Genomic DNA, 144,179 nt, shown 5'->3' with positions numbered 1-144,179 from the left:
ATCATTCCTTATGTGAAAATTGTGATATCAAGACACAAACTAATAGAAAGAATTCGCTCACATTGAAGACAAAAAGTCACATAATGCCAAAACTTCATATTAGGTACATTCTATCAACTTGGTTCAAAGTGTACTTGCTATTTTTCCTTAACGTAGTACTTGCCATAATAGAAGTTCTTATAGTGCCTACAGCTGGTTGGTTGATGATTGCATCAATGCATGTGAAGCTTGTCAGATGGTGACTTACACTACTTAGCTACCATTGACATAGCGATGGGGTAGCCAGTGCCATGGATGAAGGATGTCTACATAAAGACAAATTAGTTAAATCCTTAGCCTTATTGCTATTCTTAGGGTCGCCATTGTATTCTAATCATTCCTTAGTGTTTTTATCCAAATCGGAATTATATATTATTAAAATTACTTTGAGCTTATGAACACACTAATAAGCATTATATTCATCGAATTGCAATATATGGTAAATTTCAAAGCTTGCAACATATGATAGTTTCAAAAGCTGAATAGATATATATATTGATTGTCATGAAGATAGAATTCAAATTGAGAGACGATGCCATTTAACCATAGGTTGATGTAACTCAACATGAAGAGCCAATTGTATTCTAAATGAATTACATGTTCAAGTAATTTGTAATCTACATTTATAAGAGGGTCTCTTACTATATAGAACCACTCCATCCCCAACAAAATGTCTACCTCAGCCAAACGCTCACATGGAATGACAACTTGATATAGTGATGAATCTCTACACAAAGATTAGGAACCATCTCTCTTCCTAGTGTCCCTCCGCAAGGCTTTTTTACTATAGGTACCATTGCTATTTTTAGTCTCTACATAAGAGAGCTAACAATAACATTATGAGTACTACCATCATGAAATAAATCTAAGCTAGGCCCCATGACTTGACCCACCATGTATAACAACTCGCAAAGTTCAAGCACATTAGCATTGAAATGGCATTCTTCACAACTCAAAAACAAAAAGAAAGATATCAAGGCTAGCAATATGAGGACTACTTGAAGTCAAACTAGACTCTACAAGGTGCATACTATAATATGACTCCATGTTTGGGCATAACGTGGTGAGTGTTACGAAGGCCTAGTAGTCTAGAGTTTAGTCTAGAGTTAAAATTAAGACATTTAGTGGCCTTATACATATAGGGTAGTCTTTGTATATGGACATTCAAGATACTTTGTGCCTATAAAAGAGTGTGCTTAGGCTCATTTGATATATTCTTGGGAGTGAGGTCTTTTGAGCATATCTAGCTAGGTTGGAGCTTGTTCAAGCCTATGTTTCCCTAAAGACATATGTGCACAAATGGGGCTGATATGAGACACATAGTCTTACCTCAGAGAATGGTGTCTCAAAGTTTCCTAACTTCTAGCTTGGGGGTGATCATGATGGATCTATGATTGGGCGGTGACACATTGGATTAGATATTTGAGTACTAATGTATGGATCATTTGTAGGCTCTCTTAGAGACTAGATCCTCAAAGTTAGAGGCGTCTAATCTTGAGGGGGTGTTCCATTTGGTATCAGAGCCAAGTTCGTTTTCTATATTGATTCTTAATTGGTCGGCATAAACAAAACATGCACAAATCAAAAGATCATATCATAATATCAAGAACAAATGAATAGGACAACTATCTAAGAGAGAAGATATTTATTAAAGTAGGAAAACTAATTGAAATTCACGTCATTTCTTGCATGTGTGCTAGATTTGAGCAACTACATACATGCCATGCATGCTTAGCCATGTCGCATAGTAAATGTGATATTCTAGATGGCCAAAAATTGAGTGTGGGCTGCATGCACCCACACATGCAACCTCATGTATGGACAAGACAAGCTACATGCAAACACCAAGAATGGCCAAAACAAGCTACATGACATGCACGTAACATCATGTTTTGCCAAAATATTCATCTGCCATGCCACCATCTAGATGCTTCTAGGCCACACACGCATCTAGCTGTTTTGAGTTGCTATTATCTATTGGTCCCATACTTGACCTATTGTAAATTGATGCTAAGCAAATTGGTCCTATCGCATCGCACCAATCCAATAAAGTCCCTTTTGCATTATACAAATTCACATACCATTTGCCCATACAACTAATTGACTAACATTGCTCTAAGTGTTAGATCTTTGAATTCATCCACACTCAAACAAATACCCATCAAGTCATGTAATTTCTCTCAAAGATATTAACTCCTCTTGCTACCATAACTTTCATGCTCCTAAATAGATTGATGTCGGCAAATGCTTATTGAATGTCTAGATTTTTATTTTTGAAAAATGGCCATCTTGTTCTAAAAGATGGGAAGGGGTGTCCCAAAAAAACCTGCAAATACAAAACAAAAAATGGCTCTGAGTATGGGCATGCTGCCCAAAGCCTACACTACTACTACAACTATATATCTACATAGGAAGTTTTTTGCCAACACCTTTTATACCCAAGCTACTCATAGGGAACCTTTTCCTCATGAACATAGGCAAACCCATTAAATTCATTCTCAAGAGCCCCACTAGTAATCTCACAATACCCAATCCTACCTTGGTTACCAAACATTGACTTATGTCTCCCCAACCATACAACAAGCAAGATAGATACTCGTAAATGGGATGGCTTTCCACATGGATCTCTTGTAATAAGAGTGATCTTCTAGTTAGCCCTGCGAGTAAACCTGTCCATGAGACTGATTTTTGAATTACGCCCCCCAACTTCCTCCAAACACTCCGGTGATTTGACATCCCCCAGACTAGATGATGCACATCCTTGAACAAACCTCCAAAAGCAGGTAGCTAAGGTTAATAGACATCCACTTAGCCAAATGGCCCCTCATTGGAAGCTAGAAGTCAAAAACCTTCCCCATTAGAAAACTTGCCTTCCTAGCAATACATCCTTCCCAAATTTCTTTTAGCCTAAATTTCCACCAGCCATTGCATTATCTCAGCTTCCATTTATTGTTAAGAATTCTTACTAGAGAGAGCTTCTCTATCAATTTTTTATACACAACTTTGGCAAACAGTTTTTGCAAGTTAGTCCTCCCTACCACCCATTGAATAACACCCCATCAACAATCCTCAACACAGCTTGAAGGCAAGTATAATATCCAAGCTTGCATCCCCTCTTCAACTTGTCTACCTTTCCAAGTCATCAATTGTCTACATGCTGATAAAAGAGTGGGATCATGCTAAGCCTAATCTATTAGTCAATGAGCATAAAGATCACGGAGGATCAAACCATAGAAGAAACTCCATGAGAGAAACACACGGTAGGCAATACTCCATCTATTGCAATGTGTATGTGTTATTCTCAACCGTACATGATCGGCCTCTTATATAGAGAGTGCCCTTTGAATAGTCAACACATGTGTGATCCTCTCGTCCACATCTCTCCTTGTGGATATCCTCAATCCACATCTCCACATCATGTAGTCCACATCCTAGGGTGGCTACTTTAATTATTTCCTTATCACATACCTTTGCCTTTTAATCTATGTGCTCATGGCACCATATCTCTCAACACCTCCCCTTGGTGCCATAATCCTTTGGCTACTGCAAGGTGATCAGATGTGAGTTCCATTCCATCACCTCCGCTTAGTGCATGCATTGCTACTTAAGGTGGTCAAGTGTGGCTTTTACATGTCAATACCTCCCCTGGGTGCTTTCATAGCTACTCTCAGGTGGTCAGGCTTGATTTACAAACATGTGGGCTAAAGTTGGCAAGGATTTTGCTTTTCAATGCTTCATGTCGATGGCGTTCGCATCTTTACTCGATGTAGCTTCATGCATGATGCTTTGTTCTTCCATGTGCCTTGATGCTTTATGTGTGGATGCCATGCTCTATGCTATGGTCATCTCATGCACCTGTGCTTTTGGCATGCTTATGACAATGATGTGTGCATTCATGCTTTGCTTTATCATTTGTCGCAAAGGTCTTACCATGAGCATTTTTTGCTTCAATGGCAGTGTCTAATTGCTAACAATGATTTTGACTTGACAGCACGTAGAGCTCAAAAAGACGATCACTTTTTCCTTTTGGAGCGTGTCCAAATTCCTCTTGAATTGCAAGTTATGGCTTGTCGAAGTTTTGATCAAGAAGAGGGGCAATCAATGATGTGGTAGAGGCTGTTCCATGCTGCTTATAAGCTACTATGCTTGGCACGGGGTTCTTGTGCTGAGATGGCCCTATGCCATGTGACACAACTTTGACCAAAAAATTGAAACTCAACCAAGCTCTAACTAGCCAAACCCTATGTAACCTAACCAAATCCTTTCAAATCAAGGTTAACTAAATTTAACCACTGTGCTTACATGGATTAGAACCTATTTGCCATGTGGAAAGAAACTGACCAAGCCTCTTAACTTCACTTAACCCAACGAAGAACTCAACCAACCTTATCTGGTTCCAAAAATGCCACGTGTCCTTCCCTAACCTTTGTGAAGGATGAGAAATGGAGAACTAGTCGCTTTGCTTTTAAAGTAGCTTTCTGCTAGAGTAGCAAGGCGCTGCTCTTTGTGTTTCATTGAAGTCGTGGGGAGGGGGCGCTTGGAGATATAAAGTTATTGCTCTATGCTAGAGGCGAGTCTCATTGACAAGCAGCTAAGTAGAGACAGCGGTGCAGATTGGCTTTGGCGCTGGCTATTGCGGATTAGTTTGTTGAAGGAGGCTCGGTGCATGAGCATCGTTGAGAGATGATTTGGCTGTGGAGCTTTGCTGCCTTGAAGCGTATGTACGCTCCCCAGTCATGAGGAGCTGTGGGAGGCCTGTGGTGAGGTTTTTCATCTGTCCGTTTGGAGAAGGAGGTCACTGCACGTCGTAGAAGCTTGGTCGCCGTTTGAGAGGCTGGCCGTAGGAGCTTAGCTTAGGAGCTTACTTAAGGCGTATGGAGGCTGGCCGTTAGAGGAGTCACTAAGGCATGGTGGTCATTGGCTGGACAACGCTTCGGAGTAGTTGGCCTATGGGCTACTGAGTGCCTTGGTGCACATTGGATGGAGGGTCGTAGCCGGCATGTTCTGCATGCTCCCAACTTTTCTTCTCCTTACCATCGGCTCTTCTTTGTTTGAGTTCTTCTCTTTGGATCTTCAGTAGTTCATTTCGTGTTGAACCACTACATGGTCTCTTCCTTCCACAAACTACTTGCATGGTGTGTTGCTCTTCCTACGCAAATGAATGGCCATCGGTTGGGATGCCATTAAGCAGCCCTTCTTTCTCTACTCTCAATCTTTTCTCCAGCTCTCGAATGGAAAGATTGATGATGTGCTACGAAATTGATGCTATGGAAGGAAGGAGACTATGCTACGGATGAAGTTGTCATTGCTGGTATATACCAGTATGGTTGCTGTGGTTGTCTGTTAGAGTTTTGGTTGCAGTTTACGTGAAGGTTCTCATGGGTTGGGCAAGTTTTAGATAATGCTTCAAAGTAAGTTCTGCTACAAGTTTCAGGAGAAGCAAACAGAAGACATCGAGCACTGTAGGAAAAACCCACAAAGAATCCCGAGGAGAGCTAGCCAAAAGAAAATCTGAAAGGATATGAAAAAGATAAGCAGCTATGAAACGTTCAGTGCAGCTCATGCGGCAACCATTGACATCGAGGAAGGCATGACCGACTCAGACACTAGCACTGATGACGGTAGATCTAGTGTGCAAGATAAGCGCTCAAAAAAGGGCAAATCAAAGTCCACTACCGAAACATCAAATGAAGATCACCTAGAGGCCATGACTATGTTGCTAAAAGAAGACATGATGCAGGCCATGGAACAAAAACTTCACTTGTCTCAGCCGCCAACTCAAACATATCCACGATGAGAAAATGTCTGGTGTCCACATTACATGGCCAATCATACAGCGAATGAGTACCTAGTCCTAAGAACCAGGATCATTGCACAAGCAAATCTACCACCAAGGTTGTGGTGCCATATCTGCGTCGTCGGTGACCATAATGAAAACTAGTTGCATCTTCAACATGCGCAACAACCCGCCTCGACCTCAACAATACCAAGTGGCACACATGCTAGTGTATAGGCAACCGGCACTGGCACAAGCGCCCCTAGCTCCGAGGTTAAATCATGTTCCCATTCAGACACAAGTCCCACAACTACTCGAGAATCCATGACCATATCCAAGAGCACCAAATCCAGCTCCTCAGGCAGTTCCAATACATCGATTCCAAGCCGAGGAAGTAGACTCGTCATTTGAGTATGAAACAGAGTACCCAATGTACTATGTAGAAGGTGCAGAGGGTCTAATACCAGTTTATGCAAATCAAGTATGTCCCAACACATATCTAGCACTAATCAAGTGCTACGATTGTGGCGAATATCACTGGATCGCAAAGTGCCCTCATCGTGGTAGCCTAGCTACTTTCCAACCACTCTACAGACATTGTGGCATAGGACATGCCTGTATGGATTGTCCCATGAAAAATAAAGTCCCACAACAAACAAAGGTTAAGCTTGATGTCCCAATCAGCATCATTAGGGTGGACCATCAAAGTCTGGGTCCGGCAAGTGTAATATCACAACCTATCAATGTAATTACACGCCAACAGAAAGAGGCCACCAAGGACCCTAACATTCCAATCCAACCAAAGCGACTTCTTAAAAACAAAGCACAAGTGCCTCCACCTCTGCCAAGCAATGAGTAGCCGAGCTCATCCACATTAACTCTCGAGCCTCAAATAGAAGAAGCTCCATACCCAAATGTAGAGGTGGAGAAGGCTCGTTTTCAGGCACTTCAACAACGGGTACAAAAGGAACAAGCTCAATTTGAGGCTGAGAAACAAGCTCAAGACCCAATCCATGAGTTGGCCCCACAAAAAGTATTGATACTATACTCGAGCCTCTATTCCAACAATAGACTCCACAACATAATGTACCACCACGTCAACTTGAAGGAGCCACACTCTCTAGCATCATGAGTTGCCTTGTGTCAATTCCCATCGGAATCCTCCTACGAAATTGTCCCAATCTCTAGGAGAGATTCAAATGATGGATTGAACTCGCAAATCCCTTCCACCTATGAGAACGACATCGAAGATATCCCTATGTGGATGGGTGAGAGAGATGACATACACAACATTACTATGCCTTTGATCCACAAGGCATATAATGAAGTCCAAGCCATAGTAGATGGTGGAGCAGGTGTAAATGTCCTATCAAAAGAGCTCTACGAAGAATGGGGTCTGCCACCAATGCAAAAGGCTAATTTCAACATATGCCTTACCGATGCTAAACCCTTGGGAATCGTGAATGGTGTGTCCACAAAGGTCGCAGGAGTCTGCTTTCCCCTTCAATTCACAATCTTGGATCTTCCCAAAAAATCCTATCAAATCTTATTAGGATGTCCTTGGTTACGGGAAGCATCAGTCCTCCATGACTGGGGAACTGATAGACTGACAATCCAGAATCATGACACCACAGTCAGGGTGAATGTGGGAACAGGAGCTATAAAACCAATTGTGCCTAGAGCATTGGATGACACATCTTCCACGACAATCTCAAGCAAATCAGCTCCCTTGCAACAACATGCCATAGCGGGTGACTCACAAAGCAATGTCAATAACTGGATACAAACATTGGCAACCATCGACAACTACCATTCATTAGACCCCATCTTCTCACAGATAGATGCTAAGGCACTACAGGTAGATCCTCCACACACATGGAGAACCAATCAATCTAGAGATGCCATTCTTTATGGCTGACCTCGAGTGGCATAATGAACCTGAAGAAGGTACCCATACCAATGATGACTCAGATTTTCCTTGGGACCTTCAAACTGAGGCTGAGAATGCTAAAATTTTAGATCAAATCTTTGATAATGACTTAGACATTCTGCATGCCCTAATGGCAGTCGAGCTCCCAAAAGTTGAACCTCCAAAGTTGAGTAACAATAGAAGATCCTGCAAGAAAGGTGGAGGAAATTGCAAAAAAATTCAAGGCCGAACACTTCAATGAATTCGAATGAGTCCAAACAAGGATCATCGAATTGTACCTTGCAAAGCCAACTCCCTCAAAATCAGAACCACTACCTCTTGAATGGTCCCCAAAATGAGCTTTATGCCAACCAAATGGGCTTTATGCCTACCAAATGGGTTCCTACCTAATGGGATTTATGCCTACCAAATGGGCTTTATGCCTACCAAATGGGCTTATGCCTGCTGCCTAACGAGCTTCATGCCTGTTGGTGAAAAGATTATAATCTATTGGATAGAAAAAAAAAGGAAAGTTGCCATTGGTTCCATCAAGAAAGTATTATATATTGCCAAAAAAAGTAGTTCTACAAAAAAAAGGCCGTTCTACTAAAAATGTTGTTTTGCCAAAAAGTCTATTCTACCAAAAAGCTGTTCTATACAACTTTATATTGCCAAAAAATGCTATTGTGCCAAAAGGGTTTGTTGGGAAAGTTATCTTGCAAACTTACATATAAAAAATGTGCGGCATCCATCTCATCCAACCCACAGTTCCTGCCATTCCAGGTATTAGCTATTGCTTATTCTCATTCTTTACACATTTTTTGTCATTTTTATTATCGAGAAGGCTTCTTCTTCTACCTTCATCCAAATAGAGGATTTTTTACCTTTTATTTTGAATGTATTTTTTGTGCAGATAGGAAGCCAAAAAACATATGTGATTGATGCATGCAAGATATAGATTTCTCAAATTGCAATACAAATATGACTATTGATATTTAGGTAATATGCTAGTGTCCTATCTATGTGTAAGCCTTCTTTGCAATACTATTAGACTCTAATATTCTCAATATTGCTTCAATTTGAATTCTTTTAATATTCCTCTCTTTTGATCCATGTTCTCAATGCGATGTAAGATTCAAAAATAATAGTAGAGATGCAAAGTTGGATGCAAGATTGAAGGATGACATTTCATATGATTGTAGTCCATGACAATATTATTTAGGTCGCAGCCAAGGATGAGTTATGAGATCTTGTGAGTGTAGTCTTATTCATATATTCATTGGGCTTCAATTCCCAAAAGATGCAAATCTTTGCACATCACCAAGGCAATAATAAAACGCTACCCTTGACATTTGCAAGAAGGATCGGGTCCTAATGGACCCTGTGTCGTGTCTAAGGTTCATATTTTTTTGTTCTTTATTTTTCTTTAGGAAAATTTTATAAAGCGGTCAGATCCCAGCTCCATTTTAAGATGGCATGAGTGTGGTCATTGGTGACATCTTTCTGCCTCAACACTTTCTGGATAAAATAAGCTCAACGAGCATGCCCTTGTTGAGAATATGAATTTTGTAACCATTGTGAGATGATGAATTTGTAGTTGAGCATCTATAGTGATATCTTTGTGAATTCGGCTTGAGAATGCTACAACTTATATGTGAGAATCTACTAATTAAAAAAATTTCCATCTACTTTTCAACATCGCATGCATTCTTGTATGCAAAAAAGTTTGTCCAAGGTCTCGTTCCATGAAGGGGGAGGTGAAAGGGGGACTTGAGCATATATGGTTGAAGCATGCTCGAACTTAAGTTTGAGCATGCAACATCTTTTGAATTTGATAACATCTTTTTAAACTAGCTATGTGGCATGCTCAAACCTACAAAGAACTTCATGTGCAAAAGCTTCTGTCATCAGTAGATTGCTAGTTGGATTACAGGAATAGTGACCTGATAAATTCTTTAGCCACTGTGTGATGATGATGATCGCTATCACTTTTCCATGAATATTTTTGTTTTGTAGTTGCCATGGAAAAAACAAAACAAATGCAAGCCACTGGTATGGAAGATTCATTGATCGAGAAACAAAAATACAAGCCACCTTAATTTGTTGTGACAAAAGAAGTAGACTTGGTGGATTCCTATGATACAAACCTAAAGCCGATTTCTTGGTGTTCATTGAAAAATATGATTGCTCCATGTTGTACAAAGGGCATGTGCATCTCCATGTCTCCACCAAGGGTAAAGCATACAAGGATATGGGGATCATTTGGAATGTGTTAGAAGTGCAAGATAGCCATGCTACTCCTTGCCTTGGAGTGGTTGTTGGAGTTACAAAAAATTTGGATTACATGCAATACAACCTTCCACTCTAAGGATACCAATTTGGGGACATGCAAGCCATAAATAAATCTATGAAGAACCTTGGCAAAACAGAAATCAAAAGCCAACTTTACAACACATGAAAAAAAAGGATTCTAATGAACTATCCCAGCAAAGATAGCATGCTAATATTAAAGGATGACAATTTCATGTGGTTGCGAAGGTGATGCAAAAAGAGCCCTTCATCGAGCAACTAAGACAAGCATGAGGTCAATGGGTCTCCTTCAACAAGCTAGAGAAGCCAAAGGAAGGTGTGAATAGGGTTGATCAAACTACCATAGCTTGGGACGACATGTGGAGACTGTAGAGTACATGGTGCAAAGGGGATTCCAGAAGCATGACATTCGCATGGTCACATGTCAAGATGACATTTTTGACACATAGGTTGACATAATGAAAAAGTATGTCTTTGGTAATATTTTAAATACAAGGGGCCTTGAGGAGGACCTAGAGGAGAACAAGGTTGCGAAAGGAAAGCAACAAATTGGGAGGTTGAAGCAAGCACCTAACACACAAGCCTCAATGCCACATTGTTTTGCTATGTGCAAGGGTTGGAGGCTAAGCAAGGAAATCTCCACAAGAGTTTTTGAATGAAAACGTGGTGATGAAGCGAGCAAAAAGTATGATGACGATTATGGACATGGAGGAAATTTGTAGGAAGATGAATGGTGGCAAAGCTCTAACAGGGGCTATTGTGGCATGTCTAATTGAATATATAGGCGATGAGAATAATCAATGGGAACAATTGCATGACATATATGGTGTAGGGGTGACTCGGTATGAGAGGATATATACATGGTCATGAGATTGGTTGAAAGAAGCTTTGAATTCATCTAAGGTGACTCCAAAACTACCTACCATGGTGAGGACCTATGTGCACTCATTGTACACGAAGGCTAAAGGATTCTCAGACACTAGTAGCTACCCTTGGACAATTGTTATTGTTGGACCATATCTTGAGAGGGTAGCACTTGTTGCTACAAGATTTATTGGGCAAATTCCAATCGGTTTGGTAATTTTAGATGTGTAAATTGCAGAAAAATATATTCAGAGCATGGTTGAAGGAGTACTTTAAAAATGTAGTCTCACATTTTCAAAACCTCAATGAAATGCATGAGCTAGTTTTGGTGGTGTTCATGGGATTTGAGCTCATTGGAAACCTATTTTTAGCTTTGGAGGACATCAGTGGATTCTTTCAATGTGAGGTAGGATATTACAAGTCTCTAGGAGAGAAAAGCCTCACGACTTGTTCTTACAAAATGACAACCACAATGGCTTTTATCAACAAGGATCCAAAGTTCACAGCATTTCATGACCTTGTGCTTGATTCATTGATCGTGCCTTGGAAGGATGATGAAGGAGATGACGACCTTGAAAATCCATCACCTGCAAAGATTGGGATTCATGATCTGTAGAACATTAGGGATGAAGCCTACATTGCGTAACTTGTGCATACATTCTATTCAGAGAACCAGTATTTGGTGGATTTGTTTGGTGGGGAGGAGTCAATTTTTGAAGGAAGCATTGCTCGAAAGAAGAAAAGCAATTGCAATGGTGTTGAATGAGATGGATAAGGATGCCTTGGAGGCAATTGTGACTCAACTAATTGATATAAATCCATCACTAGCTTAGTTTGCAAGTGTGAAATGTGCAATGCCTGTGCATGCAATTATTTTTTGGACAAAACAATTTTTTATTATTTTTAGTGCCGTTAATTACCAATCACCATGGTGGTATGAGATTAGATAGCAAGTCATGATTCTATAATTGGATGAAACTGCATGCTGACAATTATTTTTGGGACAAAACAATCAATCTAGTCCCAACCACTATGGTGACCTCACCTTTAATAAGAAGGTTTGCAAAATACAACACATCACTAACAAGGTGGCTAGGCTTCCAGTCACCTTGCTAGCTCAAATTTTAATTAATTGAACAACTCATGATTATTTGGATGGCATCACTAGTCCTCCAACTCTGGCTCGGATTTTAATTAATTAAAGTTGTCTTATTAAAATGGCTTGTGATTATTTGGATGGCAGCATCGGGCCTCAAGTCACCATGGTGGCTCATTTTAATTAATTTAAGTTGTCTTATTAAGATGGCTCATGATTATTTGGATGGCACCACCAGGACTCAAGTCACCATGGTGGCTCATTAATATTAGAGTGTATTTAACAGTGGCACTGTGATTTGGCTACTTTTCTCTCATCCGATCCTACTCTGCTACTTTGCTCCACACTCCCTCTCACCCACCCCTACTCTGCTACTTTGCTCCATGCTCCCTCCTCCAGTTGTTACCCACTCATCTACTCCCTTTCCCATTTGCTCCACTGCTCACCCACTCTTTTTACCATGCATGGAATGCAAGACATTCAACCAAGATTACTACGCCCCCTTGATACATTGTGATCCCAATATTGCCTTCTTTCTTGTACAAGGTCATTGTGTTCCACTCGCTAGGACTTGAAATGCCTACTCTTGTGGAATGCCCTTGTAATCTCAATTGATTCCCCCCACATTTCCATGTCACTACCTTGGATGGCATGCACATAGATGTTCTTTTTATGGGTGTACCCTATGGATTCCCTGACGAAGGGCTAAGGATTTTCATAGCAGAGTTCTCTCATGTTGTTAGTGGGGGAGGATTTTGAGCCCTACATTTGTGCACGTTCTTAGGCCTCTCCATTGTCTCCTCCATCGGCTATCTAAAAAGTTGGGCACAACAATCTAGGATGGATTTTGTAATACAATAGCGTACATTGGTTTATCAGCAATCGGCAATATTTAGTTGTACTAATATTCTCTTTGTAACTTTTTCTCAATGAGGCTCATAATAACTCAGCAATGGGGCTGAGTGGTTATCCTTGCTGGATGAAATTTTTTGGGCTCTAAGGATCTCAGTAATTGCTGAGATTTTATTGATGTAATCTCTTTCATTTGATTTTTGCTCCATGAGGCTCTCAACAATTGATGAGTTGTTAAATTTTATAAACTATATTCAGATATAGATGTAGTCTCTTTTATTCAATGTTTGCTCGATGTGGCTTTCATCAATTACTGAGTTGTTATAAATTGTCTTTGGATGTAATCTCTTTGTTCAACTTTTGCTCTTAACAATGGATGAGTTGTGATACTCTCCAGGAGTAATTTCTTATAAGTTTCAACTTTAATATAAATAATCCTATTTGTTGGTATATGTGTGATTCCCACCTCTCATATGTAACCACCAATGTTCTATAGTGTCCTTTTGTAAGGCCCCCATTATGAGGAGAGGCCATGGAGTGAGCATTGGACATTGGTAAGATCCTAGTTTTGACACTAGATGAGGTCTCATGGTGACTGTTTGATGGTTAGGAGATGGTAGAAGGAACAACTTACTCCTTGGGGGTTTGGGGGCAATGCCCTCAATCTTGGGGGTTTGGGGGCAATGCCCCCAGTGGCTACAGGGTTTGGGTTTGTTTTAGGTTTAAATGCTAGAAGCACTAAAATAGTTCCAAGAATCAGTGCGGTGGTTGCAAGGAAATTCATTTTCCTCAGTTTAGAATTAACTGCAACCTACATTAAAATAGAACCAGCACAATGTTTGCATAGGACAATATATTTTCCTTGGTTTTAGGATTAACTACAAGAGCACTAAAATTGTTTCAAGAATCAGCGTGGTGGTTGCAAGGAAATACATTTTCCTTGGTTTAGTATTAACTGCAACCCCCACTGAATTAGACCAGATTGCTTTTACACAAGGAAACACATTTTCTTTCATTTAGGATTAACATTAAAATGAAAGAAAATGTATTTCCTTCATTTAGTATTAGCTTGTAGATTCTTACAAGTACTATGTTCTAGGTGGAACCCACACATTGCTAGCACAAAATGAAATTTCTCTAGAATACGACCACATTAAGAGTTACAAGACATCTTTCTTAGATTTATGCGAGTTTAATTGATGAGGAATGTACAATACTATCCATGGATCACAACTCATTGACTCAAATTATTGCTTACAAATGACAATATCAGGTTCTTTCATAATAAGTGGGTCAAGCAACAAAAAAGAGGGTTAGATTATTGATGATAATTTTCAACTCACACTTTGTGAGAAATTTATGGTCTACAACTACAAAAAAATACGTCACATGTTCCTAACCAAAAGCCAAACATCAAGCACTATGATAAGTATTTTCAATCTCTTTTCAGTTGGAATTTTGTGATGAACATTCTTGAAGATGCAACAATAGATTCTTGATTTATGGGAGGATGGAAATTTCAAAGGTCAAAAGATTTTAAAGTCTCCTTCAAGTTCTCATGGAAAACCAAGACAAATGAAGCCATAAAGCCTCTTTCAGAAGACATGAACATAACTCATTTGAGATCACTACAAGAAATCCTTGATACATCTCTAGTACTAAAGAGGTTTAACACGTGTGAAGGCCTTCTTAGAAGATATGGGAACGGAGTTTAAAAGGTATATTTTTGTAGTTAAACCTTTTTCACTCAACATAGACTTTTTATGAAAATATTTTTATCATTTTCACTCAAGAACTTGCTTTTAGCTTTTAATAAATATGGTTTTGTCTTTGTCAAAAAATTATGATAAAAAAGTTGTACTATAGTGTTTGGGATGAAGTTAGGAAATAGCATCCTTGATTCAAGTAACCCAAAGGAGCTTGAGAGATTCTTATTTCTTTTTGAAAAATGTGTAAGTGTTTTTTAGCCCTTTCTCATTTTGAGTAAAATTAGGATTCTAGAATCCTTCTATAAGCCCTTAAGTTTCTTTTTCTAGTTTTCATCTTCATGTCACATGAACTCTCTTTTGATTCTAGAATCCACCTTCTAGTCTTATCAAGATTGACTTTGGATTCTAGGTTCTAGCTTAAGGTCATATGTGACATTCTAAAGTCAATATTTGTAATTTAAGACTTAACATTATCAATCCTTGCCATATATTATGGTTAGAATTTGAAATGTGAACTCTTTGATTTTGTTTTGAGTTTTAAGTACCTTGGGTCTTACTTAGTATCTATGCAATGCAAAATCAAGTCTCTCAAGTTAAGTTGAGGGAAATTCCTCAACCCTTTAAACAGTTTTTGTCTTGTTGTTGAGTAGAGAGGAAAAGAAGAGAGCAAGAACAAATAATTCAAAATGTTCTTGGTCTACATAAATATATTCCAGATGACGTGGATGATCCTCATTTGCTTTGGATAGTTATATATATATAAATAAATACAATTCATCAACTTATAACACCCCCTATTCTCTTTCTAGAACCCCTTACTTCTACTTAAACACCTCTCTTAAACACTTCATCTATAATCGCTCGTAGATGTATCTATTTACACACACACACACACACACACACACACACATGCACACACACACACACACACACAGGGATCCTCGTAAAATCCCCTTGGTCATTGTGCTCTTTGGGTGATGGTTGGATGCTTACTTTAGTAAGATCTTCTATTTCCCTTGGCATGCTTTGGGCAAGAAGGATTAATGGGAACATCACATATGGATACCAAAAGAAATGCTTTGAGAAATATGTAGATTATTGTTGCATAATTTTTTTGAAGTAAGGCATATAGCAAGGAGAAGATGCGGTCATTGTGCCCCCGTAACTTGGATTGGCCTTGGCATTTTTGACCTAACTGGGATTGATACTTATAAGTCTAGTATCCAATTTTTGATTATCTACGGAGATAATGCTGGGACCACTTTTGCAAAACATTATGGAGCATAAAAGACAATGTAGAGCCAGGCACTCGGACTTTCTATCCTTTCCTCCCTTTTACTCTAGTCCCCCCCCCCCTTTTCTTCCTCTTTCCCCCTATTTCACTTTACTTTTGCGAAAAAAGTTTTTTCCCCCTAATCTTCCCTTTCTTTCCCCTTTCCCCCCCCTTTTTTTGCCTAAGCTCCCCCTATTCTTCATCGTACTTTTTTACCTAAGCTCCCACACCTTTTTTCTCTAATCTCCCCCCTGTCTCTTTTTCTTCTTTACTATTATGAATAAAAGTGATATTTTCTCCTATTATCTTTTACACACACACTTCTAATTCATTAACAACCCCCCTTTCTTCTCAATTTCCCTTAAATATCCCAATCATGCTAATTCCACATGACTCGATTTCCTAAATAGTTCACAATCTTTGCACTCATAAGTAATATAATGAGCTGTATATGTTTGTGGTTAAGCCTCTATTTTTGTTATGACTCTGATAGCAAGGGAGGGGCGTTTATGAGACCTATCTTCAACTAAGGCTTAAGTGGGTTCTCACCATGTTTTTCTTGTTGGATGGTGGCAAGTATGCAGCCTCTCCTCTTCAATAAAAGTGACGGTTGAAGCTCAACTTTTTGTAAGTTTTTCAAAATCATTTTTGACAATATTACCTACATCTTGTTAAATTTATATAAATGTTAGTAGGGATTCACCTACTTGTTCAAACCTTTCCTTTAATTCAATAAGTTTCTCTTTCTATTCCATTGTCTTCACTCTTTTGTCATTTCACTATGCAAAGGGGTTTTGTCTTGTCTTTGACACACATATAATGCATTTATTGGCTTCTTGACTCTTTTAATTAATTTTTTTCTTTAATTTTTTTTTTAAATTTCCATCAATTCTTTTCTAATCCTTTTCTTATCCTTTTAAGAATATTCTTGGGACATCACACTCTAGCCCAAATCTCTCAATAGTCGAGTCCCGACTCCCTCTCCCACCTCCGAAGCGGTACTTGCTTGTTTTCAACAACTTGAGTTCTTTGTCTTTATTAGAACTCATGACCTTAAAGCTAATGGAAGTTGCTTATAATGGTACAAAGCTTTCAACTACTAGAATTAATTCTCCATGCTAATTTATGGATACTAGCCATTAGCCCCATAAATGGTGGCTCACAAAATGTCAAGGTAGGCATCATGGTTAATTCTTTGCAAACCAATAAAGGATGTCATAGTTTGCAAGGGAAATCATGATAAGGGCTCGAGATATTTCCATGAGACATAACTCTCTTCCATGTGGATATCCCTTTTCCATTAGGAATGGAAAGGTAAGTATCCCTTTATTAACCCCCCATCTCGAGGTTTCATTGGTTTCACCATAAAAGCCTTTTAATCCTGTGCCTGGGAGAGTCTAGATTCTCCAGCCTTTCTCTTCTTTGCTTGGGAGAGACTATTCTTTTCTTAGGAGAGTCTAGATTCTCCAATTCCCAAATTTAAAGTCCCAAACCTTCTCTAAATAGGAGAGGAGAATGTTATGTCCACATTTGGACATAACATGCTTGGTGTTATATAGATTAACCTAGGGTTACATATTTTAATTTTGCTATAGTTAGGACATGTATACCATTTGTACATTTAGGATAGTTTTAGTATAGAGATAGTTAGGACAACTTGCACCAATAGAGACAATTAGGCCAACTTATGCCAATAGACAATGAGCTCATGCTGATTTGGGATATTCTTAGGACTAGGGCCTCTCACGAATCCTCTCAAGTTAGAGCATGTCCAAGCTTATGTTTCCCTAACAACATCTATGAAGAAATGGGGCTATTTGGCATAGGATGCATAGTTTTATTTGGGAAGATGGTGGCCAAGGATTTCTTATCCTCTAGCTCAAGGATGATCCTAATAAATCTACGCTTGGGTGGTGATGCACCAACCTAATCTAATGATATTCCTAGGTTTCAATATTGACCTATGTGATTTTTATTAAGAACGTAGCTTATTAGATTATTAATCATTAAACCAAAGGCCATATGATATGTAAACATGAAAGTATGAAACAACAAGTAGTATAGAAAGTTGAAGGAAATACACAAGGCAAGAATAATGATGTCGACTCGAAAATTGTAAATGCCAATTGCATTAATAGACACAATGGTTAAGGTGGAATTAAAAGGATTCCATCATATTGCAATGAGCATTTTCATGTATGTATTAGATTTTGCAATCAATAGGATCATTACCTTTAATCTAATGTAATGTAAATTATTGCATGTAATGGAAGTTTTGTTAGAGTATGCATTACTAGTTACATTGTCAAAGACTATTTAAGGTTTCATTATATTTTGCATAGCAAACAAAATATGTACTCTTAATTCAATAAATTTGCATTGCCTTAGTGGGATGATGAAAACAGGTGCAATAAGGACATGTAGTGTGTTTCAATGTCGCTACACGTATAGATGGTTACTAAATAAGTTACTTGAAACAACTAATATCATATTAGCTAATTTGATGCCTATTTAATATTTGGCTATGCTTTAAGGGTGCAATTCACACTTTAAGTTGTGAATGAATTTATTATGAAATTTTTAGTCGTCAAGCCCTCCATTTTCTTTGGGAATTTTTCAACTGATTGCACACGATGGACTATGCATGGACTAGCTCTAAGCAATTGCAATATTATTAAAATGATGTTAACCCACTCCACAGACTAGTATATTTGTAGGTTTTATGCTGCAAGCATGCCATTGAATACTCCTCAATGGAGCTGAACTTGTCTCCATGGTCCCCTTTCTTGGAATGTCACTACCCTACTCTCTTTACCATGCTTGATTTCCAAGAGAGACTTCTCAAGTTTGTTTCTCTTAAAAATGCACTACACACCCTCTTGTTCCTAGCTAACACTCAACTCTATATATTCTCATAAATTCTTATAGCATGTGGCTTCTGAAGGAGCCAGGAGAACCTCATTTACCAACTCAAGCATTCCAAGCTCTAGTTCTCTCACTCAGCGTGTTTTTCAAGAGATTTAAAAAATTTGTATTTCTTTAGGAAACATGGTTTTTACACTTTTGTTTTCACTAGAACTAGATCCCTTTATCATAAAAACATACAGAATTGTCACTCATTTAATTTTACATAACATAAATTTTCTTCTTCACAGACATCCTTTGTACCCCTGTTATTACCTTAAAAAAGTGTTGAAAAATAATTCCTTTAAGAAACATCCCTCATAATCACTCTCAATGTAATAATATTATACATATATAATTACTTATTAAACACATTTATATCAATATGACAAGAGCTTTCTAGTATTTTAATAGCATAGATTACAAGATATTTATGGATACATTCTAAAAAATTTTAAATTACTATAAATAAGTATTAACTTGGGATTCTATATCACTCTCATAAAATATAACCCTATAGATGTGCTCAAATGGGGTTTTCCGTTCAATTTGAGTGGCTAAATGACTATATTTGGACATTGGACGTGAAAGACGTGCCACTTTTTAAAAAGTGTTGTCCATGATAGTTTCGCCAGCGAAACTAACTTGGAAGACCTACTTCAAAGGGGTTTCGCTGGTGAAACTACCTTGATGGCTTACTTCAATGAGGTTTCTTTGGATAAACTCTTTCATACGCTAGGTTGAGAGAGGGTTTTCAATGTCACCCCCTATTAAGTAAAAAATGTAAGAAGGATCATAAGGGAATTTTCATAGACAAGTTTACTCTACATGTGGGTTTCTTCAAAAGCCATCCCAATATGTTACTCACCATTCCCAACGATTCATGTATAAAATAGGCATTGCTATAATACTTTGCATATTTCTAAGTGAAACTATGCTTTGTTCCGATCTATTTTTGCCATATTTTTACATAATTGGAAGCTTTTTTTTCCTTCACTCGGATGCTCGAAAGATTTCGCTCAGAAATTCTCGTCCCTCGTAGATTGGAGGCATTGCAAGTTTTGTTCATATTTGAGAAATGCATTTGCCATAAATATTTCTCTTGCTAGGGATAATTAGGGAAACTAGATACAATGTGAGGGTACCATTTGAGGTGTTGCATGGAGAGACCTTGGAAGGATACCGATGGAGATGTCTCACAAAGAAATCAAAGTATTGATATATTTTCTAAGCTATGTGGTTGGTATTGTGGGTGATTCCATGTTAATACTAATGTCACTAGGTGATTGTGTTATTGCAATTGGACATACTTGGTGTTTTGGTGTCTATATATCAAGCAATGTTGGGATTATTAATTAGCGTGATAATTAATTGATTGATTATTATGAACACAATTGGTGACTTGAATATAGATGATAAGTTGAACAACAAGGAATGGAGATGGTTAAGATGTTTCCGATGGATGTCTCAATCAAATGGTTGATAATGGCATGGATCAATATTGTCAATAATACATATTAAGCAATGGCCTAATTTGTGTAATTTGTTGATGAGGTCATATTTTTTATATTTAAACCTCATGAAGGAAACCCAATTGTGGTCAAGGTATACTTCTAGATGTACTATTATTGCCTCTTTTTATTTTTCACTAAACATCATAAATACTCTAGCTGGGAAGCCAAAGCCACCTTCTTGAGGTGGGGAAATTTAGCCCCAATGCTGAATCGCATCATCTTCTCTTTTTAAACAATTTAAAATATTATTAATATGCTGATTGTATTATGTGGGCTGGTCAAGTCCCAAAGGAGATAAAAAACAAAAACAAAAACTGGTTGACAAAATGGGCTACTCGCCCTTAGCCAATGCTACATGTGGCGGGGAAGATCTACAAGTCCATTCCACTCCTGATGACAAGCAAGGTTGTACTCACGAGTGGGTCTGATGAACTCAGAACCTAGACCAAATCCCTCAAGCCGTCTATGGTTAATGCGATGGTTAAGGATTCTTTGCAGGCGACTCCGGATTGAACCCGAAACATCGCAATTGGTTGCGGACTTCCAATATAGCCAGCATGACAGTAGCCTTGATGTACTATCAACAAGCTATCAGCGTGGATGGGAGATTGACAATATCACCTATAAGAATCATGTGCCAGTTGGCACCCATGCAAAACTTTGACATTAGTCCCGACCACTCGATGGCTTTCACCACCCACGCCTAGGTTACCTACCGTGAAGCATTGCAATGAAGCACCAAGTGTTGTAGGGTTTCTACTACAGCTCTGCACAAGGGGCACAAGGGGGAAACCCATATTCACTTGGTAAGCTTTACCCAAACTAGGAGCCATTGCATGATTACCTTCCAGAAGAGGAAGCTCACCTTCCCAATTTGGAGTGCTTCCATACATCCTTCGGTCTGCACAGCCACCATGTGGCTCCTCTCCTCAAAGACCACTTTCGATTCAAGTCTGTGATTAAAGAGCGGTCCTTCATGAGCTAACTATACACTGACTTGGCGGAGATCTTATTGAGCCGGGATCTACTACCTAGCATCCATTCTTTAGGCTAGAATTGATTCGTAGGACACCATTGGGGGATTCTATCCAAAACTACCTGCAGTAGGTCCATCTCTCTCGGGGTTCCCTCGAGACGAACAAGTAGCTCATCTATGGTGTGCCAATTGGCCAATCTGTGGTTCCATAAGCCCACCCAAACCTATACTCCTTTCTTGTACAGAGCTCCTGGCTCTAGCTAAGTCATGGAGGCCAAACGGTTTGTTTCTTAAGATAGAACTCCACTAGATGCTCACATATAAGCTTGCATCACCCGTCAATCCATCGCTTCCTTTCCATTCGACAAGGAGTAGCTCTCTTCCCACCCTGCCACAATGCCAGCAACCATATCCAATCCTTTAATCCACAGGGGGAACCTTAAACATAGTTTGTGGTACTAGGACAACCCTAGCCAACTACCAGGCCTCTGTTGCAACCATTGGCAATGAAATCCTTCATGATGTCCTAGGGTGTCTGGGAGTCAAAAAGTCTTGGCATCCACTTATTGATTAGGGCAATGTTGCATGCTCTAATATCCAGAAGCCCAAGGTCTCCTTGTAGCTTAAGGACTTTAAGGGGGTCCCAAGGAATATGGTGCATCTTCTTTCTTCCCCCCTCTTCAGCCCACAAAAAAGCTCTCAGTAGCCTTTCCACTTTGAGCTAGTGGGATTTGGTAAAATTCCAGATTGAGGAAACGTACATTGTTAGCCGCTAAAAGGACATGCTAGATTATAAGGGTGTGGGCATTCCACCCCAAGACATGGCCCTATCAAACCCAGACATGGCCCTACCAAACCCAAAACTTTGCCTTAATCTTGTCAAGGAACGAGTTGAATCTTTATCATGTGGTGACTTCCAAACCAGACGACTCTCCGAGGTATCAAACCACCTCTCCCCTCTTAATCACTTTGGAGCTAGGGGGGCGGGGCATCCCGTCCTCATGGCAAACATTTTGTTCCAACTACACCGAGAGCCAGGGACCTTGCAAAATTTCTCGATGACTTCCATGAGGCATGCCATGCTCCCAAGATCCTCAATTGAGAATGTAACCATGTCGTTCGCAAAGAGCTATGATCTGAGCAAATTGCCTTATATGAGCTTGACACTAATTATTCTTCTTGTTGACATTTCCATCTTCACAAGATTGATTAGAGAGGAACTGAGCTAAGCGCAAACAACAGAGGTGCCAGGGGGCAACCTTGGCAGATATACCTTTTTAGGAAGAAATTTCAACCACACCGCCATTGATGCAAAGGGTGGCAGAGGCATTACCAAACAGTGTCAAAACCATGTGAAAAAAGCCTAGGCTAAACCCCAGTTTCTGCAGCACTTTGATGATATAATCCCACCTAACTTGATCGTAAGCCTTATCTAAATCAAACCTGAAGAGGATTACCTCCTAATCTGAGTTGGCAGCATGGTCCAAGGCTAGGGTGACGTTGAGGATGTTTTGGAAGATCTCTTCCTTTGACGAAACCACTTTGTTCACAATCCACACCTTGTTGAATTGAAACGGGGGATCTTTGGGGGGATTACGTTTGATGGGGATGCAGAAGCTCCATCTCACAAATATGTGGTTGGAGAGGCTGGTCTGATGTACACATTTGCTCTTCCATGGTTCTCTGAGCCACCATCCTTCATCCGACACATAAAATCGGTCAAGCCTCCTTGACCAAAATTCTTCTCTACGTCTTCGGTTGTCCCAAGTGAATCTCGGATAGCCCCTCTGGTGCTAACTCCTTGCAGTCAATAAGACCCCTGTGCATGACGAGGTCGTCCCAAGCTTCTCTCTCTGATCCTGTAATGTGGGGGAGGGATGCCATCAATCCTCTACAGATTATGTTGCATTCTAGTTGCCCCCCAAGAGCCAAAGGTCGTTGGACATACTGCCACTGAGAAGTCTCCAGCACTCTAATCTCTCCCAATGAGAATTTGGGGTGAAGATAGACCCCACATGAAACTTGAAGCCTTGAACCATTGCAAAGGCCACTACCATCCAACCCATTGGGTCTCGAAACACTTCCTGCACTTTCAGCGCCGATGAATGGACCAACACGACAATGCCTCCATCCCCTTGCATCGGGCAATTCACAAACGTCGTATCAAAGTTCATCTTCTGGTAGTTGGCCCAAAACATATCTCCATCCCACACTTTACCTCTTGAAGACCACCTTCGATTTCATCCTCCTTATGACTGACAAACATGCCTTTTGTTTGAGGCTACTACAACATCCTATGACATTCCAAGAGATTACCAAAATGAACAAACTCCTTACCCCTTCTGACTCATTGCGATAGGGCCTTATATGCATCTTTGAGGAAATTGAGCCCTCGCCGCTTCTTTAATCCTTTTTAAGAAGCCCTTGGGTGGAACTACCTCTGCCGGAATTTCATCACAAAAAATTTAGCAAAGCCGCTGCACAAGGAAAGAGGTCATGCCATGCTAGATAAGCTTGCACAGCTAAGATTCACCATTTGCGGATAGGGAAGCAAGATGTGGACTCACCATTTGAGACTAGGGAAGCAAGCTATGGATTCTAGAGGGACCACATTTTTCCTATTCGAATTTTCGGGCAAGCTTGATGCTGCAATACTACCACAACATGATCAAAATTTGTCTCCCCGAAAGGATGTAATTGTAGGGACTTCAACATTAAGAGTAGTTGTTGAACACTATTATAACCATGTACAAAGTTGCAATACGATTATGGAGTGGTTTTTATTGTACGACCTTGGGAATCTCTTGCACGGCTTGCTAGAATTTAAGTATTAACACTCTTACTTTAGACTTTGCTCAAAGTTGAGCTATCATGACTCCACGGGTGGTCATTAGATATAAATAGCCCATTTCTCATCCATTCAAGGAGTAATTTAAAGACCCCATTTCTTGAAGGGTAATTCAAAGACCACTACTTACATCTTCTCTTTCAAATAATTTTATACTATAACATTTTGAATGTTTCCATGATGTGAATAAGTAAACTCCTTGGGTATATAAACTTTGGTTGAAAAGCAATATTTTAATTGACCACGCTTGTTGAATGTGCATGAAAGGTTACATATTTTGTAGTGAGCAAACATATAGACACATACTAATCCCACTTTAAGTTTAGACCTTTAGGTTGCTTTAGCAATCAATTGGGCCTTCCTTCTTTTTGTCTTACTCTTTCTCAGCTAGAGAGCCAAGCAAGAGATAGGTACGAGGATATGTAGAGTAGTTATTATTATATTTTTTGGTGGGAAAAAGTAATGCATTAGTAAAGTCAAAACTGGGAGATGACAATACAAAAAAGGATATCAGCCTCCTCTATTGAGGTATGCATAATACAAAGATTCCCTTAAACATTAGAAATTTTATGGAGTATTTTAGAAATAGTACATAGGTTTTGATGTTTCCTTGCAAAATAGAAAATAGCTTACGTAGCTTAGCAATTATTTCCTTAAAAAGCGAACCAGTTCCATAGTATTTTCTAAAAACCATGGCATTCCTACACTTTCAAGCTTGCCCAAAAATCACCACTCTTACCAATTCCCATAAGTCATATAAGGCATCATTTAACCTAGCCTTATCACCAAGAATGGCCATCTTCCAAGTTGGCCGATGTGAATAAAATTTATTTATAGGAATAGTTATTTGTACTACTCATTCATACGAATAGTTATTCGTACCTCCTAGCCACGCATATCTCCCCACTTCCCAAAAAGAGCTGGCTAGGTTCTGAATCCTTCTTTATATCCAAGGACCCACAAGAGTCACCATTGTATATGGGATTTCTATCCCCCATTTTCCACGTGTCACCAACGCATCTAGGGGCCTCAATACCCCTTTAAGCTTTCATATATCCAAGGTGCCACCATGAGGGGGGTTAGAACCACACAACAAGGCCCATAATTCCAACACCCCCCATGGGGCTAGCCCCACAAATGTAGAACTACCAGTTAGATGCTGCACACCCACTCAGGGCCCAAACAACCAATCATATGCGGCCACCCACTAAGGGCCCAAGTCGCCAATCAATGCTGCATAGTTCACTGACGCAAGCCATCAATTCTCGTGCCTACTTTTTACATCACAAATGTACACACATCACACGAGGGTCATCACTTCCCGCATCTACAGTTGCCATAGAATCGTGCACGTGTGCGGCTTTCCGTGAATAGTAACCTTCACCATTGCCACATGTCATCACCATAGTCCACAAAGCGCCTGCTCTGATACCATTGTAGGCAGCTTTTGCCTAGGCAAAAGGTTTGAAGGCTATTCGGCAAAGCTCGAAGGTTACATTCTACCCCTTTTGTGGCTATTGGCCAAAGCCTTGGAGGTTACATTCTACCCCTTTAACATGGCTTAAACTATTTTCAAAACATCCTTACTATCTCCCATCTTGCACAGGCAAGTTTCACACATAAGTAGACGAGTGCACACTACAAGGGCAAGAAACTATTATGGCGGAATCCCATTTGAGGTTCAAAAAGTGCTTTGCCGTCCGTTGCTTGAGATCTCGTTTGACATCACGATGTCACCCAAGGTGTAGACAAAGAAAAAACAATTGTGAAACTTTGAGGGTCCAATCTCATGTTGATCCAATCAATGGGTAGAAGATGCTGCAATGTCCAGTCATTGTGAAATATATCAATGCCTGAACACCCTTTAGTGTTGGAATATATCAACATTTGTAAACACCATTTCCTGCTGTAATGTTGGGTCATATGTGAGTCATGCCATAGTGAAACCATGGAGGGTTTTGCTTTATTCAAAAGAAAGATCTTGGTGATACAGGAGTTAGGAGATCTTGGTGATACAGGAGTTAGGAATGCTTTTAAAGGTGAGCAAGCAATACTAAAGGAAATGCAAGAAGCAAGTTTAAATTCCCCCATGCATCTCACTTCCTTTGTATTTTTACAATCAAGTGCAACTAAGCATTGTGGATCTCCCTCACTATTTATGCTCGAGGGACCCCGCATTTGATTTAGCAAGCAAATTGCTGAACTTTGCTCCATGAGAGCTATATATTCATTTTTGTTGTATTTGTTCTTTTATCATAATTTACTCTTTTCTTTTGTCTGGAAGAAGAAGCAAGTTTTCTAAAAAAAAACACACCCATCCCACACTCACCCACCTGTGGTCCTATCGAGGGGCACCTGCATTGGACCGATAGGCACACGGTCCATAGTTGTGGTAAACTACACACCCACACACCCAACCACATGCTAGAACACGAGGCCCGAGCCTCGAAGATTGGACCCGTGATCTTGGGATTGAAAGCCCAATGCGAAAACCACTAGGCCAAAGCCTTGGAGGTAAAAAAGAAGCAAGGTAGCAAGCAAGGATTTGGATTTGATGGGGAGGTAGCAAGTTCTAGTTTATGTTTCCCCCAAAATTTGCAGCTTTGAATTCATCCCTGGTGTTGTAAGATTGAGCAATTGGAGAGAGAAAGATTGGAGGTGGAAGATTGGAAATGGAAGCTCAGATGAATGGATTCAGACGAAAGGACTGGCTAACTGCCTTACTGTTGGTGACTTTCATCTCTTTGCTGCTGGTAAATCATTTGGACATAAATTTGATGATGTTCACCTTTCTGATGTTTTGAAATGATCCCTGGAGCTGTGTGAATTGGCATCTTCACCTGTCTAATGATCCTTGCAGCTGTGAGAATTGGCATCTTCACCTTTCTGATGTTTTGAAATGATCCCTGCAGGTGTGAAAATTGGCATCTTCACTTGTCTGATGTTTGAAATGATACCTGCAGGTGTGAAAATTGGCATCTTGCTGTCAAGATATGTGAGATGATTGGACGAGGAGTGGTGAGGTTGATGAATGCGAGCGTGATGTTTAATTTGTTACCGAGCTGTAGATTTTCCTCCATTCTCATCAGAGAAAAGTCAGAGACACACAGAGTAAGGGAGCTTGAAAACGGCAGAGGATTAGTGAAGGTGCTGTACTCAGAGATTTTGCTTCATCCTCCTCATCAGTGAAAAGTCGAAGAGACAATGAGGGAGCTTGAAAACGGCGTCCCTGAGCTTGAAAACGGCGGAGGATTTGTGAAGGTTCTGTAGATTTTGCTTCATCCGCATCAGAGAAACGTCACAGAGACTGAGAGGGAGCTTGAAAACGGCAGAGGATTTGTAAAAGTTCCGTAGATTTTGTTCATCCTCATCAGGGAAGAGTCGAAGAGACAGAGAGCTTGAAAACGGCAGAGGATTTGTGAAAGCTCTGTGGATTTTGCTTCACCCTCATCAGAGAAAAGTCGAAGAGACAGAGAGGGAGCTTGAAAACGGCAGAGGATTTGTAAAAGTTATGTGGATTTTGCTTCATCCTCATCAGAGAATAGTCGAAGAGACAGACAGGGAGCTTGAAAAATTTGTGAAGGTGCTGTAGGTTTTGCTTCATCTTCGTCTCCATCGATTTCTGCCATTTCTCTGAGCTCAGATCCCACAGCTTCCTCTGCTTGCTCTCGATTTTTTCCCACTCCACTCTCTTTGTCGCCTCGGGAACCCCTCTCCTCTCTTCACGTCACCGATTTCGGCGCCATTCCATGGCTTTTGCTTGACACCACTATGATCTTCTCCTCGCCTCCATCGCCGCACTTCTCTTGGCAGGCATCGCTTGTCTTGCCGCGAGCTTCTCGCAGACCTGTGAAGTTTTATGGGAGGAGAAGGCGTTGCCATTTCGCCGCCCGGGGTCCGGATGATGCCGAGATTTGATGGTCTGCCGGAGGAGCTCTACGATGATTTGCAGAGTCCCTCCCAAAGATCAGTCGATGACTCTCGCCGGCTGCTCAAGAAATCACGCTCCATTTCCGCCTCAAACGCCAGAAATGACTCAGCCATGTACCGTTTTCCGGGGCCGCTGCTCCCCACAGTCAGAAGGCTGAACAGCTCACCCGCTTCGTCAACGAGAGATATCGGAGACGGAGGACTCAAATCCACAGCTCGCATCAGTATACCGGCTGTGAGGCTCGAAAACATCAATGCGGCGGACGGTAGTTCGTCTCCTGTAAATGGAGATCAAACATATAGCGATCAAGAGCTTGACGAGTCTTTCGGAGAGCCAACCGCTTCAAGCCCCATTTTCAGCCACAGAAGCGGGAACGGACACAGGATCAAGGAAGGGGTGCCGAAGGATATTGCGGCCTCTACGGTCAGTGGAGAGAGTGTCTCGCTTCCGGCAGACTCTCCGAAAGCTCACGCGGAGTCTTCACTAACTGCAAGAGAAGCATGGAAGCACAAGTCCAGAGCAGAAACGGATTTGCACGATTCCTTGCTCATGCGACCGGCGAAATCCCTGAGAACAGCCGCAGGTCAGATAACCGGGAATGGACAGCTCAGAGGAAATCACACAACAGGTGGAGAGGAATCACTGTTGGAGGGGGGAACGTTTGCCAGTCGCCGTGCGTTGAGTCGCTCCAGGGTTTTTTCGCAACTTCCTAATCAGCCTCAGGCCTCATCTCCTCAGCGTCCGGAGAAAGCAGACTCCAAATTCCAGGACGGTGGATTGCCAAACAACAATAGAAGGAGAAGGATTCCAGATAATTCTGATTCCAGGCAGTCATCGGATGGATGGTTGAATGAGATCAGACGACTGCCGCAAACTGCTGCAAATTCCAGTACTCCTAACTTCCCATCGTCCAAGCACAGCCTTTCAAAAATAGGGTCTTTCGGTTGGTGGATCGCCGGACACAACAAGACATTTTGCTACTACGTGGCCCTTAATCTGGTATGCTCCCACGATCTCACCTGTGATGTTAATTCAAAGCTTAGCGGCTGCATGGACGGTGTTGCGTCTGTGTGGATTAGAGTAGTGGGAAATTTCTGGTTCTTGGTTATTTTCTTCTTTTATGGGTACATGCGAAGTTCAACTGTAGCTGGCGCAACAGAAAACCAGCTACCTCATCGTATCACAACTATGAGATATATTCCTTTTCAACAGCATAGGAAGAACAAGAGTCTTCCCTCTGAAAAAAATGAAAAATTACAAATGAAAAATTACAAAAGGAGCGGTGGCTGATACGTGAACATTGCTCTTGACAGTTTGTGATGGCTTGCGCATCGTCCTTGCTATACGCTGTGGCTCAACATCAACAGGTCATGCTTCTAAAGGTAGTGAACGGTCTCTTCCTTTTCTTGCACTTGCAGAGCTGCATCTGATCATGTTTCTTTGGCGTCATTGTGTGAGAAGTTTGTGTATATGGCTTGCAGACCGAAATTGCTAAACTTAAAGAATACAGAGTAGTCAGTCGTCAAAGCTTTGAAGCTGTGGAGAGCTATATGGACTTTCAGCAAATACCAAGAGTATTTGACACTGAAGCAGAAATTCCAAATGGAAGAAAAATCTGGAAGTTGTACTTTTGTGTTTTGGTTTTGCTCGTCTGTGGATCTTTATACTCTAATGCCATCCCATGGTTGATCAGAAAGCCGACAGACAATAAGAGCACAGAAGAAGAAGTGCCTCTTAGCAAGCGTGTAGCATATCTTGTGGATGTACTTTTCTCTACACATCCATATGCGAAGGCAGTGGCCCTCCTCCTGGCTACTTTGTTGCTGATTGCTTTTGGAGGATTTTCACTATTTGCAGTCAGTGATGAGAACCTGAGTGACGCTCTATGGCGGTCCTGGACATATGTGGCAGATTCGGGAAATCATGCAGACAGTGTCGGCCTAGGGCCACGCATAGTATCTGTGAGCATCAGCATTGGAGGAATGCTGATATTTGCCCTTATGCTCGGTCTTGTCTCAGACGCAATATCTGAGAAAGTCGATTCTCTACGAAAGGGTAAGAGTGAAGTGATTGAAAACAACCATACTCTTATTCTTGGATGGAGCGACAAACTGGTGAGCTTTGATACACATTAATTTTTTCAGGCGTGCTTTTTTTTGGTTCTCGTTGTCTCCTTTTTTTGTTCCCGATGATCTGGTTATATCCTTTTAGCTTTCTCCCTTGCACGAATGGTTGGTTTTACTATGGTCAGGTCACGACTGATTTCACTTTCATTTCCTAGTTTGGCAGATTGTCTTCCCATTTGTCTTTCTAGTGTGCTTCTGGTCCACTCTGTACTTTCTGAACATTCACCGGCCTTTTACATGAAAAATTTCTTTCAAAGGACCTCTTTTCAGTCTGAGATTCATATGAATAGCATGAGTTATTATTGTGTGTGTAAGCTAATAGAGGAAGCAAGGATACAAGCATTTTGTGAGTGTTGAGACTGCTGAAGCCAGGTCACTCCACTATTTTGATTTTGTTGGAGGCTGGAGCTGAATTTCAAGGCAGTATCAAAGAGGTCATGTCAGTCACACTACTGTATTGAAGTTCCACATAACAGTACTGTGTAGAAAGCTTTACTTTCTTGTAGCACACAGTGGGCTTTCTGTTACAAATACACCCACTGTTGGGCGTTGATGACGTCAGTGGGGATGTCGTAGTAGCTAGTCCCTACTATGCGTGATGGACTTTATGGTTTCAACCTTGTGAATGACTATCATGAGATTGAAACTGCACTGTGTTTTTAGAGGATGAGTTTGGGGATGTCATAGTAGCTAGTCCCTGCTATGCGTGATGGAGTTTATGGTTTTCAATCTTATGAGTGACTATCGTGAGATTGAAACTGCACTATGTTGTGTTTTTAGAGGATGAGCTTGGGAATGTTCCTGGATTCATCTAGGTATATAGATGAGTTTGGGCATGTTGCAATAATTCTTTCTATCTTAACTGGTGCGTTGCCCTATCAGCTAGATGGTCTAAGCATTTTTTTGCTTAGTTGCTCATTTGGGAGAGACTAAAATGAAATCGTATCTTCACCTCCAGAGTGCCGACAGAAACTCAGTACGAAAACCTTGGTATAAATGACGCTCAAGTATGTGTGGGTGTGGATTTGTATGCCTGAGAGCATATGTTTATTTTATGGTCTACAGCCATTGTTGGGCGTTGATGACGTCAGTGGGGATGTCATAGTAGCTAGTCCCTGCTATGCGTTAGGGAGTTTATGGTTTCAACCTTGTGAATGAGTATCATGAGATTGAAACTGCACGATGTGTTTTTAGAGGATGAGTTTGGGCATGTTCTTGGATTCATCTAGATATATCTATTGTGAGTGTACTCGGTATTGACTACTTCCATTGCTAGATGCACCAAGTCCTAGCTTTACTTCTTCTATCATGCATAAACAGCTAAGTCCAAAGGGGGGTGATCTCTGAGCAAATGACGTTTTTTTTCTTGTTCATGTATTGGAATCATGAATGCCAAAGACAAGTGTCTGTCTTTGCACTTGCCATGTGGGCTTTAGTCAGGAGAGTGACCCTTGGTATCATGCATAGAAACATTGATCCTTGAATTGAACTTGGATGATCATTGTACCGACTGAGGGACATATGTAATATCCCCTTGTTTTGTTCAAGGGCATGCAGTTGCTTATAAATATAAATAACAATAGTGACCATAGGAATTTATCCTCTAAGAGTTTTGTGAACTTAACTTTACAGCTAGTGTAAGCTCTTGTAGTTTCTTGGATCTTAGCATTACTTAATCTTCTTTAGGTTTAGAAGTCAATATCTATGATACATGAGAACAACCTGAGTATACTGTGTTGAATGTCATACGAATGCCTCACATTGACTCAAATAACTCTGATATGGCGAAATATGGAGAGATGATTCCCTATTCTATAGGTTCTCTCGTCTTTGCACAAGTAAGATTGCATTTATCTCTCAATTTAGTATTTTAATCCTATTGCTACTAAGGCTATAATACAAGAAAAGTAATGAAGAAACTCCACTCGTCCTTTGTTGTAGTTGTTAGATCTTAAGAATTTTGGCTTCAGGTATGTTTAGGATCCTTGATCATAGAATCAAAATTCAAAGTGGGGAGCTTCATAGCCCATTTGCTTTTAGTTTTTAGGTTTGTCCTATTTTTGGAGTTAGTTCTGCTACAAACACACACACTTTTTTTTTTTTTTTTTTGGGTGAAAATTTTTTTGATGCTTTATATTTCAGACTAACTATCCCAAAATGGGATGTGGCCAAATACATCAAGAGAAGATCTTAGTATATGACAAGTATACATCAGAGTCTATGTAATGAGTTTGCAGACAATCATAGAGAAATTGCGGCAAGGAGTGCCTGAAAAAAGAGATTGTCGAGAAAGTAGGATCACCAAAGACTCTATGATTTCTGTCCTTCCATAGAGTCCAGAGTGCCCAGTAGCAAACCCAAGTGAAAAATAAATCAAACTCTTGTCTAGGTGGGTGAATCCCAAAAAGCCACAAAAACTTCCCAAAAGCAGTATTTGGAAATCTGGTTCTCAAACGCTCCTCGAGGAAGCTCAAGAAATCACGAGTGTGGGAGCAATGCCAAAAAAGATGAGGCACTGATTCCCGTGGAGCCAAACATTTGCGGCAAACAGTTGGAGCAATGTGTTTGCGTGCCTAAAGCTGCCCATACGGAAGAACCCCTAGCAAAACTCTCCACACACACACACACACACACACACACACACATAGGGTTAGAAAGCCATTAGAAGGGAAGAAATAATAAAAAATTGTGTTGCTTGTCCAAGTCCATACAAGGCTATGTGAGTGCAGCATAAAAGATGTGCATCATGGACTGAGCAGGGGTGCTGCACATACACTTGTCTAGACCTGGTTTAGTTTTGACATGCATGGTTTTGTTGGTTGGCCCAAGCCACAAAAAGCCTGATGGGTGTTATGCACCCGATGCATGAACTGGCATAAGAATGCTGAGTTCTTGATGTTCACCTTTGCTTGCACAGAAGGATGTAAACTCGCAGGAGGTAGATTTGCCACCATTGATCTCAGCTGTCCAAGCTTTTGTCCTATCTTGCTCTTATCTCGTGCCTTAAGCTCTTGACTATTAAAAGAACTCCACTTTCCTTCTTTGATGCGGATGTAATCTGGGGGACCTCCCAATGAAAGTGAATTGAGGGGTTTTGCAAATGCTTGTGTGCACAAGTTGCAAGTTGTGAAAGCTTTGTGGCTGACCTTATGGGAGTGGGTTGTGCTGCTGCCTACCTGAGGGACACAGATTTCTGACACACATACACTAAGTTCAATGGGTGAGCTGTGAGCAGATAAATTTTTTCCTCATCATGTGTGCCTGGATCGCTGATGCCAAAGACAACTGTTGGTTTCTTTGCAACTGCCATGTGGGCTTTAATCAAGGAATTGACACTTGGTATCAAGTCTTAAGTCTATATTGATATTTTGAGATACGAACAAGGCTACTGGAAAACTTTCCTAGCCTTATCGATGTTGGAAAGGTCACCTCCCCATCTGTAAGCCTCCATATGAGAAGAGTGTGGGGGAGGGAGACCTAGGGCATGTGCCCAAAAGAAAGGTGAGAGGGGGCTGCCACATGGGCAGCAAACAGGCTGCCATGTGGGCAGCACACAGCAGCCTGGCAGAGGCGCAGCATGCCGTGGATATGTGGGCTGGAACAGGCCCTTGATAGATGCGCACGGGAGGCAGAAAAGAGCTGGCACATGGCGCAGGATGGCGGGGCAAAAGGCACCTGCACAGAGCACCACAAAGGCCCTTATATAGGGCAGGAGAGCCAGCCAACCAGGCCGACCAGAAGGTTGCTGGTTAGGGCTGGTCAGACTGGCCAAGTCGGCCTGCATAAGGGGCTGGGCCCCTGCATAGAACTAAGGGCAAAAGCCCCGGTTTTAAGGGCCCCAAGGGGGCGGTTTTTGACAAACCAAGTCGGCTAGGGAGGGGCTGACTGAGTCGGCTATTTGCCCCTCTCCTGGTCGGTTATTTTGGGCAGGTCTGGGGACTATAAAAGGAGGGCCTCCAGGCCCTCATTCATTATCTTCTGGAGCAGCAGATCTACAGTGGACAGGAGCAGCAGTTAGGGCTTCCTTGGGCCTATTCCCAAGAGGTAAAGGAGACCTAAAGAGAACTGCAGACTGAGCTAGTAAGTGCTGCCCAGCTAGGCTGGTTTTCAGACAGCAAGGTGGAGAAGAACATTCTGGACAGAAAGTCTATAGACGCTTGAGGTGGAGCACGCGGGCTTGAGTCTAGAGATATCCGGCAGATAGTAGAAGTACCTGTGGTGAGATCAGAGGACCACACCATTGGTGGGACTCTGGATCTCTCTCTTTTGTTGTGTCCATAGTTTTGGACGGAAATATATTGTTTTGGTAGCTTCTATATCTTGCTGTTTCATTGTCTACTGATGAGTCTGCACATTTATGTGATGCACATTAAGTAAAGAAGTTTGTGATTCCACTCCCCACACACACTATGTGAGCTCCTGGGCTATTCTATCAGTCTTCCGCTGTGTGTACCCTCTGTTGGTTGATTTCTAACAATCAAAGCTGACTCATGCTCTGCCATAAGCACAACAATTTATGAATATTGCCATCTCAGCAGGATAATTTTCTTCAACTATCATCATCAACAATGTATAATTAAGCATGAGAGATCTTTTTATTCATAAGAAATAAGTCATTTTTCCAAGAAACGGTTCAAAATCATAGTGAAGATTTTGACGATCTTGTTTTATCCACAAAATAAACTTTCATGACGTAGATCAGGACCTCAGGTGGGAGGACTTCTAAAACTTGTAGGAAATATCTATGCTGCTTCCCTTTTTTTCTAAATTTCAAGAACAATACTGTCATAAGTCTTCATAATGAAATTACCAGCGAATGTATAAGACAGACAAAATGTTGAGAGCTCCTAGCTGGATGCAGTCGCAATCTTGCTGTAATCCAATTTGGTCCATCTTCGTGTTGTGCAGGCTGCCTATGCTGATCCTTGGCAAGGCTGCAACACAAAATCCAATTGTAAACGACAGCAGGCTGAGAGTGTGTCCACAGAGATGATGTTAGGTGATTTTTATTCAAGATTTGGGGACATATTCAGGATCTGGCGACCTATTCATCCAATTCCAAGGAGATTTGGGAGATTTGGTCAGTTCCAATTCTGGGTAGATCCAAGAGATCTGGCTAGTCCCAGATCCAAGAGATGCCAGATCCAAGAGATCTGACCAGTTCTAGATCCAGGAGATCTGGCTAGATCCAGCTACAAGAGATATGAGGACCGAGCATAACAGGATGATGTGCAGGCCAGCTGGAAAGATGGTCGGGCCAACCATTAGTCTGTAAGAAATCCTAGATTTACTATATTTAGAACTGTGCTAAGGAACAGAAAAGACTGAGATAGCAGAGAGCAAAGGAATAATGATATTGCTTGAATGTCTGTAGGGTGGATGTAATTGTCATCCATACAATTTGGCCTCTCTTATATAGAGAGTGAAGAGTCACACATGAAAAGGTGTGAACTCCAAAGGGTATGTGCATGAAGAGGTGTGTACCCCTTGTGAAGGGTGTGACCCTTGATGAGAGGGTACATTACAATAGGAATGTCTCTTCATTAGAATGTCTCTTGTGAAGGGTTGTGCCTCATTAGGAAGTGTCCCGTCGAAAGGTTATACCCTTCCACAAGTGTCCATTCATTAAACCATCCATAAGTCTAGAAAGAGAAAGGAATACGTCACAGATCGTGACATCCCCTCCCACTCAAAAGAAGACCCTGGTGGAGATAATGAACCGATGTAGAAAATATCATGGTAGATTCTGAAAATACTGCTGTAAAAGATCAGGGTACTGCTGTAAGTCTTCATCAGACTGCCAAGTAGCGTTGGAGTCGTCCAGATCTCACCAAAGAACAAGGAATTCCGTGATAAGTCGATGTCGAGTCTCTCGCTGTCGATGGTCCAGAATACGCTCAGGAATAAGGAGAACATAATCGTCTTCAATTTCTGGGACATAATCACCTGCAGGAGGAACTGCTTCATCGCCTGGAATGTACGTCTTTAGCCAAGAAATATGAAATGTTGGATGGATTTTACCCCATGAGGGTGGTAATTCCAATTTATAACTTAAAGGTGAATTTTTCTTGACGATCCGGAAAGGTACATAGTATCTTGGTCGCAACTTAGGAAACACAGACTTAACCGTCTTATAGCGATGTGGGGCTACAAATAATAGCACCATGTCACCAGTATTAAATTCCAGGTGACGTCTATGTTTGTTGGCAGACCGTTGATACCGCTCTTGCGCTTTTCGCATATGATCCCTGACTTGCAGTAGAATGTCTTGCATTTCTTGAACCAATTGATCAGCTAGGGCCACTCGATGTTGAAGTACAAAATTTGTTGGTACAATCGGAGTGTGTCCATAAGCTGCTTGGAATGGAGTCATGCTGATGGCACTATGGAAAGAGTTATTATAAGCAAACTCAAGGAGTGGTAGATACTCTTCCCAGGCTGCGAGGCGTGACTGAACATAATGTCGAAGCATTTCTTCCAAAACTTGGTTGACTCTTTCAGTCTGGCCATCTGATTCTGGGTGGTAAGCTGAACTGAACAGTAGAGTTGTACCCAAAGATTCGAACAGTGAAATCCAGTGAAGAGTTTGGCTATGTCCGGAGCCTGTGCACTGCTTTTGCAAGCAACAAAGTGTGCCATTTTGGACAAGCGATCAACAATTACCATAATCTGAGTGTTACCTCGGGAAGATTGTGGTAGTGTTGTAATGAAATCCATGGAAATACTTTCCCACCTTTCAGTTGGAACTGGAAGAGGCTGAAGAAGTCCTGTTGGAAGTCGTCGACTTGCTTTCATTTGTTGACAGGATAAGCAAGATGTAACCATGTTGATGACATCTCTTTTCGTCTGAGGCCAGTAGTATGTTGCACTGAGTAAGCGATAAGTCTTATTGATGCCTGGATGGTGCCTGGATGGGCAGCATAAGGAACTACATGATGCTCTTTTAACAAAAGACGTCGAACATCCTTGTCATGTGGTACACAGACGCGATCTTGATAATACAGAAGGTCGTCCGTATAAGAATAGGATGAGAAAATCTTCTGTTCGGAAGTCGAAGGTTGATCTTTTGAAAGAACCTGTACTGCGGTGCCGAAGTCTTTATCATTGAAATACTTTCCTTTGAATGAATTCGGAACATCCACAGATAATGTAGAGATTACCATGGCTGATGCTAGAGGTAACCTACTGAGAGCATCTGCAACTACATTGCGTAGTCCTGGTATGTACTCAATGGTCATGTGAAAGTTGGCCAGAAACTCAACCCAGCGTGCTTGTCGAGCGTTCATGACTGGCTGAGTAAAAATATACTTGAGAGAGTGGTGGTCTGTTTTGACCACAGAGTCGGCACCCATGAGATAATGTTTCCAAGAGCGATAAGCATGTACAACAGCAAGAAACTCCTTATCATAGAGCGGATATCGGGTTTGGATATCAGAATGTTTATGGCTGTCAAAAGCAATAACTCTGCCTTCTTGCATCAAGACTGCTCCTGTAGCGATGTCAGAAGCGTCGGTCATGACCTCAAATGGAAGATTTGGGTCAGCAATAGCCATAACTGGTGTAGTAGTGAGTGCTTGCTTGAGTTGTTGGAAACTATACTCTGTTTCGGGAAGCCATTGAAAAATTGCTGTGCTTTTCAATAATTCGGACATAGGAGCTGCGATTTCGGAAAACTGATAGACCTTTGTATGGTAGAAGTTTGCCAATCCGAGAAAAGAGCGGACATCATGAACATTCTTAGGAGTAGGCCAGTTGCGGATTACCTCGACCTTCTTGGGATCCACAGAGATACCTTGAGCTGAAATAACATGTCCCAAATATTCAAGTTGGGTCTTGAAGAACTCACTCTTCTCAATGTTGATGTAGAGGGAATTTGCGCGGAGAACTTCAAAAACTTGGTGAAGATGTTGTTTGTGCTCATGTAGGGATCTGCTGAAAACGAGGATGTCATTGAGGTAAACGATGACGAACTGATCGAGGAAAGGCCTGAAGATGTCGTTCATTAATGTCATGAATGTGGTCGGGGCATTGTTTAACCCAAAAGGCATGACCAAACATTCATAGTGTCCATACTTTGTTCGAAAAGCTGTCTTGTACTCATCGCCTTCTCGTATATGAATTTGATGATAACCTGAATGAAGAAACCTGAACGAAGATCAATCTTGGAGAAGTGTGTTGCATGTAGAAGTTGATCGAAGAGGTCATCAATGCGAGGCAATGGATACTTGTTTTTGATAGTGAGCTTGTTGAGGGCTCGGTAGTCGATGCAGAGGCGCATTGACTTGTTCTTTTTTTCCACAAGTAATACAGGAGATCCGAAAGGGCTTCGACTGGGCCGAATGTGACCTTTGTCGAGTAGCTCGGTGACCTGTCTTTGGATTTCTTGATTTTGAGTGTGAGAAACCCGATAAGGAGGCTTCGACGGTGGATTACTGCCGGGAATAAGTTCGATTGGGTGATCCACTGGTCGTCGAGGTGGTAACTGCTTTGGCAATTCCTGTGGAAAAAGATCCAGGTAAGGCTGGAAAAAAGGTTGGTTGAGGTATTCAGAAGGATCCATAGCTGGTGTCTCCTCGACTGCCGTAACCAATAGAAGTGAAGTCTTTGCTTGGCGTTTACGAACCCACTTCTTTACTTGTAGGGCAGAGGCAACTGGGGTTGAAGGAGAGTCCCTAGAACCAGTTAGCTCAATAAGTTTTCCCTGGTGGACAAACTGGATAGTATGGCTGCGAAAACTGATTGATGGATCATAGTCGTAGAGCCATTGTTGTCCGAGTATGACATCGTACCGAGAAAGAGGCATGATGTCGAAGTTCAACTTGTCCGTATAATGTTGGATGCGAAAAGACAAGTTTTTGATCCTGGTGTTGCACAAGAAAGTTGTTCCATTTGCGAGTTCAATCTGATAGTCCATGAGACTAGGACTAGTGGTCAACCGAAGTTTATCGACCACAGAACTGGCTAGGAAATTATGAGAACAGCCACTGTCGATGAGGATGGTGATCGTTGTTCCACGAATCGATCCTTGAACACAAAGTACTTGAGTGGCCAGGGAAGGTTCGGGGTTGCTGGCAAGGCTAAGGTGGATGGTATTCGCCATTCGAACAGCTTTGCCTTTCTTGTCTTGTGCTGAGGTAGCATCTTCTTTTGGGGAAGTGCTTGGTTCCATATTAGAATTTTGCTTTGGTCGCTTGGGACAATCGAACCATCTATGGTCGCCTGTACAGATGGTACAAAGTCCTTTGGAGCTGGAGTTGTTCTTCTTGTCAGTGGCCGCACCTTTATGTTGGGGCTGTCGGTAATGACTTTGTGAAGAAGAAGAAACACGATCCTTGGGGGAGTGCTTCTGTTGGAATCCAGCAAATGATTTCTGAGGCTTCTGGGGATCTTGAGACTGTCGCTGACCTTGATTACCGAAGTTTTTGCGAAACCTGGTGTTATCTTGAGGGCGAGCACCTTTGGCCATAGGAGAGTTCTGTGTGCGATTAGCACTCTGCTTCCCTGTGTTTAGGAAATCTGTAATGCGCTCCGCGTAAGCAATAGCGCCATCTGTGGTGGTGATATTGGCTTTAAGAACATCAATGCGTAACGAGGGTTGTAGGCCTGAGATGAAAGCATGAAGGCGATCATCCTCAGTTAAACCATCAATCTCTAGTACCAATGTGGTGAATTGAGAGATATAAGAAGACAGGGAACCCGTTTGCTCCAACTGTCGAAGTTTTGATCGTGCTTGGAAGTCCGCATTGGCAGGTACAAACTGCTTACGGAGCACGTGTTCAAAACGTTCCCACGTTAACGCACTTTTTCCGTTCTTTAAGCGTCTTTGCCACCATAGAAATGCTGTATCCTTCAGGAGGGAGGCTGCCAAGGCGATCTTTTTGCCTTCCGTAAGGTCAACAGTGTCAAAATACATGCGCATTTTGGCGAGCCATTGGTCAACAGTTCGGCGATTACGTTGACCAGTGTAGGCTTCTGGAAGTTTGACGTCAAGTCGTTTTGTTTTGGAAGCTTGAAGTAATCGGTAGAGAGTACGCAGTTTAGTATTTTCTACCTCGGGGGGGAAAGATTCCGCATCGTCGTCGGGTTGCGTCACGTCGTCCTCTGTATGTGCTGGACTTCGAGAATCTTGGAGTTGTTGAACTTTTTGAACCAGGTCGGAGATGCTGTCCTGAAGCTGAGATATTTGAAGTTGCAATAGAGATTCACTTTGGGTGTTGCCTTCAGGGGTCTTTTTGGGACTTGATTCTTTAATCTTGGGAGAGGCTTCACGCGAGCGGTGCGACATGTCGGAAATCCCTGTGAGAGAGGCGCGAACTTGCGCTCTAGTTTGTACCATCCCTGAAAGAGGATTCGGGCTGCTCCCTGAGGTTGCTCATATTGGAGGGGGCAGGCGAGGCAGGATGGAACCACCCGTGGAAATCTGGTAAGGGAGGTCCTGTCGGAGGTAACACTGGAGATTCTGAAAAAGGTGTTACTGCTCGTGATAAGACAGGGGTAGGTAGCAGAGTCCACGGATCTGAAAAAGGGTAAGGAGCTGCTGTCGGAAGAGGAGGATATCCAGGGGAGGGAGTGCCTTCAGGATGTAAAGACTGACTTGGAGAAGGTACACCCTGTAGAGGAGGATATCGGGGAGCTGAAGGAGGTGGAGAGTACCCTGGGGATGCCGAAGGTGAAGGGTAAAACTCTCTCCAAAAATGAACAGCAAACTCCTGAGGAATATCGTGTTCCGGATATCTTCGTGTCTCGTGGAACACAACCTGTACTGTGCTGAGGAAATAATGTAACTGAGGTGCCTCACGTAGAAGGTAGAGGATGTGATCCAAGTCACTCGGAGGGCACGTGACACAGAAGACCCAAGATGCAAAGGCTCCAAAATGGGCTGGCTGTGCAATCTGAACACGATATTGTGTAGTAGCAGGTGCCTGAGGTGTCCTTGAATGGCCGGGTGAATTACCAGGGGTTTCCATGCTTTAATGTGGATTCTTTCATTTGCTGTAATTTGTTAAAAAGAATCCTGAAAAAGCAGATTGGAAAGGCTCCACCTGGCAATACTTTAATCTGCCAAGTGATTGCGTAGAAGAAGGCTGCAAATCGTTGTCCGGAGGTCCATGTTGCAGTGTTTTGTGAGGAGTGCTCGAGGCTGGTCTGGTCCGGGCTGTCAATGGGCTGTCTTCATTGCGAGAAATGTGGCAATTGGTGCTGAATTGGCAGGGTGTAAATGGCGAAACAAGGAGAGGCAGCAGACTGTCAGGAAATCTGGTATGCAGGGTCAGCGAAAATGGCGAAAGAGGGCCGGGCAGCGTAGGCTGATAGGATTGTGCTGTCCGTACAGAGTGTACGGGACAGGCTGTACGGCCTGTACGGCAGGCTGTACGGCCTGTACGGCAGCACCAAAAAAAGATCGTACGGACTTCCTGCGCAAAAATCGTACGGCTGGCTTGCGCAAGCGTACGGCTGGCTGCGAAGAGGCGCGAAATGGCGCAGGAGGGTACGGCCGTACGGCTGACGTAGGCTGCGCAGGCTGGCTGTCCAGGAATTCGTACGTTGCGGTTTTTTTTTGGGCTGAATGTTGCGACGATTCGTTGGGCTGCCTAAAGGGTTATGTGCCCCAAATTAATTTGGGGGTTTAGTTAACCCTAGGGTAGTTAGGGTAAACCTAGGGGTAGGGGATGGGTTTAATTTTTGTCCCTTTTTACCCCTCTAGGTACCCTTTTTGTAGGTACTTGGGCCTAGGAGGTGTGCCTATTCGAAGGGGTGTGACCCTTGGAATAGGTGCACCTGTTCATGAGGGGATATGTCCCTATTGTTAAAAGGGGTGCGACCCTGCATGAATAGGTATGTCCCTTTGCCCACGATGGGGTATGTCCCATGAGTGAGGAGTCGAGACTCGTCACCAAAAGGTGTGTCCCATGGTGGAAAAGGCGCTTCCCTTGGTTTCGGGACAGCCCAAGCACCTGAAAGGACACGATTTTGGTCGTGTCCATTCACATCAACTTGTGATGTGAGGGAGATGGAGAGGCCAGGATGACTTTAGGCCGGGTAGGCGTTAAAAAATTTTACGCTCATCCTCTCCATCTCTTCCATGCACAATGTGCACGGATGTCCTTCTAGCGGCAAAAATGTGTCAGATCAGCGCTAGAAGGTGGGGGGCATTTCCTACAGGCAGGAGCGAATTTTGCTCTGATACCACTGTAAGAAATCCTAGATTTACTATATTTAGAACTGTGCTAAGGAACAGAAAAGACTGAGATAGCAGAGAGCAAAGGAATAATGATATTGCTTGAATGTCTGTAGGGTGGATGTAATTGTCATCCATACAATTTGGCCTCTCTTATATAGAGAGTGAAGAGTCACACATGAAAAGGTGTGAACTCCAAAGGGTATGTGCATGAAGAGGTGTGTATCCCTTGTGAAGGGTGTGACCCTTGATGAGAGGGTACATTACAATAGGAATGTCTCTTCATTAGAATGTCTCTTGTGAAGGGTTGTGCCTCATTAGGAAGTGTCCCGTCGAAAGGGCAAGTGTCCCGTCGAAAGGTTATACCCTTCCACAAGTGTCCATTCATTAAACCATCCATAAGTCTAGAAAGAGAAAGGAATACGTCACAGATCGTGACATAGTCGGCTGGTTTGTCGGTCTTGATTGGGTCAGTCGGTAGGGCTGAGGGCTGCCTATCCTCATCTATATAAAGGGTCCATCTTGCCTTATTCAGGTAATAGTTCGAAATATGACTAATCGGACGTATGATGGTGTATCATCTCCACAAGGAGCAGCAACAGATTTAAGTCTCTCTCCTTTATTGATTAGCTTTCTGCCTATGCTGATCAATTGGTACTTTTAGTAAATACTTGCTTGGTTTTTCATTAGTTTTGGGTCACTTGCAGTCCCTCTGAGTGTAAGTACCTTTAGTAGCTCTCAGCCTTCAGCTTATTTATTTTGTTGTTCTCTTTGATGAGACAACACTAGCTTGGACTTTTAGAGACGTTAATATCTATCTATCTATCTATCTACAATTGGACTGCGTTGATCTCTGTACTAAGATCCCTAATATTGCATTGGGAACACTCTTCTTACTTCTTATTGATCAACGATGATTATAGTAAGAAGACGTGGGTCTAATTTCTTCGGAATAAGGCTGGTGCTTTTGGGAAGTTTAAGATATGGCATAAGTTGATGGAGAATGAATTAGGAAAGAAGGTGAAGACACAGATCGATGGGGGGAACTCACATCTGGTGAGCTCAATGAATTATGACACAGATCGATGGGGGGAACTCACATCTGGTGAGCTCAATGCATATTGCAAGGAGCATGGGATGAGTAGACAATTGACCATGGCTCGTACACCGCTTCAGAATAGTGTTGTAGAACGTCCAAGTTGCATAGTGGTGGAGATGGCAAGGTGTATGCTCAAAGGTGAAGGGTTGCCTAATCATTTTTGGGCCAAGGCAAGAAACACTACAGTGTGCATCCTTGAGAAAAGTTACTCCAAGGCAATAAAAGACAAGAATCCTCAACAAGCGTATTCTGGTAAGAAACCTTCAGTTGCACATTTCAAAACTTTCGGTAGTGAATGTTTTGTGCATGATCAAAGGGTCATAGGCTATACAAGAAGATACATGGAAGTCGTGATGTGGTGCTCCAAGAACAACCTCGTGAGATGGGGATATGAGTCCTCTGTCCACAATATACCAAGGCTAGCAACTAGTGATAGTAACAGTTCCTCAGCAGGAGGAGCTTCAGATGAAAAAAAGAGCAGCTTGCTGTCCCACCAAGTACACCTTATCCAATGTGGGTAAAGGAGCTCTTAGACGTGTTTGCTATGACAAGCAATGGAAGCTAAAAAATCGAGGAGAGAAGGAGAAAAACGAGATGCTGTAATAGATTGCTGCAAAACTGAAAGTGGAGGCTCAAGAGGGAGCCAACATAACAAAACCCTAGGGCTAACTGTCCCAACTGGACTAAGTGTCCTAACTAACCTAGGTGGTACATGTACTAACTATACCAAAAGTCCTAACTGACTATAACTAGGCCTACAAGGCACATACCAAGGAATAAGTGGCACCTATGGATAGCCCATAGAATGGCCTACAAACCCCCCTCCATGGTATGGGCTGAAGTATCTTGGACATGGCTCAGGATACCTAAATATCTAATGTCATGGTTGCACATGTTCGTCTTGTAGGGATATAGCAACCGATGACTGTACAGAGTACAACAGATCAAGTTACAAACGATACTAAGTTTAAAGCTTGCCGAAAACCCTCAAACTTAGGTTGAGGTAGAGCCTTCGTAAAAAGATCTGCGAAGTTGTCTTCAGTGGGAACATAAGACAACTGAATATCACCTGTTGTTGATGATCGCTCTCTGACATAGTGATAGTGAACCTCAATATGCTTTGTGCGAGCATGGAAAATAGGATTCTGTGCAACAGCCAAAGCACTCTAACTATCAGTGAAGATGACGGTACTCGTGTGTCACATAGTGGCAACTGTTTTATGCTTGGTATAGCAAGAAGCAGAGAATAGTTGCTACTTTTAGCTGTGAAGCTGAGTACAGAGCGGCTTTTACAGCTACAGTGGAGTGTGTTTGGCTTAGGAAGCTACTGGCAGATCTTTATGCATGTCAGACTGCTCCTGTCCAAACAACCAGCCCAATCACTACCAGTGAATCCATGCATGACAAGTGAAATATCAGCCCCATAAAGAAGGCCTAAATGCTGTGTGCCTTTGAGATATCTGAAAACACGCTTCACGGCACGCCAATGGTGCATAGATAGGCTTTGCATATATGTGCTCAACTGTGAGACAACATACTGTAGATCAAGTCTCGTTTGGCATAGGTAAATCAAACAACCAACTGCCTGCTGATAGAGAGTGACATCACATGTATCGCTGCCATCCTCAGAAGAGAAGTGAAAACCAGGCTCTGATGGTGTGGATACTGGCTTGCAATCCTCAAACTGAAAACGCTGCAAAAGCTGTCCAATGTACTTAGATTGTGACATCAAAATACCCCCCTCACTGCTATCAAATTGGATGCCCAGATAGTAGTGCAAAAGACCAAGATCAAACATAGCAAATGTCTACTGCAAATCAAGCTTAAAATCTGCAATTTGCTGAGCATGTGTCCAAGTCACAAGCATATCATCCACATAAAGGACTAAAATCAGCAAATCTGTCCCACGCTTGCGGAAGTAAAGGGTAGCCTCTGTAGGGCTGTTCTGAAATCCAAGTGTGAGCAAATGAGTATGAATCCTAGAATACCAAGCCCGAGGTGCATGCTTCAATCCATAGAGGTCTTTTTTCAAGCAGCATACCTTGCTTTCAGAAGCTTCAACCTCAAAGCCAGGAGGTTGGGAAACATAGACCTCTTCCTGCAAATGCCCATGAAGGAAAGCTGTCTTTATATCAAGCTGATGTATCTGCCAATGAAAGTGGGCAGCAAAGGCAATAACAATGCGAATAGTAGTGATCCTAGAAGTGGGAGCAAAAGTCTCCCAAAGTCAATGCTATGCTGCTGAGCATAGCCCTTAACAACAAGACGGGCTTTGTAATGGTCCACTGAACCATCAACTTTCCGTTTGCACTTAGTTCCAATTGCATTCTTGCTAGGAGGCAAATCACACAACTCCCAAGTGTTATTCCGATGGATAGAATCCAATTCAGCTTGCATAGCGTTCAACCAATAATCATTCTAAAAGGCATCTTGATGACATAATGGCTTCGCATGCTGTAGCAACCAAAGCATACACAACAAAACTAGCATGCTCTTTCCGGACAGTTGCTCTAGTACGGGCTGGAAGAGGAGTATCTTGTTTGCTGTCTTTTAATGTGTCAAGGAGCCAACGGGGTACCTTTTTGGGCTCCTGAATTTCAGCTCTTTCTTGGTCAAGAGCCTTGTGCAAATGGTAATGATCAATGAGAGGCATATCAGACTGAATATCTAGCTGCACATGTGGCTGCAAATGACCAACAGATGGAGGAGGTACAACCTGAGATGGAACATCATCTCGAGCATCGGATGGAAACAAAGACATCAAGCTGTCAAAAATATCCGGGGCATCAACAACTGGCTGTTTTTGACTTTCTTGGTCAAGAGCCTTGTGCAAATGGTAATGATCAATGAGAGGCATATCAGGCTGAATATCTAGCTGCACATGTGGCTGCAAATGACCAAAAAATGGAGGAGGTACAACCTCAGTTGGAACATCATCCTGAGCATCGGATGGAAACAAAGACATCAAGCTATCAAAAATATCTGGGGCATCAACAACTGGCTGTTTTTGACAGTCCAGCAAAGGCATAGCGGAAGATTCATCAAACACAACATCCCGACTGACAAAACGCTTGCCCGTGCGGGGCTGGTAGAGCTCATAGCCCTTGCTCTCTGAGCGATACCCAATAAAAATGCACTTGACAGCTTTATCATCAAACTTAGTGCATGTCTATGAAGGCACATGAGCATAAGGTAAGCATCCAAAAGTCCTCATGTGAGGAATGAGAGGCTTAAACAAGCTAAGAATCAGGCATAATCTCATCAATGTTGGCCAACTGCTCTTTCAAATCCTTCACATTAATGAGATAGGCATCCATGTTCAAGTCTTTCAACTGCTTACGGAGGTAGGTAACCCTCGCCTCATTCCGCACTTGCTACAAAGATGCAAGCTGATCCCATGCTTGCTTAGCTGTCTTGCAAGCTGTCTTGCAAGACCGGATACGAGGGATAATACCGTTTCATTGAAAGAGCAATCAAGGCATGTGCTTTGGCATCATGACCATCCCACTGAATTTGCTCCTGTGTAGGAGGCAAAGTACCTGTAACAAGAGCTGCAGGTGTTCTAGAAGTGGCATTAGAACCATCACTTAAAGAAGAACCCGAGGCAGTAGGTGCAGCACCAAAAGCGGCATTACGTGTAGGCTTGGCCTCAGAACCTAAAACAATATGCCATAGATTCTTGGCAACCAAAACATGTCCCATCATGTATGACCACATGGGATAATTGGTGCCATCAAGCTTGTCATAAGCCCCAAGCATCCCAAACAAATCATCCTTGCTGCTAGTCATGGTGCTGAAATTCAATACAAATGCACCAACTGGCAAAGCAGACAATCTCTCAAAATCAAGTGACAAAATTTTGCTCAAGCTTCAAAGCTTATGCTTGCAAGAGATTGTGCTGTCCCAAGGTGTACTTTTTGCAAGAAAAATCCCCAAAAGACAACACGAGGCCTTCCAAGGTAACACGAGGCCTTTCCAAAATGCAAATGAAGCAGAAATTGGAAAGAACCAATGCAACAACGGCTTACCCAATGATGTAGCCCGAAAGGACAGTAGTAAATGCGACCAGAGAGATTTACCCTTGAAGGAGAGGTGAAAATGAGAGCAAATGAGGGCTGGAAATGTGAATTACAACAAGAGAAAGTGCTCCCATGAGGAGGAGAGCACTTAGAAATGAGAGGAGAGAGATCCAATGGAGAGGTGAATATAAGAGCAAATGAGGGCTGGAAATGTGAATTACAACAAGAGAAAGTGCTTCCACGAGGAGGAGAGCACTTAGAAATGAGAGGAGAGAGATCCAATGGAGAGGTACTCACAACCTGAGGCTAAGGGAAGCCAAAAGAGGAAGAATGGGCTCAAGGAGTAGACTCGAGATCACTTCAGCAAGCTCCAAGTATCTCCAAATGCCAAGCACGAACCTCGAAATGAAGAAATGTGTTTAGAAAAAAACTCCGAATGGCTGCAACAACCTGCACGCAGCACGAGACAGCTCCAAAACACTTGCACGCTTCACAAAGCAGCTCCAAAGTGTTGGAAAAACTTCAAACTGGTTGGCACGCACCTTGAGGCAGACCCGTACTGCAATAAATGCTCGCTGTTAGGTCTGTACAGATTTCGTACTGCATTAAGTGAGCTCTGACAAGTCTGTACAGTTCCGCGCTTGCATTAAATGCTTTTGTACTAGGTCGTACATGTCATAAATGCCTTTTGTGCAGGTTCGTATAGCAGCAATATTCCACACGTCAGTAGGTTGGAAAATGCTCCGAATGGGCCTCCCTTCGCGATAGCTGCTTCAAAATGCGATTTTCTTGTGTTAGAATTAGGGTTTTTGCGACAGAAGTGCTCGGAGAGGCCTCAAACACTCTCGGGTGTAGAAATTAGCAAGACCAGCAAGAATGAGGGCTTGAGAGGCTGCCAAACAGCTTGGGAAAGCTGTCAATGGCTGAGGAAATGGATTCCCGACTTGCTCTGATACCACTGTTGGCTATGACAAGCAATGGAAGCTCAAAAATAGAGGAGAGAAGGAGAAAAACGAGATGCTGTGATAGATTGCTGCAAAATTGAAAGTGGAGGCTCAAGAGGGAGCCAACATAACAAAACCCTAGGGTTAACTGTCCTAACTGGACTAAGTGTCCTAACTAACCTAGGTGGTATATGTACTAACTGTACCAATAGTCCTAACTGTCTATAACTAGGCCTACAAGGCACATACCAAGGAATAAGTGGCACTTATGGATGCTTCTGCCGTATTAGCGGACATGCAAATTTCACCTTGTGAAGTTTTCGTCCAAGTTGCGGCTTGCTGGTATTGTGATAATTCTTTCTATCTTAAATGGTGCGTTGCCCTATCAGCTAGATTTAGATTTAGATGCTTGTTGGGGAGAGACTAAAATGAAAACGCTTAGACTTCACAAGTAGTTGCAGCTTGAATGAAGAGATTTTGGACTACCTTTTGATTAGCCTTCTCCTTTAGTGCTAGCCTTCGTCATGGCTGAGTCTGCCCTTCACCTCCGGAGTGCCGACAGAAACTCAGTACGAAGACTTTGTATAAATGGATGCTCAAGTATGTGTGGGTGTGTGGATTTGTATGTGTGAGAGCATATTTTTATACTATGGTCTACACCCACTGTTGGGCGCTGATGACGTCAGTGGGGATGTCATAGTAGCTAGTCCCTGCTATGCATGATGGAGTTTATGGTTTTCAACCTTGTGAGTGACTATCATGAGATTGAAACTGCACTATGTTGTGTTTTTAGAGGGTGAGTTTGGGAATGTTCCTGGATTCATCTAGGTATATGCTTCTGCTGTATTATGTTGCCCTATCAGCTAGATTTAGATTTACATGCTTGTTGGGGAGAGACTAAAATGAAAACGTTTAGACTTCACAAGCAGTTGTAGCTTGAATGAAGAGATTTTGTACTACCTTTTGATTAGCCTTCTCCTTTAGTGCTAGCCTTCGTCATGGCTGAGTCTGCCCTTCACCTCCGGAGTGTCGACAGAAACTCAGCACGAAGACTTTGTATAAATGGATGCTCAAGTATGTGTGGGTGTGTGGATTTGTATGTGTGAGAGCATATTTTTATACTATGGTCTACACCCACTGTTGGGCGCTGATGACGTCAGTGGGGATGTCATAGTAGCTAGTCCCTGCTATGCATGATGGAGTTTATGGTTTTCAACCTTGTGAGTGACTATCATGAGATTGAAACTGCACTATGTTGTGTTTTTAGAGGATGAGTTTGGGAATGTTCCCGGATTCATCTAGGTATATGCTTCTGCCGTATTAGTGGACATGCAAATTTCACCTTGTGAAGTTTTCGTCCAAGTTGCGGCTTGCTGGTATTGTGATAATTCTTTCTATCTTAAATGGTGCGTTGCCCTATCAGCTAGATTTAGATTTAGATGCTCGTTGGGGAGGGACTAAAATGAAAACGTTTAGACTTCACAAGCAGTTGTAGCTTGAATGAAGAGATTTTGGACTACCTTTTGATTAGCCTTCTCCTTTAGTGCTAGCCTTCGTCATGGCTGAGTCTGCCCTTCACCTCCGGAGTGCCGACAGAAACTCAGTACAAAGACTTTGTATAAATGGATGCTCAAGTATGTGTGGGTGTGTGGATTTGTATGTGTGAGAGCATATTTTTATACTATGGTCTACACCCACTGTTGGGCGCTGATGACGTCAGTGGGGATGTCATAGTAGCTAGTCCCTGCTATGCATGATGGAGTTTATGGTTTTCAACCTTGTGAGTGACTATCATGAGATTGAAACTGCACTATGTTGTGTTTTTAGAGGATGAGTTTGGGAATGTTCCTCGATTCATCTAGGTATAGGCACTTATGGATAGCCCATAGAATGGCCTACAAGATGGACAGGATCCATGGGCAGTCACTGAAGAATCTGCGTCTAGGAGAATTGAGGAGCAGAGAAAAGCCTCCACGAACATTGTCAATATGGCCTTGATGGCTGACATGATGAAGGTGAAGGAACCAGCTACTTTGGAAGAAGCTTTGGTAGATCTGAGTTGGAGGGGTGTCATTCAATCGAGTATGATTCTGTTATCAGAAACCACACTGTTGATCTTGTCGATCAGCTTGAGAAAGGAAGGTGATTGCCATTAAGGGGTTTGGAAGGCGAAGTATAATTCCGATGGTACATTGGAGAAGTACAAGGTAGGGTTAATTGCATAGGGATTCTCACAAATTGAAGGGTTTGATCTTCAGGAAACCTCTGTTTTTGGTCACTGTTTTTATGCTTGGTTAATGTATTATTTCGTGGATCAGCAAGAAGCAGCCTATAGTGGCACTCTTTTTACAAAGGCTGAGTATAAAGGAGCATGCTTTGCTTCATGTGAAGCACTTTGGTTGAGGTATAATGGAGGACTTGGGAGAGGCTTTAGAGGGAACTACAAATTTGCTATGTGAAAACTAGTGTTGCATGGTCCTTGCAAAGAATCTTGTGTTCCATGCTCACACGAAGCACACTGATATTCAGTCACTTTGTGCATGAACTCATCATGGATGGAGACATGGAGTTGGTCTATTGTCCTAAAGTAGTTGATTGCCACTTCTTGTAAAGAGAAACCTCTATTCCACGGAGATGCATTTGCAAGCAATGAATGAATGTAGGCCATCATAGCTGAACTTGATTCCATTCATGCTAATGACACTTGGGAGTTGTGTGACTTGCCTATGAGCAAGCGTGCCATAGCCACTAACTGGGTGTACAAATTGAAACACAAAGGTGATGGCAGTGTTGACATTTACAAAGTCTGCCTGGTTGCAAAAGGCCATGCCTAACAAATGGCATTGACTTTGAGGAGACATTTGCTCCCACTTCCCGCATTAAGACCATTCAGTGCATCATTGCTCTTGCATTCCACAAGCATTGGGAAAGACATTAAGACCGTTTTCCTTCATGGGATTTACTAGAAGAGGTCTATGTCACCCAACCCTCAGGATTTCAGGTTGAAGGTTCTGAAAATCAGTTATGCCAGCTGAAAAAGGCCCTCTATGGTTTGAAGCAAGCACCATGGGCATGGTATGCCAAAATATATTCTATTTTGCCACATCTTGGATTTCAGAACAGCCCTATAGAGGCCACTCTTTATGTCTAGAAGAGTGAATCAGATTTTATTTCTCTATGTTGATGACATGCTTATCATTGGGCCTGATACATAGAAAATTGTAGATTTCAAGGCAGACTCGCAGAAATCATTCGCAATGTCAGGTATGGATAGTACTATTTGGGCATATCTAGTTTGCTTGCGTTGAGGGGTGCATAATGATGAGTCAATCCAAATATATCTCTTGTAGTGCTTCCAATTCGAGGATAGCCACTCTATTGGAACTTGGCTTCCGTTTCTTTTACGAAGATGGGAGTGCCCCGTTTGATGCCACTCCTTACCAGCAGGCTGTGGGCTGCCTTATTTACTAATGTCATACCAGGCCTGATCTGCAGTACGCCGTTTCCTAGTTAAGTAGGTACATGCACAAGCCCAACACATAGCATTAGCAGGTAGTGAAGCGGGCTGCGGGTCCTCTGTTACTTGAAGGCCATGCAACATTTGGGAGTCTTCCATGGTAACTTAATCGTCGCTCGTTTTGCATGCATTTATAGACATAGTGGCAACTGTTTCATGCAGCCTTCACAACTACGGTAGAGTGTGTTTGGATACGCAAGTTACTTTCAGATCTTCATGTCATCCAGAACACTTGTACTATCACTACATGAGAGCTAGAGTGCTTTGGCCGTTGCACATTATCTAGTGTTTCATACGTGTAGGAAGCACATTGAGATACACTATCATTATGTTTGAGAACCGCTGTGAGCTAGAGATATACATTTATCCTATGTTCCCATGGTTAGCAATTCTCTTCATGAATGCTCTACCACGACCCAAGTTTGAGGCTTTTTGGCATGTCTTACACTTGGCATCATTTATTACGTGAAGTTGATCTCCTTGTAATAGCATAGGTTGCTATATCCATCTTGGACGAACATGTGCAACCACGATATAGTTTCTAGGTATACTTGAGATGTATCCAAGATACTTCAACCATACCATGGAGGCGGTTTGTTACTTAGCCCTCGTATGGCCTTGTAGGCTAGCTAGGATATTTAGTCCTTAGTCAACCAGTTGACTTTGGGGCCATATGTTGGCCTCTCTTGTACTTTCTTCATTATCCATTTGCAAGTACACTAGTTTCTTTAGCTTGTCATTTGCTCCCTTGAATTCCATCTTGCATTCCATTGCTTCCCGCACCCAACACGCTAGACAATCTCACCTTTGAACGATGTAGAAAAAGGGGTAGGGATAGATTAGAGAAGGGGGATAGAAGAGCGGAAGGGAGAGAGAATGAGGGGGATCAGGAAGGAGAAAGGGTAGGAGAGAGAGGAAGAGGTAGGAAGGAGAGAGAGAGAGAGAGAGAGAGAGAGAGAGAGAGAGAGAGAGAGAGAGAGAAGTAGAAGTAGAATTTTATTATCATCCTCGGGGGGCCAAAAATGACCCATGGGACCTAATCCTAAGTACAAAAATCAGGGGTCAAGAATTTTCAAGTTCTTGACGGTACAAAAAAAGATGAGTGACAAAAGATCCCAACGTTGTCGGAGAGGCAGTGGAGAGAATTGACGAGATTTGAGTGGTGTCTGCCAGTATCTACTGATAGTCGTCTCTGATGTGTGCATATCGGGTGCAGTGTAGGGCTATATGTGCCTCTGTCTCTACTGTTTGCGAATCACATAACTCTGACATGTCGCGGCAGATTTATCCAAGCTCCTGTTTCTATTGCCAAGGTATGTGACCGTGTGCGAAATCTGGCAATATTCTTGCGATAGAGAAGAGGTATGGGAGTACTGATGTATGGATGAGCAGGGGCATCTGGTGTCATGAAAGATGACCAGCATAAAGGATTTATTTGATCTTGATAGTATTCTAGCTTGGTCCTCTTTTCTGCTGTCAACCATTGGGTTTGTAGAGTGCATAGTAGGGACAACTGGAATTCTCGCATCTTGACCTTTTCAGGGGGCATAGTCAAGTATGTGTTGGACTATTTCCTAGTCTACATTAGTCTAAGTCTAAGTCTAAGTCTAGTCTTTATGTCTTGAGTGTGTGCCATGTGGCACTTCTACAATTATCCCATAAACACTCTTGCTTTATGTCTTGTACTTTGGCCCATATATTCAATGGGTCACATCATTCTAATCTATCAGTCTAGCTTGTGTCTTGTCTACACTCTTCTCAAGGTATTTCTAGTCTTTCAATCTTGTTATTTCATTTCCAGTTTCTAGTTCTAGTTCTAGTTCTTGCTTCCATATTTCAACATGGTATCAGAGCATGTAGATCCCCTCTCCTCTCCTCTCACTCTGCTGCAGCCATAGCTTCATCTTCTCCTTTCAGCTTATCTCTCTCTCCGCCTGCTGCTCCTGTTGGCCACTATATCTGAACCGCGCCCCCCTTTCTACACATCTGCCTCTTCATCTCAGCCTCAGGCCGCTGTCCATGCTGCACCTGTCTGCCCCACCAATGATGCGAGCACCTCTCCATTTTCTGCGATCTGCGCTCCAGATCTGTGCTCCAGATCTGCGCAGCTCAGCCACAGATTTGTTGTCACGCCAGATCTCCTGTCACTGACAGATCTGCACCCGCTCCTGCTGTTGTACCTGCTATCCGTACAGCGCCGCCCGTACTTTCGTACGTAATCCATACGCCCGCCGTCCATACGCCGTACTTTGCTCGCCGTCCGTACGCCGCTGTCTGTACTCCATACTCTGCTCGCCGTGCGTACAGTTGTCCGTCCAGTCCGTACGATTGTACGGAATCCGTACCTGCACAGGTTGAAGACTTCTTCAACTTCATCTGCACGAAGATCTGCATCCCTTTTTCATCTCTATCTCTGCCCGGGATTGAGGTACTAAGCTTTGCCTCTTTCAGTTTGCTGAACAGTTTCTCCTTTTTTGCTGGTTCCTCCTACTTCGATGGGCTGTCATATGCTATGGCCCTGACAAAGTGGTAAGAGAACCGGCTTCTGGGATCTCTTCCTCTCATTTATTTTCTGCAATATTGTAAGGGAATAGACACTGCCCTTGCATCCTAGCAAGAGGTAAGACCTTCCCACATGGCATCTTCCTCTCATTCTCTCATATCTATCGACAAATTCAATGGGTCCAACTTTCATACTTGGCAGATCAAAATCAAGTGCCATCTTATGAAAGAAGGCCTTTGGGACATTGTTCACCGTAATGCTCCCGAAGGTCCATGTGAGCAAGTTGTTGCTGCCAAGAACGACAAAGCCTATGCTATCATATTGCTCGGCCTTGGAGATGATTACATTCATCACATCTCCGACATACAGTCTGCTCCTCAAGCATGGATCACTTTGGACACTCTTTTTGGAGCCCGATCTAAAAACTCTAAGATTGCACTTATGATCTCATTCTTTGATCTACATATGCAAGAAGGAGCTACTATAGCCTCTCATGTCAATTATCTTCGCAGTCTTATGGTTCAGCTTGCGTCAGTCAGGTCTCCCATCTCCGAAGATATTGCTATTGCTGTGCTTCTGAAAAGCTTACCTGACTCCTATGCTACTCTTGTCACTACCTTCAAGTATCATAATAATCCTTCTCTTGAGGGTATCATCAATGCTCTCCAAGAGGAAGAAAGAACTCAACAACGAAAGCTAACTGACACTGCATTTTTAGCAAAGAAAGGAAGTTCTAAGGTAAGAAAGCCTTGCACCCATTGTGGCAAAACTAATCATGTGGAGAAGGACTGTTTCAAGGCTCATCCATGCACCATTTGTGGCCGTGATAATCACCGGGAGAGGGACTGCTACTCCAAAACCTCTACATCAGCTCCTGCATCTACCTCAGCCCATGTTGCTGCAACATCTCCATCAGCTGATCCTGCTGTTCCTTCCTTACATGATGAGAAGTGGGCTTTCTGATTACTTCTATGTTTTGTCTACCACCTTGACCACCGATGATGTAGGTCAAGGGGTTCTAGTGTCTTGGTCTTTCTATTTGTCTACAGTCAGTCTTCTGTCTATCTAGTCTTGTCTGTCTGTCTATCTGTCTATCAATCTGACTGTGTTTTGTTTTAGATCCATCTTGTCCTTACCCTTGTGGACCCATATGAGGATATCACTTGAGGAGGGGTGTCTCAGGATCATTTGTCTGTCATGTTTTCTCTCTCTCAATCTATTAGTCTGTCTTCTAGTCTTGTCTTTCTGTCTTACTCCTAGTGTCCACTTAAGGAGGGTGTTGGAGATAAGTGCACACTAAGTACTATTTCCTAGTCTACATTAGTCTAAGTCTAAGTCTAAGTCTAGTCTTTATGTCTTGAGTGTGTGCCATGTGGCACTTCTACAATTATCCCATAAACACTCTTGCTTTATGTCTTGTACTTTGGCCCATATATTCAATGGGTCACATCATTCTAATCTATCAGTCTAGCTTGTGTCTTGTCTACACTCTTCTCAAGGTATTTCTAGTCTTTCAGTCTTGTTATTTCATTTCCAGTTTCTAGTTCTAGTTCTAGTTCTTGCTTGCATATTTCAATAGTATGATTCCACTTTCCATCTGCTGAACCATTTCCTTATATCTGTCCCCCATCCTGTGCAAATGATCTTGCTTTTATGATTCTTCTGAAGTTTCATACTAGTAGTCCATGCTCTATGTGGCAATCTTTCTTTTGGCATTTGTTGTACTTCCACTAGGTACTACATCACTCTGATCAGTGCATGGAATTCAATTGGCCGCCTGCCTGTTTCCAATAAGAGGACTGAATAAGGGGTAGTTGCCTTGATTCCTAGATGTCTTCGTAGGAAAGCTTTCTGCATTTTTTCAATCTCATTCCATGTGGAGAGAGAGATGCTGCCCCCCCATACTTCTACTCCATATAACACTGTTTGAACCACATATGCATCAAACAACATATTCTGAATCTTCCATTTCCAGGTGTCAGTGTGCCTACAGTCGTTTTCAAATTGATAGTACTTCCCCCAACCTGTATCCAGCCTTCTTTGTGCACATTGCCACCATCTGTGATCGGCTGGTATGTCAATTCCCAAATATTTAAAGGTATCGACATATTCAATGGGCTGCCCCTCAAAGCTGATAATCGGGGGATGTTCAGGTTGGGTGGTGCATACTGCCATCATTTTGGTTTTGGCAGTGTTAACTTGCAGCCCACTTTCCGTGCAAAAGACTTGTAGTACCTGTAATAGTTGATGCATGGAGTCAGGGTCATTAGCGAGAAGAACCACGTCATCTGCATATAGGAGCAATAGTATTGTCCATAGCCCAAGCTTGGGCTCTTGTATCCTTTCTGCTGCTGCAAATTCATTAATCAGTTCTTCTAGCTTGTCAATGCATATTCCAAACAGTGTGGGTGAAAGAGGGCAACCTTGTTTCACTCCCATATTACTTGGAAGGCGGTTGACAGTCCATGTTCTTGCCTGAGTCTGCATGATACCTTCTCGTATATGCGAGAAATGCCTACCCTTAGTGCCAAAGGGACTTCGAGGTCTTGCATTCTTTTCCAGAGGCCACCTCTCAGGACTGTATCAAATGCCTTCTTGAAATCTACAAAGCAACATATGAGAGTTTCTCCTTTGAGCTTGCTCTCATCCATGAGTACTCTTAATGTGACCAGGTGATCTACAGTTCTATGTTCTTTACGGAAGCCTGCTTGGCCAATGGCCCTCTTCTTGGCCTCTTCAGCCCAATTGCTGATTTTTGCCTCAAGCACTGTGCTAAGAAGTTTAGCTAGTGTGGAACTGACCATTATAGTCCTGTAATTGGTGACTGAATTTTTGTCTCCTCCTTTGAATAGAGGCTGAACCCAATTCTCTTGCCAATCTGGAGGGAAGCCATGATGTAAAGTGTTTGTCAGTATGTGGGATAGCCATTGTCGTGCCCTGTCTTCTGTCCATTTGAAGAGTTCAGCACACATGTGCATGTGGTTAGAGGCCTTGCCATTGGCCATCTTTTTCAACCTTGCTTCAACATCCTCAAAAGTGAAAGGGCTGGCTGAAGCATATGACTGTTAGAATTATTATTATAATTCAGCAGTGACCAATGTAATGTAATAAGTAGGCTAGGGGCACTTTTCCCTCATTTAGAGGTTTTTCCCCCTAACCACAATTAGTTCACTAACTACGGTTAGTGAAGGATAAGGTTTTGTCACTTAGACAAAACCCATCCCACTTCTTGTATTAGTCACTTCTTCTATTGCAAGCACTACGTTCAGCTCTCTTGCTCTCACACTCTCTCTTTTTGTAACATTTGGTATCAGAGCAGAAAGACCCTGCTCCTAGCTTCCTTGCCCGCAAGCTTCAGCTCCCGCAAGCTTCCTGCCGAGCTACCCTACTCCCTGCTCTTCTTGCTCGTCGTCCATACAGCTTGTAGTCAGTAGCTCGACTTCCGTACTGCAGGCGTCACTTCGTACGTACTGCTCCCGTACTAGCTACGCTGACATTCCGTACAAGTACATTCTGCCATTCTGTCCATACACTTTTCGTACAATATCCATACGACGTACGGGATGATAGTCCGTACTTCATTGTACAACTGCGCCGCACGTGTGGCAACTGCAAGTTGTCCGTACCATCTGTACTTCTGTCAGCACCGTACCGTCCGTATTGTCTGCGCCGTACTGATCTATACCGTACAGCTCATGCACCCGTATAGTCCTGCATTCCGTATGCCGCCACCATTCCGTACATCCGCATCAGCTTGTCCGTATTCTGTACAGTTGGTCGTCCGTACAAGGTGGACGTACTCAGTCCGTATCTTGTACGGAATTCGTACTGACAGTTCCGTACAAGTTGAAAGCGTCCGTACACTCTTGTTGCAAGGCCTTCTGTGCAAGTTTTATTCTTGCAGGTACTCTAGTAGTTGGTTTTTTGGCAGGCATTGTCTGCAGATAGCCATTGTTTGGCTTAGATCTTGCAGAGAATTTGGGGCATTCCATATTTGTGGATAGATATTGCATTTGGGTTGCAGGTTGTCCAAGAAATTGGGGCTTTTGCAGGCAGAGTGCAATTTGTGCAACATTTGGGGCTTTCAGACCATTTGCCCTCTTTTGTATGCAAATCTCCCACAAGAAATTGGGGCTTTTGCATTTAAGTTGCAATTTTGCAGGTAAAAGAGCATTTTGGAAGTTCGCAAACAGTTTTGGACTCAGTATGAGTCAAACTGCAGACTACTGCAGACTTTTGCCACCTTTTGCAGATTTTTGGGCATTGAGTAGAGCATTGTGGTGCATTTTGAGCCTTTGACAGGCTGTGACAATATTTGTTACTGAGGGCAGATTTTCTTTGGCAGATTTTATTTGTGCATCTTACATCCCAGGCAGGGATTTTACTTGTTCAGTTAGCTGTATTTCTGAGTTTATCTGGCAAAAATGGCACAGAACAACTCAAATGAGGTGTTTGGGGTTCTCACACAAGAGGATAAGTTGGATGGCACCAACTACTCTTTGTGGAGTTTCATGGTTCGCAATATCTTAGTTGGCAGAAATCTTTGGGATTATGTCAATGGAGATGAAGAAAGACCAGATACAACGCCTATACCTGTCACTCCTACAGCTGGAGGCAGGGGTAGAGGTACAAATACAGCATAGGTGATTGGAGCAGCCGCTCCAGGAGCTCCCACAGCAGAGCAGAAACGATGGGACTCTAGAGATGCACAAGCTCTTTCAGTAATTTCTCTTTCTGTCAAGAGGTTCATTATACCTCATATTCGGTCTTGCAGCACTTTTGGCAGATTCTGGAGAGTTTTTGATGCTTGGACAGATTTATGACAGTGCAAGTGCAGAAATCTGAGTTGCATTTACAGCCAGTGCTTGGCTGTGTTTTTTGGGAGTTGTGCATTTCATTCCCAGTAAGGGAATTTAGTCGTGTATTTGCTAAAATCTCTTTCTCAGATATGGCCCAGCAAAATCAGAATGATTTCCAGTTTGGTGGTCTTTCATAGGAAGACAAGTTGGATGGTACCAACTACTCCCTCTGGAGTTTTATGGTACACAATATTCTGATTTCTCGCAATTTATGGGATTATGTGAATGGGAATGAGATCCGACCAGCAGGTATGGCACCTAATACCCCTCCTTAGCAAGGAGGTGGAAGAGGTCGTGCACAGGGTGCAGCTGCAGAACAAGTTGTTGGTGCAGATATAGCCACTACTCCAGAGCAGAAGAGATGGGATTCACGGGATGCCTTAGCTTTGTCATGCATCTCTCTTTCAGTGAAAAGATTTATCATTCCGCATATCCGGTCGTGTAAGACCTCGAAGGCAGCGTGGGATATCTTAGAAAGCATGTATGCAGCCCGGAATGATGCAAGGGTATCTTTCTTGAAAAGAGAGTTAAGTAATACACATATGGAAAGGGTGACTCCATGTCAGTCCACCTCACAAAGCCACAGGATCTCAGAGAGCAATGATTGAACATAGATGAGATTATTCCTGATTCAGAGATGATTACTACCACTCTGAATTCTCTTCCTGAGTCTTATCTCAGCTTTCATACCTCGCTGAACTTATCATTTAAGGGGGGTGCAAATCCTCTTTGGATGAATGCCATGCACGATGAGTTGCAGTCCATTAAGAAAAATCAGACTTGGGATGTCGTAGACTTGCCACTAGGTAAACATGCCATTGGTACACGATGGGTTTTCAAGGTGAAACGGAAGCCAGATGGCTCCATTGACAGATACAAGGCAAGGCTGGTTCCTAAAGGCTATGCTCAGAAAAAGGGCATAGATTATGAGGAGACATTTGCTCCTACATCCCGGATGACCACCATCCGATCTGTTATTGCAATGGCTGCACATTTTGAGTGGAATGTTCATCAGTTGGACATAAAAACAGCCTTCTTAAATGGAGACTTGCTGGAAGAGGTTTATGTCAAACAACCTCCAGGCTTTGAAATTACAGCAAATGCACTTCAGGTATGCAAGCTAAACAAAGCTTTGTATGGGCTGAAACAGGCCCCTCGTGCATGATATGCCAAGATTCATGCCTTTTTGACCAGCAAGGGCCTGCACAATAGTCCTACTGAGAGCACCCTCTACATCAAGATGGATGGGGGGGAAATTTTAGTCATCCTTCTTTATGTCGATGACTTACTGCTCACAGGGTCCAATGAAGATAATATTGCAGATCTCAAAGCTGATTTGCAGACCACCTTTGACATGTCAGATTTGGGGCTGCTTCACTTTTATTTGGGGATCCAGTTCTCTCAAGAGAGACGTGGCACTGTTATGTCTCAGTCCAAGTATGTGCAAAAACTCTTGGACAGATTTAACATGCATGATTGTAAGCCCATAGCCACTCCCATAGAGCCGGGGCTGAAACTCACAATGCATGATGCAGGAGAATCAGTTGATGCCACATCTTACATCCAGGCTGTTGGATGCCTCATATATCTCTGCAACACTAGACCTGATATTCAGTTTGCAGTATCTCAGGTGAGCAGGTATATGCACAGCCCAAAAACTATGCATTGGCAGGCAGTTAAGCACATCTTCCGTTATTTGCAGGGCACGAAGTCTTTTGGCTTGTTATTTCCCAGGGGGGGTGACTTGCAGATGCATGCCTACAGCGATGCAGATTGGGCTGGTGATTATGACACTAGGCAGTCCACTAGTGGCAATTGTTTCTTTTTGGGTAAATCTTGCATTTCTTGGCTGAGCAAGAAACAATCTACAGTGGCTACCTCATCATGTGAAGCTGAGTACAGGGCAGCTTTCACAGCAACAGTTGAATGTGTCTGGCTGCGACGTCTATTTGCTGATCTTCATCTGTCTTTGGAGGGTCCTTCTCCAATTCTCAGTGATAGTCAGAGTGCCATTGCAGTGGCAAAGAATCCAGTGTTTCATGCTCGCACGAAGCACATTGAGGTTCACTATCACTACGTCAGAGAGAAGTTGCATGCAGGAGAGATCAGTATGATCTTTGTGTCCACACATGACAACGTTGCATATATTTTCACCAAAGCACTACCACGTGAAAAGTTTGAGGCATTTCGCAGTGCCCTGAACTTATATCCGTTTGGTGATTGATCAGCCTTGTACATGACATTGGCACTGCAGGGGGGTGTTATAATTATAGATATAATTCAGCAGTGACCAGTGTGACTACTAAGGTTTTGTCACTAGGACAAAACCTTCTCTCTCCCTCTTTCAGTTGTACTCTCACACTCTTCTATTGCAACTAAGCTTTCAAGCTTTCAGCTCTCAGCTCACTCTCTCTTGCTCTCTCTCTCCCAAATACTCACATGTACTACATATCCCGGTATTTTTGGGATTCTACAAAGCTCGCTTTCCCAAGTTTCCCCCAGGAAAACTATATCTGCTCCCTGTATGAATGCATTAATACTGACTCCCTTATTCCAAGGGAAATCTCTACAATTCCAAAACATCACTTGTAACGACGTGTCCCATGGGTCTCGTACCTCTATTTGGCATCCTGGTTACTTTCTTGAGTAGGGGAGAGAGATGATATGATATGATTGTATTAACGTCGCCGTGAGACCCTTCAGGATCTATGGAACAGTGATCACTATCAACAAGTAGTGATTGTTTACATCCATTGAAAGAATATAGCATAAATAAAAGCATAAATGTGCTATGCAGTGAGTCTATTAAAGTCTTCGAAAGACCGATGGGTCTATGAGACTGTGAAAAACCTGGTACAAATGAGCTGTGGTGGTGGAGCTACTATAACGAGCATCCACACCAATGCAAAATGCAAAAAATGCAGAATGGTAGTATTAAGTATAGATAGTCATATCCGTAGTCGACTATATATCAATCTCATCATCATCATCATGACATCAGGGTGGATGAGGCAATGGAGGCGATAGAGTGCTGTCGGGCACTCACGGGTGTGCCCTTGGCAGGTCTCCTGGTCATAGCTCTGCACCTAACAAGGGCTACAATAACCCCTGTTGGTCGGGCTTCAACTCTAATCAAGGAGGGGATATCCCCAAGTGTAACCTACGCGTCAACCCTCTGTCTGAGTTGTTAGGTCACTGGTCATGGTCATGTTGAGGCCTTGTCTCGTGGGGGTCCATGTGATCTGGCTGAAAAAACTCCGTGATAGAGCTCTGAGAGAGATCAGCCAAGGAAATAGTCTGCTCTTGTGTGCATGCTCGAAGTATCCTCTCGTAGTGTCTGAGTACCTCATGAATGAAGCCTGCCAAACATCTCTGGTCTGGGTAGGAGAGGAATCGAGCCAAAACCCCATAGCTATCTCTGAAGAGGCACTATAAACGCCCTCGGATCTCATAGTAAAGAGGACACCAGAAGATGAAGTGCTCCTCTGTCTCGACCTCCTGCATGTCACATAATGTGCATATGCGCCTCTCCCTGGGTAGACACTGTTAGAAACATGGTGGAGAGAGAAAGAAAGAAAGAAAGAAAGAAAGAAATTTTATTAAAGGTCCACGGAAGGCCATACATGGCCTATGGGACACAAAATCATCCGAAAGGAAAATACATCATCAACGATGCGCCAACTAGGTGGCCTCATCGTAATACCGCTAAGATGCCAAAAATGGCTACAAAAATCCTAGATACAAAATGAAATGAAATAGAGTACCAAAAATGCCTAGATACAAAATGTAAAATATGAAATATGAGGAACATCGTCTTCCCTAAGGGTCTGTGATCCAAAGAAATGATGGAAGTCATGGCCATCGACCATGCCTTTTGCCATGAGTGTGAAGATCTGGGCAAGTGTCAAATGGGCTGCTGGCGGTGCCAAGTCTCCATGGAGCAATCTCCTCCGAAAATCTGCCATCATCCTCCGTCGTCTAGAAATAAAGCGAGGGTACAGCCTCTGTGTAAGATCATCCTGCGGTGCTGCCGGATCATGTCATATGTACATCCTCGGGGTGGAACCATCGGTGCTCTCTGGCAAGATGGGCTATCTCTGTGCTCATGGTCCTGCGCCTCGTCCTGCTCCTCATGAATAACCAGGTCTCTGGCAGGGATGCGACGGTGCTCTCTGAGGAATCTCTCTCTGTATCCGGTGATCTCCCTTATGAACAACGCTAAGCAATACTGATCCTCATACTCCATAATCCGAGAGAGAGGTCCAAATCCGTGCCCAAATAAACAGTGAAATGTGCCACGGATCTCATAATATAAAGGGCATCTGCAAACAAAGTGCTCCTCAGTCTCCACCTCCCCCATAGTGCAACAAGGGCATATCCTAGTCTCTCGCCTGGGTCTATGTCCGGTAGTTGTATGACGCATCCTGCCGGCCTCAACGTCTAATCTGTGGGGGGAGAGAGAGAGAGAGAGAGAGAGAGTTAGGGTGTGAGGAAATAATGCTCAAATGACGACATGAAGAAGGCTCTCATTCATTCATCAAGTATATCAAGACAAGTGAAGTACAAGCCTTATATAGGCTACTCACTCACACACTAGCACTTAATACATATGGGATAAGTCCCATGATGACACACTCACACAAGACACACACACATAGACTAGTACTAGATCATCTAGTACTACACACCAACACACTCTTTGACTATGATATCTCCAACACCCCCCTTCAGAGCAAAGAGTGTGAGACCCAACACACAAAGTGATAGTGACTTCTCAGTCAGCTTGCGACTGGCAAGGGAAAACCATCACTCGTCATCCCCCCTTACTCTGAAATGGGTGGTGAATACAATCAACCAAAGTAAAAGACAATACAGTCATTTTGGGGGGACAACTCCTGAGAAGCCAAACATCTCCGACACAGAGCAGGAGCAATGTGTCTACGTGCCAGTAGTGGGCTAGATGGAAAAACCCCCAAAAGAACTCTCCAAAAAAAGACCTGTTGCCGAAGAGGAACTTTATATGTCCAAAGTTGCCTTAGTCTCTTTCTCCACTACTTATTTGGCCGATGCATTCACCAAATAGAATTAGCCTTATCTGAAACCCAAGGCGAGGCAAAAGGATTTTATATAATGCAGGCACTGTAATCTGAGATAGCCTCAAAGGACGAAAGGAGGACTCTCAGGAAGTCAAAATCCAATCCTCCAGCCTATCCTGAAGTTCCAAAGGAGGAATTGGGACAAAAGGTGAAAGCATACAAGTTTGTGTGTGTGTGTGTGTGTGTGTGTACACAACACACACTTTTTTTTTGTAAAACCAAGATACTTATATTTCATTTACATCTAGGCCGTGCTCAAAATAGAGCTACAGCCCTATCCATCAGAAACAGTAAAAGAAAAGTTGAATACAAGAAACATCCAAATATTCCTCATGTAAGGCATCATATAAAGACTGCCTTAATGAGGCTCTGAAAAACTCATAAGGATGCTGAAGAGGAGAATTCAGATATGCTTGGAAGCGCTGCAGCCAGAGGGTCCATAAGGCCCAGTATCTGATCCAGTGGAAGAAGAGAGAATACTGTGACAAAGAAGTTGATAGTTTGCCATACATCCAGAAAAACCTGTAGAACCTGTGTGCTGGAAATCTGAGAGATAAAAAATAGGAGATTCTATCTAGAAGGTCTCTGGAATATGAACAAAACCACAATAAATGCGGAATACTCTCCGATGCAAGGTGACATCTTGGACAGAGAGGTGAAGCTATTCGTCGTTTAGCCAATTTCACTCCCACTGGGAGAATACCAACAATACATCTCCATAGGAATAGTCTTTGCTTCAATGGCATTTTGAACTTCCATATCATTTGCAATCTTCCTTTCCACCAGGCTAATGATTTGTTTAGATGCCATAAAGAATTAGCATGATGGGCAATCCAAGGAGGAGGTAATATCAATCTATAAGCCTGTATAGATGTCAATGACTGCAAAGGCTTAGAAGAAATGCTTGGACTTGAAGGCTGAAGGTGCCAATCTTGAAGCCTGTCACTGCCATTCAATGTCGGAATCGGAACCAGAGGAAGTAGGAGATCAGCAATAGCTTTCCAAATAGGTCTATGATGCATTGCCAGGTTGTATTGTCTACATGCTGCTGGAAAAGGGAGAATATTTCCTTGCATATCTACAACGTCATCAATGAACCGGATACCCATTTTCATAAGATTGTAAGCTCTGATGGGTTGTTGAACAGCAAGGGGAGAGGAAAACACAGCACTCCAATGAATACTCTCCAATCTGAGTGAAGATGCTAGAGAAGCAGGATGAGGAGACCATTTGATGTGAGAGTACTTGCTTCCAATCCTAAATCAAGGAATTAGAAAATGGACAACCAGGGATTTTACCTTGAAATTTTCCAAGTACTACTTCCGATGGATCTACTATCCAATGTCCATAAGCATGTGTGCGCATCTGACCACACAAAATTGCTAGCATAATAGACCAAGGCTGCTCTTGTTGAAAGAATGTTTTGAGCATAGTGATCTTTCTTGCCAACACATGATATTTGATGTTTATTATATTCAAACCACCATGCATTCTGGGTGAGCAAAGCAAGTCCATTTTGAGCAACCGTAAAGCTTTTTTATGAAGCTTGGTTTTCCAAAAAATCTCCATGGCTTGAGACATAAAAGATGTGAGATCTCGAGATGACCAATGTAATAGAGGAAGGTAGAACTGGACATAAGCTAGAACAATAGATTGGACAATTCGAAGCCGTACATGCAGAGGCCAAGTGGAGATCTTCCAATATTCTAATTTGTCCTGAATTTTGTTGAACACCCACGACATTTGTTGCTTATTGCTGATTTTCCAGCCAATAGGATAGCCCAAATGTCTTACTATATTTTCCGGTTGAATAATCTGGCCTGGCCACAGAATAGCATGCCAATCACAAAGCTTGAGAGGCAAGAGTTTTGATTTCTGAAAATTAATTTTAAGACCAGCTGCCAACCCAAAATCTGAAAGGGTATCCATCAAGAGGCGAATCTCCAATGGACTGTTCTTTAGCATGAAGAATGAATCATCTGCATAGGCCTGCGCTATGAAGGGTCGTGAACCAGAAATCTGAAGCCCCTCTAGCTGTCCAGTATGAACCATGTGATCCATATAAAGAAGCAAAGGATGTGAAGCAATGGCATAAAGCAAGGCACTGAGAGGACATCCTTGTCGAACCGAACGTTCGAGAGTCCAAGACTCAGACAAATGTTTCCCTATAAAGCATTGTGCAGTAGAATTTGAATAAAGCCAATATATGACATTAGATAGCTTTGGCCCAAAACCAAGTTTTTGCATGATTTGAGAGACATAATCCCACTGTACTGTATCAAACGCCTTCGCCACATCCACCTGCATGACCAACACATCTTGATCTGAATATTTAGCATATTCCATTGCGATAAGTGTGTTAGTGATATTGTCATGTATGTGCCATCTTGGAACAAAACCATATTGCTTGGGATGAAGTCCATCATGAAGGATATCCTTTATCCGATGTACCAACATTTTGGCAATCAGTTTGTATATCACCGGCATCAAAGTGATTGGCCTCCAGTCATCCATAGTCTCACAAAGAAGCTTTTTGGGCACAAGCTTAACCAGACCATGCTTCCAAGCTGAGGGAAGATGTTGGTGCTGCCATGCTGCATTAATAAACTGTAGAATTGGACCCTTCATTTCTGGCCAAAAGGCTTTAAAAAATTCAACCGTCAGACCATCCCAGCCAGGGGATTTATGTTTACCCAAATGCTTAAGGGCTTCATCCAATTCATCATTTGAAAAAGACATTTCCAGCATTGAGGCTTTTTGCGGGGAGACAATGGGAGAAACAAGCTCAGTAAATCTGTTACGAGCCAATGCGACCTGAGGTGCAGAAGAAGATGGCTGAGAATAAAGGAGCTGAAAATGATCCAGACATTGTTTTTCGAGCTGAGAGAGAGACTGGGTCCAAAGACCATCTGATTTCCTTACCCTCATGATAGATTGGCTTTGTCTGTGTGCATGTAAGTTCCGAAAAAAAGATTTAGAGGAACAGCCCTTATCTAGCATAGGTTTAACTCTGGCCCTAATCTGCCATTTAGACAGCTTGCGTTTGTCATTGGCATCAATTATAGAGGAAGCACAAGACAGTAAATGCTGCTCAGAATCAGATAGAGATCTTTGATGACTAATCTGTACAAGATACTGCTTGTATGATTTTGCCCACTGGATATGCTGTCTGGTTTCTGCCATGTACCATCTTCCATATTCCTTGATGACATTTTGAATACGATGTATGAAAGAGATCCAAGCAAATTCCAGATCCTCCTGAGCATGGGATAGCAATGGCCTGCAAGCCAGTCTGATCATATGCTGAAATTTTTCGTGAGAAAGATAGAATTGATTAACCTGTAAATTTCTGACTGAAGAGAGCTGCAAGTCATCCAGAGGCATACCAAAAGAAAGGGTGAGCCAAAGTGGAGTGTGATCAGATAATTGTTGTGAATAATCAGTCCATATCTGACATGTATATTCATCATATTGCTGAGCATGAATGAGATAATATCTATCAAGCCTGGCCCAATAATCTGTAAAAGCATTATGATGATATGTAAATCCCATCACTGATCTGCGTTGCTGTCCGTACCACCGTACGGTCGTCGTACGATTTCCGTACGAAGCTTCCGTAAGGAATCCGTTCCATCTTACGTCAGCTTGTACCGGCAGTTCCCCTTCTCAAAGAACCGTACAGATCGTCCGTACTTTTCAGCGCAGTCCTCCGTCTCAAATTTCGTACATCTTCTCCGTACTTTCCCGTACAGCTCGTCCGTACTGTTCCCATACTAGTTCCCTTATAGTTGATTGAATCTTCCGTGCACAGTCTGCTTTCCCGTACAGCCTGTCAGCAGTCCCGTACAGTTTGACATTTATTTCTTGCAATCTCTCCTTCTGTCCGTACAATTCTGTCTTTTCTTTGTGCCACCGTACAGTGCGTCAGGTCAACCTCCGTACAGTCCGCCAGCCCTTCTTTGTGCTCAGTCCGATCTTTGCTGTTTCATATCTGTTGAATCCCTTAGCTGCCATGGCAGAATCAAACAAGTTCTATGTTAAGAGAGCCCTCTCTCCTGAACCCAAAAGACAATTAAGGGAAGCCTCTTCCCCCATAGCTCCTTCTTCTGAAGATGCTTCCTATGTGTTTGATATGCTGAATGATGATTTTCAACAAAGCAGAAGGGAATGGATTCTACCTGCTCCGGAACTCACTTACAAAATGAAGCTGCCATCTCTTGTGCAACCTTTGAAGAAGCTCTCTCAAAGTGCAGTTATCATCTTTTTCCCAGGCAAAATTCCCTCTGCTAATGATGTGGGACAATGGGTGAATTCTCTCCTAGGTGGATGCTTTGTAGAAGGAGTCTATTTTGCCTCCCGAGGATTTTATGAAGTTCATCTTTTGGATGCTTTGACAAAACAAAAGATGCTGGAAATGTCCCCTTTATTTTTTGGTCGCCAGATGGTGCATATCATGCCCTGGTCCCCTAATAAGGATTATCAGAACCTCATCAAGCATCATTGCCCCGTATGGGTTGAAGTGGTTGATTTTCCAGATTATATGAGAACAGAGCTTCCAGGTTTAGCTATGACATTGGGACAAGTGATCTGTCCCCCTTGTCCAACAGGTAATACAAATCGTCTTTGCATCTTATGGGATACTGATAGACCGACCCCTTCTTCTATTGCAGTTGAGATTGAGGGTGTTAATTTGGGCAAGAAATATTTCACCTTAAAATGGGGCATTTTTGCTGGAGCTTGTTTTTCTTGTCACAAATTTGGGCATCTTGCTTCGGAGTGTCCTTCTATCCTTCATCCACCTCCTCCAGCTGCTATTCCTCTGCCATCTAATAAAGGAGGTCAGAAGACATATGTGGAAAAGATTGAAGCTAAAGGAGCAAAGCCTTCAGTTCATACAAGGAGCCAGGCCAATTCAGCTCAAAATAAGGATAAAGACAAAAGCAAGTTAGGAGAAAATATTTTATCATCTCATGAGGGATGGCAGACTGCAAAGAAGACGGTGCCTCTCAAACAAAGACCTCTCCAATCTCGTAATTGGGAAGCCTCTGCTCCTTCTCCAGGACAATCTTCTACCTCTTCAAGCAGCCCCATCTCAAAGGCTTGGGTCAATGCAGTCAAGAAGGGTCTTCCCCTTTGTGAAGAAGATGATATTATCAGGGAATTGGAAGCCGAGGGTCAGCAAGACCCTGTGGCAATGGCAGAGGCTTGAGGCCTCCCGCTCTTTTGGAGGACCGATCATTCTCTTGTATATATTTTCATGCGTGCTTCTCTTAAATGTTTTTCCTATAATATACAGGGCCTCTGCAACCAGAATAAATGGAGGCTTCTTTGGCATTATATAAATACAACTCATCCGGATGTTGTATGTCTCCAAGAGCATAATCAGCATTTTTTTGCTGGACAGCATGGGTTTTTTTCAGGATATGATATATTTTATTCAGGATCGGAACAATTCTCTGGGCTGTGCATTTTAGCCAGACATGATCTGCAACCCTGGATAGCATATAATGATCTAGGTGGACGACGGATGATTATCCAATGTATGATCAATGGAGAGATTTTTGAAATAGGATCTTTGTATGCCTCTCAAAATTCAGCTTCCAGAGCTCAAATGTGGAACTCCATAAAGCAATATCCTTGGTCCTCTAATGCTCTACTTTGTGGTGATTTCAACAATTCTCCTCACTGTACACAACACACACACACACACACACACACTTTTTTTTTTGGTGAAACCAAGAAAATTATATTATGAAACATTCATTTACATCAGGGCAGTGCTCGAGAAAAGAGCCAATGCCCTATCCATCACAAGCAGTAAAAGAAAAGCTGAATACAAGAAACATCCAAATCTTCCTTGTGTAAGGTATCATATAAAGACTGCTGCAATGAGGCTTGGAAGAACTCATAAGGGTGTTGAAGGGGAGAATTCAGATATGCATGATTTCGCTGCAGCTAGAGGGTCCATAAGGCCCAATATCTGATCAATTGGAAGAAAAGAGAATACTGTGCATCTCCATAGAAAGAGTCTCTGCTTCAATGGCATTTTCAACTTCCATATCAATTGCAATGTGCCTTTCCACCAGGCTAATGACTTATCAGATGCCATAGAGAATTAGCATGATGAGCAATCCAAGGAGGAGGTAATATCAATCGATAAGCCTGTATAGAAGTCAATAAATGCAAAGGCCGAGAGGATATTCTTGGACTTGAAGACTGAAGGTGCCAATCTTGAAGCCTGTCTCTTACATTCAATGTTGGAATCGGAACCAAAGGGAGTAAGAGATCAGCAATAGCTTTCCAAATAGGTCTGTGATGCATCCCAAGATTGTATTGTTGACATGCTACCAGAAAAAAGAGAATATGTCTTTGCGTATCTACCACGTCATCAATGAACTGGATGCCCAATTTCATAAGATTGTAAGCTCTGATTGGTTGTTGTACAGCAAGGGGAGAGGAAAACACAGCACTCCAATGAATGCTTTCCATTCTGAGTGAGGAAGCTATAGAAGCAGGATGGGGAGACCATTTGATGTGAGAGAGAACTTGCTTCCAATCCTGAATCAAGGAAGTAGAAAATGGACAACCGGGGATTTTACCTTGCAATTTGCCAATTACTACTTCCGATGGATCAACTAGCCAATGTCCATAAGCATTTGTGTGCATCTGACCACACAAAATTGCCAACATGATAGACCAAGGCTGCTCTTGTTGAAAAAATGTCTTGAGCATAGTGATCTTTCTTGCCAACACATGAAATTTGATGTTTATTATATTCAAACCACCATGCATTCTTGGTGAGCAAAGCAAGTCCATTTTGAGCAACCTTAAAGCTTTTTTATGAAGCTTAGTTTTCCAAAAAATCTCCATGGCTTGAGACATAAAATAAGTGAGATCTCGAGATGACCAATGTAATAGAGGAAGGTAGAACTGGACATAAGCTAGAACAATGGACTGGACAATTCGAAGCCGTACATGCAGGGGCCAAGTGGAGATCTTCCAATATTCTAATTTGTCTTGAATTTTGTTTAACACCAATTTCTGATTTTCCAGCCAATGGGATAGCCCAAATGTCTTACTATGTTTTCCGGATAAATAATCTGGCCGGGCCACAAGATAGCATGCCAGTCACAATGCTTGAGAGGCAAGAGTTTTGATTTCTGAAAATTAATTTTAAGACCAACTGCCAACCCAAAATCTGAAAGGGTATCCATCAATAGGCGAAGCTCCAAAGGACTGTTCTTTGGCATGAAGAATGAATCATCTGCATAAGCCTGGCAATGAAAGGTCGTGAACCAGAAATCTGAAGCCCCACTAACTGTCCAGTATCAACGAGATGATCCATATAAAGAAGCAAAGGATGTGAAGCAATAGCATAGAGCAAAGCACTGAGAGGGCATCCCTGTCGAACTGATCGTTCCAGAGTCCAAGACTCAGACAAATGATTCCCTATAAAGCATTGTGCAGTGGAATCTGAGTAAAGCCAATATATGACATTAACTAGCTTTGGCCCAAAACCAAGTTTAAACATGATTTGAGAGACATAATCCCATTGTACCGTATCAAATGCCTTTGCCACATCCACCTGCATGACCAAAACATCTTGAGCTGAATATTTTGCATATTCCATTGCGATGAGAGTATTAGAGATATTGTCATGTATATGCCATCTAGGAACAAAACCATATTGCCTGGGATGAAGTCCATCATGAAGGATATCCTTTATCCGATGTACCAACATTTTAGCAATAAGTTTGTATATAACCGGCATCAAAGTGATGGGCCTCCAGTCATCCATTGTCTCACATAGAGGTTTTTTGGGCACAAGCTTAACCAGACCATGCTTCCAAGCTGAGGGAAGATGTTGATGCTGCCAGGCTACATTAATGAACTTCAAAATTGGACCCTTCAATTCAGCCCAGAAGGCTACAAAAAATTCAACCGTCAAACCATCCCAGCCAGGGGATTTATGTTTACCCAAATGCTTGAGGGCTTCATCCAATTCAATATCTGAGAAAGACATTTCCAGCATTGAAGCTTTTTGCAAAGAAACAATAGGAGAAGCAAGCTCAATAAATCTGTTCCGAGCCAATGCAACCTGAGGTGTAGAAGAAGATGGCTGAGAAAAAAGAAGCTGAAAATGATCTAGACATTGTTTTTCTAGCTGAGATAAAGTTTGGGTCCAAAGACCGTCAGGTTTCCTGACCCTCATGATAGATTGACTTTGTCTATGTGCATGTAAATTCCGAAAGAAAGATTTCGAGGAACAACCCTTATCTAGCATAGGTTTAACTCTAGCCCTGGTTTGCCATTTGGAAAGCTTGCGTTTATCATTGGCATCAATTATGGAGGAAGCACAAGACAATAAATGCTGCTCAGAAGCAGATAAAGACCTTTGATGGCTAATCTGTACCAAATACTGCTTGTATGATTTTGCCCACTGGATATGCTGTTTGGTTTCTGCCATGTACCATCTTCCATATTCCTTAATGACATTTTGACTACGATGTACAAAAGAGTTCCAAGCAAAGTCCAGATCCTCCTGAGCATGGGATAACAATGGCCTGCAAGCCAGTCTGATCATTTGCTGGAATTTTTCATGAGAAAGATATAATTGATTGACCTGTAAATGTTTGACTGAAGAGAGCTGCATGTCATCTAGAGGCATTCCAAATGAAAGGGTGAGCTAAAGTGGAGTGTGATTAGATAGTTGTTGAGAATAATCAGTCCACATTTGACATGTATATTCATCATATTGCTGAGCATGAATAAGATAACATCTATCAAGCCTGGCCCAATATTTTGTAAAAGCATTATGATGATATGTAAATCCCATAACTGAAGGGTGAGTTGCTGTCCATAAATCTGCAAATTGAAGTGATGAAGTCATATGTTCCCATTGCTGGATTTCAGAGGGCAGCATATGGGATTTATGCGTGGTATTGTCCTTCGAGTGAGGAGAATTATTGAAGTCACCACAAAGGAGAGCATTTGAAGACCAAGGATATTGCTTGATGGAGTCCCACATTTGAGCTCTAAAAGCTGAATTTTGAGAGGCATACAAGGAGCCTATTTCAAAAATCTCTCCATTGATTATACATTGGATAATCATCCATCGGCCACCAAGATCATTATATGCTATCCAGGGCTGCAGATCATGTCTGGCTAAAATGCACAGCCCAGAGAATTGTTCAGATCCTGCATAAAATATATCATATCCTGAAAAGAACCCATGCTGGCCAGCAAAAGAATGCTGATTATGCTCTTGCAGACACACAACATCTGGATGAGTTTTATTTATATAATGCCATAGGAGCCTCCATTTATTCTGGTTGCAGAGGCCCTGTATATTATAAGAAATACATTTAAGAGAAGCACGCATGAAAATATGTACAAGAGATGAACAGTCCTCAAAAAGAAAGGGAGGCATCAAGCCTCTGCCATTGCCACAGGGTCTTGCTGACCCTTAGAATCCAATTCCCTGACTAGATCATCTTCTTCACAAAGTGGAAGACCCTTCTTGATTGCATTAACCCATGCCTTTGAGATGGGGTTGCCCGAAGAGGTAGACGGTTGACCCGGAGAAGGAGCAGAAGCATCCCAATTATGAGATTGGAGAGGTCTATGTTTGAGAGGCACCGTCTTCTTTGCAGTCTGCCATCCCTCGTGAGAAGATGAATTATTTTCCACTAACTTGCTTTTTCCTTTATCCTTATTTTGAGCTGAATTGACTTGGCTCCCTGTATGAACTGAAGGCTTTACTCCTTTAGCTTCAGTCTTTTCCACATATGTCTTCTGACCTCCTTTATTAGATGGCAAAGGAATGGTTGCTGGAGGAGGCGGATGAAGGATAGAGGGATACTCAGAAGCTAGGTGCCCAAACTTGTGACAAGAGAAACAAGCTCTAGCAAAAATGCCCCATTTTAAAGTGAAATATTTCTTTCCCAAATTAACACCCTGAATCTCAACTGCAATAGCAGAGGGGGTTGGTCTATCAGTATCCCATAAGATGCAAAAACGATTTTTATTACCTGTGGGACGAGGGGGACAGATCACTTGTCCCAATGTCATGGCTAAGCCTGGAAGCTCTGTTCTCATGTAATCTGGAAAATCAACCACTTCAACCCATACAGGGCAATGATGCTTGATGAGATTCTGATAGTCCTTATTAGGGGACTAGGGCATGATGTGCACCATTTGACGACCAAAAAATAAAGGGGACATTTCCAGCATCTTTTGTTTTGTCAAGGCATCCAAAAGATGAACTTCATAAAATCCTCGGGAAGCAAAATAGACTCCTACATAGCATCCACCTAGGAGAGAATTCACCCATTGTCCCACATCATTAGCCGAGGGTATTTTGCCTGGGAAAAAGATGATAACTGTAGTTTGAGAGAGCTTCTTCAAAGGATGCACAAGAGAAGGCAACTTCATCTTGTAAGTGAGTTCCGGAGTAGGTAGAATCCATTCTCTTCTACTTTGTTGAAACTCATCATTCAACATGTCAAACACATAGGAAGCATCTTCAGATGAAGGAGCTATGGGGGGCGAAGTTTCCCTTGATTGTCTCTTAGGTTCAGGAGAGAGTGCTCTCTTGACATAATACTTGCTTGTTTCTGCCATGGAGGCTAAGGGATTCAGCAGGTACCAAACGGAGAGAAGCAGATGGGGCACAGGAAGGACTGACAGGCTGTACGGACGTGAGGACTGACATGCTGTACGGACGTACGGAGAAACTGACAGGCTGTACGGAAGGACTGACAGGCTGTACAGAAAGACTGACGGGTGTACGGGAAGACTGATGGTGACGGTTGCACGGAAATACTGACGGGCTGTACGGACGTTGGGAAGGTAGTCTGCAGGAAAGGTACGGCGATGCAGGCAGGTACGGAGCTCCATTCAAAGATGTGAAGAGGTAAGCCAGATGTGACGCAGGTGTTCTTATTGCCGTACAGGAACTGTACGACGGCCGTACAGATGTACGGACGGGGAGACAGGCGCCACACGATCCCTGACGAGGCTGAACAGCAGAGGCGTCGAGCTCTCTCTACCAGCACACACCACAACACACCTCTCTCTCTCTCTCACACACACACACACACACACACCACACACACACACACACACACACCCCACACACACACACACACACACACGAGTTTCCTTTGAGAGGGTCTTAATTCTTGCCATGCCAGCAAAAGGTGGTGGACAACAAGCTGCCTGCTCGTTTGGTACAGCAAATTGCCCATTCTAGAAGGCAAGTGGGCCCATGTTGCCATGGATTTTATTATTGGCCTGCCTTAGGGGATGAAACATCATTTACATGGTGGTCAGTTTGCTTACCAAACAAGCATACTCCATCCCTACCAAGGCATGGTATCCAGCATCTTAGGTTGCCTAGCAGTTTCTTGATTATGTGTTTAAGCACCTTGGGTTTGGTGAAGAGATCATTATTGATAATGACGCGATGTTTAGACGTCACTTTTGGTAAGAAAGAATTTATAGGATGGGGCACCCTGGTCACTCCCAAATTCCAATAAGGCCTACCACTCTTGAGACTAATGATCAGTCTGATAGGGAAAAAATGGGTGGAGAAGTATCTCAGGCAAGTGTGCCATGGTCTTGGGATAAATGTGTTGGACTTGCCGGATTTCGCCACAACAGCACCAAGTATTTAGATATTGGGATGAGCCTTTTTGCGACAATGTATGGATGCAAGATTTGATGCATTCCGCAGTAGCACTGTGAAAAATTAGCAAGCAGGGATAATCTGGAAAGGATGGATGCTCTTTTGCAATGGGCAACAAAAAACATGCAGGTTGCTCAAGCAAAGCAATAAACTAAACATAGGAGGGATTGAGATTTGAAGAGGTTTTTGGTTCAATTACGACTCCACAAGAATAGATATTACTCGTTGAAGGGAAAACACCAACACTGAGGTGGCCCACAAGTATCATGGCCCCTGTAGGATTACCCACAAAGTTGGAAAAGTAGCCTACTAGCTGGAGCTACCACCCACCCCTTAGTAATCATGTATTGACTTGACTCCTCATCCCCGAATCTACTTCGAGCTCCTGCCTCCTCAACACCTATCTCTTGTTGGAGAAAAGGATAGCATGCTACAGCCGACCCTTAACACAACGGAATAATATTGCAAGTCTTGAGATCTCACAACAAAAACTTCAAATGCCAGCACACTCCATGTGCTTGAATGTATAGAGAGAGAAAACTTTAGATAGAAAGAATACACACAGATGTACAGCCAAACAGTTTCATATATAGATAACAGATCCAATTACAAAGCCTTGTCAAATCTGTACCATCACCTACAACACACAAGCGCTGAGGTGAAGGAATTTCCCACAATGGCCCTTTATGTAAGGCTCTAGGCCCTGCTGATCTGGCCAACTGATCAGGTCATCTACCCGACCTGCTCTACATTATTGCTCTGTTGGCTGAGCAGGTCAGGCCCTCCGCCAACTTGATCTGGCCCTGCCCCTGGCCTATTTCTGTATCTATGCACTCCACTGCTTGTCCAGGTCCAGTCTGCCACAACCATTGCCCCATCTTCTATGCAGGTCTGCTGCTCCACCACCTGTACTGCCGACAATTGCAGACCCGACCAGTACTGGTCCTTTACAGGTCTGTCCTGCCACTGCCGACCAGTACTAGGGCCCATTACTAGCCCTGGTCCTGTCTCTTGTCGTGCTGTCTTACTGCACCCCTCTGACACCGACCATGGGGTCTTGGCTCGGCTGCACACAACCCACAACCAGCCCACTCTTTGAGCGCTACCGTCAGCCATATCTGCTGACCAGGATGGTGTCATTGGCTGCCCTAAACCGAACATATGCAGCACGATCTGTTGCTGCCCACATGGCAAGCTTTCTGCTTTCCATGTGGCAGTTTTCCCATCTCCCTGCCGAGATAGCACAATGCATACCCATACTCCTACAGGTAATCAAGCCCCACTGCACTTTGCATATGGGGCTAAGGCATTGATGCTACTTATCCAACATCCCCCACTCTATCTCCCCTTCCATATCTGTGCTTTGTCACATGTTTGTTGTGCACTACTATACTACTTCATGTGCTATTTTTTCAGTTCCCATTGGCTCACGGTAAGCAATGCCTTTTGCTGTATGACTGGGATTGGCCTGTCTATGGTTGTTTGATGCAATGCATTGAATCAAAATGTTCTTCTTCGTTGAGATCAGGTTGCAGCCAGATGAAAAACTCTTAGATGTGAACTCTTGTAGAAAATGTAGATTAAACAGATTTTTGTTGAACAGTATTTTCCATAACTTCTTTGAGATCCACTGTATGTATTGTAGATTAAGCAGCTTGAGTACTATCTTCCTTTTCTGTCTGTTTTTCTTTAAGTTCTGAAGCTACTCGATTCAAATCTAATGATATGACTTTTACCTCACAGGGTTCTCTTTTGAAGCAGTTGGCCATTGCTAATCAGAGTTTGGGTGGAAGTGTGGTTGTGGTACTTGCTGAAAGAGAGAAAGAGGAAATGGAACTTGATATTGCAAAGCTTGAGTTTGATTTCATGGGAACATCAGTTATTTGCCGCAGTGGCAGCCCTCTGATTATGGCAGACCTGAAGAAGGTGTGTACGCTTATGCAGTCAGTCCGTTCCTAAGCAGTGCTAGCATTTTAAAACGCTGATGAAGGGTCTGTCATTTAAGCTAGGTTATTGTGTGTTTTACCAGCTTGGTTCTTTGCCAAAAAAGCTTCTTCCTTTAGAAGTTGCATTTTCTACAAGAGTTCACATCTTTGTGCTGTGCAATCATTGGGCATTGTTTTTGGTTTTGGATGACATGCCAATGAGAAAGTTAGATTGAATTTTCAGTGAAGATATTTGCCCAAAGGACTTCTTATGCTTTGTCTTTGACAGGTTTCTGTTTCAAAAGCTCGTTCTATCATTGTGCTTGCTGAGGTTGACAATGCTGATCAGGTAGATTTTATGGTAGTGTGAAGTTTCTCTGCAGACACTTTGTCTTGACATCATTTTGTAGAATTATCTTTGCAAATTCCAAATATCCTCATTATCAAACTTTGTTTTCATACTTCATTCTTATTGCAGAGCGACGCACGTGCTTTACGAGTAGTGCTGAGTTTGACTGCTGTCAAAGAGGGATTGAGGGGGCACATTGTGGTAGAGTTGAGTGACCTTGATAATGAGCCACTTGTAAAACTTGTTGGTGTTGAGATGGTTGAAACTGTTGTTGCTCATGATGTTATTGGTCGTCTAATGATCCAATGTGCACGTCAACCTGGTCTTGCTCAGGTCATCTTCTGCATTTATTCTTTTTCCATCATCACTATAACCTAACCAATTGCTCGGTGGATGTGTTTATTGCAGGATATAGATGCTGCACTTTGTTTTTGGTGTTTTCTCTCTTTTCAGACCTTTAGGTGCTGAAAGCTTCAGAAGTGATTGATTTGCTTTACCTTTTGCTACTTTTGTAGATATGGGAGGACATTCTTGGATTTGATAATGCTGAATTCTACCTTAAGAGATGGCCACAGCTGGATGGCATGCACTTTGAAGATGTTCTGATTAGCTTTCCTGAGGCTATACCATGTGGGTTGAAGATTGCAGCTGAGAAGGGCAGGATCAATTTAAATCCTGATGATGATTATGTTTTACAGGAAGGAGATGAGATCCTTGTTATTGCTGAGGATGATGACACTTACGCCCCTGCTCCTGTAGCACAGGTTTGTTTTGATGCCAAATGATGAGCCACCTTTTTATGAAACTGTCAATGTGGATACTAAGATCCTATGCTATGCTTTGCTTTTGGAATAAATTTTTGTACAATATGCAAAACTATATTTTTGGGATTTGATCACACCATAGCATTCTTTTCTGCTGTATTGTGTGTATTTTTAAAATTTATTTTTGGGGGAGGGGTGTAGGGTCTGCGATTTGTGTATCTGTTTTTAATGATTAGAAGAAAGAACACTGTCAAGATCAAAATAAAATAAGTTTTTTGGTTTTCCATGCCCTCTGGGCTTCTCTTGTATTCACAAGTTTGCAGAGTAAGAATGAAACAGATTCTTCTTATTCAGGAATTGTGCAAGTGATGATGTTTATTATATATGTGTGTTAGTCAATGAAAGCGATCAATTCTATCTTATTTGTAGATGGTTTATTGTTCCAGATACGAAGAGGGACTTTGCCTAGGGTAACTGTATCCCCAAAGCTTCCAGAGAGAATTCTATTCTGTGGTTGGCGGCGCGACATTCATGACATGATTAAGGTGATCTGCATGCAAGCTGTAGAAGCATGGATTTGTTTGTCTTGCAATTTTGAAAGTAAAAGCATACTGCACCTTCTTAGTGCAACACACAATAGCTTCTTAGTTTCTCTACTATGGTCTTGATCTACAGGTTCTAGATGCCTTTCTTCCAAGTGGTTCAGAACTCTGGATTTTCAGTGATGTTCGTGTAGAAGAGAGAGAAAAGAAGCTTTTGGAGGGTAATCTTGAATCATTGGTGAACATTCAACTCAAACATCGGGAGGGAAATCCTGTTATTCGGCGGCATTTAGAGAGCCTTCCTCTGCAGACTTTTGATTCGGTTTGTAGTTATCTTTGCAACTGCCTTTTCTATTATGCATGTTGGGTAGCATAGTGATTGTGAGTGGCGACTAATGTTTGCTGTGAAGTTCTAATGTCTGTACATATCATTATACAAGGATGGCTGAAAAGGCGGCTCATAAGGGATTTTAACGAGCTCCTTATCATAACTCTTTACAACTGTGGATTATGCTTATTTAAATTGAGCCCAATCTTTTGGAAGGAGGGTTAATGAAGTTACGTCTGCCATAGCTCCTGGTCAAATTTATTTCCAGTGAACTCGTGATGGAACTTGTGATTCAAATTTATCTCCGGTGAATTTTTGATGGAACTTGTGATTCATGAAATATTGTGGAAAATAAAACAGTCTGACTGTTATCCACCATGAAGAATTGAGCAAATTTAGTATAACAATTGGGGTAAGACAGCTCAAGCTTGCATTTATAGACCTTGAGATGTGGAACTGGTTTACCTTTCTCCCTATAAGGAAGATACATTTTCACTTTATATATGTGACTCATTTTTGCATGGGTTTGAGGAATGCATTGGCTTGGTGCCTATCCTGAACTTCAACAGATGTGTACTGCAAATTGTCTCATAAGATCGTAATACTTGATCATTGTACTTCGCACGGTTGATGGTAGCCCTGAAAGAAGAAGATCGTGAAGATAATGAGCTGTGGCAAAAGCGGTGGAAGTCAGTGCAGAGTGAAGACGAAGGGAATCTAGATATATCATCTCTTTTCAACTCACTGCTGGACATGAATGTCACAGCAAAAGAGAGGGGTTGCTAGAGATGTGTGGATAAAATTGTAAATAAGTTCTCCACTTGTTGCATGTTGATGGGTACGCACATAGCTATGCACATAACTAGTGGGTGGTGGGTTTGAGTTATGGATACTCTCATCACAAGACTTTATACTGATGTAAATATTTTCTCGAGATTGTAAATGTTTTTGCAGGGACTCTTGGGAAATGTTGACAGCAGTGTGGGTGCACCGGACATCCCAGAGCATGGTATCTAGTGTGTGACGATGTTTTGTTACGGGATGACACGTGCTCTTCGTGGTTGTCCCGAGTCATATGTATATGGTGGGATGAGTATTTTATGTATTGTGGGTGTCATGTAAATCCACCGTGTGTCGCGATTGGGTTCATCATATGTGATAGTATCATATGTGATAGATAGTCTGTCGAAATAAGCATTAAATGCTTGCTTGAAGGTTATGTGCAAATGTGGTATGCCTAAGGTTGGAATATAGGCATTAATGGCCTTGGTCTAAGGTTTGAGAGGAGAGTGGAAGAGTGGTAAAAATGAAGAACCGAACCATCAGTCATTGCGAGGGCTTAACTCCTAATGAGGACCTGGCCTTTTGTTGGGATGCTTATTCTATCTCTATAGTCCCTAATGGGTCCTTTAGCATGTATAACTTAGCTCCCCAGTTGGAGGAGAGCTCATGGTGCACCATCAGCACTGCTATATCTTAGCCACAGTGGAGATCAGACTTAACCTTCCTCACCTCCATTCCTTCCTTGGGTGCCCTTAATATATTAATCATGTTCAAGGCGGCTCTAGCCCCTAGCACCTTGGAGTCATAAGCGGCCATCTATGTTTTTTTCGAGCGAGTCTATGGTTGTGAGGATGTGCATCCAACTGTGGAAGAACTTGGGTTCTGGCAGCGTGGCATACCAATGTTCATCCCAATACTCTTCATAAACGTTCTCATTACAGGCTTGGAACACATTCCACAGGAGCAGTCCTACGGTTCCTAACCGATATCTTGTTCTTGTATGCATGCTATTACTAGCATTCCGAGGTTGTTTCCCGTAGAGAGATATATGAGCTCTTGCTTTGAGATATATACATCTTACGTAGTGTTATGGCGATCTTCTTCTTTCTTGTTCTCTATGTTTTCAGTAGATGATGTGTTGTGTATTCATTTGTATACCTTGTAGCGTCTACGTGTCATAGTGACGCTACACATTGACGATCACGATGCACATTCTTACTACGCATGCAAGGAAAGTCGTGATCTGGCGAATGGCGCATCTCCGAGAGGTGCTTTCATTCTCATGTCGTCCTCTTCCTGCTGCAATTGTGGAGGAATGTCACATGGTCGATTGCGGGCATCGCCACGCACTCCTGCCTAGTGGTTCAGGAGGAGAATGCAATTGTAAGTCATCACATTCGAAAATTTCAAGACGAGCTCCATCTGATGCGGATGGAACCACAACACCTTGCTTACGGAATGGCGAGCACGGAGATTGGCATGACCAACCTCATTCGGTGGTCTTGGGAGCAGATTTTACACTTGTGCTCCTCACAGTAAGCATGCATGCAAACATGTTTGCAGGTTCCTCCTAATCCCTTGACACCAACGACATGGATATGTCGGAGGAGGAGTGATCCCGGTCATGGAGACGAGATGTCTCTGGGTCCTCCTGGAGGATCTGACCATAGCTAGGGGACACCCTCACATTCACACTCACCACCTTGTATGCGCTCAGGTCCGCGTGTGCAGGTCTCTTTGGATGGACGCATGGTGTTGAGTGCATCCTCTTCTCTGACAGTGGTTTCGGTAGCCTCACGCAATCTATTCGGATAGGGAGGGCCATCAGGAGCAGGTGGGCCAATCATTCAACCCACAAGAGGGAGATGGATGGGGGTCCAAGTTAAGTATACCAAGTTTGCAGGGAAGAAAAGGGATGACCGTGATGCTCATGTCAGGCAAGTTGAGAAGGTGTATGCGGTCAACAACTGTGGCACTTTGACACAGGAGGAAGTGTTCGAATTGACCTTGGTGGGCAAGGCGTCAAGGTATATGGTGACGTGTCTATTGCATGCATGGTGGCTATGTGATTCAGATCTCAAAACTTCTGGAGGGATGAGTTGGATGAGACGAGGGTTGACGGCTGTGAAGAGGAGTCTAGAAGAGTCAGCCGTTGCCTCACGGGAGCTGCTTGATCTGGGTGTTTGCATCTCTACAAGGGGGGTCTCAATTATGGAGTTCAGGAGGACGACAGACGACGTGAGTGCTCTATGAATTGAAGAGGAACTAGGAGTCTGTGAGCTTTGTGTGCTTTGCGGAAGAAGGGTAGTTGCACTGCTTGGATGATCACGTGAAGGGAACTGGGCTTGAAGGACGGATAGTTGCTTTGATTGAGAGCTTCAGAACTTGAATGAAGGAGACGAATAAACGCTTATGCAGAGAGAGAGCCGGTGTCTGTTCCTATGCAGGATGATTCCCTGAAGGACTTGCATGATGCTGTAGAGCTTATGAAGTCACTCAGCCTGAACTGGATGGAGATTGCAGGAAGAGGAAGAGGCCGAGGTGTGCAAAATAACAGGAGAGATGCACTAGTTGGGAGTGAAGGAAATTCAGCCGGAATAGGTAGGGGACGGGGATGCATGAGCAATGTGAAGTACTGGAAGTGTGGAGAGTGGGGACATATCAGCTCTCACTGTGATAAACCAGCAAGAGTAGGTGGAGAAGTTTATCGTGTAATGCAGAAGACAAATGATAGGTCAGGAGACTTTAATGTGGAAGTGAAGGATTTGAATCAGCGCTTTACTGGAGTCAAATGGGAAGATAAGGGAAAAGAGAAGGCAATCAGCCTGATTAGGGTGGAGACTCTATTCCGGAGATCATGCCACTGGCAAAGAGAACAAGGAGTGCAAAAAAAGGGAAGCATGTGGAGTTTGATCTCAGCCCTCAGCCTAAAAAGAAGAGTCAGAGGCCCAAGAAACATTATAAAACGTCATGGATGGTCATTGGATGGCCAAGGTTTATGGATCAGCTCTTTAGATACACATCTGTGCATATTGGTCAATGGTCAAGGTCAGGAGGAATACACACTGATGAATGATTTGAAGGGAAGGACAGCCAATATAACTTTTGTACAATTACTTGGTTTGTGCTCGAAGCTCAAGAGAGAATGGAAGAAATTGGCTAATCCCAAGAAAAGTAATGAGCAGGAGCCTACAAGAGGAGAGATGGAGATGATGTCCATGGAAGATCTTCCAGATATATGCCCATCAATGGATGCATGGTGTGGAGGTGTGAGTATTGGAGAGGCATATGTTGATGGAGGTGCACAGATTGTGTCATGACTCATGCATTTATGGAGAGGTTGGGGCTAAAATTGAATGCACATTCAGATTTTAGGCTCCGATTGGCAAACCATGCAAAGGTGAAGTGTCTAGGTATATGCACGGGAGTAGCAGTGGATGCTTTTGTAGTATCACGTTGCATTAATTGCCACATTATGCCTGCTGGTTTGGGATTATACCCGCTAATTTTGGGCAGACCTTGGCTCAGATAGGTGGGAGCAATACAAAACTGGAAGATGGGTACAATTACAGCGCATAATAAGAAGGAAAGGCCAAGAAATTTGATATGAGCAGCAGATGGGAAGTAGAGGAAGAACCAGAAGAAACAAGCATGGAAGAGGAGTCAGACACTGAGATAGAAGAAGAGAGTACTACATCTGAGGAGGAAGGGCAAGTGCATATGAGTTGCAGGCAGCATGGATACAAGAAGCTAAGGAGGAGAGTAAGCTTGAAGACATGGATAACTTGATGCAACCCCCACCTTCCCAGATAGAGAGAGAAATGATATTGCTGTCCATGCTGAATTCTAGTTTGGAGGGAGTGGAGAAAGAGGAGTATATGAAGGTCATTCATCAGTATCCAAAGCTGTTTATTACCTCACATGAAGAGATCATGGGTTTTAGATGTGAGCCGATGCACATTCAGCTAAAAGAAGGCAGCAGATGTGTTTTTCAAAAGTTGAGAAGGATACACAAAGAGCTCTTGCCTGTGTTGAAAGAGGAGTTAAATAAGTTGCTCAAGGCTGGGCTAATTTGTTTGGTGGAGCATTCAGATTGGGGCTGTCCAGTGGTAATCATTCCCAAGCACATAGGAGGATGGAGAGTAGGCATTGATTACAAGCCTCTTAATGCAGTAACAAAAAGCAATCATTATCCTCTTCCTTTTATTGATGATATATTGGATAGAGTGGTAGGGTATGAAAAGTACAGTGTGTGTGATGGATATTCTTGGTACTTTCAGATCTCAATTGCAGAGGAAGATAAAATCAAAACTACATTTATCACACCCTGGGTTTGCTTTTGTTACAAAGTATCATTTGGATTGAAGAATGCACCGGCATGGTATCAGGAGAATACTGATGAAGTATTAGCCCCTTTCATTGATAAATTTGTGAGAGCATTTCTGGATGATATATGTGTGTACAGTTGCAAGAGAGAGCATGCATGGAGGTTGGATCAAGTGTTCCACAAAATGGATGAAGCAAGAGGACAATTCAATCCACGGAAGTGCCATTTGGGATGCTCCAGAGTGAAAGCTCCCTCACTGCCCTCACCTACGCACGTAGCTTGTATGGCGTTTCCAACCAGCCAGCCTCGGACTTGTTACACTCACCTCGCCCTACCACTTGCACTCTATTCACTAGCGGCTGTGTCAAGGATGCGACATTGAAGCTCCACAACGCCCGAGCGAAAGATCATGAGGGGCTATGCATTGAGTTTATTGCATATGGGATTGATGTTCTAGCCCCGATCTTAGCAAAGCTTTTCACTGACGCAGTTTGTCTTGGCTTCCCACACACGTGGACCCTTAACACTATCACACCCATTCACAAGGTAGGAGATCCCATGAGCCCGAAAAACTACAGGACCATTGTGATTGCGCATGTCATGTCCAAGATCTATGCATCAATACTTGAGATGGAGGTCAGCAGGTTCGTAGAGATGCAGGGACTTAGGGCCGAGGGCTAGGCAAGATTTCGGCGTGACCACGGGACCATGGATCACGTACTTGCACTCAAGGTTGTCATAGAGGAGGCCAGGTCACGGAAGCAGAGAGTATACTATTAATAGCTTTGTAGGTTTCCAGAAAGCCTTTGACAGGGTCCCACGAGCTCGCCTCATCAGACGCCTACAGATATCCTCAAGTATGCTTGGCAAGTGTGCAATGTAGCCCCCCAATAACACAATGACATGCTCTATAATTTTTTCTACATTCATTTCCCTACTTGTGTCTACAATTGAAACAAAATCATAGTCTAACCATTGTGAAAAGTTTGTTTGGTGGCAAATAATGTTTGGTTTGCTTTCCATTTTCCCCTACATTGAGTCGAAACAACGTATAAAAGAAAATATTTAATTTATACATATGGATTGTTATTGTAATAAGTCTTACAGTAATTTTCCAATTTCATTGTCTTATTTTCCATGCACTTTATTGAAATAAGGTCCCCGTACAAGTCAAAGTGTAAGCAAAGTGTTAATCTACATCGTGAAATGTACTTGTATATCCTTTTGGTATGACCAGGATATCATATGGGCTGTTATGGCTCTCTATGAGAGTCTTAGGCCAAGTTCGGACAAGTGTCGGATGGACAGAGGAGATTATGAGCACCATTGGGGTCAAACAAGGTTGCCCACTATCACCAACCTTGTTTGGCCTCTACATAGACGAGCTTGAGACCTTCATGGGATCACCAGGGGTGATTGTTTTCTCTCTTGCCGGTACTTTGATTGAGATTCTCTTAGATTTTCATGATGAGGCCAGCGACGCAGGCCCGTTTGAGCAGGGGGTATGCCTACTTGGAGAGATAGTGCTTCCACTCACACTTTCAGGACCCCGTACCAAGGCTCTTCTCTTTGACTCGTTGGTTTGACCAGTAGACATGTACGGCAGCCCTTGTTAGGGGCTGGATCTCTCAGACACAGAGTGGGCTCTGGTAGAGCGACTACGATGTGGCATTCCAGACCATTATCTATCTACCCCGCGTCAAGCAGTATGGAGGGACGCAGGTTGCCATCGCTTGTCTTCATCGGACATCCATGGACCAAACACGTAGTTTGTTTGAGAGATTGGGGCTTCACATAGATAGACTACCTCCCTTCTAGTACAGCTTAGACGCTCCATCTATTCCGCTAGGATGCCATGAGGTCAACTAGGTCATACGAGAGGATCTACTACAATTGCACACATTCAGGACCTGGTTGGAGCCGAGGGAGCTTCTAGTTAAGCTTAGTTTCTATGGAGACCACTGTTTGCGCATCTCTAAGGAGGGCTTCATTGTCCCACCAGAGTACACTTGGATCGACTTGCCACACTCACTAAGAATCTCTATCGAACAGTTTCGAGTCTCATCACACTGACTCTGCATCGAGAGTGGACGAGCTGAGGGGATACCTGGGGAGAGATGCCTATGCACATTATGTGATTGACAGGAGGTGGAGTCAGAGGAGCACTTCGTGTTTAGATGCCGTGTGTACTACGAGATCCGCGGTTGATACCATTGCCTTTTTAGGGACGGCTTTGGGTCACTATCTAGACTTCTCTCATACCCAGGCTAGGGATGACTCGCTGCCTTCATTCATGAGGAGGTCCACCACAAGGAGCACTTACTCAGGACACAGAGACAGTCCTCAGGCACATGGTCCAACCCTTCTCAGAGCAGGATCACGGAGTTCTTCCAGTGAGATCACACGAGCCTTGTGGCCACTGATAGCAAGCGCAGCAGAGACCCGGAGCTTGAGGCATGCCAAGGCATGCCACGCTCAACAACATACGGACATGCAGATCACATTGAGTGACCTCCCATCCATGTCAGGCTTGGGACACGACCCACAGGGGTTACGATAGCCTTGGTCAAGAGCAGTCATTGCCAAGAGGCCGAGATGGGCAGCATTTGCTGCAGATAGTCGCCAATGCTCCATCACTGGCTACACATCAGTACCTCCCTGACACACATATACTCTTGTGGGGGCGCCTTGCATTGACTAGAGCCAACTAACCTTGATGGTGATTGACTCAATGATGATGATGATGACGACGACGATGATGACATTACTGATGATATGACTATGTACTCCCAGCAGTTAGCATTCAGCATGGGTGATGATGCTCGTTTAGTAGCTCCACCCTTTTTGCTTGTTGTTTCAGTTTTCTATCAGTCTCATAGACCCATCAGTCTTCCAAAGACTGTGATAAAGTTTCTCTCTTTCTTTCTTTCTCACGCACTCTCTCATAGACCCTGCTGTTCCTTGCGGACCTGCTGCTGCAATAGGCCATTGGGTCTCCAGCGCCTACCCGCTCCACTTGCGCCAATACCCACTCCACCTGCGCCACCCCCGCCACCTACCATACCACCCCCCGCCACCTACTGTGCCACCTTCAGAGCTACAAGGGCCTGCGCCTCTCCTACCCTGCGTGGGCTGCCTCCTACCCTGCGCGATCACCCTCAGCCCGGGCTGCCTTCTAGCCCCCCCGCGTGGGCTCCCTGTTGTTGCAAGCTGGTAACAGGCCTTCGGGCATGCGTGACTAATTTCAGCCCCCATGGGTTGCCTCCTAGCCCCCGCGTGGGCTCCCTGCCTGCAAGGCTGCTGGCAACAGGCCATTGGGCCACCTGGAGCTGCCGCGCCACCCCCGCCACCTGTTGCGCCACCCTCGCCACCTGTTGTGCCACCCCTTGCCTTCTGTCAGCTAAGCAATGCAGGGCACAAGGGCCTGTGCAGGCCGCACGGGCTACTAGGCCCCCCCCGTACTTACTGTTTAAGCTCCAAGTCTGCCAACGTCAAGGGGCTGCCACCAGTCCCTGTCTAGCCCTTAGAGCCCTCATGCCTCGACTCCAGCCCTATACCTCTGCTCCAACCAGCTCTTGACCTGCAAAAATCAAGAATCAAATCAAGAAAGACTTGATATGAGCAGCCCTTAGGTGGTGGACAGTCCAAAGAACAGAAAAATCAGTAAAAACCAGAGAAAAAGAAGAGGCCATGGAAAGCTCACCCGATCAGAAAACCAGAGGGGACAAGGACATAAAATACAGCGTAATTTGGACCAAAGGGCAGAAAGTAGAGGATGGGAATGTCAAAGCATGCCTATCTACTATCAAAGAGGTATATAAGCTACAAGATGCTGAAATTGAATGCCTACAAAAGAAACTGAAAGAATACAAGAAGGATGAGCTTTCAAACATACGTGCTCAAATGAAGGACGACATGAAGGGATGGCAAGAAGAAATGCATGCAAAATGGGCAAAACAAATTGGGAAAATGCAGATGGATATGATGCGGGATATGGCTGTGAAAACAGTTTTCTTACATCCAAGATAGAGAGCTTGGAAGCTCAGGTGATTATTTTTAAAGACGAGAATGCAAAACTGAAAGCAAACACACACGGAGATGAAGGGGAGTTCCAGCCATCCCTACACGAGGAGCTGAACATCATTAGGGAACAAATGAAGCAGCTGAAAGGGACAAAGGGGATGTAAGAAGAAGGATGCAAGATCATAAATGAACTGAAATCTGAGAATGAAAAACTAAAAAAAGACTTGGCTTTCTTGCAAGACACTATGAAGGTTAAACATGCTGAATTCACCCAGAAAATCAAGAAAGGAGAGGCTGCAATCTTGGAATGGAGCGATGTGGTCAAGAAAGGCACTGCTGTCCCCAAGACAGAGTTCATTTCAGATGCTCTAGAGGAGGATAAAAGGAGAAACAGTAAAGCCCTAAATGTCTTAGTCCGAGGCCTCAGAGTAGGAGATACTCCTATGGCAGATGCAAATGCTTTGTTTACCAAAATGGGTGTGAACCTGACATGTGAGACAGCTTGGAGAGTTGGTAAGCCCAATGCACCCACAAGGCCACTTGTGATGAAGCTCCGAACAGCCATGGATAGGAAGACCCTCATGAGCACAAGGGTGACCTTGAAAGGAACCTGGATCTACCTGGACAATGACCTCACCCTCCTACAGCAGGAACACCGGAGAGAAGGTATGGTACACGTCATTGCAGCGAGAGAAGTAGGGAAATGGGCTGCATACAAAGATGGTAGGGTGATCATCTGAGAGAGAGGAGATTGGGACCGAGGGGAGAAGGAAGAAAAGGAAGAGAAAGAAGAGGGTGAATTATGACGGTGTCGGGCTAGAGGGACACAAGGTGGACTGAAAATTGCAATGTGGAATTGCAATGGCACACTCTGGTCTGATCCAGGTGGTTTCTCGGAGACGTACACTGACAGAGACATGGTCTTCTACAGTGAGACACATGAGAGCCCCGAGAGAGGACTACCCACTGTGACAGGATATTTATGGGAGTCATCTCATAGGAAGGAGACGAAGAGAGACACTGGTGTGCGGGGTTCGGAGGGAGTGGCTATCCTCTTTAGATCACACATGAGACCTCTCATATCAGTGGCACGGAGAGAGGAGCATGCACGACACATGTGGATACGAGCCCAACTACCAGACGCACGATTGATTCTCATAGCAGTGTGCTATTTCCCCCCAGATACTTCATCCTATGCACGTGAGGTCACCACGAAAGGTCACAGTCCATATGAGTCGATTCAAGATGATATCACTGAATTCTCCAGCCAGGGGGACATCCTTCTTCTTGGTGACTTCAATGCACGCATAGGGAATAGGCAGGTGGGCCTACTGGATTTTGCATCGGATTCCCTCATAGTACCAGAACTAGATGCAGCTAAGCTCGGGATAGTGATACACTCTGCAAATGAACCACATGTGAAAGAGTATGGACGACATCTACTTGAGCTAGTGGGCGTTGGCGGTTTCTATCGGAGGGAAAACCACCTATATCCATCACAGACCCAGGTGTTTGGCACACTTATGCATGCTCTCTTGATGATGTGCCGATGTAGGCACCACCTGATATGTCCACTATGCCCTGGCCCACCACTTGCCACTTGTTCAATGCACAGAATGTGCGGGCTGTACTCAATCGTCTTCACAACTGGAGAGCACAGGACCATGAGGGACTACGGACTGAGAATTTTGATCATGGACTGGTGGTTTTGGCTCCGATACTAGCACAAATGTTCAACCACGCCATATGTCACGGCTTCCCACCCTCATGGAGTACCACCACCATAGTACCGATACACAAGGCAGGCGCCCCTATGGATACTGGAAACTATCGCACTCTCATGATTGGCCACTTGTTGGCCAAGATCTATGGATTGATACTGGAGAGGGAGATTAGCAGTCATACAGAGGCACATGGGCAGCGTGCTCAGGGCAGGCAGGTTTCCGAAGACAGCACTCCACTGTAGACCACATCTTCACCTTGAGGGCTATCATTGAGGAGGCGAGGTCGTGACGCTCGAAAGTCTACACTTGTTATGTAGACTTTCAGAAGCCTTCGACACTGTCCCACGATCCCACATGATCAGGAAACTATAGGATATGCAGATTCCAGAGGTTCTGATCTGGGGAGTGGTGAGCCTATACGAGTGAGTTAGAGGGAGAGTTCGTGTCCCAGCAGGCCTATCAGACAGGGTTGAGAGCACGATCGGAGCAAAGTAGGGATGCCCTCTCTCACCGACTCTCTTCGGGCTCTACATTGATGAGATTACATCTTTCATAGACGGCCTAGGAGGCGAGTGAGCACCACTAGCAGACTTGATGATACAGATCTTACTATATGCGGATGACATAGTCCTCCCATCATCTTCGACAGAGGGACTACAGAGACATGTGGATGCCCTAGAGGTGTTTTGCACAGAGAGAGACTTGATGGTTAACCTTGGGAAGAGCAAGGTCATGATTTTCAACACCTCTTACGTAGTGCTTCATCGACATAGCTTTACATACCAGAGTTAGCCAGTGGAGATTGTGCAATCCTACACATACTTGGGTGCAGTTTTCTCAGGGCCAATTTTCACAATGACCCACGTAGCTAGAGCACGACTCACACGAGGGCATGGTGCCTTGGCCCGACTAGAGTGACAGTGGTTCCAGGCGCACTTCCAGGATCCACTGACGAAGTGTTGGCTTTTCGACACTCTAGTGAGGCCGACCGCCATGTATGCGGTACCTTTTTAGGGGTGTGATATTTCAGCAGCAGAATGGAAGAGATTCGAGCGGCTACAGGTGATTATGGACTCCAGGATGATTCGGAGTAAGCCCTTGGTTCCCCATGGACCCCTCTCCAGGTTGATGCCATTTTTTAGACAGTGACTTTCCTCCACAGAGTTTGGGACCGCGAGGCTGGTGCTAGAGTCCTCCATACGACTATCTAAGAATGGGGCCGGTACAGCATGGTTTGCACACGTCACTTTATGGTTTGCCAGTCACGGCATTCATATTGATCTGCTTCCACCGTTTCAGTATAGCATGGATGCACCGCCCGACTCGACCCCATGAGATGAGATTAACTGCATCATATGGTTAGATCTCCTCCAGCTCCACACATCTCGCACTTGGGGGGGGGGGACCATGAGTTCCCTATCAAGGCTCAGCGCTACTATGACCACTTTCTGAGAGTATCGGAAGATGGGCTCATCATCAGACCTCAGTATCCCTAGGACAGAGGAGTCTCACACGCACTGAGGATTGCCATCGGACAGATGCGGGTCTCGTCCCATTAGCTGAGAATCGAGATAGGGAGAGCTGCACGCATACCCAGAGAGCAACGGATTTGCAGGTTGTGCACTATGGGGGTAGTCGAGACAGAGGAGCACTTTCTATGTGTCTGCTCAGCCTACTATGAGATTCGAGGGCGCTACCATCGCCTTTTTCAGGAGGGGTACGGCTTTGGCTCACTCTCACGACTGATCCACTTCCAGGACTAGGTGTGTATTGGGCTCTACCTGATGGAGATGCAACGACACAGGGAGATACTACTACGACATATCAGAGAGCAGGAGAATGGGACCACTGCACCACAGGGTATCGAGGTAGACCGAGCGCAGAGACATGTCATGGATTTCTATGCATTTGACTCAGCCCCAGGGCACTGTGGGATAGAGGAGGAGGAGCTAGCTGCCATGAGAGATATATGGATCAATTTAGGGAGCCGACACAGCACTGCTAGACGAGGGGCACAGAGATCGTACATGGCGTGACAGGCGACTAGAGCACACACGATCGAGATCCGACCTATTTCAGCTCTCCTTAGGGGAGATCGACCGAGGCGAGGCATCACCCTTGACATAGCTCATCATATCCAGAGATCGAGGAGACCACGTCCTCCACCACCACCACAGGAGACATCTCGACAGATGCAGATACGTGAGCTCTTTGCATCTCATCAGAGAGCCATCATGGAGCCTGGATATGTGCATCCGGTTCGTACACTTGGGACTCTAGCTCTGAGCACTTGATATCTTCATGCCACTCTCATGCTATTTTGCTATTTTTTTGCTATTTTGTACTAGCATAGCATTTTAGTACTTAGCAAGGGCCTTAGTGAGCCCTTTGCCCCGGTCCACAGTGGTCTGTATGAGCTACTTTATTCTGTACTTTGTCCCATAGGCCCGCGAGGCCTCCCGTGGACATTAATATATCTTTTTTTCTTTCTTTCTCTCTTGGTTCTTCTCTCTCTCTCTCTCTCTCTCTCTCTTGCCCAGGTCCCATAGGCCGGTTTTGGTCTTCAGAGGACGATAATATATTCTTCTTCTTCTTCTTCTTCTCTCTCCCCCCTTCCCTTCTTCGGATGCTTCTTCTTGCGCCCTTTGCCCATTGCCGTCTTCTGCTGCTGTGAGCTTCATTTTAGGCCTTCTTTTGGCAAAACTTTCAAGTAAGTTTTACCGCGTGCCTGAACTTTATCCGTCCCTTGCCAAGCACACCTCCAAAAGTGGAAAGTCAGCTGGCATGGGAGGATTATTCAATTGATGCAAGTCCACTGTTCAATGTTGCCCGAGAAACAAGGAAAGAGAGAGTCACGATGGGAGTTCTCACTCTCTCTACAATAGCTTTACCGTGCCATTTAGACCTGCTTTTCTATGTTCCTGTGCTCAGCATTCCAACACCGTTTTGCCTCGCTCGCGATTCATCGACGGTTGCCTCCCTCGCTCTCTCTCTCGCGATTCATCGACGGTTGCCTCCCTCGCTATCTCTCTCGCATGCATAAGCTTAAATTAACTATGCAAACAATGATATTTTAGATGCGAATTTTCTCTACAAAATTATGAGCATATTGCAATTCGTCCGGTTTGAAACAGATATGGCGTTTGCAAGATGTGTTTTGTTAATAATCGGAGGAGCCATTAGAAATGTAACTATTGTAACTATTCTCACTGGATTTGCTTGTCAATGGTTGACTTTCATCATTTTAAAGTTTGTTCTGCAGCCACAGCAATGAAGTAATATCTGCAAGGAGGAGCCAGTACGACCTATTCCCACTGGATTTGCTTGTCAATGGTTGCCTTTCATCATTTTGAAGTTTGTTCTGCACCCACAGCAATGAAATAATATCTGCAAGCTTTCTTCTCAAAATGGATGGATTTACAAGTGATACTTGTGGATGCTGTGTCATTTAAGTGATAACATGTGATCTGGCTATGGATAATGGATTGGGTAGTTGTCAAAGAGAGGGCATAGTGTGTGTGAATGTTGCAACCTCTTTTGATATAGATGCGGTTGCCTATTTGGTGAAGGGAAAGGATTTGTAGCCTGAACTTTGTCTTCATGATATTGTCTCGATGAATATGATAGCCAAATACAGGAAGGAATGTTTCAAATTGCATCCTGAAAAAAAACTGTCGGCTGACTTTTTTTAAAATTAAATAGAAATGCAGGAGTTTGTCACAGCTTTAGAGGTTTGGGCCAGACCTTTCATAATCATGTTGTTTCACGTTTTTTCTTGACAGATTTTGATCCTTGCTGATGAGAAGCTGGAAGAGAATGTGGTCATTGCAGATTCTCGGTCGCTTGCAACTCTTCTTTTGATTCGAGACATTCAGGTTGTGATACAACATTCAAGTGCTGTTCGCCTATTTTTTGGTCATCCTTTTTTATTTTGTTGCAGCTTTGCGGTTAGTATATACTGCTATATATGCGTAATGCATCAATCCAAATACTGTTTTCCTGGATTTTGGTATTCTTTTTGAAATTTTGTTGCAGCTTTGTTGACGGTATGTAGTTTTTGTAATACGGTATTTCCAATACTAAATTGCTGAAGACTATCAATTTCATTGCACAAATGGAATGGTTTGCGAGGTTGGTATTTCTCATGCGTTAATTTCCCTAAAAAAGTCGTATTTGTTCAAAAGTCTCTATTCTGGTGAAAAGGTATAATCTACACTGTTTCTTTTGCTGCTGTGCTATCTAGCCGTGCAAGCATGAATGTGAATGATATTTGTAGATGGCAGGCCTTGTTTTAGGGTTCTCTTGAACTAAGCATGTTGGAAATGGTTTGCTACATCACAAGGACTATAGTGTTACTTAAGCATGCTTGTAAGCTTAATTTGCTTGCATCCTTTCTGCTAGGTTGTTACAGTTGAACTTTTTATATCTGACTAGTTGTGTGCTTGAACCAAAGTGCTTATTTCATGCTTAAGAATGAATATCTGGTAAATGCTCGTTAGTCTTATAGCTATCATACAATTTTGATCACCTTGAGGACCTTTAGGTATTTTGTGATTTGCAAAGGACAATTGGAAGATTATGAAGGAAAGAAAGTGATATGAACGTTTTATTGACAACTGTTTTTTCTTGATAACATTTGACTTCTTGATAGATTTACACAAAGACTGACAGTGCCAAATCTATTTGTAAAAGTTTCAGACAAGGATCAATTTGCAAGAATTGTTTGCTAAATTTAACTTAGCTTGGCCTTTCTATGAGAAGCTAAGACACTATGAGAAGAACGCTACTGAAATAGTTGAGTATCTCTTTAAAACTTTTGCTTGGCCTTTTTTTTTCCCCCATGAAAAAGACTTCTATTAAGTATGAAAAAACCCGTGTAAGCAAGCTCAAAGCAGAAATACATCGTCTATAGCGGGAGATAGGCACATCCTCAAGAGAGCAAGTCTCGACTAGGTGATGTCGAATTGACATGGCCCAAGAAGCATCCTGCCACTCATAGAAGATCTGAGGCTCTGATAGGCACATCATGAAGAAACGAGAAGGAGCAAAAGTATCGAGGACCTCTCTGAAGAGAGGCCTCCAAGAAGATAGTAGTGTCATCTGCTAACTCATAATCCACAAGGTCCTCTTCCTGTCTGAGCGGAAGTCCGAGCCCAAGAATGTCAACTCGAGATCTGAGAAAAATGCTCATAGCCTCAGCCACAAAGAGGAAAAGAAAAGGGGCAAGAGGGCATCCCTGACGGACTTATCTGGAAATTTGAAACTTGTCTCCCCTAACCCCTCTTATAAGCATCTGGCTATGGGTTGACCTATACAAGGCCGAGACCCCTCTGATCCAAGCATCTAAAAATCTAAAGTGATGAAGGGTGCCCTCCAAGAATTACCAATCTACCCTGTCAGGCTTTTTCAAAGTCCAGGAGTAGAATTGCGAGCTTTTGACCGCTCTGCATGGCCCACTGAGAAGCTTCCCAAAAGGAGAATATATTATAAAAAAAGCTTCCGCCATGAACAAACCCTGTTTGCGTATCATGAATAAGATCAAGGAGTAAGGGATGCAACCGCAGGCAGATTGGTTTCGCCAGGATTTTGTAACAAGTGCCCAATAGAGTGATGGGTTTCCACTGTGATACTAAATTTCTGCAACCCCCTTTTGGGATTAAATGTTGAGACCCTCCGTAAGTGAGCCAGGCATCTCACCGGAGTCCCAAACGTCGTGTAGGGTTGAGGTGATGTGATCCCCAATCATATCCCAAAAGGTTAAGAAAAAGAAGGGTGTAAGCCCATCACACAAACCTGGGCATCAAGAGAGAGTCTCATATCTGGACTCACCAACCTAGGGATACACTGCCAAATGACCTGTCTAGCATCATCTACAACCCCACTACCAAGATCTGTTGTAAGAAGGGAGGCATGAAAATCTGTAGCTATGCACATGACGACATCTGGATTTGACTGCAAAACTCCGTCTGAGTCAATAAGATGAGAGATACTCTCTCTACTATGTCTAGGGCCATGAGTAGAGAAGAACTGTTTATTGACTCTACCTCCCATCTATATCAAGAAGGAATCTCGTGCATGAAAGCCAAACTCTGCTGTCTGATCCAACAAAATGTGCTGATGAGCCCTTGCTGTAGCAAGGCGATCTTGAATCCAAGCATCAACTGGCCTCTTCTGCTCTTCCCTATGCAAAGCTGCCAACTGCCAGCGCACACCAATATCTCGCCTGAGAATCTCACGTCTCCTGGTACTAGCAACTACACGATAAAAGTCGCTAATATCAGAGAGGACTGTTGCCAAAAGTGAAGGGGAGGGCACTCCACCCTACACATGAGAAACCCAGATCTGCAAGGCTGCCTCTGAGAGGTCCTCCTCTGCATTAAGGGTATCAAGAATTCTAATGCTGGCAGAATGTCCTCTCAGATGCGGCTCGGAAACCATCAGAACTACCGGAAAGTGATTCGAAGTGGAAACCCCAGGAGCAATGCAAACTGATCCTCCTCTATCCAAGGCCCTATTATCAACATAAAAACGATCAACCCGTGCATGGATAGGCATGTGCGGCCTCTTGTTCGACCAAGAAAACAGGAGTGACTGTGACTGAGTGCGAAAAGCATTGTCAAACCAAACATCTTTGCCACTGAAACTGAAGATGAAAGCATCCCACGCTGCCCTCTCCAAAGAATGGATGCTGCCCACTCTGCCCCCTTTTTAATATGAGGGTAACTCTACCATGTTTAAGTTTCCTCTGTGAGAACAAAAAGAGCAATAATCGAGAGAGAGAAGAAGAAGAAGAAGAAGAATATATTATCGTCCTCTGAAGACCAAAACCGGCCTATGGGACCTGAGCAATATAATATTACAAGTACATGAAAGCTCCTCCCGAAGATGAGAGAGAGAGAGAGAGAGAGAGAGAGAGAGAGCCGAACGTAAGTGTACTGAATAGTGGACTGAAATGAAGTGAGTACAAAAGAGAAGTGAGAGGTTTTGTCTAAGTGACAAAACCCTACCTTATCCACTAACCGTAGTTAGGGATTAGACTGTGGTTAGGGGAAAAAACCTCATAGAGGGAAAAGTGCGCCTAACCTACTTATTACAATTCATTGGCCACTGTGTAGAATATGATAATAATTCTGTGTAGAATATGATAATAATTATAACACCCCCCTACAGTGCCAATGTGGTGTACAAGGTAGTGATCAATCACCAAAAGGAGATAAGTTTAGGGCACTGCGAAATGCCTCAAACTTCTCACGTGGAAGTGCTTTGGTGAAGATGTCTGCAACATTGTCATGTGTTGACACATAGATCATACTGACCTCCCCTGCATGCAACTTCTCTCTGACATAATGATAATGAACCTCAATGTGCTTCATGCGAGCATGAAACACAAGATTCTTTGCCATTGCTATAGCACTTTGACTATCAATTAGAATTGGAGAAGGACCCTCCAATAGGCTTACAATCATGCATGTTGAACCTATCCAAGAGCTTCTGCACATACTTGGATTGAGACATAACAATGCCACACTTGTCTTGTATAAATTGGATCCCCAAATAAAAATTTAACATGCCCTCATGTCAAAGAAATCTGCAATTATTTCCTCATTTGACCCTGTGAGCAGCATCTCATCTACATAAAGAACGATGATCAAAATATCCGCCCCATCCTTCTTGATGTAGAGGGTGCTTTCCGTGGGACTATTATGTAACCCCTTACTTGCGTGGAATGCATTAATCTTGGCATACCATGCATGTGGGACTTGTTTCAGCCCATACAAAGCTTTGTTTAGCTTGCTAACCTGAAGTGCATTGCCAGAAAGTTCAAATCCAGGAGGTTGTTTGATATAAACCTCTTCCTGCAAGTCCCCATTAAGGAAAGCCGTTTTTATGTCCAACTGATGGACATTCCAAAACAAAATTTGCAGCCATGGCAATAACTGACCTTATGGTGGTCATCCGAGATGTAGGAGCAAAAGTCTCCTCATAATCTATGCCCTTCTTCTGTGCATAGCCTTTGGCAACCAGCCTTGCCTTGTACCTGTCATGGACCCATCTGGCTTCCTTTTCACTTTGAAAACCCACTTGGTACCAATGGCATGCTTACCTGGTGGCTAATCCACAAGATCCCAAGTCTATTTTTCTCAATGGAGTGCAATTCATTGTGCATGGCATGCATCTAATGCACATTATCCTTTCCTTCCTCAAAAGAGTCAGGTTCTTCTTCATCAAGAAGAGTACTTGCATAAGCTGTCTCAACTGAAAGAGCCCCCCTTGTGTGCCTGATTGCACTACGAGTTTTGCCAGGCAATGGGGCCTCAAGCCTACTCTCCCTGAGAGTCTTGAATGACCGAATGTGAGGTATAATGAACCTCTTGACAGAAAGAGAAATTACAGATAGAGCTTGTGCATCCCTAGAATCCCATCTTTTCTGCTCTGCTGTGGGAGCCTCTGGAGCAGCAGCTAACCTCTACCCCTGCGTCCAGCTGTAGGAGTGGTAGGTGTAGCCATTGAATCTGGCCTTGGCTCATCTCCATTGACATAATCCCAAAGATGTCTGCCAACCAAGATGTTGCGAACCATAAAACTCCACAAGGAGTAGTTGGTGCCATCCAACTTATCCTCCTGTGTGAGGAATCCAAACACCTCATTGGGGTTGTTCTGAGCCATTTTTGTCAGATAAACTCAAAAAACACAGTTGGTGCCATCCAACTTATCCTCTTGTGTGAGGAATCCAAACACCTCATTGGGGTTGTTCTGAGCCATTTTTGTCAGATAAACTCAAAAAACACAGCAAACTGAACAAGTAGAATCCCTTCCTGGGATGTAAAATGCACAACCAGAGTCTGCCAAAGAAAATCTGCCCACAGTGACAAATATTGTCACATTGACAAAATCTGCCCATAGTGACAAATACTGCAAATGCCCAAAAAATTTGCAAAGAAAATCTGCAATAGGTTGATCTTGTCTTTAGAATGCCTGAATAGGTACATCATCTTGTTGATGATATTGAAGTCCGGCTCCTGAATTTCTTTGCACATGTGGTTGGAGTTAGAAGTCCTTTTGGAAGATCCACTTGACAGATTTGGACTGCTGTGGATGAATGGGCTCTTAGTTGCAGAGGAGTGGTTCAGATTTTTGGCAGTAGTGCCAACCATCTTCTGGTTGTTCAGTGCATTAATGAGCCGGTGTTGGAGAGGACTTAATCTCTAGTGCTGACACTTGATGATGCTGGCATTTTAGTATAGGGAAAACGTATCAGCAGGGGGTTTTGGAGTTCGTACATGCACTTCGAATTTCAGTTTTGAGACAACAGATTTGGATTTGCCCACCTGAAGGATAGAGGGAGTGCAGGACCGTTGGTGTAAGCCAATGGGATAAATCTGGTGGAAACTTACGTTATAGGCTCTGGTTTAGAAGACGACTGGAGAGTCTTGATCAAAATCTTCTACTGTTATCATTCTCTACTGGACGCAATCTTGTGGTGACGCTTGATGATGCTGGCATTTTAATATAGGGAAAACGTATTAGCAGGGGGTTTTGGAGTTCGTATATGCACTTCGAATTTCAGTTTTGAGACGACAGATTTGGATTTGCCCACTTGAAGGATAGAGGGAGTGTAGGACCGTTGGTGTAAGCCAATGGGATAAATATGGTGGAAACTTACGTTATAGGCACTGGTTTAGAAGATCACAGGAGAGTCTTGATCGAAATCTTCTACCGTTATTATTATCTGCTGGATGCAATCCGTTCGTGGTGTTCTCATGAAGGGAAAAACACGTAGAGATGCTAGAAGCACAGAGGGTGGTTCTGACGTACGTGATGCTGCTTCATACCATGACAATTCTTGAACAGAGCATGGCCAGCTTGCAGGCTGGTTTTGCAAAAGCTGCCATAGCATAACATAGTGTTGGACTTCCTATTTATTGTACAGAACAATAGCAGACACACAAACTGTTTTAATAGCTGGTAGTACTTGGGCGGTGAGATCGTTATAAATCCAATAACGAATGCAGCTTAAATGTATTAACATCTGGTTTTCTCTCTTGTTGCAGTCAAAGAGGCTACCAATCAAAGCTCCATTAGTGACTCAAGTACGGCAACCAGGATTTTTGCAGAGCTCTTGGATTGGTGAAATGCAGCAAGCTTCTGATAAATCAATTATCATAAGTGAAATATTGGATTCTCGAACAAAGCACTTGGTTTCTGTTTCAAAAATTGGTGATTATGTGCTCTCAAATGAACTTGTCAGTATGGCCTTGGCAATGGTTGCTGAGGACAGGCAAATAAACCGGGTGCTGGAGGAGCTTTTCGCAGAAGAGGTGAGCTAAGGAATTGTCTGTTTCAAAGTGGTTATAAGACTGGACTTGCCCTTGGAACCTTAAAGACTGAGCAAATGTGGTTGTTTTGCCCAGGGAAATGAATTGTATATAAGATCCGCAGAGTTTTATCTGTATGACCAAGAGCAGCTTAGTTTCTTCGAAATCATGGTTCGTGCTCGGCAGCGAGAGGAAATAGTGATCGGCTATCGTCATTCCTATCAAGAAAGAGCCATTATAAACCCACCAAATAAGGCAGCTCTTCAGAAATGGTCGATAGGGGATGTTTTCATTGTCCTTGCTCGGGATGAGTAGAATTGTTTTTTGAAGGGCCGCAGAATGGATATCTGTTCTGGTTAAAACCTCTTATTTCGAGGACACACCAGAATCCTTTTTTTTTTCCGGAGTCATAAAGCCCATCATCCTGTAGCATCCAGTTTTTTCTGCACCATTGGCTGGATTACCTAAGCCTCATTAACATATTTGAAGATGACATTGGACTAGTCTGTGCCCTTGCTATGGTGGATGAAGCTACTCATTTGCAAGAACTGTTAAAATGCTGCATCTGAAGTGAGCTTTATGGCAAACAATTGCCAGTTTTGTCATCATTATCCTTGGCAAGATTGGGGCTTTTGATGCTTCCATGGTATGACATGCTTCTTTCTTTCTCACTCATGCACACGTGCGCACACACATGCATGGGAATTTGCAATAGATAGCATGGTTGAAGGGTCCCTCCTGCTTGAACTGGTTTCAGCAATAGTTTAACAGTTTTGGGTTTGCAGTTGGCAGAAAAAAAGTTGCAGGTGGAAGCGCATCTGCCCTGATCATTGACTGAATATTCTTTTCAACAGTCATGCATCACAACCGGAGGTATTTATGCCAAGATGGATGTTGCTCATTGAACACATAAGAAATCGTTTGGTGTGTCTTTTGTAAGCTCGTCAGAGGATGTCAAAAGCTTGCATAACAAGCAGGATATCCTAGCAAGCCCATTGTTTCTTGTGGTGAAAATCTCAGGGGCATGCAGCAGAGTTACCCGAATGTTTTCATCTGAGAATAGCTACATATGTGGAATGCCAAACATCACAGTTTTCATGTTTGTTCAAAGAAATTCTCACACTGCCACCTAAAAAATGGTGGCTTACTTTCTTTTGTGTTCGGTCAGATGGTTAAAGTACTGGTCTTTAGGTCCCATACCAGAAAGTTCTTGCTGTCTGATCTTAACGTTCTGTCATGCATGATCTATGGCATGATTGTTTTTTATTCCTGAACTTACGCCCAACTTTGGATCTCTACACCCATTTTACTCCTGCCCGCATATGCTTTCAAGGGTTCAATATTCAGCAGATCTTCATGGACTTTTCTGTTAGTTGTGCCATACAAGCTAAAGAGAAGATTTTTTGCAATCGATTGTTATGTTATTCATTAAGCTGCTATCGATTTTTGTTGTAGTATTGTATTCTTTTTCTACAAGCTCTTCTAGTAATATGGGGCTCGAGGGAGTGTATATTTGTTTTGAAATAAAATAGTAGGCATTTTAGAGTTGTCAAGGAGGTTGAGATTCAATATCTTCTTTGACTGTTTGTTCACCATACAGGGTGACAAGGAAATATGCTTATCATCACCTATTAGAGTGAACGAAAAGACAATGTACAAAGGACAGAATCTTTATAATGCAGGTGCGAGCTTAGAGGCTCTATCGGTGGCTAGAGTGATCTCTTATACGTAGTGAATGTGTCAGGTTCGGTGTAATGCTGCCACACTTGTCTAAAACTAGTGGACATTAACTTTATTTTAAAAAAGAGGGTTTTTAAATATAAAACCCAGCCTAAAGGCATGAAAGAAGCCTAGTTTCACCTCAGTTCTGTCAATTCCTGGCATTACACACATTTTGGCCTCTGCTGGCTTTTGCAGGATGGTAGATGTTATTTGGAGACGTATCACTGTGGACACTTGGCTGCGCATAATCTTTGTGGCCTCAGAATTAGCATTCAAGGGGGCTTAATGGAGAAAGCTGACCATGAGACCCATTCTCTTGCAAGTAGATCAAGACATTTTAATGGGCATATTTGTGCATACATAAAACCTTGCAGTGTATTTTTAGCATTTCTACATGACATATACAGCTCTTCCAATGACAATTGTACCAGCCTAAAGCTCTTTGCACATGTGATAAGGTACTTCTACGATTATGGGAATAGAGAACTTGTTAACATAATGGAACCGTGCCTTCTCTTTAGCAATCTCTGCCATGGGTTGGCAAAAGAAAAGCTTGTTCATTCTTGATGAATTGGTATTGTTTTGAAACAGACCTTAGTGTGTTCTTGAGCTTGATGTTTTGATGGTAGTCTTTTATGACACGACAACTTACTCCGAATTCTGGTTTCAATAGTCATGAAATTTTCTCCCTAATTTCACAAAATTAAAGTTACAATGGTTATTGTTCGAGCGTTGTTTGGGGGAGACAAAGAAAGCTTAATGTAGTTTAAGCTTTCTTTGTTTCCCTCTAACAACACATTCGAAAAGAAAGACAAATATGTTTTAATCAAGGGAGATTATAAGGGAAGGCCTATTAACCTTAGCGCTCTCTCTCTCTCTCTCTCTCTCTCTCTCTCTCTCTCTCTCTCTGTCACATGTGGATATGAGTCCAATTGTTTGGCACACAGCCAATCTTCATTGATGTCTGCTACTTTCCTCCATATATATCTTCCCATGGGCATGAGGTCACCATAGAGGGCTAGAGTCCATGTGAGACAATATATGATGTTATCATAGGTGACTTCCATGTGTGTGCAGGGAGCATACAGATGGGTTTCTTGACTTTGGATTTGACCCCCTTAGAGTACCAGAGACTCATCAAAGCTTGGGATAGTGAGGTACTCGGAGGATGCCCCAAATGTGATAGGGTATGAGTGCCATCATATGTAACGATCTTTAGAGATGGATGGTATCTAGAGGGCTTACTTATTTCCCACATGGAGGGAATAGTACATTGGACTATTTGATTTCCCCATCCTTTGTGTCATGAGTACATGATTTTATGGTCCCTCCCTCCCCTCGCCACTGGCCACTCTCACTTGGCATTCAATGTCTTGATTGCTGCGTGTGAGCCACCTATCCCATGGGCTCGACCTCCTTTGGGGATGATGGAAATCTTGTCCAAACCTTAGACACTTTTGTATCAATGATTTAGGATGCTATTGTTAGATCCTTCGTCACAACTTGATTCGCAGCATGCTCCCCAATTAGGAAGATGCCCTAGAACTCATGATTTGATGTTGAGTTTCGAGAGATGATATCTCACCTCATATGTCAGTAGGCTTTGGGGTACCAGAAGATGCTCGAGGCGTAGTGGATCTCATGTTTTCTAAAATGTTGTAAGAGGAGACTTTCTCTCACAAAGGATGAATGAGGTGATCAAATCTTTCTGAGGTAGGGATCCACTATTACATGGGGGCTTCTTTCTAGGGGAAGCCACTCATCCCCATCACGAAATTGGGTGTTTTGGATTGCGACATTGCTCTATGACATCCCGATACATGCACCAACTGATATGTCCTCCTTGCCCAGGACTACCACATGCCTCTTGCTCACCGCATAGGAGCTAGTTGCATTGTGTCGGGCTCCATAATCGGAGAGCCCAGGACCATGAGGGGTTGTGGGTTGAGCACTTTGCACACGGATATGAGGTCTTGGTTTAGATCTTAGCGCAGAGCTTCAATCATGCTGTATGTCGTGGCTACCCACTTGTTTGGAGTATCACCACCATCGTGTTTATACACAAAGCAAGGGATCCCATGGACATTGGGAACTATCGTAGTCTCGTGATTGGTCCCACATTCATCAAGTTTTATGGTCGTACTAGAGAGCTCTTGCACAAGGACATCGAGCTTTGGGACATGTTGGGTTTTGAAGGCATCATCCTACTTTTGATCACATCTTTACTCTACAGGTCATAATTGAGGAGGCGTGATCAATATCCTAGAAAGCCTATGCTTGCTTTGTAGTCTTTCAAAACGCCTTTGACATACTTTGATGATCGTGCATGATTAAGAGACTTCAGGCAATGCAAATCTCGAAAGAGATGATTTGGGGATGATGAGTCTATATGAATTAGTTAGAGGGAGAGTACATACCCTTGGAGGCTTGTTAGATTAGATTCAGAGCACAATTGGAGTGAAACAAAAGGATGCCGCCTTTAACTCACTCTTTGGGCTTTACATTGATGTAAAATGATTTTCATTGATCCCCTGGGAGGTAAGGGATTACTAGTTGCTGATTTAATGATATAGATACTATTGTTGACAGATGACACAATCCCTCATCTCCTCTTCAACAACAGGCCTACAGAGTCATCTAGAGGCCCTACATTTGTTTTGTAGTGAGAGAGGCTTGACAATCAACCTTGGTTATGATTTTCTATACCTCACGGGTAGTACTCCATCGACATAGCTTTACTGCTAGTGGAAATCATGGAGTCATATACTTATCTAGGGGCACTTTGCATGGGACCGGCTTTCACGATGATTCATGCAACTAGGGCATGGCTTACATGAGGTCGGGGAGCTTTGGCTTAGTTAGAGCGATAGTGCTTCTAGGCACAATACTAAACTCTCTCTCTCTCTCTCTCTCTCTCTCTTTCTCTCTCGCCCGCCCGCCCACAGGCACACACGCACCCACGTATACTTTTTTTTTTGGGTGAAATCTTTGATTGCTTTATATTACAATATAGCTAGCCAGAAAAAAACTGGTACATCAAATATCTATGCAGTGAGTTTGCAAACAATCGAAGAGCAATTGTTGCATGGAACGATGAAAAAATACAAAAGTAGAAAACACTGGATCACCAAAGACTCTGTGATTTCTAGCTTTCCAGAGAGTTTAGAGTGCCCAATAGCGAACCCAGGTAAAGAACAAATTAAAATCTGGCCGTTGGGATATATCCCAAACAAGCAAAAATGCTTGCCAAAAACAGTCTTAGAGAATCTCAATCTCAATCTGTTGCGAAGAACACCCAAGAAATTCTATGTCTAAGAGTAATTCCAAAAGATATGAGATACAAATTTCGGGGAGCTAAACACCGATGTGACAAATAGCTGGAGCAATACGTCTTCAAGATAAAAGCTGTCCTGACGGTACAACCCCCAGCAAAACACGCCATTAAAAGACCTGTTGGCGTAAAGGAAGCTTAGAGTGCCAAATCTACTTTAATCTGTATCTCCACCATTTGAGTGGACGATGCAAAGCCCAAATCTGATTAGCTGTGTCTGAAATCCAAGGTGGTGATAACAAAACTCTATATAGAGAAGAGACTCTGATATGAGACAGCTTCAAAGGAGGAATAGATGAATATAAAGGAAAAAGAGTCCAATCTTGAAGCTTGTCTAGAAACTCTAATGGCAGTATTGGGTGAAATGGTTGAACCATTCGAGAAATGAGGACGATATTGCATGCGCAAACCATATTTTGCAGCAGCCAAAGGGAAAGATAAAATAGTGCCATCATCATTGATAACATTTGCAACACTTGAAATCCCTTTTAAGTTTAGAAAATAAGAGCGTCGAGGCTCCTACAAAGCGAAGGGAGTAGAGAAAGCCCGTGACCAATGGATGCTCTCAGTTCGCAAAGAGTTACCTTGTAAAGAGTCTCTTCCATTCCATGCCAAGTGTGAAAGAATATGCTTCCAATTAAAAAACAAATGAGAAACCATAGGGCAACCTTTGATTTTGCCTTCAATACAACCCAGAAGAAAATCCCACTATGTGGGTTGCCAAAAACCAAATGTTGGGATAAAGAGTAGTGTGCCCACCCACTTGTACAGGGCCCGTATATACTTACATATATGTGATAGAGGAATAAGTTGGAGTAGCTTTTGCTCCACCACTTTTGGTGTTCCCTTATCCCTTTGTGTGTGCTCTCCTCTCCCACAACTGGTATCAGAGCCCCTGGCATTCGATCTACAAGGAGCTTGGTGAGAGGAGCACGGGCACTGCTTCAAGAGATCTACCGGGAGCTTTGGAGAGCTCGATTCTCTCATTCACGGGGAGATTTTGGGTAGACATCATCCAGATCTGTTTGCTCTACAACGCAGTTGCAAGAATCACTTTGGGGTTATCTTCCAGCGCTCCAGTGCTCCAGCAACCTGCAGAACCCATCCACGGGCATTGCTGGCTGGACGATAGAGCTTCGGAGCTTAGAGGCAACTTGGCTCACGAGCACTATCTTTGTTGGTGTGCTGCTACTGCGCAGGAGCTCGGAGATGCGGTCGTTGGTGGCTATGTAGTTTTTTGTTGTAAGCTGTTGCCTTTGCTGTAGAGAGGAGGCCTTGCAAGGTCTGTGGCCTTGCTGTGCTTTGGAGTCATTGGTTGGCAAGAGAGGTGGCTATGGAGCTGTTTGTGGAGGCGTAGGCTCGCGTTGCAGACTATTATTGTGTGAAGGGTGGAGCATGCATTGTCGTAGAGTTGTATGATGGCACCGAGACGGACGTGGAAATTGGTTGGCTGAACGTGAGAAGCTTGCAGTCGTAGGAAGAGCAGTAGAGAAGGTTCATCGGTTGGCTAGATATGTTGAAGATGCCTGAGATAGAGACGCTTGGGAGGTTTGTCGGCTTAACATGCCTGTTGAAGCAGTGGCTTGGCCTCGAGGATATTTTACGTGTTTTTACAGGATTTGCACAGTGGAGTTTTGGCATTTTTATGCTTGTGCAGTGAGCAGTTGGTTGCAGCTACTACTGAGCTATGTGTGCCATTTATTCAGTGCATTGGGGTCCTTGTACAGACATCCTCTAGTGCATCTTAGTCCTTGTGGACATTCCATTACAGTTGGTCTGATTTTGACAGTTTGGCTTGGCTCGGGGGTACGGTTAGGCACCTTGAGCGATAGTAGGCTGACATTGAGACTCATGGTTTAGGAGTTCTCTTGTCAGAGGCCATTGCAGATACTTTTGTTGACTGTGGGCACATGCTTTGAGGTCATTTTGACAGTGATTCAATGGACATTTTGACGGTTTTACACCTACATGTATGGTGGTGTTTATGTCAGTTCATTGAGCAGCTGAGGATGTATTGTCAGTGATTTGCCGTTGTTTGGAGCACATTTCGGGGCTGTTTTGCCAGTGCTTTTGGGCTATTTTATCGCTGATCTGTGAACATTCTCGGGGCTGATTTGGTTGCGCATTGTACTTGCCATTTTGCTGGTGTTGCAGTTGAAATACGGGGTGATCTATTAGATGTATTTTGACCATTTTTGGGGCTGTTTTGCCGGAGCAGATGAGTGTTGTAAAGGGCAGCAAGCATACGAGGAAGCTGCTGTTGCTGTTTTTATGACAAAACAGTCATTTTCAGGACTGAATAACTCTTTTCTGGTGCGGAATTGCACTTTGTGCCGAACTGGAAAGTTGTAGTTCACAGAACAGACTACAACTTTGCTTTTGGAAGCAAGTTGATCCGGTGTACGCTGCAGGAGTTACAGCCTACAACTTTGCTTTTGGAAGCAAGTTGATCCGGTGTACGCTGCAGGAGTGTTGTAAAGGGCAACAAGCATACAAGGAAGCTGCTGTTGCTGTTTTTATGACAAAACAGTCATTTTCAGGACTGAATAACTCTTTTCTGGTGCGGAATTGCACTTTGTGCCGAACTGGAAAGTTGTAGTTCGCAGAACAGACTACAACTTTGCTTTTGGAAGCAAGTTGATCCGGTGTACGCTGCAGGAGTTACAGCCTCTGCAAAACCACAAAAAGTTGCAGTCTACTGTCTATTTGTGACCAATGTGCAGGAAGCTGTTTTTGAGGTGAGAATATCTGAGAATCCACAAGGATTTGGTTCTTAAGGTCAACTGACAAGTTGTAGATCTTTCTACAAGCTACAACTTTTTTGTTTACAGCTTTGGCATCCGGTCTTTCGGTGAAAAGATATCACTGTTCAAAAACAGGGACAGCGTGTTATCTTGCCCAAAGTGGCTGTGAGATATTGTTGTAGGAATTTCTCTTGCACAACAGTGAATTGGGAGCTCACAGTAAATTAAAGAAAGTGATTGGGATCTCACTTCAGTCCAAGGGCATTATTGGCATTTTGGCAAGTCACTTTGGCACATTTGGCAAGTGGTGAATGCTTGATTTTGATGCCAAAGGGTTGCGCACTTGAGGTGATGCATTGGTGATGCAATAAATGCCATTTCGATGCATTATGGATTTGCATTGGTGGATGCCGCACTGATGTTTATGGATAGTTGAGTTGGGCTCCTACTGCCATTGCTCATTTGGTTCAGTGCATTGCTTACTTGGATTGCCAGGCATTGACAGGTTACTGGGCTGCATATATTCATGTTTATGTCTCTTTATGGCTGAGTGCTTTTGAGCATTGGATCAGCCAGTTTATTTGGAGACCTGATTGGTCTGGACAACACTATTTTTTGGTCATTTGGGTTGCCTATTGCACTACACTGCTCTTAGGTTGTGAGCTATTGTGCCACAGATATGGCATCTACAGCTGGTAGTGCCCTCTTTGATATTGAGAGGTTGGATGGATCAAACTTTCAGTATTGGAAAGAGCAAATTTATGATGTTAGTGCAGAAGAGGCAGCATAAGCCCATTCAATGCAAAGGTGTCAAGCCTATGATGTGTTAGTGCAGAAGAGGCAGCATAAGCCCATTCAATGCAAAGGTGTCAAGCCTAATAGCATTAAACAGAGTGATTGGGATGACATGGATGAGCAAGCATGCTCTATCATTCAATCATCACTCTCGAAGTCAGTCTACTTGCAGGTACAGGATGGTGTACAGGGTGTAGTTTGCCATGCATATGAGTTCTATACTCGTATAGATGTATGACCATGATAGTGTTATGTTACAGCATGATGGGTTGAAATGCCCTGATGGGCTGAAATACAGCCTTGATATGTACTCTAGAGCTAGATCAATTGGTAGAAACAGTTCATGTTCAAGGGGGAATTCCAAGAGCAAGTCTAGCTCTCGGACTTGTGTTAGATGTTTCTATTGTGGAAAGTATGACTACATGAAAAAGTACTGCTGGAAATGGCTAAGAAAATGCAAGAAGAAGAGCAAGGTTAAGAATGACAGGAAGAAGGAGAAGAAGCATGTTGAGCTTCAAGGCGTGGATGCCAGGGTTTCCATTGACAGTAGCAGCGATGAAGGCATTCTTTTGTCTATGTCTGACACCTCCTTCTTGGCCACTGATGTACCCATTCTCAGTGATTGGATGTTAGATCCATGTGCTTCATGTCATACGACCCCTCATAGGTCATGATTCAGTGCATATCAGGAATGCATTGTGGAGAGTAGTTTGATGCATTGATCATTCTATGGATGTCTATGGTTATGGGGATATCCACCTTGTTATGCCTAGTGGCTCTATTCTTGTTCTGCAGAGGGTTAGACATATACCAGGATTTGCTATGAGCAAGACCAGTATTGGATAGTTGGTTGAGGCAAGTTATCGTGTCTCCTTGGGTGATCAGGCATGGAAGATTGCTAGAGGCAATCTGGTTATGGCTAGGGGATCATGGGTTGGATTATCTTATGCATTGCATGTATCAAGTGTCCAGGATCAAATGCTTATGATTAGTAAGCAGCCATCAGTTAGTTTATGGTATGCCAGACTTGGACATATGTCTGCTGCAGGTATGGAAGCCCTTACAACATTGAGATACATTCCTGTTATGGATGTCTCTCAGATTTTATGTCATGATTGTCATGATGGTCAGCAGTCATCAAGATCCTCTTTTGTGAGGAAGACAGTTAGTGAGAGGTATGTTGAGCCATTGCAGTTGGTTCATAGTGCAGTTTGTGGGCCTATGCCTACCGTTTCATTGGGTAGCGCCTCTTTGTGACATTTATTGATGCTGCTACAAAGTACATATGGGTATATCCAATTCGTCAAAAGCATGATCTATATGATACATTTTAGCACTTCTTGGGTAATGCTGAAATTAGTCAGGAAAGAAGCTATTGAGCTTGATGATTGATGGTGATGTAGAGTTTAGCTCTCCTAGATTTCAGCATCTATGTGATACACTTGGTATCAAGAGGATGTTGACCACTCCTCATCTTTCTGCTCATGATGCCTTGGCAGAAGGCATAAATCGGATTCTATTGGACAGGATTGGTAACATGCTACGATATGCAAGTCTTACCGAATGCTATTGGAGTGAGGCATGTAAGGCAGTTGCATACTTGCTTAACAGGTCACCCAAGAGATCTCTGGATGGGGTAGTGCCATTTGACTTCTTGACAGGCAGGGCACCATGTTATGAGCATTTATGTGTGTTTGGCTGCGAGGCTTATGCTCATGGTTCCCGATCGAGGAGGTGTATCTTCCTTGGATACAGTGAGTCTAGTACGGACTACAGGTTATGGAATTCTTCAGCTCGAGAGCTAATACGCAGCCATAATGTCTATTTCAAAGAGGATGCTATGTTTAGACAGCCCAGGACTGTGGATAGCAGGAGAGTGGTGTTCCAGGAGGGTGTAAGTGCATTGATACCTCCGAATTCTTTGCAGGGGCAGCCCATATCCCTTGGAGTGGGAGGTTTTTCCCACGGTGAGCAGGTTATAAAGTTCGGACAGCCACGATTACTTCCTGATTTTGGTCAGAAACGGTCAGATGTCTCGAGTATTCCACAGGTTTGTACTCCTATGGAGATTATTGATGCATCTTCTATGGACAGTTACAGTTTGCTCCCAGGATGCGGAGTGCCTCTTGCAGATGAGGATGAGGCTATGCATGGAGAGGAGGATACCTTAGCTAATGATGCCCGGTATGGTCCATTGGCTGGTTATGCTAAGATAGATGTGGTTTCTGCAGTTATTGACTCAGGTCATATTGCGCATGGGCAGGAATCATTGATATGTTTACTTTGTAAGTGCCTCCATGGCCAGAAGCAATCCCCTCGAGCTTGGCTTCATAGGTTTGATACCGTTATGAGAGCTCGGGATGTGATGCCCAGTGAGACAGGTTATGGTCTCAGTAATCAGGAGGTAGCTATCCTTCTAAGGTTACTATCCATATGGTCCTTTATGGACAGGGATGCTTTGCACTGGGAGCTGCATGGTCTTGATGATGTTTGTCTTTCGATACTTGGTTGTTTCAATATAGAGGGGGAAGTTACTAAGTACTCCATTGCCTGTATTGGCTCCATACTTGAAACACATCAGGTTTGACGATCACAGATCAGTTGAGCAGTAGGTTATGGTTGATATGGCAGCCATAGTACTCCATTGCCTGTATTGGTTCCATACTTGAAACATAGCAGCTTTAACGATCACAGATCAGTTGAGCAACAGGTTATGGTTGATATGGTAGCCATAGTACTTCATGCATCCATGACTGGGTTGAGACTTGGTTCTCACATGTTTGCCATTGGGGCTACACTTCCGGTTCTTACTTTCTGTGCAGTGGGAGTTGGTAGCATGATTATGGCAGATTTTCGTAGTAGGGAAGCGGTTGTGGACATCAGTTCCTTATGCTTCCAAGAGTAGCATGCAGGTGATGCAGGTTGGGTAGACCAGCAGAGGTCTATTGTAGGTTATGTGCTTATGGTCATAGGTGGTACAGAGACATTTTCTTTGCACAGTGGTAGTTCGGGTGCTATGGACTTAGCACAGGAGCACGTGGTGGTGAGAGTTCACTCTCCCAGTCAGATCTGGCATGAGATCTTGGTTGACATGCATCTACAGCTTGTCATTTTCTATCCAGCAGCTTATCCTCTATGCACTTTGCACATTGTAAAGTGCCGATGGGCATAGGATGACGGTCTGGTCATCTTGTTTTTCAGCCTATGGCTGATTGTATTGTACGTGTACTGTACTCTGTTAAAAGGCACACTGCCTTAAAGTGGGAGGTTGTTGGGGTAAAGGGCAGTGTGCCCACCCACTTGTACAGGGCCCATATATACTCATATATATATGATAGAGGAATAAGCTGGAGTAGCTTTTGCTCCACCACTTTTGGTGTCTCCTTATCCCTTTGTGTGTGCTCTCCTCTCCCACACCAAATGTATGAGTGGTGATGTGAACTAGTAAGGAACGCATCATAGTAGCCCAAGGCTGGTCATTTTGAAGAAACTGAAGCATCATCTTGCCTTTAAGAGCTAAAATGTGCACATGTATATTAAGAATATCCTCCATGCAATTTGGGCGAGCACAATCTCTATACTCGAAGAATCTGTAAGCTTTTCTTGCCATGCTTTGACAGCTAGAAAATTCCCATAATTGTGGACATGAAGGAAGACAAATCCTTCTTAGTGAAAAAAATCAATGGTAGATAAAACTGAATATAGGCCACCAAAATAGACTGAACAATGCGAAGTCGGACATGCAACAGCCAAATAGCCAATTTCTAATATTCCAGTTTTTTCAAGTTAACAAGAACCCAATCAATCTATTGACGGAAGGTAATGCTCTAACCTAAAGGATATCCAAGATGACGTATCAATTGAGTTGGCGGAACAATTTCCCTCGGCCATAGCAGCCTTTGCCAATCTTGGGTATGCAATGGCAACAAATGGGATTTCTGAAAATTAATGTGTAGGCCAATAGCCTGTCCATACAAAGAAAGAGCTTGCATTAGTGAAGAAAGATCCCTTGGAGTGTTTTTTGGCATGAAGAAAGAATCATCTTCATAAGCTTGAGCAACCAATGAGCGACTTGCAGGAATTTCCAGCCCATGTAATATTTGTTGCCACCAAATGATCGATATATTGAAGCATTAGATGGGTGGCTATAGCATACAAAATAGCACTGAGAGGGAAATCTTGCCGAATTGAACATTTAAGTGTCCAGGATTTTGATAAATCTCCATATAGAATGCATGCAGCTTGCTATCCTGATAAAGCCAAAAGATAACATGCTGTAATTTCTGACCAAATCCCAAAGCTTGCATGGTCTGAGCTATAAAGTCCCATTGAATGGTGTCAAATGCCTTTGCAATATCTACCTTCAGAATAAGCACATCCTGCTCTGTATACTTGGCATACCCAATTCCAACATAAGCATTTGCAATGTTATCAATAATATGGCATCGTGGAATAAAGCCATACTGTGTTGGGTGCAGGCCATCATGTAAATATTCCTTTATTCGATCAACCACCATTTTCGTGATGATCTTATATATTACCGACATCAAAGTAATGGGCCTCCAGTCAGCTAAGGACTCACAAATAGGCTTCTTGGGAATAAGTTTAACCAACCCTTTTTTCCAAGCAGTCGGCATACATTGATTTTGCCAAGCAGTATTAATCATTTGCAACAAAGGCATTTTCAGCAAATCCCAAAATGCCAAGAAAAATTCCACTGTGAGACCATCCCAACCAGGAGATTTCCATCTATCACAGGATTTAACAGCATCATTTAGCTCTTATGTAGTGAAAGGAGCTTCCAAATACAAGGCCTGTGCCAAAGAGACAATTGGAATGGCATGCTGTAATAATTTTCCTCTCGCTGTAATAACCTCTTGTGAGGGTAAATATGCTTTTCCAAACTGAGAAGAAAAATATCGAACACAAGCTGCAGCAAGCTCTGCCCTGGAAGAAGTCTAAACACCATTTGATAACAAAGACATGCAAATATTTTGAGAAGACCTTCTGTAATGCAGCCCTTAAAAAAAGGCTTAAAACGAGCACCCATTATCCAAAAAGGCTCTCTATCTTGCACGTGTTTCCCATTTAAATATTTTCCTATTGTCATTGCATTGCAAATAATATTTTACCAGACATAAAATTTGATTTTTCTGATAAGAAAGACTCCTGAGATGACAACTCTGTCAAAGGCAGACACTGAGATTTTGCCTGAGCAACGTTATCCCTCAAGGTCTTCATATAACTTTTGCCATAACTACGAATGACAGCTTGCATTCGTGTAACAAAGGCTTCCCAGGCAAAATCAATACCAATGTTTCCCATTTAGCTATTTTCCTATTGTCATTGCATTGCAAATAATATTTTACCAGACATAAAATCTGATTTTCCTGATAAGAAAGACTCCTGAGATGACAACTCTGTGAAAGGCAGACACTAAGATTTTGCCAGAGCAACGTTATCCCTCAAGGTCTTCATATAACTTTTGCCATAACTACGAATGACAGCTTGCATTCGTGTAACAAACGCTTCCCAGGCAAAATCAATACCAATGATAGCCTATCGGAATAGTGGTTGAAGCGCATCTTTAACCAGATTCTTATATGCTTCATGTTGCAAATAACTGTTGTTGTCAAGAAGCAATCTTCTATGAACAAGCGTGTCATCAAGGTATCCCATGGAGAGCAATCCTCAACCACAAAGGGGCATGATCAGAATGTGTGAATATGTAATCCACCCATAAATTGGCAACGAGAGAATCATAATGCGAAGGATCAACTCTATACCATCGATCCAAGTGTGCTCGATAAGTACACTGAGCAATTATGTTTCTCTCTCTCTCTCTCTCTCTCTCTCTCTCTCTCTCTCTCTCACTCACACACACACACACACACACACGCACGCACGCACGCACGCAAACACTTTTAAAAGAAAAAAACTGAAATGCTTGTGTCTTTATATTACCAAAAGTCTGTCTCCAAAATGAAGAACAACGATTATAAGATAATAAAATTTCATTATAGGACAAGTAGACAGTATAATCTAACTGATGGACAGATAGGAAATCATAAAAGGATTTCCTAAGAGACATCTAGAAAAACATATGTGGCATAAAGAAGGAGCAATATGTCTATGGGCCAAGAGAAGGCCAAAGGGAATGACACCAAGCATCACCCACAATAGAAAAAACTGTTGTCGAAGTGATAATTTGCAAGATCAAAGCTGCTGCAATCTTTTGCGCCAGCACTTGGCATTGTGATTCAAAGATCAAAGATGATTTGCATGATGCGATAGCAAAGGAGGAGGCATCAAAACCCTGTTTAGAACAACCACCACTGAGATATTAGCCAGGCATAACAAGTGGAAAGAAAAATCTTGGCCATGTAAGGACCAATCAGTGAGGCGATACATAAGCTCCAACTTGAGCATTGGTAAAAAAGAATGAAGCATCTGAGAAAGAGAGTGCAAGAGGGGTTGATAATGCATCCCAAAACCATGATGTTTGGCCACCAAAGGAGAAGGCAATAAATTCATCATCATGAAGTACATCACCAACAATAGTAATGCCTTTAGATGAAACAAATACAAGTGACTAGGTTCCCACAAAGCAAGAGGTTGATCAAACAGCATTGACCAGTGTAGGTTCTCCGCATGCACAGAATTACCATCCAGAGAAGCGACCAGTCCATTTGAGATGAGAAAGAATCTCCTTCTAGGCCAATAGCATTTTAGAAACAAAAGGACAGCTTTAACCATGCCATCAATATAACCCAGAATGAAGTCGCATGGAGTGGGATGCCATCAATATAACCCAGAATGAAGTCGAATGGAGTGGGATGCGAGTGCCCAAAAGTAAGGGTATTCAACTGGAAAAGTAAATGAGTCATCATGGAAGCCCAAGGCTGATCACCCTATAAAAAATGCAACATCATTTTCCCCTTGTGAGCCAAGATATGGATATGAATATTCAATATGTTTAAGCCACCATGCATCTTTGGGGAACATAGATGCTGCATGGAGAGTAATCTGATACTCTTACGGCCATGCTTTGGGCACCAAAAAGTCTCCATAATAGTGGACATGAAAGAATAAATGTCTCTTTTATCAAACATAATCAAAGGTAAGAATAGCTAAATGTAAGCCACCAATATTGATTGCACAATTTGAAGTCGAACATGAAGAGGCCACGTGGCTAATTTTCAATATCCCAGTTTCTTTAGGAGCTTTGCGCCCAATCTGTTTGTTGACAAGGAGTGATGTTCCATCTCAAAGGGTATCTAAGATGTCGAGCAAGCTGATTAGGCAAGACAATTTCTCTTGACCACAATAATCTATGACAATCCTTAGCATGCCAAGGGCAGAAGCTTAGAATTTTGAAAGTTCACCTGTAAACCAACAATTATTCCATACAAGGATAAAGCCTTCATGAGGTGTGAAAGGGCAGATTTTGTGTTCATGGGAGTGAAGAACGAATCATCAGCATAAGCTTGCGCAATCATGGGCTTTCTTCTATGTATATGCAGACCATGCACGACATCTGTGGCCACAAGATGATCAATATAGAAGAGCATCAGATGAGTAGCTATGGCATAAAGCAAAGCACTAAGAGGGCATCCTTGTCTCATTGATTTATATAAATAATATTCATCAAGATCATCTCCCGATAAGATGCACGCGGCTTTACTATCACTGTATAACTAGTAAATAACATGCTGCATTCACTGCACAAATCCTACTAATTGCATAGTCTTTAGCGAGATGAAATCCCAGTGCACAGTATCAAATGCTTTAGCAATGCAGCAAGAATACATCTTGATGGGTATAATTTGCATATTCTATCCCAACATAAGTATTCATAATATTATCAGTGATGTGTCTGCGAGGAACAAAGCCATATTGGGAAGGATGTAGACCATCATGTAGGAAACCTTTTAATCTATCAACTACCATTTTGGCAATAATTTTATAAATGACTAGCATGAATGTAATAGGCCTCCAATCAACAAACAGTTCACAAAGATGCTTCTTGGGAGTGAATTTAATTAGCCCTTTCTTCCAAGCATGTGGCATTTGCCATTTTTGCCAGGCATTATTAATCATTTGCAACAAAACATGCTTAAGGGCATCTCAATAGGCTAGAAAGATTTCTATTGTAAGACCATCCCAGCCCGGGGATTTAAAATTCCAAATAACTTCAAAGCATCAAGAATCTCCCTTTCCATAAAAGGTATCTCAAGTTGAAGAGCCTAATTAGGATCAATAATGGGAGAAACATGATTGCAAACAAAAACTCTTGGAAAGAGGACTCTAGACTCTCAAATTGTCGAGAAAAATGATCAGCACATGCTCGAGCAAGTTGTGCCTGCGATGAAGTCCAGAGATCACTAGATGTCCAAACTCGAGAGATATTCTGAGTTTTCTTTTTATAATGTAAACTTTTAAAGAACTTTTTAGATGCCTTTATCCAAAAGAGCTTTCTGCCTAGCCCTGATTTCCCATTTGACAATTTCCCTATGATCATTCCTTTGTAATAAATGCTTAGCATGTAATAAGTAATCAAGCTCAGGTTGCATTAAATCCTTGGCATGGTTGAGTTCTATAAAAACAAAAATTTGGGTAGAAAAAAAAGATATTATATTATCTTGAGTAACCTTTGTACATCATTAGAGTTTATCTAATAGAAGTGAGTTGTCCCAAGACAGACTTAGCATCTTAAAAAAAGAGTAGTAGCAGCAAAACAAAGCAATGTCCTCAGTATTTTTTGAGTGAAGCATCGGGAACTTGGAAGGAGAAGCTGGTGGTCTCTTCATTTTGGCTTGCTTTGAGATCAGTAGGATTAGTAGCAGTAGCAAGAATAATAACAACAGTATCAGCAGCAAGAACACCCTAGGTAGGGTTGATAAACATCTCTTCAAAAGCATGAATTTGAAAGGAGAGAGAAGCATCATCATAGCTTTGGGCAAAAGGGTTATGAGTGGAAAAGGCATCCACTCATCTCTCTGTTTACACTTCCCATCTCTCTTCCTCTAGCATTGGTCCATACTGCTTTGTCAAACCTAGCATACCAAGCATCTCTACTATCCTTCAGATTCCATCTAGAATTAAGGGTTTTGAAAAGGTCATCCAGATCAACAGTTGGAGTTGGTATGGGAAGGATAGAAGAGCAACCTACCCAAGTGAACTCTTTATGAATGATTAGAATAGAGCCACCCTTCCATCTAACATCTCCCTGCCATAGCTCCAATAATCTACTCATGATAAGGCCCTGATTTTTTTTGGAGAGAGAAAATTCCCTTCTGATTTTATGCCATGTCTTCCATTTGAAAAGGTCTCTATTCCATAGCTGACCCCAAGATTGCAGTCCCTTCTTAAATAAAGAAGATGCCTTAGTAAATTGCTCATCAATCAACAGAGAGTTTCTGAAAATTGTTGAAGCCCAAACTGAATCAATGGCCATGAAAGCACCTTCGTCCGAGAACTGCAAAAAAAGCTTTTATATCCTCAAAGGTACCCCAAATGGATTTCCATAGTGAGCTCCCCTTGGTTTAGCAAGGTTTAGGGTTGAAGATAGCTGAAGCTAGAGGGTAATTCATCCACTTAGGAGCCCTGCAGGGTCTAATGTGTTTCATATATCTCAACAAAAGTTGAGCCTAGTCACATCTTGAGTTTAAAAGCGCTTTGATTACCCATGTAGCAGAGAGCTTTTTGGCTGCACCTGAAGTATCTGTAACTCCTAAGATCCTGAAGCTTTGCAACAATCCATAACACATCTGACATCCTGCTCATTATTCCTTGGGGTAAGTGTTGTGTCATCTACAAATTGCTGGCAAACTAACTATTTTCCATTCATGAGCTCAATCCCCTAGAGATTACCTTTTTGAATTTGACTTTTGAGGAGCCAATCAAGAGCATCTGCTTATAGCAAATAGCAGAGGGGCTATAGGACATCCTTGTTTGATTGATCGTTTCAAGAAGAAAGGTTCACCCATCTCCCCATTGACATTTAACTTAGATGAAGCATTGGTGAGTAGGAGTTTAACACTTGAAACAAAAGATGGACCAAGCCCCATGTCTTGCAAGGATTGAATTAAAAAATCCCATTCCAACTTATCATATGCCTTATCAAAATCAACTTTAAGAAAGCATATATCCTGTCTGGTTTCCTTTAGCATACTCACACCCTTCCCAGATGCTTATAATGACTTCAAGGAGATGGCGCCCTTTTATGAAACCCTTTTGTTCAGGGAGTATCCACTCTTTCAACTTACTTTGAATTCTAAGGGCTAAAGCCTTCGTAAAGATCTTGTAACTGCAGTTTTGCAGTGTTAAGGGCTGCCAATTTTGTAGCTCATCTTTTGGGCCCTCTTTTGGAGTAAGTTTAATTATTCCCCATTGACATGATAGGGAAGAGCACCCTTTATCAGGCTTTCTTGCCACAATAACAAAAGGTAGGGACCAACCAAATTCCATAAAGTCTTATAAAATTCCATCCTCTCGTGTGTCTTGCCATCTGCCATAGCTGTGACTACCTCGTTCAGTTCTTCAATTGTAAAGGGCTTTTCCAGAGAGGGTATATCATATTTTTCAACAACCTTCTCCTTATAAATTGGCAAAGTTGCCTAGCTCTCTGGGTGTCCTCATTTGGAGTGACTACAGAAGATAAAAGTAAGTGGAAGTGTTGTTGAATAAGCTAGGTATTCTCTTTTGTTGTTGAAACACAAGAGCTATCTACTTTTCTTAAAAGTGGAACATCCTCATGGACTCTTTTCTGATCAACTTGAAGGTCTCTTTGGTGGGCCTCTCTATTCTCCCTGCCCACAAGTCTCCGAAGTACACCTTGGAGTCATTTAATCTGATCTGCTCCTGTCTCATGAGATCCTTTTTGGTAGCAAGAAGATCCTCTTATGCAGCTGTAATCTCTGCTTTGACTTGCTATTCTAGAATTTTAATATTGTTATGAATAATGTCCATTATTTCTGATCTTAGCTCTTAGTTTTCTAGCTATTTTGAGAATGTTCTGACTGTCTTGAATAGCCACCATAGCCCAAGCGTCTGAAGTAGAAATGCTTTGTCAAAAGTAGTGTGCCAGGCTTTATTAACCAAATATTGCACACTCTTTAAAGTAAAAATCTTTGGGTCAGCTTTGAACCAAGAAGAGCCCCTAACACCAGACCCAAAATCACAGGTTAGTAAGACAAGTTTATGGTTTGACAAGTTTAAGATGAGAAAGATTTGGTTTTTGAGGAAATAATACGATTTAAAAGGTCTTGTGACACATAAAATCTATCTAATCTGGCTTCACTCCTGTTTTCTCCTACTTGACTATTACAACAAGTAAAATCACCATCTGTACCAACATCTACCATTTTCCAATGTTCTTTGCATTCTTCCCAAGACAACAGCTTAGCACCTTTGATGCATGTACCATTTTCTAGCCATCTGTCTCTCTTCAACTCATCCATATTGAAGTCCCCCATAGTGATACAATTACCATCTGCACATAGTAAAGAATTCCATAATAGTTTTATGTCCATTGCTGAATTGGGGGCATACATAGAAATTATTGTAAATTCAATCTCCTTGATAAGACACTTGAGCATCACCCATCTGTTTTGGTCATCTATAATGACTTGAGTGGCACCTCCATTGTAATGGGATAGGACTCCAATTGTAGTCCCATCCTTACCCTCCACATGTGAAGTTCAGTTAATTTTTGACATTGGGCTTTGGCATCTGCAACACCTTCTCAAGTCATACAGATATTGCTTGCCATAGTCACGAATAAGAGACTACATGTGAAAAATAAAGGCATTTCAAGCATAATCCAGATCAATTCGACATTGTTCTTGAAGAGGTATAATGGCAGAACATGTAAGAAAATAGTACGCAGCGGAAGATAACAACAAAACGCAAGTACACGATGGAAAAGCTGGAGAGAATACAAAAAATTCTGATATACCAAACTGCTGATACAACTGATGGTTGGCTGTCCACCCGTGCGCTCTACAGACAGAGCTTCGATGGTGATCTAGACAGATGCTGGACGGAGGACTATGAGCGTGAAGAACTGGTAATCTGATGATAGGGGGTGGCCACTTATATAGTGTAAGTGGTTGACGGTCGGCCCTGTAATAGGCAGTCGGCCTAATAGACAGTCGGCCTGGAAGACCAACCGACCCTTCAGAAAACATGCCGGCGCATAGGTCATACCGTCGCCGCTGGGGGCTTTGCCCCCAGACCCCCACCGGGGGCCTGCGCCCCCCGGACCCCCTGCTATCGGGGGGGCTATCGCCCCCCCGAACCCCCCCTTTGTGCAGACGGGTATCTACTCTTGGCTCCTAAGCCGTCTCATAACCATCTGATCTACTCTAAGACCCCTTCCAGTGTCTAAACTGGGGATCCCTCCCAATATCTGATACCCATCATGGCTTCTCCTCATATGGGGGCCTTACAACATTGGGTACACAGAATATTGGTGGGTTACATGAGAGGTGGACATTTGAGCTGACTCTAACAGAACAAACCCTTTGCTTATACTCATCATTCTACAAATAACTATTGTTGACTATAAGAAGTCTTTTGTTTGGCAGCCTGTCATATAACATCTCATTAAAAGATATCCTTAGCCATAACGGAGCATGGTCGGAAAGAGGGAAGGCATAATCTGCCCATATTTGAAAAGTAAAAGAATCATACTGATGTGCATTAAGCTTGTACCAATGATCTAACTTGGCCCGATATGTAGAGCGAGCATTATACTAAAATGTATATCTTGAAAGCAAGGGTTTCAACTCAGACCAAAGATCTACAAGATTAAGCTCAGAGAACACGTGAGACCAATGTTGACATCTAATACCAACATGTGAGTATTACCCAAAGTATTATCTCTTTGAAGCGGTGCATTATTAAAATCGCCCCAACAAAGAAATGCATGCTGCCTCCAAGGATATTGTTGCATACCCTCCCAAATTAAGGCTCTTTAATGAGAAGATTGAGGAGCATAAATAGATGCGAACTTGAGTATTCACCCTGGACAAGACATTGAACAATGATCCATCTACCTTCTTTATCGTTTAAGGCCACAATTGGGCAAAAGAGCATGCTTGAAAAGAAAGACAAAGCCTAAAAAAGAGTGTTCTCTTGCATAAAAGATATCATAGCCAGCATAATGGCCCGTCTTGTCTACATATATATGTTGTTTGTGCTCTTGTAAAGACACTATATCAGGTTGCAATTCATTGATATAAGCCCATACAAGCTTCCGTTTCTAAGTGTCACACAAACCTTATACATTGAAAGTCAAGCACTTGATCTAGTCAAGCATATTTACAAATGTCTTGTTCAGCTATATATAGCTGAGAAAAAGATAGCATGAAGTCTGCATATCCACCTCAGGGTCTAAGCCTCGACCCTAAGGTGAGAGAGGAGCCTGATGAGAAGCTGTCAAGCCAGCCACTTCTTCTTCAGGAAACAAAGTATGCCTGGTTGTCACAGTAGCCCAGGTAATTCCAATTCTTGAGTTTTCTATAGGAGTATGACCATTAAACGAACCACTATTCCAAGTTTGAGGAGGTGAAGGTCTCTTGAAGTTTTCCAATTTTTAGAGGCATTATTTTCCCTATCTTTAGCCTGTCATAGAAGGCACTGAAGTAGTGGCATTCCCATTGTTCAAAACAAAGTACGGCTGGTTGTCACAGTAGCCCAGGTAACTCCAATTCTTCAAGAAACAAAGTACGACTAGTTGTCACAGTAGCCCAGGTAATTCCAATTCTTGAGTTTTCTATAGAAGTATGACCATTAAAAGAACCACTATTCCAAGTTCGAGGTGAAGGTCTCTCAAAGTTTTCCAATTTTTAGAGGCATTCTTTTCCTATCTTTAGCTTGTCATAGAAGGCACTGAAGTAGTGGCATTCCCATTGTTCAAAACTTGAGCCTTCCCCTTATTCGGTGCTGCATTGATAGGTTTACTACCTTTATCTTTTGCTCTAGAAGGACCAGGGGCATCCTTATTTTGCATTGGAGAAGGCATGGCATCTAGGGGCATTTTATGTAGAACCAAAGGACATTGCAAAGCCATATGCCCAAACTTTTTGCATCCAAATCATGCTCCTGCAAAAAGACCCAATATTCGCCTATAGAAAGCACTTCCCATAGCCACGTTATTAACTACGATAGAGTAAGATTCTGGAATGGGTGTATCCATGTCCCAAAGAATACAAAACCTGTTAGAATTTCCATTTGGCCAAGGTGGATATACCACCTTTCCCAATGATGTTGCAATTTTTGGCAATAAAGAAGCCAAGCAGTAGGGAGAACCACCACCTCTACCCAAACTAGGAAACGATGCCAAATCAATGCTTGATAATCTCGAGTAGGTGACTAGGGCAAGACATGCACCATTTGTTGCCCATAAAAAAGTGGAGAATGCTCTAAAAGCATTTGCTTGTGCTGCTCATCTGCCATGATAACTTCAAAAAAACCTTTTGATGCATAATGCATTTTACGTACAAAGCAACCTCCCAAGGTCCATGTCAATCGATTGCCCATATCAGCTGCTGCAAAATAGGCATAGGACTTGAGAAGAAGATAATGATAGCATGCTTAGCGTATTCCCGTATCGGATCTACTATCTCTTATCAACCTCCACCATAATTCCTATGGTAGGAGGAGCATCTTTCCAATACTTTCTTGTCTTTGAACCCTTCGTGCATAACATCGAAAATCAATTGTGCCTCTTGAGAGATGTAAATAGGGTCATCCTGACAAGCCTGCTTGTGCTGAGCTTTGTTAAAAGTATTTTCAAACTCATAAGTAGTCACTATATTAAAAGAAAGAAGAAAGTTGTAAGAAACAGAAGAAAGAATCGTATGGTCAAAAAAGAGGCTGTACGGATAGAAAAAGAGAGGCTATGCAGACATGACAAAAAAGGAGAAGAAAAGGGTTAGCAAAAACGAGAATATATGTAGGAGCAAAAAAGGAAGAAATGAGCACTTAAGGACAGGCAAAAACCAACAAATGGAATATGTAGTCTCAAGTATTGAAGATGCTTGACCCACTTTGAATGAATACACAAGTCATCCAGGAAAACTTCTAAAAAGCCCTTTGGATATTCTTTAAAGGTTGTACCCATGAATCATTACAATGTGGGCTGAAGCATTTGTGAGCCCGAAAGGCATCATCCTAAAGGCAAATATGATGGCAAATGCCATTTGCTAGTTACTCTTTCCAATACATGCTCAGTGAATGGCATTAACCTTTGTAAGGTCTACACATACTTGTTGGGAATTTTGTGATCAAGGGCTTGTCCTATGATTAAGTGTGTGTGTGTGTAGCACACTAAGTGCTATGATGTGTCTAGACTATGACATAAGTGATGATGTTATGCAAAGAACCCCACATGGGGAGGTGCCTTTGATTTAGGAGTGTAGGGAATGATTTCCTTTGATGTAGGAGAGGTGCCTATGATCTAAGCCACCCTCTCTCCCATTCTATAAAAGAGAGGACTTCCTCTCAACTCAATGAAATATTTTCCCATTTGGTCCCACACTCTTCTCCACGATGTTGTCCATCTTCTCCCCCACTCCCCAACATGTCGTATCAGAGCCTCCTTGAGCCCCTAGCCCATTTTGGCTTCAGTATGCCACCTCATCATCTTATTCTCCACCCTCCACCTTCTTCTTCATTTTTGCCCTCTTTTTCATCAATTTTTTCTTAGCTTTGTTCTCTCCATCTGTTGCACCATTTCCAAGCCCTCTAAACTAAATTTTCATCTCCCTAGGGCGCACCTCTAGCTCTAAGCGTTTCCTGACATTTTGCCTCTGTCGCTTGTGCTGACACTTTCTCTATTCAGCGACCTTTCATGCAATTCTATCCATAGACATGACCATTCATCAATTCCTGTGAGCCACAAGCGGAAAAAACTACAAGCTATCTTATGTCCAAGTTTGAGGCTCAATAGTTGCTGGAGCGAGGAGAAAACACACAAAAACCCGTCGGAGAAGGCACTGGCACATTTTTTTGGAACATTCTCTGCTATAGGAGTGTTGATTATGCATAAAAATCCATTTTAGTTATGCTTCATAGAGCTTGAATCAAGCCCTCCAAATTACTCTATTTTTACTATACAATTTTGGGCATTTTTGGTCGTTGAATGCTTGATGCAAGTTTAGGGATGATTCATTGACAAAATATTCTCAATAAATGCTGGAGTTTTGGTCCAAATACTCTCTTATAGTATTTTATTCCATTGTGAGTATCTTCTTTGATTTGAAGATGATACACATGGACTATGATTATTGATGAGCATTTAAGTTGTAACCATGACTAGCTCTTGTGGTTCTTCTCAAGAGAACTATGTGAAGAAGTCCAAGTCAGCAAGAAGGGAAAAGATCAAGGTAAAGAAAACTCCTTCCAAGAGACTTTGGGAAAATCCTACTGGATATTTCTATGCTAAGAATTAGTGTGAGCTCCATACAACCCTTTCGCCATGAGGAGAGAAGAGAGAAAGATTCCTAGCCTCTTCCAAGCAATTTCCAATGACAAAATTTTTTAAATTTTCATACATGTTTGATCTTTTGAGAGAATAAAAGTATGAGAGCATGTACATCAAGCCTTTGAAGCTCATATATTCATGTCCAAGTTTGAGATGAAAAAAATCAATAAAGAGCATTTATATCAACTGTTTCATCTTGAGCCAAGTCTAAGGCACCAAACAAGTCTAGCTCTCTCTCTCTCTCTCTCTCTCTCTTTCTCTCTCTCTCCATCCATTCTATATTTCTTTCCCTCCCTAACATCCAAATTGGCATTACCCCGAATATGTAGTAGAATGCGATTTCCAAGATTGGGATCTTCCCAAAGTTGCAAGAATTTAGCATTATTCAAAATGTGCAATAGAATGCGATTTGCCATTAGGGGAGAATTGGGGTCTCAAAAGGGCCTCCAATTAGTGTTTCCTAATTTCAAGGGATTAGAGAGTGATTTGAGGTGTACCCATGAGAGTGCTACAAGGCGTGGGGCAATGGTATGTTGAGTACATAGCATATAACTTGCATTTGTATGGTGAGGGAGACTTCTTTGTTCAAAAAGATTGACCATCTATAAGAGAGTAGACACTGCCTGATTATAAAGGTAAGACCCTCTCAATGGCCATGTTTAAGATGGATAAGTTCAATGGCCAAGGTTTTTACACTTGGCAAATGAAAATCAAATTTGTGCTTATGAAAGAAAATTTGTGGGACTCTGTCAAGCCAGGGAGTCAATCAGATCAAGAAGGAGAATCCACCACAACCAAAGGTAAATGGAAGGCAAGTGACTCTTCTTCAACTACACGTGCAGATGCTAAAAGGCTAGAGAAGGCTTAAGCACTCATTGCTTTAGGATTGGGAGATAATTTTGTGCATCACATTTCTAATTTGGAATCCCCCTTTGAGGCCTGGCATAAGTTAGATGTGTTAGTTGGTGCTAGTTCTCATACTTCTAAGTTAATTTGAAAATTAAGTTCTTTGAACTTAAGATGGATGGAGACACTATTGCAGCTCATGTTAATACTTTGAGGACTCTTATGACACAATTGGCCTCAATTAACTCTCCAGTTACTGAAGATGATTCCATGGATGTGCTCTTGAAGAGTATGCCTCAAGACTATGATTATGTTGTGACTACCTTGAAGAATCTTCCCCAACCCACACTAGAGGGCATCATTAGTGCTCTACAAGACAAAGAGAGAAAGAAGACTTCAAGAAAGGGTGAAGAACACACACAAGCACTTGTAGTGAAGTTTACATCAAAGAGCAAGTACAAGGCATGCAAGCATTGTGGAAAGACCAGTCATCTTGAAAAAGATTGCTACAAGAGCAATCCTTGCACTTATTGTGGCAAGAACAATCATTTAGAGAAGTTTTGCAATGAAAAGAGGAAAAACTCAGTGCATGGATGGATGGTGCACCTTCATTGTCTACCCTCTTAGCCACACGTAAGTCTTTAGAGGCTCGATTGGATACTTGGTGCATGGATGGATGGTGCCATTTCCCTTACCAACCTTGAGCCATTGTTCAACTTTCTCTTGGTGCTTGCATACCAACTACTATTCCTTGATAGAGCACTGTTTTTTTGTGAGGGGATTGGGATACCGACCATGCCCCTTTGGTGTTGTGGCTCGATTTTGACTAGTGGTTCTCCTCCTATCTTCTAGTTCCATAGGAGGGTGATTGGGTGTCCCATCATTTGGGGAGATAGCACCATAGGAGGTGGAAGATGACAGAGTGGTTATGTCCTCATGTGAGCCACTCTGAACAATCACCTTGTCATGGCCTTTTCCCACTATTGTAGCATTTTTTAAAGTTGTCTCCCTAGGTTGCGATGTGCTAGCCATATCCTTCTTCAAATGCTGACAGAGTTCCCTATCGAAGGCTTTGGCTTGGTCCCTCATGATGGCATTCAAAGATACTGAAGGCACTTGGCTCCTCACAATGGTTATTTCTTTTAATCCAAAAACTTATTTCAAGCAATATACTAAAGATGAAGTTGTAGGTCATGAAGATTTGTTTTGCAAGGAACCTATAATTCTACTCTTATGAGCCCCCTATTGGTTAATTCCATTTTCTGGACAACGCTGTCCACCTACACATCAAATTTCACTCATTTATTGTCATGCATGTATCCTACATGCTCAAAGTTAGCGATGAAATTGATGCTGTGCCGAAGAGATCCAAACCTAATTTTGATTTGCTCTTGAGATTCCCATTCCTTGTCAGCAATTTATCAAGTTAGTGTCCTTTGTCTAATCTACTAATCCTTGTGTTTTGACAAATATTTGGAGTTCTTGAATGTATAATCTAGACTTGCATGCATACGAATGAAATTGTGATTTGCACTCAAATTTCACTCTAACCCTGTTCTAATACTGTGAGGTTTTATTTTATAATGGTTTATCACATATATCACTACTATACTCTAGCCAATCATATATACATTCTAGGATTTGGTGAATCAAACACTCTTCTTACCAACAATATTGTGTATTGAATATAGGCACGTTCCTTCTTTTAAACACCAAAACCTAGATAGGGTCTTAGAAGCTCTACCAAGACCCTAGATAAGGTCTTAGAACAACTGTTGCTTCATGCATCTTTTATACATAGAAAAGGTAGATGCACTAGGATTGGATCTCCCATCCTAAGGAGGGGGGAGGGGAGACTCGATTCACTGAATAACCTATACCCTATGTTCAACTTTTGCATCTATGAAATTGTGAAATCCTTGTAAGCTAATTTCTAAATTATCATTTGTATTCATGGTTGTTACTTGTTGACTATGCATGAACTCCTCTTTGTAATAATTGATTTCAAGTGGAATTATTGAATGTTGATTAGGCAAGTGCACCTAAACTGTGCATGTAATGGGAGCATCACAATCTTAACCCCCTTTTCTACTACATTTATTGCACTGTGACCCGAGTCTCTTTGAGTGCTACAAACAAAACAATCTCTGCTACCTTGCTTAGCTCAATCTCACACCTAATATGTGTCCACATTCTCTATTGCATGTCCTCCCAAATTGTTTCTTAAGATATTTTTATTTTTTGTATGCATTCACTCCTTCAATGGGTCTTTTCAATATTTCTCCCACTATCACTACACTGATACTTTTTGTGTTTGCAATCTCATCTGTGCAGTAGTCAGGCATTTATTTACTGTCTCACTAGAAGCTCAACTAAAAAATAGAGCACATTGTTACGCCGGTCAATACATTCGCCAGATCTTGCATGCTACATCATTGTGCCAGTCCATACATCCAACATATGTTGCATGCTACGTGTAGATGGGTACAAGCTCTTAGATGTTATTGGATCACGTGGAATAGTCACTTGCACACTTGCCTAGCGATACTCCTAGCCTTCCATATTAGCCATGCTGGTATGTTGTGCAAGTTCGTGACATCATTAATGTCTAGTCCTTGCCTTCCCTTTCTCCCCTTGGCTTGAAGCTTCTGCTCCCTGTGTAGGTCCAATGCTTTGCTTTCCATTTGCTTGGTGACCTGCTTGTGTTACAGTCTCCTTCTCAAATGTCTTTATCTCTTCATAGATATGAAACTTCAGAAGCTTGAGCATCCTCGTTGGACAGAAGGTAGATTTAAAAGATATTACCCCCCCCCCCCTTGCTTTTATTTTCAACAGCCCTTTTCCCCACACATGCACGCCAACACACAATGCTCTCTTGTGATATATTAATAATCTTCATAGTAAGGGAACTACCTTGTTGATATTTCCACAAACATCATGCTATGTGAGTCCATGATATCATTAGATTTGAGTCCTTCAACCTTGCTGGCAGCTTGCTTGGCTGTCTACCCTTGGACTTTGTTATATCTCCTCATAATTAGAACAATGTGACTGACATGAGAAAAAAAGTAGGACAGGGCTTCACTACATATTGCCATAATATTTGCAGTAAAATTGTAGAAAATATGCCTATACCTTGCTACCAGGACAAGGTGAACTTCAAGACAATGAAGAAAAATGGGAACTAACGTTCATAATGTATACACACTAACAAGCACCCAAGGCATGCTAACACAGCCAAGATCAAGAAAGAATTTAATCATAACTTTGAAGCATACCCTACACACCTCTCTAAAAGCAAAACAGACGGTGTGGCTTTAACCTCATAATAGTCATCCAAAAGTTTGAACTCATAAACTTCATCACACCAACTTGCCTCCTGCTGACGTCAACAGGACCAAACTGTGCATCGCCTCATACGGCACCTATGGGACTTAAGTTACGACCAAAAGATCATTTGGGCTGTCATGGCACTTTATGAGAGAGTTTTAGGCAGAGTCCGGGCAGGATCTGGGTGGACAAACGAGATCACGAGCACCATCGGGGTCAAACAAGGGTGTCCATTATCGCCTACCTTGTTTGGCCTCTACATTGACGAGCTTGAGACAGTGATGTAGACACAGGGGGGTAGGTTGCTCTCTTGCGGGCACGCTAATCCGGATATTGCTTTATGCAAATGACGTGGCTCTCTTGTCTTTCTCAGCAGAGGGGCTCTAGAGACACCTTGACGCACTACAATCCTTTTGTGAGTCTCATGATTTGAAGGTCAACCTGGGTGAAACCAAGGTCATGATCTTCTATACATCTTGAGCCGTCATGTGCCAGGAGCAGTTCACATTTGATGGGTCACCCGTTGAGATAGTTTCATCATACACCTAGCTTGGGGTTGTCATTTTCGAACCCATCTTCATTATGAGACCCACGATGCAGGCACGCTTGAGCGGAGGATATGCTTCATTGGCCAGACTAGAGAAGCAGTGCTTTCGCTCACACTTTCAGGATCCACGGACCAAGGGGTTGCTTTTGACTCCTTGGTCTACCTAGCAGAAAAGAAAAGTGATCATCTTTTCAAGCTCTACGTGCCTATCAAATCAGAATCATTGTATGCAATTAGACACTGCCAATATTGAAAGAAATCAATTGGTAAGACCTTTGCAACAAATGACAAATCAAAGCATGAATGCACACATCATTGTCATAAGCATGCCAAAAGCACGAGTGCATGAGATGACCATAGCCGAAAGCATGGCGTCCACACATAAAGCATCAAGGCACATGGAAGAACAAAGCATCATGCATGAAGCTACACAAGGAAGAAGATTGCAGATTGAAGAACCAGCAGGTCGACTACATAGCATCGTCATCAAGCTATGAGCCAAATGATGACATCAATGGAATGTATTGAGAAACAAAAACCTTGCCAACCTTGTCTATATTTTATAATCAAACCTGACCACCTGAGAGTAGCTATGAAAGCACCCAGGGGAGGTATTGACATGTAAAAGCCTCACATCTGACTACCTTGCAGTAGCCAAAGGATCATGGCACCAAGGGGAGGTGTTGAGAGTTGTGGTGCCATGAGCACATAGATTAAAGGGCTAAGGTATGGTATAAGAAAGAATTAAAGTAGCCACCCTAGGATGTAGACTACATGATGTGGAGATGTGGATTGAGGATATCCACAAGGAGAGATGTGGATCAGAGGATCCCACATGGTTTGACTATTCTAAAGGCTCTCTCTATATAAGAAGCCTATCATGTATTGTTGTATACACATCGCAAGAGATATAGATTTGCTATCTCCCTCTCATGTCTTATTTAGTGTACTTTGAGCCTCCATAGGTCTTATGCTGATCTAGTTGCACTAGGTTTAGCACGATCTTACAATCTTTGACAGTACCGCAGCCCATGTTGAGGGCCAGACTTGTCAGATACAGAGTGGGCCCGTGTGGAGCGACTCTACAGGTTCTCAAGTTATCACGGATGATTCGTGGTAAGCCATTCGTTCCTCACCAGGTCATTTAGGCTGAGTTTGGGTCACCCCCTTTACAACTAGACGCTACATTTCAGGTCATCATGTATCTGTACCGAGTCAGGGAGTATGGGGATTACACCTCTGGGCATAGCAGGCTACCATGGCTAGCTCTGTCCTCTTCTATGGCACTTGTTGCAAGTGGGGACCAGAGGTGCTAGCATGCACGCACAGAGAGATGGTTTGAGCGACTGGGGTTCCACATGGATAACTACCTCCCTTCTAGTAAAGCATAGATGCTCTGTTTTCTCCCCTCCTATCACACAAGGTCAACCAGGTTATCCGTGAGGATCTATTACAACTACACACATTTCGAACCTGGTTGGGACCGAGTGAACTCCCAATGAAGCTTAGCTTCTACAGAGATCACTTTGAGGGTTTCATTGACCCACCAGGATACACGCAAATCCACCTAAACCACTCACTGAGGATCTCTCTTGGGCTGTTCCGGGTCTCTTCACACAAACTTCGTATCGAGAGCGGCAGAGCAGAGCATTCACCCATGGAGAGGCACATATGCACATTGTGTGACATGCAAGAGGTTGAGACAGAGGAGCACTTCATCTTCCGATGTCCTGTTTACTATGAGATTCGAGGGCATTTCTACTACCTCTTCAAAGATAGCTATGGAATTTTGGCCCGATTCCTCTCCTACCCAGACCAGCGTTTGGCAAGATTCATTCATGAGGTACTCAAACACCGCGAGAGGACACTCCGAGCACAGAGACAGGAGCAGACTTTTTCGTTTGCTAATCTCTCTTAGAGCTCTATCACGGAGTTCTTTCAGCCAGATCACATGGACCCCCACAAGATGAGGCCTCAACATGACCGTGACCCAGAGCCTGTGATCCGACAGCTCAGACAAAGGGTTGACACACACATCACACTTGGGGACAATTCTTCCTTGTTTAGAGTCGGAGCCTGACCGACGGGGGTCTCTGTAGCCTTGGTTAGACATAGAGCTACGACTAGGAGATGTGCCAGGACTGCACCTTTGAGTGGCCGACATCACTCTATTGCCGATTTCATGCCCCCATTGCCTCATCCACCCTGATGTCCTGCTGTTGATGATGATGATGCTGAGATTGATTTATAGTCGATCATTTACATGACTATGTTGTACTTAGGACTTAGTACTACCATTCTACATTTTCGCATTTTGCATTGGTGTGGATGCCCGTTTAGTAGCTCCACTACAATAGCTCGTTTGTACCAGGTTTTTCAGAGTCTCATAGACCCATCGGTCTTCTGAAGACTTTAATACACTTGCTTTCTCTCTCTCTCTCTCTCTCTCTCTCTCTCTCTCTCTCTCATTCCTAAACAAGCACATCTGATTAAAGAAGTATTTCTAACCTGTCAAAATGCTGGAGGTGAAGGGCAGACTCAGCTTTGACAAGGTCTTGATATTTACAATACTCAGCACACACTTGTGGCCCACGTCCCTTGCATGTGATACACAAGGCATACACTGGTGGCCTACTTGAAATATCCCTACAACACAACACTGATGCACAATGCAGCTTGTGAGAGTTGAAATCTGCACCGTCAGTTCAAAACCAGCTTACAGTGCCTAAATCAGACGTCTACAACAATTGAGTCCTGAAAAGACAACAGCAATTGCAAATGACCACCTAAGAAGCAATTGCACAGTTGACATCACTTTTCAGGGAATCAACTTTCTATTTGCCTCAGTTTATGCACCCAACTCTCCTTTGCTGCGAACCCGGCTCTAGGAATCTCTTCATCATTTACTGGCTAGTAGGAAGGTTATAGTTGGTGGAGACTCGAACATGGTGTTACACTGTCAAGATCGCTCTCATGAGTCTCATGATTTATCCTGTGCTGAACGTGGGTGTAAAGTACCAAACTTACAAAACCTCCATCGCTTTACCTGGCATAACAGACACACAGACTCTTGGAGAGCTGCTCGGCTGGATAGGTACTACTTCTCCGATTCAGGGTGGTGGCTACATCTGTCTATCCAAGGAGAATTGTTATCTCCTGTGACACCCTCTGACCATATGCTGATTTCAGCAGTTGGTCCCATTGCAAGGAGGACATGGACCGATCCCCTTCAAAATGAGAACTAGTTATTTCGGCAGGATTGAATTTGACTCAAGCATAGCAGAGGCATGGCAAAGAGCTAGGCGACATCACGAATGTCTACCGAGACGGTGGGAAGAATGTACTGTAGAAATCACAAGAATTAGTAAAGACTTTGGTAGAAAACAAGCTCATGCCAGGTGTAAGTTGACCTCCTCATTGTCATCTGTCCGAGAGTCACTGCTGCTTGCCCTTCAGCTTCACGACCCTTACCTCCCTTCGCTCCTGTCTGCACTTGAAATTGAATTGCGGGCAGCAGAACATCATAAACTTGCAGCAGCCCCTATACAATCAGGATTACAGTGGTTGGATGCTGGGAATCAGCCCTCTTCGAGTGTGTCAAGGAAAAGAGAACACGAGAAAACATCAGTCATGTTGAACGATCAGGGGCAGCAGATTCATGGGGCTAAGGAGATTTCCCAGTTAGTCTGCAAACACCTAGCAAGCAGTGTTGGGCACTCTCCCAATATTCCTCCCAACTATGATAATCCAGTTCGGGACTTTCTGGAGGGCCATGGGCAATATTGGCATGGCATTGGTTGGAAGCGATGGGGTGTTGGCTTTACACACGGAGCCTTGTCATGGCAAGTCCTGCTCTCTGAACTTCAGCTCAGGGTTATGAAGTCAGAGGTTCTCAATTGGCTTGTTACACTTTGGATTGAATCCACAGATTGACCGGGCACTGATCGCCTCATTGGCGGTTGTTTGCTAGCCTTCAACATCTGGGTAAGCAGACGGGCCTTCACCAACCGGTTTGCGCCAGTGCAAATCAGGCCACGGCTCTCACTGCAGCTATATCGTAGAGGTTATCACTACTTGGTCTTCCATCTGGAACCCGCATAGCCACACTTTTCTCTCGGTGCAAGAAGTAACCAACCAGGTGCAGCTACAGCCATCTGCAAAAAGATTTTTGCAATCAACTATAACAAGGGTGAAGACCAACTGGACAACAAGCACTTCATTTAATTGGGCTATTGATCTGCGTGGGTGGATGGCTCCAAATGGAAAAGATTTGGGTCACTTCACTTGCAAAAATTAGGCTAAAGACAATGACTCTGATATCCCATTGCAGACAAGGCTTATCTGGAGGCATAGAGCGCCTTTAGATTCAGTTGCCATGTGGACGCTACACCTTGAAAGGATTTGGAATCTTACTCCATCCCTTCGCCTTAATTTCTTCCTCTGGCGTGTGCTCATTGACAAGCTCCTACAAAGGACAGGTTACTTAAGTGGAAGGATATCTCCCCTTTTTGTGTTTTCTGCAAGGGTAAACGTGAATCGATCTTCCATTTGATGTGGGAATGCTTCACTGTTTGTCGAATATGGATGGCGATTCGCAATGGCTAGCCTGGGTGCATATTCACTTTGCATTTAAGTTGGAAAGTTGTAGTGGTAATACTGGGTGAGGAAAAATGAATGATGTTCAGCTTGGGGTCTATGGCACATTACTAGGGCGATCACATTGCAGCAGATATGAAAAGTGAGAAACAATTTGGTGTTCAGTAGAGTAACTATGCCCCTGGATTTCCAGTTCCTCATCATGAGAGATTTTGAAAGTACTCTCTTTCTATGCATCTAGAGATATGACAGTTTTGCCAGCTTTCAAGGTTTTTAGCCAACTGATGTCTATGGTATTTCTTGACACCATAACTCTCGTCCCCTTCGCTGCTACTGGTGCTCAATTCATCGCTTTCACTTGGAGATGAGCGTGGGTTTTCTCATATACACCGGCAGCAGCTGCAGCATCTCCTATTCTACGTAGCGTTGATTTGAGGTGACACATAAACCTATGCGACTGAATTCTCTTTCCCAGAACGTATCCACAGTGCTTTAATACCAATATTACGGTCTCTCAAACATAGAGGGCTTTCTCTTCATTTTCCACCCAACCGCGGACTCCAGTGAGCTCCCTCTTGCTTCCGTGAACCCTCTATCGCGTTCCATCTCCCCTACTTACCATGTGGAGCTCTCTTTCTAGAATCCTCCCCCTTGCTCAGCACTTGCCACTTGGCCTATGGCTTTGGTGCCACTTGTCTCACAAAGGACTCCTTTCTTTTTAGCCCTCTCTTGGACTGCCCTATGCACCTCCTCATAAATGCCTAGGCCTAGGCATGACCCTAGACCCAAGCCCTTTAGGCCCTACTAATGCAAGTGCTGCTAAGCCCTCTGGCTTCCCGCCTTATACTGTGGTTATGGCTGCTTATTGGTGCTGGCGATGGTGTCTACTTCGAAGCCTAATGGCAACTCTCAAGTATTCACCTATGATCTGAAGGCACACCCGAAGATCGCCGTGATTGGCTGATATTACCAGCGTAAGACCAAAGCCTTGGGCAAGCTTCACAGCATGATCATCGTCTTCTTTCTTTTGTATTTCCTTTTCTACCAACATAATAATACTTTCTCGCGCACAAAAAAAAAACCACCGACTTACCTACACCGATTCACATATACATGGAGCTTCCTTTTCAAGGCAGCATTTGGATTCAAATGATCCAGAAAGCACCAAAGACGCTTCTGCAAATAGAAAGCAGAGTACTGTATTCATTGCATTGTTGAATTTGAACGAATAGCAAAGAGGGATTGCAAACTTTGTTGAAACAAGATGGACACAATGCTGCCCCTGCCTATTTGTAAATACATGTAATATCATAAAGAGGCATGCAGTTTCTTGCTAATTCCAAACTTAAACAGCACAAATATCTGAAATTACAGTACAGTGATATCTAGTGTGTTAAACATTAGAAAGCAAATCCCTCAAGTACTATTCCCCAGCCGCAACTACAGCTCTGAATTTACAACCAAAAGCCACGGTATTACAGTAGCATTTCATGAAATCTTCTTTCCGCTATCCAACTTTGCACGACAATCACAGACTCTTCTGCTGTACTCTCGACAGATTCTCAGTATACATGCGAACGGCCTCGGAATTGGCTGGAAAATTTGGGTTTGGATCGCATAGCAATGACTGCATAGAACAGCCATGACAGTATACTGAGCAAGACATCATAAAATTGTTGCATTCTTCAAGAAAACCAAAAAGTGATAAGCAGAGGGTTAAGGAACAAGATATAACCCTTTCTCTGAGAGGATATCTGTGAACCCAAACATGACACACACGGGTAGTCCACTTGAATTATCCCTACAACACAACACTGGTACACAATGCAAGGGTTGAAATCTGCAACCTCAGTTCAAAAACAGTTTATAAATCGCATGTCCACAATACTTCAGTTTTAAAAACCCAATGGCAATTAAAATGGCCACCCAATAAACAGATTACCCCACTTACCTATCCCACTACAAAGACATATACTGCTTCACATATAAATGGAGTTTCTTATTCAAGGCAGCGCATGTATTCAAATAATCCAAAAAGCACAACACCGATTCTTCAAATAGAGAGTGGAGAACAAAAAGGTTGCCATGTATTTATTGCATTTGCCGAATTTGAACAAACTAACAACGAAAGGGATTGAAAGTTTTATTGAAACTATGCAAGATGGATAAAATTCTTTGTCCTGTCTTTTTTGTGGGGGCATCTAATGTAGGAAAAAAGCCATGCAGCCTTTTACATAAACAGCACTAATATTTGAAATTACAAATTGGCAGGCTTCATCTGAACTCACACTTTCTGATATCTAGGAGTTAAGAGTTAGAAAGCAACTCCATCAATAACCATAGCCAATGTTCCCCAAGGCCCAGATGCAACATCTCTGAATTTGTGACCAGAAGCCATACTATTATGTTCCAGCAGACTTATCAAGCATTTCAAGGAATCTTTATCCTGCTGTCCAACTTTGCTCGACAGTTTTGCGGACCCGCCTGTTGTACTCTCGACGATTCTCACTATACATGCGAGCAGCCTCAGAATTGGCTGGAGAGTTTGGATTTGGATCACATAGCAATGACTGCATAGAACAGCCAGGACACTACATTGAGCAAAACATCTACATGCATAATTGTTGTATTCTTCAAAAAACAAAAAAGTGTTGAGAGAAAGTATACTCATGCACCCAAAAACCCATTTCCTTGCAAGCAAAAAGAATCACTAATGTACGGATCATAAATAATGAGTATCCTACCTGGATAGATGTTAGGATTGCGGCCACATCATAAATTGGGCTCCATTGATTTTGTAATATGTCCAAGCAGATGCTTCCATCAGCATAAACTGTAGCATAAGGGCGAAGACTTGTCAAATGGATTTAAAGCACCCGACTTTCCTTCTCAAGCTGGTACATCATTGTCAAACTTGCTGTTTCTCTGTGGTACCTTCGGAAAGTAGTGGTGTGTCCCTAATTCCTATGTGGTGATCTAACCAATAGCAGAGGGACTTACTGTTTGGATGAAACATCTTTGAGACGAATCGAACAGTGGGAGGCTTGTTGGGATAGTCTTCACTAAACTGCAAAGTTAGCTTGAACGTACCTGCAACTCGATTGGACAAGACTGTCATAAAATAGAAAAGTAACGACTTATGTTCTCTTAAGGATCTAAGAGCAGAAAACCAATTAGGCACCGTAAACAATAAAGGTGCTGGAAAGTATTTTCTCCCAGAAGAATTTCCGATTTATGGATCTTTAAGCTTACCTCCATCCCAAGGAGTGTCATCAGGCCTGCAAGAGAACAGATACGTGGATGTAAATAGTTCTGCTAAGCAAGGACGAACGTCTAAGGCGTAAAACACCCATGAAGGGTTACAAGATGCTGTATCGGACAAAGAAACCCCAGGGATCCAAACGATTTCAATTGCTATGCACGATTGTTTGCTGGGCGGACGTCTCATAATGGATACACGGCACGAAAAGCATGAAAGCTGGGCGTAGCCAGTGAAAAGCCAGTGAAAGGAGAGCAAGGAAGCAGAAAAAAATTACGTACCCGAAGATAACGGCATTCCAGAGCATGATATTGTTGTCCTGAGGGGCACCACTAATGCCAGCAGGAGGATCATGCTGGAGGCGCTTGAAATCGCGCATCAAGCGCTTGCGAGAGGGAGTAGACATGATTTCAACAAAACAATCAGATCTGAGAAGAAGACGCGTGCACTATATAACTCCTCAATATCAACACGCTTGTATTATTTTATAGACTATATACACAATAAAATATCTCCACTCACGGTAGTGGCACCCGCCTTAGGGGCTTGGCACATGGGAATGGGAAAAGGTGGTCCCAAGTGGTCCCATGCATATTTCTATCCTATTCCCATCCCACCATGTGCTAACAAAAAAAAGAACTCTCGGATGGGTTTAGGAGGAAGAGGACACATGGCATCATTTCATGTGTTTAAGAGGAGGGGACCTTGTGGGGACAAGGACACATGTCATCCTTGTTTTTGAACCCCTAAAAAAGGGGAACCCATTTTGGCTGCCAGGGTCTAGAGGCCATGGTCCAGGATGGGAGAAAAAGTGGCTACTCCCATTCTAAATCCATCCTAGACCACTTTAGTGTAGGATGGGAGTAATGATGACAAAAATATTCCCATCCTAAACCCATGCTAGCCCCATCCATGTGCTAAGACCCTAAGAAGAGGGCTTGGTTAGCTTTTTACTCTCACCAGCTACCGGTCTGCTCCTACATCATTGGTCCATTCCATCTCCAACCGCTATACCAATCACATATTGAATCAGCAACCTGATGACCACCGCCTCGCTTGAACCACCACACCCGACTCCATGTGCGGGCAAGTGGTTTGAACCTGCCCTTAGGGTGGGTTTAGACTGGACATCAGCTAAGGATATTGTAGGTGTGTCGTTTGACTTGTCGCAGTTTGTGAGAAGAGAAGAGATGTCCAGGAAGGCTCGTCCGATACTATCCCCCTGCCCAAGAACCAACGAGCCCACCCAAGCATCCTTTCACGCATCAAAAAGATTTGCGTGCACTATAGGTGCCCACGATGTTGAAAAATGGACATTAGTAATAATTAATCGAAGGGAGTGCGGACAAATTAACCTAAGCTTAAGTAATTAATCGAAGGGAGGGCAGACCAATTAACGTAAGCTTAATCGTAAGGATTAAACATGTGTGGCAGTGACGCAGGTGGGTTCCAAAATGGTCATTCTAGAATCTTTGTTCCAGAGCGGAACCTTTGTTCTAGAGCGCCTATATAGAGGGGAGGTGTCTAAGTGGTGGAGAGGGGGGAAGAATGGAAGGGGGGCGGGGGGCAAGGGTGGGGTTTGAGGCAAGGGAGAGGAGAGAAGCGGAGTGAGGGAGCACCAAAAGGCAAGGTCAAGAAAGAGGAGAGGAAGTAGAGTAAGGAGAGTGGGAGGAAAGAGGGGGGGCGGGGGTGAGAGAGGCAAGGAGCGAGAGGAGAGGGAGGAGGCAGAGAGGGGGAGGAGGGGTGGTGGGCTAAGTGGAGGAGGGGCGGCGAGAGGGGGAGGAGCGGGTGGGCTAAGCAAAGGAGGGGGTGGGAGAGCTTAGATTAATTAATTGTTAAAAGATTAGGTTAATTGGTTAATAACATGAACGAGAAAGCGAGAAAGGAAGTTAATAGATTAATAGGAGAATAACATTGAGTGAATAGGTGAGTATAACTCCTCAATATTTACTAGTGCACATGCCTATATTTATAGACCATAAGTTTCGAAGTTTTGGGGGCTTAAATAAATTTATCTATCTATATTACCTATTAATAACCCACACAAAAAAATGAGGTTGGTTTTTTGACACGTGGTAGCTTGGAGGAGCCTACGTTGCCATGTGCCAATCGTTTGACATTTGAATTTTGCAGCTCAACATTTGCATTCGAACGTTCGATGTTTAGATAAAGAGGCAACTTCAATTTTCATCTTTATCATTCTACTACCCTCTGCCTCCAGTGTTTCCCATACAGTCTTGGCAAGTTTCATTACTTGCTCATGGGTTGTGTTTAGCCTATGTCTAAGTCCACATGTTGGGTTTCAACATGCTTGGTGGACTACGATCGTTCTTCAATTCACTACTGCCATCTCTTGAATCGCCTCTGGTATGTCTTGACTAGTTTCCTGACCTGCTCATGGGCCATATCAATTCAATCAAAATAATTTTCAAGTTTGATCAAGGTATCCACCCCTAACCCACCCCCCCAGCTCTTCACCCATTGTTCTCCGCCCTCCACTTTCATTTTTAATGTGCTTGCATCAAAGCTAATCTATGCAAGTTATTAATCTTCCTCCCGTACACTCTCTTTGCTATGAGCATGTTACTCTTTACTACCATAACGTCTTCCTATCCAATCATATGGACCTTTTGAATGTGATTCTTTAAGCATGCATACGTGATATCCTTATATTGCATCCTTTTGCAATGATTCCCGCATGGTGCACATAAAACATCATATGATCCACCCTTCAGTAACATCTAGATAGTGGCACGTGCTTCTCCACATGAGATTTTAATCCATGGCGACCAAAGGGTAGTTGCTACTAGGTCAAACAAGCAACTAACAAATGGATGACCATAAGACACACTACAACAAGCAACCACAATGCAGTCAAACACTTCAACTCCATCCCAATTGACTTACAAGTGTTATCCCATTCAGATAAGGCCTAGGGGTAAGACCTATTGTTTATGTATTAAACCTTAAGATTACACATAGTAAGTTATATTGGTATAACATGATTTTGAAGGGACATATAATATAAGGGTATGTTGGTATAATGTCTTCAAGAACCAGATCATAGATCACACAAACATTAAATAATAATTAAGAAGTAAGTATATTTGCATAATGCCTTTTTTAAGAGACAAATAGGATGTATTTATATGATGTCTTCACGAATAGTATTGTACCTCATCATTGCTCATATCCAGCTATTTTCAATTTGCTATGGGGCAATGTCCTTATCATAATGTTGTCCAAGCAAACAATTGCTGGAAGTTGGGGATTGCTGCAAGTTATAGCAAGCAACAAAGAATATTACTAGGTAGGGTTCTTTGAGTAATAGTGTCTTTTAGTTTATTGATTATTATTGGGGCCATTATTGTACAAAGCAAGGTGAATGTGAGCATAGATTGCATTCTTTGTGTTGAGGTGTAAATTGCACTTGTGTGGGTCTCGACGATGGTGACTCACATGTCGTGGGGATGTTGAAGAGATGTCGATGGAGCCTCCACTCCAAGCTACTCCTTGTGAGAGCAATGCAAAGCACGAGCCGTCCTCAAGTGTCACTCAAGAGGCCTTCAGATTGCTGCAATGTGTTTCCACACGAGAAAGAGGGAAGGGAAAGAGGGGAACAGGGAGGGAGAAGGAGAAGGGTAGTGGAGAGTGAAGGGGGGTGAGTGGAAAACACAACGGCACTACAATGGAAATAAGGGAACACCCAAAACACTCTCTTGGAAGAGAAGAGGGAGCTTGTATGCAAACTTGTGCAAACAACAACGAAGACCAAAGTCAACACTTTGGCCTTTTATACAAGTCAGCTTTTGAAGGGAGGGCCAACCCTTTTCCTTTTAGCACTCTCCTTCTCTTTACAACCAAAGGCTCTTGGGATCGTAGTGTGCCAAGGCATATTGCTATTCTTTCCATCTCTCCCTACTAGCGGAAATAGCATTTGTGTTAACCATATTAAAGTGCTTGGGCCAAACTTGACATTAGGAGGTGGTCCTAACTAGTTCCTAAATAGCACTTGTGTTAGCCTTGCATCTCCAAGGCTTAGGTGATTTGGGGCTCAAACTCCTTGAGCGCTCTCATGCCTTAAGTCATTTGGGGTTCGAAGCCTGTGAACGAGGCTCAAAACCTAGAGTGGCGAGGCTTAACTTTCACGAGACACTCAACAAGAGCTTGCAGCTGGAACCTACAATCATGGCAGCTGGAACCTATAACTTGGCGGTTGGAACATACCATCTATGAACGCTGCCTGCAATCGTTGGCCTCGAGATATTTGCGGATCAAACTCCCTGAGTTTGAGCTGTATTCCTTGGCGATTTCCGTTGACATAGACTTGAAATGTGCACGTTGCCTGCAGTCTTTGGTCGTGGGGTGTTAGCTGGAACCTACAATCTATGCACGTTGCCTAGAATCTTTGGCCTTGGGATATTTGGGGATTAAACTCCTTGATTTTGAGCTATACTCCTTCGATGTGCACATTGCCTACAATCATTGGCCTTGGGGTATTTGGGGGTCAAACTCCTTGAACATGCAGCCTGATCACCTTTAATACCTGATTACACTACATTCGGCGACTGTACTCTGTGGATGTTAACATGCCCCCCTTCCTGTTGCTGATCTGCCCTCGGGTCAGCCGCACTAGAGGAGGTCTGTGGTGAGGACTGTTTGTAGGACTGCATAGCGGTCTAGTTGTTGTGGCGTGAGGCGAGTAAGGTACGAGTGATACTTCCAAAAATGGGTGGCGTGCATATCTTAATACATGTGGATGTGATGTCCGTGGAGATTGCGGACACGGAGGTAGAGGCGGAGTCCTTGAATTTCATAGGACCGATGTCTAGATTGAAGAAATCTGGTTGTTCAGTTGTGGAGGTGGTCGTCGATGGGGCGATTGTGGGCGGGGAGATCGCGAAGGAGTAAGAGGAGGAGGCGGTTGAAGTGGACCGCTGCTAGGATGGCAGGATCTGGAACTGAGCCGTACATGTCGTTGAATGACTGGAGGCGATAGCAAAATCCCTCCTGAGTCGTCTCTTTGGGAAAGTTGTACAACATATTTGGGTCCTACTGCTGGAGTTCTCTAAATTTGGCCCAAGTCCATCATCATTCCATTGGCATATACAGTGGGTGGATTCAATGATCGATGTGGGCACCGCAGTAGTAGCGCCAAAATTTCTCTAGATTCAAGAAGGGGAGTCGCCATCATGGCTATAGACCGGCATCAACATTGATCGTTGGGACTGGAGCATTGGGGGTGAGGCCTCCTCTTGTGTGCTTTGGATGCATGCGTTGCCAGTCGTCGAAGGACTACGTGATGAATTGTGTGAGGGGGCGTACCTCAAGGATTTCGTACAGATGGAGGTGGGAGCCCTCGAGCTGATGCTTCCAATGATGCATAATCGCATTGTTTGGCAGCT

The 144,179-nt window shown here is 42.9% G+C and overlaps 2 protein-coding genes across 5 annotated transcripts; one reads left to right on the top strand and one right to left on the bottom strand.

The window, feature by feature from the left end:
- Positions 1 to 26,648: 26,648 nt before the first annotated feature.
- On the top strand, positions 26,649 to 103,378 carry LOC147887505 (putative ion channel POLLUX). Of its 4 annotated transcripts, none has more exons than XR_015543183.1 (16): positions 26,649 to 26,823; positions 27,034 to 29,000; positions 29,315 to 29,383; positions 29,483 to 30,115; positions 77,775 to 77,957; positions 78,246 to 78,305; positions 78,435 to 78,638; positions 78,821 to 79,069; positions 79,516 to 79,614; positions 79,745 to 79,933; positions 94,579 to 94,671; positions 100,849 to 101,115; positions 101,209 to 101,758; positions 101,898 to 101,985; positions 102,713 to 102,794; positions 103,030 to 103,378. XR_015543183.1 is itself a non-coding variant. In XM_087394029.1 (13 exons), exons 2-13 carry the CDS (start codon positions 27,930 to 27,932, stop codon positions 101,425 to 101,427), a joined length of 3,336 nt encoding a protein of 1,111 aa, XP_087250155.1. In that variant the 5' UTR covers positions 26,853 to 26,932; positions 27,034 to 27,929; the 3' UTR covers positions 101,428 to 102,657. The 4 variants fall into 4 exon arrangements, 1 of the variants encoding a protein (XP_087250155.1); XR_015543182.1 differs by lacking the exon at positions 26,649 to 26,823 and adding an exon at positions 26,853 to 26,932; XR_015543184.1 differs by lacking the exon at positions 26,649 to 26,823 and having other exon boundaries at positions 26,994 to 29,000.
- A 34,207-nt stretch (positions 103,379 to 137,585) lies between these two features.
- LOC147887504 (ubiquitin-conjugating enzyme E2 2-like) lies at positions 137,586 to 139,311 on the bottom strand. The gene is made up of 5 exons (XM_087394528.1): positions 139,056 to 139,311; positions 138,768 to 138,793; positions 138,516 to 138,605; positions 138,260 to 138,348; positions 137,586 to 138,085 (listed from the first exon to the last, which is right to left on the bottom strand). The coding sequence occupies exons 1-5, from the start codon at positions 139,178 to 139,180 to the stop codon at positions 137,957 to 137,959; spliced, it is 459 nt and encodes a 152-aa protein (XP_087250654.1). The 5' UTR covers positions 139,181 to 139,311; the 3' UTR covers positions 137,586 to 137,956.
- Positions 139,312 to 144,179: the final 4,868 nt, after the last annotated feature.

This window comes from Dipteris shenzhenensis, chromosome 23 (assembly GCF_047967505.1).
Source record: "Dipteris shenzhenensis isolate YYH24624 ecotype China chromosome 23, Dip_SZ_1.0, whole genome shotgun sequence".
Classification (NCBI taxonomy): domain Eukaryota; kingdom Viridiplantae; phylum Streptophyta; class Polypodiopsida; order Gleicheniales; family Dipteridaceae; genus Dipteris; species Dipteris shenzhenensis.
The sequence above is the reverse complement of the archived record's forward strand: the minus strand, read 5'-3'. Positions and strand labels throughout refer to the sequence as shown.

Bases quoted from the DNA above. Each gene is read 5' to 3' on its own strand.
- LOC147887505 (XM_087394029.1), top strand. From the start codon at position 27,930: ATGGGAGGAGAAGGCGTTGCCATTTCGCCGCCCGGGGTCCGGATGATG. The intron at 29,384-29,482 runs GTAGTGAACGGT...TATGGCTTGCAG, and splicing joins AACAGGTCATGCTTCTAAAG to ACCGAAATTGCTAAACTTAA. The intron at 78,639-78,820 runs GTCATCTTCTGC...CTACTTTTGTAG, and splicing joins GTCAACCTGGTCTTGCTCAG to ATATGGGAGGACATTCTTGG.
- LOC147887504 (XM_087394528.1), bottom strand. From the start codon at position 139,180: ATGTCTACTCCCTCTCGCAAGCGCTTGATGCGCGATTTCAAGCGCCTC. The intron at 138,606-138,767 runs GTAAGCTTAAAG...ATCGAGTTGCAG, and splicing joins TGACACTCCTTGGGATGGAG to GTACGTTCAAGCTAACTTTG. The intron at 138,349-138,515 runs GTAAGTCCCTCT...CTTATGCTACAG, and splicing joins AAAGATGTTTCATCCAAACA to TTTATGCTGATGGAAGCATC.